The following is a 113,503-nucleotide window of genomic DNA, read 5'->3' as shown; positions in this document are numbered from 1 at the left end:
TATTTGTAATAATCCAAATGAGAGGGCAGGTGGTTACAATTGTCATAAACAGACAAGAAGTTTGCAATTATCCCTTCATATCCTATTCAATGAAAAACTGCACTACAAACCAAACCCATAAAATGCATAAAGATTATAGTTTTCTATTTCCAACTGATTACATGGAATGAGCATTGCATGGAGTATATGCCGAAATTTGGTGTATCTGCCGTTTCACTGTCATCCAAGTAATTATTTCTTGAGCCATATGGATGATACGTCTGCTGTACCACCTCATGCATATTTGAACCATTGACAGAATTCAGCTAGTTGAGTGTATACACCAAGAATTCGGTGCACATACCAAATCATTCCTCAAACTCTAATAATAAAATGAGTGATTACCTCATGGCCAAGAGAGGTGCCTAAGGATCCTGTGAAGTTGAGTCTACTAAAACCATGCGTATATTTCTTGCCATAACTTTGCAAGGAGCTAGCTCCAAGTAGGTCGCTCTTGCGGGTCCTACGGATGGGGATTGTTCCATGGGGACACCTTCCACTTCTGTGCCAAAGCTGTGGAAACTTGACTGAAGAAACATCTCGTCTCACCCCATTTGGATATGAACTGAGTTCCATCTGCCAGAAGAAAAATACTTGTTACGAAATGGCAAATATATATCTATTGTGATTTTACAATGGCCAAATACTATCTCATATAGTTCCTTTAGCAGCAAGAAATTCAAAAGTAGGGTCAGGATTAGTTTAATCGCAAGTAGAAGATATGTTTTAAGGCCTGACAATCTTCTAAGATGCTCCTCTTTGAACACTTATACAATAATATAGTCGAGATATCCATAACGATCGAGAATGAATTAAACACTAAGATTTCACCTACTTTCTATTTTTTTGGCAACATTTTGCTTACTGTGTTTGGGAGATCACTATACATTTTAATGAGATACTAAATTGATAAAAAGGTTGCATATAAGTCACAATGTGTAGCATGACCATCGAACCTTGTGTCCGATCGATTGCACAACTTCAAACTCTAAAATCTGATTTTCACATATGAACTTGATTAAGCCAACTATTTAGTTTTGGGTATTATAAGTTTTTTTGTTTTTTTATTTTTTTGTCATTACAGAAATTTAATAGTACAGATTCTTAAGTTGAATTCATTTTTCTATTGGTAATAAGGCATATAGGTGATATTACCATCCATGTTTTCAATCCAAATAAATGTTTCTTATCTGCCATGAAATAAATAATGAAAATGCAACGATTGTGTTTATCTATATTTTTCTCTTCATATTATAAATGTGCAAGTTTCATCATTCAATCTTTTCTATAGAATATGAAGTGTATATTATTTAACATGGGGGAATGATACGGTTACGATCCCAAGAGCCTTGATTCATTCCATACATCACAGGGCTTTTTGGTGTATTGGTTAGGTTTTTAACAATTTGTATTAGAGCTAACACCATATCTTATGTTTTGAGTTACTATAATGAAATTAGCTGCCCGGGTGTGAAAAGGGCTACCTAGTACAGCTAGAGTGCACCCACCAAGTGGTAAGAGCAGCTCCCATAACCAAAGCGAAGTCACTACACCTTAGAAAAGGCTACTTGAAAAAGAGGCCATAGTGAGTGCTGCCACAGGGTAGGCTGCTGCGGATGTCAGCTATGGATTATGGTAAATTATTATGATGCCAATGATTTAAAGAGCCTAGCTTAACCCGTTTCATCTGTCCTGTGGCTTTCGGCATATTGGTTAGGTTCTTAACAGATCACACCATTGGAACGTATCCATACATTTGAGTTGTGTGGGGTCCATTGTGATGTGTGAATACCATCCAACCCAAAATCTAGATCAATCCATAACTCAGGAAGGCTACACCAAAGGGAACAATGAGGCGGCACAATAGGGAGGGTGATGGCCACCATAGGAACTTCAAGATGGAGTGTGGGCTCCACATTGCGATATGTATGTCATCTAACTCAGTCATAAGGTGGGCCACTTGGAAGTGTGATTGTACATTGCTTCCCTTGGTGTCTTGATCCAACTGAGTTTTTGGATCAATATGGTTCTTGGGATGTACGGTGAGCATGAAGAGGAACACCAACTTCACGCATGGGTGGGCCACAAGCAGCTGGCATGTATACTCGAATATATGTGATTATTCACCATTAAATATTCTTACAAATTGCCAACGTATTACCGAATATATGCATAGCTGATGCCTTCATTTGCCATTTCTCAACAAACATTCTTGTGATGATGATTCCCTTGTGGATTTGCATAACTCCCATTTCCATTGTGGGAGTATCTCAATAATCAAAATGTAAAATGGGATGTAAGCAAATCAACACCTGGGTAGGTGTAGATTAACCATTCCCACAGAGTGTAACTCAGTCCAAGTTATGAAAAGAAGAGTAAAAATGAGAACCTGTATAGTGTGATTAGCAAGAGAAGGATAATCAAAAGCTGGCTGTTTGTAGATATCCACACAATCAATAACGTCCCCATCTCCACTCTACAACCACCACCAAAATCCTTTCAATATCAAATGCTAGTAAAACACCACCACCAATACAGGCATTAGTACAACTAACTTTTGTAATATAGCATATTTTCATGGCATACTAGTGGGACCTACTATTTTGATCACATCCGTTAAAGGACCCAGCTGACTGCATTCCATCAGTCATGTGGCTTTTGGCATATTAGTTAAATTTTAAATATCTGGTATAAGAAGTGAGCTTTGCCATTGAGTAGTAGTCCTGGCCAGGCAATGTGTAAATCAGGTCCACCCATATGTTGGGCCCCATCCACGTTGATGCCAATATATGAGTGAACCAGATCGCTAGCGTGGAGACATGGCTACGCAATTTCTTTTTGGCTCTGCTGTATCATCGAGCGTAGGACTATCAATTGTTTATGCTCGATTAGGTGTGGGGCCCCCAAAACCTGTAATCTGACCGTTCAGGATTAGGAACGGGCGGTGGTGATTTTCAGTTCCCGTAAGCGGTTAGCTTATACGGAATCCATTGGTATAAAGAATCCATACTATGCTATACTACTAAAAAAAAAAAACCTAGTTTTTTAGAACTTTTACATGCCCAAAATACTCAACCCATGAAAAATTAATTATATAAGAAAAACCGAATTACATTAAATCATGGGTGGACCCAAGAAGATTTCTACGGTCACTTTTCGGTACGGAAATATAATTAGTAATTACTAGCGTCCGTAAGATCATGACTTTTGAGGCTGCATCCCTAGGCAGGATTTGAATCCTACTCTGTGGACACATGCTAAAGCAGCCGTTCATCAGGTGGGCCACCATCTAAGCGGCCTTGGTACAAAAATCTCGCATGGTCCACTCATCATGTTGGGCCACGCGTCTACGAAAAACGAGGACGGCCAGAATGTTAAGTGTGGAACAATACAAGTGGGCCCCACATGAATCTAATGCTGGCACGTGTATGGTTGCGTGTGGGAATGCCACTAGATGATGACGACGACAACCTTGATGGTCTTGACTGGAGGCTTGTTGACACGTTCTAGATATCTGTCCAATTTCATGTCTGCGATGGACGAAAACGTTCCCTCCGCAAAACCATGATTCCTTGCATGAATAATCATTAAAAAGAGAAGAAAGCAACGTAGCCCCACTTCAATCCCATTGTAAGCAATCTCTCTAGCCATTGAAAATTCCAGTCTCCTGCAATCATACCAACATATATAATAAAACTGTGGTCAGCCAAACACGTTAAAAAAGAAAGAGAAAATACATCACCACATGTACATAAAATCGGGCCTGAAATCCAACCAAAACAGCTGTCAGGAAAATGATAGACGTTCTCTCCCAGCTCCTCCTTTGTATAAAATCCAAGCCGTCCATATATTTTTCCAGAATATTATAGAGCATGAGCTCAGAAATGAGGGAGATCCAAATATTGAGTAGACCACACTATAGGAAAACAGTCGCGATTGAATGCGCATCATTATTTATTTTTTTAGTGCTCACTGTAATGTTTGTTTGTCATCCAGCCTGTTGATTAGGTCACGCACAACTGGATTAAGAGAAAAATACAAATATCAGCTTAATCCAAAACTTTTATTGCCCTAGCAAATTTTTAATGGTGACTGATCAATCACTACCCTTTCCTTTGGTGTGATACATATGAGAGTTGGATCTGCTTTATTTTTAGCCATATGATATAAAATAATTTTTTAAAAATGGATGGATGGATGGCGTGGATAGGACACACATAACGTTAGGGCCACAGAGCACTGTCAGTAGCGACCTGTTGCTGTCAGTACGCAATCCGCGTCCGAAATAAAATATGCCTGTTAAATAGTAATCCCACGTGGCAGCTTTTCGACTGACGCAGGGGCTCTGATGGGCCACCCTGATGTAGGGATTTTATCCACGTTGTTCATCTTTTTTTCTGTTATTTTCATGTCATTTTAGGTCATCGTCTTAAAAATTAGGCAGATATAAGGCGGATGTGGACCACAAAGTGGGGATTAAATTCTCGCTGTTGAAAAACTTATCAGGGACAGAAGTTTTCATCAAGCTGATATTTGTGTTTTCTCTTTATCCAGGTCTGTATGACCTTATGAACACAAATAAACATCACGGTCCTCCATTGCTTCCTTTGGTGTGGTCCACTGGATCCTTGGATCTGCCTCATTTGTTTGGCTCATAATCTAAAACGATATGAAAAAAATGGATGGACGGTGTTGATAAAATTCATGTCAGCCCTCGGAGCACCAGCATGTCGATCCCGGACTTTTCAACACGTCTCATGTCATGAAACTGACACGTGTTTGGTTTATTTTTTTCTTTGAAAAATGAAAAATAATAAGAGAAACGGGAAGGATGACAGATGGGTAAAGTGGGCCTGCGGGTCGCATGGGACGGATATTAAAACTAAGGGCTCATTTGGTGTGCAATATAAATAAAATAAAACAAATGAACAGTTAGATCGTGGTTCATGTGTAGTGATGTGAGCCCTTTAAATTACTTAGATGGGATGTATTGATAAAAGCCTCACAGTTAATGGGAATTGACGTGAATGATGAGGAATATTGCGTAGAAGTGGAAGTGGATGGTATTGTATTTTGTTTCAAAATATATATAAAGAAAAATGAAGAATTTTAAATATTTTGATTTTCTTTTAAATTACAAATTATCGGTGATTTTGTGTTGCGGGTTTACTTCCAAGTCAAATTTCTCTAAGAAAATTTTTTCGTATATGAAATATATTTTTTGCCTTAGGGCTTGAGTTCATTTAAGAGGCATGTGAATTCGGGCTTATGGAGATATGCTAATAGTTCTAATTAATGTCATTGACCTCACATGTGCCGCGTGCCAAGCCCAAAGACATGTGCATGATGAGTCGAGCCAGGCCGGGTTGTGGCTGTAGATGCGTGTGTATGAGTATTCGTTGGACTTTATTTTGTACGACATTTTATTCACACTTGCATCTAAATCCAACATATCAAACCCTTTTGAAAAGGTGCTTGATGTATCACTTTGAAGTCTATATAAAAACTTATATTCTATAAATTAAAAAAAAAAACACATAAAAAGTATTTATACTCTCTTATGAAAACTCTCTGTTCTTCTTTTGTTTTATGAGTTTTTGGTGGCTGAATTCGTCGTTAAGTTAAATAAGTATTTTATGATTAAACTATAAGTGGTTTGAACCCGCATACCGTGAGTGCATTGCTAGGACCGGGTCATAGTTATTGTATCATGGAGGTTGGTTGCTTTGAATACCTTTTACACTCCGGATAATGTCAAAGATGAGGAAATTCAATTTCAGGCCGAGTGACTTATGTCACACCTTGATTCAACTATACAAGTCTTTTACCTTGATACTTTTATTTTCTTTTCAATTTTCAGTTTTTAATAGTCTATTTGATTTAAGCAAATAGACAATGGAAGTCAATTTCCATGAATGAAAGATACTGTCCATCCATTTTTCCATATCATTTCAGGGTATAAGTCCAAAGTTAAGGTAAATTAAAGGCTTAAGTAGACCAGATAGTATGTATCAAACACCCACCGTTGAAAATTTCTTGGGACCATCTTTGGTCTAACGTGACCTTATGAGCAAGGGACTGGACTCAACAGTGACCTCCCCATAACATTAACTGAGAACCCATGAAACGGAGTCTCTCTCTTGGTTGCAGTGTTAAGAGAGACTGAACAAGCAAACTTCTTTTTCATGGCCGTATACACATTTTGTATAGATTATTCAGACCCATCTTCTCCTTTTATCTAAGAAATTGTGGATTCACCCGTTAGTTTAAGTTTGGAATGTCCACCAAACAGTGACGGTAGTTCACATCCTCTGTTTTGAATGAGAATGGGATAACAGCATGTCGTATACGATATCATGGAATTTCATTTTGGTGTGCGGACAGGCGGTTTGTTTAGTGCATCCTACCGTACCATACATACATTTTGTGGGATGTGTGAAACAGCTCTGCCTCCACAAAATGTTAATTGCCAGGACAAATTCCATACGTTATTCCAAACATGCCCATTCCTTGAACCTTGAATCATCTGTAGTAGCATGGCCATGATTATCATGGTGTTGTTGTAGTTTTGAGTTCGGTATAGTTGTAGGGATCTTGAATAAGAGACAAGTTCTGTGGGCCCACCATGATGTATGTGTTATATCCGCACTGTCCATCCATTTTATGAGATCATTTTAGGGCATGACCTAAAAAATAAGGTAAATCTGAAGCTAAAGTGGACCACACCACATAAAGAAGTGGGGATTGAACTTTTACTATTGAAAACTTCTTTGGGGCTAAAGCTTGGATCCATCTGATATTTATTTATTTTCCATTCATTCAGGTCTTCCGGATCTCATGAACAGGTTGGATGACAAATAAACATCATGGTGTGCCCTAGGAAGGTTTCAACGGTGGGAATCATTATTCCCTTTTCTTTATGTGGTGTGGTCCGCAAGAGTTTTAAGAGATATCCAAATCTCAGCTGGACCACACCACAAGAAACCATGATGATTAAATGCTCACGATTCAAAACTTCCTAAGGCCCACTATAAGTAGATTTGTAATACTTATTTTCCATCCAACCCGTTGATAAGATCAAGAAAAACTTGATGAAGGGAAAAAACAAAGATTAGCTTGACCCAAAACTTTTATGGCCTACAAAAAGCATTTAATTGTCATTCACCTCTTTTTCCAATGGTGTGGTCTACCATAGACTTAGATCTTCTTAATTTTCAGGATAAAAAACAGATGGACAGTTTGGATATGAAACAAATTCATCAAGGTGGGCTCCACAAGCTAAGCGTAACACCCACTAAGCTGTTAGCCAGGAAACAGCTAATCACCTCTCCTATCTAACTAACTGTCTTTAACCCCAAGTAAGAAGATTTATCATCAATTAGTATTTCCGAAGATAGGAATCTATAAGTTCTAATTGACCTTGTCATACATAACTGATCTTTATTTATGATTTTTTACCAATCATCAATATGTTTTTCTTTCTTGCTTAAGGGCAAGTTGGAGATTGACCAGGGCCTCCAAAATATAAATAATAACCATAATCACTCTTCTTGTTTGGAACTACCTTTATATCATAGCAGGTTGGGTACTCTGCATATGGGGTAAGGGAATCTGGGTCTCTGAGGCTGTAGGATGCATCCACAACCTGAATGTTTTTTATAAAGCTTGATTTTGACCACTCCTCATTTGGGAAATGGCCACTGCCCATCTGGGTCTTGGTGTGCTGGCCCTCTTCTCTTGAATTCATAATCTCACCACCCCATTCAATCAAATTGGAACTGTCTGCTAGACCTTTGAATAAGGTGCCAGGCCAATATCCCAACACCTTGTTGTTTATTTGTAGCCACCAATTCCCAGTGATCTTGTCCTGCAACATTTTAAAAAAATAAAATAAGAAATCATATATTTTGTTCTTAAAATAGGTTACATGATGGTCGGCCTGTATTAATGGTGTTTTCTCTTGGGCCAGCATTTTGTAGAGGTGGTGGGGACTGCCTCTCAGTGATCAATGTTATCCACCTGGTGGGAGTGAAATAGATGAATGATGGATGGAAACTTATATCCATTAGGTTGTTGGAATATCTGGTTGGAATCAAATAGAGTATGAAGTAGAAAATCAGAAAGAAAAATAAAGAAAATAAGATAGAAAACTTATAGAATTGAATCAAGGCATGATACGAGTTATTCAGTTTGAAATCAAAGTTACTTCCTTGTACAGTGTCCCAAGTGCAGGTTTTCTGATTAATCGGCCTATAGAATACAATGATTATGACCCAGCCCCTGCGGTGCATTCACTGTATGCAGGCTCGAACCACTTGCAATTTAATCCGAAAGCGCTGAGTTGACTCAATGATAAACTCAATAAAAAACTCTTAAAACAATAAGAATAAAAAAATTTCAAAGGAAAGAAGAAATAAATCTATTGATTTTTAAAAGGATCTCAAACTCATAGGCAAAAAAGTTATCTTATAAATATTAAAAGATGTTGGTACAAATATATTGTGAGACTAAACCCACAACAGAAAGGCAACATAAATTTTAAATTTTGAAGAGAAACCAAAATATTAATTTTATTTTTTTTTGAAACAAAATACAACACAGTAATCCCAACATCTGATCTGAAATGAAAGTCACATGAAACTGTCGGCTGTATTTCATGTTTAACCATCCATTTGCAGGACAATGCAGATGGCTGGGGCTGCTTGATAGGGACCCTTCTACAGCATTGCTTCTCTTTGCTAGGGTCCACCAGATGAGCAGACTAGATCACTAGAAAGTGGATCCCATGGATACAAATGCTGGCTGGACAAAAACATGATGGTGTTTTCGGCCTAGCATTGTAAATTTACTATGAGAAAAGGACAGCTGATGAATTCATCAAATAATTGCTGTGTACAAAACTACAAGATCCTCAAGTGATAAAAAATTGTATTAAAATAATTAGAATTTTTATATGTATGAGCAGTGATTTATATAGGTAATCAAATGCCATTCTTTGTCTCTATCAACTCCTTCCTTTTCAAGTAATCCTTGTATAAATTGCTATGATCTCTACTAAAAATCTTCACATTCTACACAATTCTATAGGTGATTTATATATGCAATCAATTGCTTTTCTATAAGACGATTACAAGGTAACACCATAAAAAAAATAAAATGTGATCATGATTTTCAAACCACAATAAATGCAGTGGAAATGAAACTTACAACTCTGCACAGTCAATTGCAATTCTAATAGTGAAAAACAATGATTTTGTGAAATGTATAATCATATATAATTTCTCTTCCAAAGAAATGCTGAAAAAAATGTAATCATGATTTTCGAAACATAAAAAATGCAGTGGAAAATGAATATGAGGATTCCTCGCTCTTTTGTTTTTTCTTAAAATCTTTTTTCCACAATCCACTTAGCGTAAAATCGTGATTTAATGCAAAACCAGTTCTTGCTCGTGGATTCCTCAAATCCATGATTTTCCATTTCCCAAACATTCCATGATACTTTTCTATATCCATGTTTTAGTTTTCCTCCAAACTAAAATAATTACTATTTTGTCTTACCTTGTATATGTGAATGGATAGGGAGAATTGCTTCCCACCATAGATGGAAATGGGTATTACAACGGTGCCAAGAGCTATCTCATTACTTGTTTGCACAAAACCAGCACACCTGAGATTGTAGCAGCCTGTACTTTGGTAGTTATCTGCCTGAATCCATGTTCTCATCACACATGGAAAAATTAGTAAAATAGTCAACAAACCAGTCCCATGGTCTACTTAGGGCATTATCATGTTTAATGCTTCTTTGAAATTCCTTAAATCAGTTATATAATCTTTATCAATGATAGTGTAAGTTGAGATTACCGTCCAATAAATGAATAATCGTGTGCGATAGTCACCAAATGTGACCGGACTGACCTGCAGAGTCACCAAAGTTAAAATGAGCAAATGATGGCATCTTAATTTAAAATGCAATCCTAACTATCTAATTGATGAATTTTTTCCTGTTGAATATGGACCGGCTGAAATCGTTTAAACCGTGCATTTGTAGGCATCCGATGAGTAGATGGATTTTGAGTTGGGGGCCATCTAAACCTAGTCCAGTTGGCCCACGTCGCAACATTCGACATGGGAAATTTGTTAGATCCGAATTCTACAATGCAAAATCTCATGAGACAATGCCAAAAACGTGTACATAGTAATGCTTTGTTCTCATTGAAAAGGGCGTGTTGATGAAGGAAGGTGTGGACGTACCATCCATCCAGCTTCGACTGTATTGAAATCACCATTTGCATTGGAAGTAACCCAAATTTGAGCTAAGCTGAATTCATAAGGGTTCATGACTTTAGGGTTCCACACGTTTATAGAAGCCTTTGCTCCGTAGTACTTCCCCTTATTCACATAAGCCATGGCATGCTGTGATCCGTACATGCACACATTCATACATACAAGCAATCATCATTCATCAGCTTGTGATTAGTCTACATATCTAGGGTGACCTCCAACAAAGTAATAAGGTCTAAAACATTGGGTGTGTTTGTTTTTCAGCAATACCTCTCAAGAAATAAAAACGATATTCACATAATCTCACAAGACATTGTTTGTGCAATAAATAAATAAATATTCCATTCTAATTGCCCAAAAAAGTTGATAAGGGCTTGTTAGGAAGGTGGGATTAGGTGGTTTGAAATTGCATTTGGTCTGATGTAAGTTCCATCAGTGTTTGGAATTTTACGGGACGGATTGGATTAATTTAAGTATTTGACCTTTCAATCCCAACAAGAGATACAATGGGATTTCTAATAAAATTTGAAATCCAAAACATTTGTGGGCCCCAGGTTGATGCATGTGTTTTATCTTGATGCCCATTCATATGCAATATAGGTGGCTAGCATAAGTTGTGAAATCTAATTTGTTGATTACAATTCCAATGTCCACCAAACAATGTTTTCATGTAAAACGGTGTTTTTCTCAAAGGACAATTCAATCCCGAATGTGGGATTGAATAGCCAAAATAACATAAGTATTCCAAACATTAATTATTGTATAATAATGGTGTTAATTCCATCTAATACAATTCAAAACCACCAAATCCCGCATTCCAAACAAGCCCTAAATGGATTTCCAACTGCCGAAAGATGATAAAGTGACCTTTTGGACTATCAACTTTTTCACATTTTATAGGGATAATTGGAAGCACCTCCCCTTGATAAATTTGTTGCACATTCCCCCTCACGGTATATACTAGCACTTGTTACTGACAGATGTCTTAAATCTGTAAATTGCCGGTTTGATGACATCAAATTGGCTTCGATGTCATCGAAGCCAGCTCGATGACATCGAAGTAAACTCGATGAAATCAAATTTTTTCGCGTTTTCCAACCCCACTCGCTGGACAGTTTTGGTCCTTCTTCGATAAGGTTTATGGAGATTCGTTTGCGGAAACGCAGATTATGCGAATTTTGTTTCCGATTTTGTTTAAGTTTCTTTCTAAACCCATAAATAGGCATATATACAGGACTAGGAGCTATTATAAGGGGTTCTAAGTATTTCTAAAAGGGTTCTAAGGTTTCAAGGGGTGGAGACAAGGAGAGGTTTGAATATTACTCAAGCCGGGTAAGTCCGCTATCTTTGTAATCTGTGCTTTCATGGTAGAATTTTCTGTCGCTTTGTGCTGTGGTTTTTTCTCATAAGGGTTTTCCACGTTAAATCTATGTTCTTTTGTATTTGTTTGGTACTTTGGATTGCTATCCTAGATCTAGATCTATGTAATTCCGCAGCACAAATCCCAACGACACTATTGTCTTTAAGAAATTGACCATTTTAAACTTATCATCTAATCCACATTTGGTGTGGTCAGGCTAACATTAAAATCGAAAACCCCATAAATCAAGTTGATCCAAACTATCAGGTGGCATGCTTCAAATGTTTTCAATTGGTGTGTGGCTCACCCAATGATTGGATTAGTGTGATTTTTGGTGTATCCAATATCTATGGTGGAGGATACCATTTATACAGTGGCTGGGCCCACATGAGAAAAATGAACTTCTAAGACAAGGAATTTTTTGTCACTAAGTGCAGATTCATCTAACATTTGCAAGCATAGGAGAGGTATTTGCAATAATTTAAATTAGAGGAGAGGTGTTTACAATTGTCAAAAACTAGAAAAGACGATTGCAGTTATCCCTTCATATCCTATCAATGGAAAACTGCACTACAAACCAAACCATTAAAATGCATAAAGATTATAGTTTTCTATTTCCAACTGATTACATGGAATGAGCATTGCATGGAGTATATGCCGAAATTTGGTGTATGTGCCGGGTTCACTGTCATCCAACTAATTATTTCTTGAGCCATATGGAGGATACGTCTGCTGCACCACCTCAGGCATATTTGAGCCATTGACAGAATTCAGCTAGTTGAATGTATACACCAAGAATATTCGGTGCACATACCAAATCATTCCTCAAACTCTAATAATAAAATGAGTGATTACCTCATGGCCAAGAGAGGTGCCCAAGGATCCTGTGAAGTTGAGTCTACTAAAACCATGCGTATATTTCTTGCCATAACTTTGCAAGGAGCTAGCTCCAAGTAGGTCGCTCTTGCGGGTCCTACAGATGGGGATTGTTCCATGGGGACACCTTCCACTTCTATGCCAAAGCTGTGGAAACTTGACCGAAGAAACATCTCGTCTCACCCCATCTGGATATGAACTGGGTTCCATCTGCCAGAAGAAAAATACTTGTTACGAAATGGCAAATATATATCTATTGTGATTTTACAATGGCCAAATACTATCTCATATATTTCCTTTAGCAGCAAGAAATTCAAAAGTAGGGTCAGGATTAGTTTAATCGCAAGTAGAAGATATGTTTTAAGGCCTGGCAATCTTCTAAGATGCTCCTCTTTGAACACTTATACAATAATATAGTCGAGATATCCATAACGATCGAGAATGAATTAAACACAAAGATTTCACCTACTTTCTATTTTTTTGGCAACATTTTGCTTACTATGTTTGGGAGATCACTATACATTTTAATGAGATACTAAATTGATAAAAAGGTTGCATATAAGTCACAATGTGTAGCATGACCATCGAACCTTGTGTTTATGATCCATGACTCAGGTGGGCCACACCAAAGGGAACAATGTGGCACATTGGGGAGGGTGATGACTAATATCATAGGAACTTCGACATGAAATGTGAGCTCCAATTTTTTTTTTTTTTTTTTTTTTTTTGTTTTATTATTATTATTATTATTTTAGAAGACGAAGTTGATGGATATAAAATTTTTTTTTTCAAAGTATGATTCTATTCCAGATTTGGGGCAAATGTACAAGCAAATACACATTCAGGCAGACCCCTTGCAGCAAAAGGAGGAAGGGCCAGCCTATCATAACTATCACCTCACAACTTAAAAACAAAGGAAACTAGTTTACTCTCACCGCACCTAGGCCCGTCGTATCAAGAACCAGCTCCCCTCGATAGAGAAGGAGAAGATAAAAGACAACGGAGAAAATTTTGTTCAGCTGAGTGGCGCTGCCCCACCAAGCCAGACCGTCAGCCACTTTGTTAACCTCTCTCGGGATGTGTTTCATGGAGATGTTGACTCTGGCCCGAATATTGTCAAATCGATTCTTCCACTAGAAAATGTTCCACATTGCTATTTGTATGTCATCTAACCCAGTCATAAGGTGGGCCACCAGGATAAAGGGACACTTTGAAACACAGGCCATTCCAAAAACGTGGTTGTGATTGTACATTGCTCACTTTGATGTGTCCCAACTGAGTTTTTGGATCAGTACCGTTCTTGGAATGTATGGTGAGCATGAGCTGCACCAGATGCACACACGCGTGGACCCCACACAGGTGGCATGTAAGGTAACAATAATATGGTCCAAGCATATGATTATTCACCATTAAATATTCTTACAAATTGCTGACGTACGTGTCTCACCGTATACATATACACATAGCCAATGCTTTAATTTGCATATTCTCAACAAGCATTCTTGTGAGGATGATTCCATTGTGGATTTGCACAACGCCCATTTCCATTGTGGGAATTTTAAAAAAATAAAAAAGACTTCTGTACTATTTCCAGCTAGCTCCTTGCAAAATTATTAAAAGAAGAGGAAAAAACTGAGAACCTGGATAGTGTGATTAGCAAGAGAAGGATGATCAAAAGCTGGCTGTTTGTAGATATCCACGCAATCGATAACGTCGCCATCTCCACTCTACAACCACCACCAAAATTCTTTCAATGTCAAATGCTAATAAAACACCACCACCAATACCGGAGTTAGTAAAATTAAGGTAGTTTTGTGATATAGCATATTTTCACGGCATACTAGTGGGACCCAGCCAGGAGCATCATGGCAGTTTGATGAACTAGACAGGCATATTCCATCAGTCTTGTGGCTTTGGGCTTATTTGATTAAGTTCTTAATATTTGGTACAGGGCGCCTAAATAAAAATGAGTTAGAGTGGAGTTGTATGCTTGAAAAAAAAAAGCCTAAACAATCAAGATAGAGTCATTGTTGTGGAAAGTGATACTTGAAAATGTGGTTAAGAGTGACTTTTGACATATAGTAGTTGTTGGATGAAAAAATAGTAAGTCTTTAGGTCGACTTATAGAATGGACCAAATCTACCAAACAACATGGGCCCTTTGAGATCTGATCCCTAAGGGGTGTCTATGTCCAAGAACAGGTCGACTTTTCAGGAGGCCGATGCGAATGTAAGGACATTCAAAGAGGATGCTATTATAAGTCCACTTAAATGACCAATTGCCGACCTAACCTATGGGTCGGTCATACCCCGCCTATAGGTCAGCCATAGCTTGGCTATAGGTCGACTGTAGCTCGATCATATCTCAAAACAACCTCTACAGAACAAGCTGCTGGCTCGATAAAAAGCTACACGAACAACCCCGAACCAATGGTCTGAAGATCTCTCCCAAGATCTTCAAAGGATCAGATCGGATCCCGATAATTTCGGGATCTGATAAAGATCCTATATGGATATCTAAACAGGATTTGTCTCCAGCGTATCGGGAAGGAGCCAGGGTCCCATTTGTCTCTTGTTTTCATCTGTGCAAGAATCAAAGGGTCAACCAGGGAGGGTTTGCTGGAAAACTGCATCAACATTAGTCTTGGCCTAGCAACGTGTAAATCAGGTCCACCCATACATCGGCCCCTATAGGTGGACCAGATTGATACATCACCATTCCACACGTAGTGTGGAGAGATGGCTATATGTATGTCAATTTCTTCTGAATCCACTGTTTCATCTTCCATGTTATAATCCTATCTGACACAAGCATCCGATCGAGTGTAGGACTATCAATTGTTTATGCTCGATTAGGAGTAGGGCCCTCAAAACCTGTCATCTGGCCGTTCAGGATTAGAAATAGGCGGTGGTGATTTTCAGTTACCATAAGCGGTTTGGTCATACTGAATCCATTGCTATAAAGAATCTATACCATCCCACAATACCAACATCCAATGGGTAATCTCTGTATGCATCTGCACCATTACATGAGAAAAACACAAATATAAGACCGATCCAAATCATGGGTGGACCCAAAAAGGTTTCAATGGTCATTTTTCCAGTGGTAATATAATTATAATTACTAATATCAGTAAGATCGCTTCTGAGGCTGCAGCATCCCTAGGCAGGATTACAAACCTACTCTCGTGGACACCTATGCTAAGCCAACCGTTCATCAGGTGGGCCACCTTCCAAGCGCCCTCGTTTTGTTTTTTTAAAAAAAAAATAAAAAAAAATTTAAAAATCCTTGCCTGGTCCACTCATAATGTTGGTCCACGCGTCTATGAAAAACAAGGACTGTGGACCCGATCATGAGTGGAACATACAAGTGGACCCCACCTGAATATAATGCTGACACGTGTGGTAATGACACGAGATGATGAAGATGATAACCTTGATGGTCTTGATCACTGGAGGCTTGTTGAAAAGTTCTAAATATCTATCCAATTCCACATCTGCGGAGGACGAAAACGTTCCGTCGGCAAAACCATGACTCCATGCATGAAAAATCATCAACAAGAGAAGCAAGCTACGTCGGCCACCTTCAATCCCATTGCAAGCAATCTCTGTGGCCATTGAAAATTCCGGTCGTCTCCTACAATCCTACCAACATAGAAATAAATACTGTGGTCAGCCAAACACGCACAAAAAGAAATGGAAAAACGCATCACCATATACCAAAAATCAGGTCTGAAATCCAACCAAAACAGCTGTTAGGAAAATGAGCGTAGGACACATACCCCGTACAAAATCCGGGCCTTCCAATAGGTGGACCCCACCTAGCGTTACGTTGAATCACAACGGTTTTAGACACCTGCTTTTTAGGATTCCATGTAATTAAGGCATAATATTTAGTATTTACCATATTCATTGGATACTAATTAAGTAACATGTAAGCAGTAAGGAAATAACGCATGCCTGTTAAATACCAATCCCACGTGGCACCTTTTAGACATGTCTCATGGCTGTGGGGCCCACCTTGATGTATGTATTATGTATCCACACTGTCCATTTGTTTTTCCATTTCATTTCAGTACATTATTCCAAAAATGAAGCAGATCGTCCATACCATTGGAAACAGCGATGATTGAAAGCACCTTAATGTTTAGTAGTGTTTATTTGTCATCCAATGGATGAAGGGAAAAAATAAGTATTGGCTTGATCTAAAACTTTTGTGGCCCATTAATAGTCAATCACCACTGTACTATTGTATGGTTCATCTGGTAACTGGATCTACTTCATTTTTGGTATAATACCCTAAAATGCTCTTGGAAAATGGATGGACTGTTGTAAGTGTCACATGAATTTTCTTGAGAAATGATAAAGAAGAGGAAAAGTGGAGGATGAGAGATTTGATGGATATAAAAGCTTTTTGAGAATTCATTTGATAATTAATGAGAAAGAAAATGCATAATATAAATAAAATCAAATAAATAAATGATTTGATATATGAGCGTAGAGATTTGAGAGTAGGAAAAAAGAACTACGACGCCCCTCATAAGAAATGACGATCATGGATCAATTTAAACCATTTGAATGGCTTCGATGGGATGTATTGGCTAAGGACAACGGTTAGGATGGAATGGATGTGATAGATGGGAATACTCATGAACAAATTATCCAGAAAGCTATGTCATTCCATATATCTTGATAGTGGCCTTCTTACCACGTTGTAAGATAATTTCCGACAAAAATGCCTTTGTCCTTGGTTCAGAAGTTATACAAGCCTGGAGTAAATAAGAAGTTATATTCTTTTTCAAAATCTGAGAAAGTGACTGATCGGCTACTCCCCCTACCACCAGCCAATCGTTGGTGCTCGGCGGTCCGTGGGCCCCACCACCATGTATGTGTTTCATCCATGCCATCCATACATTTTTGGAGATCATTTTATGGTATGAGTCCAAAAGGAGGTATACCCCAATCTCAAGTGGACATTATTACAGGAAACAGTGCTAAATGACCGTCGTAGACCATTAAAAACTTTTTAGGGGCCATAAAAATTTTGGATCAAGTTGATCTTTATTTTTTCCATTCATTTGTGTCTGTACGACCTAATCAATAGATTGGATGTCAAATAAACAGTACAGTGGGCCTTAGGAGGATTTTAATGGTGGATATCCAATCATTATTGTTTTCCTGTGTTGTGGTCCATTATGTTCCATGCAAACAACCACTACCTAAATAACATGACAACTACGACCCATGCAAACAACGATCCATATGGGCCCACATTGATGTATGTGTATAATCTATGCTGCCCATCTTTTTTGTTGTGTCATTTTAGGGATAGGGCCCAAATATCAGCTTGATACGATGCTCGTTTGGACAACAAAATAGAAAATAATAGTGACTATAGAAACTTTTTAGGCTCAATGTGATGCTTGTTAGAAGTGGATACTGCCTAAGTTAGGACTTTTTGAGCCCATAGTGAGCTAACCGACAAGGTGGATGGATTGGATCAGCCCATTGTAGGCCTTAAGCTATGGTACCAATGGTTTGGTAGAAAAGAAAGTGAACATGTTACAAACCACGAATCGTGCAACATGGCAACCATAACATGGCAAATACGACTCATGCAAACCACGACCTAAGTGGGCCCACATTGATATATGTGAATAATCTATGCTGTCCATCCTTTTTGTTGTGTTATTTTAGAGGAAGTGTCAAATATCAACCATGACCCTTTGTAGATGAAAACCACAATTTATTGTGCATGTGAATCATGACCTTTTGAATGGATCATGATTGTCAAGTTATATTGGTCATGGTTGTCATGAATCGTAGTTGTCAAGTTATATAGGTCGTGGTTGTCATGGGTCATAGTTGTCAAGTTATATATATGGGTCGTGGTTGTCATGAATCGTGGTTGTTAAGTTATATGAGTAGTGGTTATCGTGTGATTTAGGTCGTAGTTGCCATTGAGGTTGTAATTATCATGTATTGTAGTTATCATATTATACTGAGTCATGGTTGTTATGTTATTTCGGTCGTGGTTGTCACCATATGTGGCCTACTTTATCTTTAGATTTGTCTTAATTTAGTCTCAAGCCCTATGGCGGCGTACGGTTTGAATATAACACATCCCTCCTGATTCAGACCCATGCAGGCGTCATTGCAGCAGCTACATGATGCGGTAGCGGATTGGCTGGTGTACCACGAAACGGATTGGGTACTCACCCTTCCACCAGCGAATAGCTGGTGGTCGGTGCTCCGTGGGCCCCAATATATTGTATGTGTTTCATCCATTTCGTCCATCTATTTTCCAGATCATCTTATGGTATAAAACCAAAAATGAGGCATATCCGTGTCTCAAGTGAACCACATTACAGGAAAGAGTGTTGAATGAGCGTCGACCATTAAAAACCTTTTAGGGGCCATAAAAGTTTTGGATCAAGATGATCTTTGTTTTTATCCCTTCATTTGACCTATATGACCTAATCAACAGATTGGATGTCAAATAAAAAAGTACAGTATGCCTTGGGAGGAGTTTAATGGTGGATATCCAATCACTATTGTTTTCCTGTTTTGTAGCCAACCTGAGATTTATATCCATCAAGTTTTTGAACTTAGAACCTAAAATGATCTGTAAAAATGGATGAACGGAATGGATGAAATACATATATCATGGTGGGCCCACGTAGCACCGACCACCAGCCACGGGGCAGGTGGCGGGGAGTAGGCAATCGGACGCGGGTTTCCTGCGAAAACCTTTCGCGGGAAGTTCCTGCGCAAGGATGCTGCGTGGGACCCACCGAGATGTTTGTGTAAAATCCACCCCGTCCATTCGTTTTGAGAGATCATTTTATTATGTCAGAGCAAAAAATAGATTTATTTAGCACTCATATGGGCCACACGAGAGGAAATATTGGGTATTAAGTGAGAACCGTTGAATCATTATTTTGGCCGTAAAAGTTCTATGTCAAGCTATATTTTTGGTGTTTTCACTTCATCACATTCGGAATGACATTATAAACGGTTTGGATAGCGTATAAACATTAAGATGGAGTCCAGGAAGGTTTCAACGGTGGGAATTTCTTTCCCCAATTTTCCCTCTGGTGTGACCCAATTGAGTTTTGTATCCACCTAATTTTTGGTCCCACATCTTAAAATGAGCTCTCAAAACCGATGGACGGAATGAAATACATATATCATGGTGGGCCCACGTAGCACCGACCACCAGCCACGGGGCAGGTGGCGGGGAGTAGGCAATCCGTTTCCTTGTAGCACACGCCAGCTACCCAGCTGCTGTCGGTACGTGTCGTGCGAAGAGACGCTCCCCGATCTCCGAGTTGTACGAACAGTTACATGGCCCCACAGTTGTGTATTTATCATATCTGCGCTGTTTGTATATTTTTAGAGAACAGCCTAGAGCATTATCTATAGAATGAATCATATCCAAACATCATAGGGACCACACCACAAATAGCTGCCCAGATAATGATTTCAAATAGTAGAACCCATAATAATGTTTATTTTCCATCCAATCTGTTCATAAGGTCAAAAAGACCTGAATAGTGATGGAGAAAAAAAATTTCATATTAATTCAAAACTTCTGTTATCCTGAAAGGGTTTCAATGGTAGACGTTCAATTCTCCGCTGCTTTTGGCAGTGTGGTCCACTTGATAGTTTATATGTCTTATTTTTCATCTCAAGCCTCAAGAAGAACTCGCCAGCCAAATAGATGGACGGTTTGGATATAATACATACCTTATGAACAGATTCACAGAATTTACTAACGTCAATACAGCAGCGGTATAGCTGGTGTGAGGTGTGAAAGCAATCCGCGGACGCGGATTTCATGCGAAAGCCCTCTAGAGGAAGGCCCTGCTAAAAGATTCCGTGGGGGCACTGCTATATTTGTGAGAAAGCTACTCCGTTCATCTATTTTTAGATCTCATTTTAAGACATGTGATAAAAAATAACGTGTATCCGAAACTTAAATGGGCCACACAATATGAAATATGAAACATTGGGAAAAGGAATGCCTACAGTTGAACTTCCCAGGCTCCACATTACTGTTTATATTCAATCCAAGCTGTTTATAAGGTCATTTTCACTGAGATGGAGTGAAAACACAGTGAACTTAAACCGATACAAAACTTTTGTGGCCATATAAATGTTTCAATGGTGGTCATGAAATTCCCACTATTTTCTTTCGTGTGGCCCATTTTTGTTTTGGATACATTTTAGTTTTGGTCGCATGTCCTAAAAAGAGCTCCATAAACGGATGGAGGGAGTGGCTTTCCCACAAACATTACAGTGGGCCCCACAAAGAATCCTTGCGCAGGAACTTGCTGCTTTCGCAGGAAATCTGCTTCCATCCGCGTCCGGCCAATCCGCATCGTAGGAGACAGGGTCTCTGGATGGACTCGGATTCGTTATTGATACCGTCCACCACAGAAAAGCTCCGTCTGCTCCACCACGTGTATCCACGCTGCCATCCATTTTGCGAAGAATCAAATCTCAGGTGGACCACACCACTCCAAACAAACAGTGCTGATTGAACACCCATCATTAAAAGCTTCCTAGGCCAGCTGAAATGTTTACATGCCATCCAACCCGTTGATCATGTCACAAAGACATGATGTAAGGAAAAAAACATATATCAGCATGATCTAAAACTTTTGGGCCCTTAACAAGTTTTTAATGATTGGCGTTCAATCGCCACTGTTTTCTGTTGTATTATCCACTTAAGATTTCGATCCGACTCATCTTTATCGTCATTCCTTAAAATGAGCTCGCAAAATGGATAGACAGCATGGATAGAAAAAGAATATCACGTGGACCACAGAAAATTTACAGCACCGAACATACCTGGGTTATGGTTGTAATGCGGTAAGGGTCATAATTATCATGGGTCGTGGTTTTAATGTTATATGGGTCGTAATTCTCATGTTATATGGCTCATGGTTTTCATATAACATGGGGAACCACGACTCATATAACATGATAACTACGACCCATGACAAGCTCCAGATCAGGCTGATATTTGGAACCTATATCTAAAATGATATAAGAAAAAAGATGGACGACATGGATTATTCACATGCATCAATGTAGTCCTCACTAGTTGGTCCTTACCAAGGCCTATAAAATGAAGAGTACAACCCCGTATAGCATGAGAACCACGACTAACGACAATCATGACCATTTTCTCATGAAAATCAATACCTGGGTCGTGGTTGTAATATGGTAAGGGTCACGATTGTCCTAACTTGGGCAATGTTCACTTCTAAAAAACATCACAGTGAGCCTAAAAAGTTTCAACGGTGGATTTCATTGTCACCATTATTTTCTATTATGTGACCCATATGAGCTCTAGATTAGGTTGATATTTAGGCCCTAGCCCTAAAATGACACTGCAAAAAGGATGGGCAGCATAGATTATACACATACATCAATGTGGGCCCCATGAGTTTGGTCCTTGCCCATGCACAAAAAAAAAATTCCGTACACATTACTTCCATGGCATTAAATACCACCCACGTTACTTCTTATTCTCTAGAAAACCGTACAACTAATGACACAAGGAAAGGAGCATTTTAGTTCGAGTAATTTTCAGAAGTTCGTCCAAAGGTCACTATTAGGTTATATGGAATGACCTAGCTTTCTAGGTAATCTTCCCCCGCTGTGATTTGGAGAGAGAACCGGAGATCTTACACCACCGAGCATGGAATGAACATGGATTGGACAGACGGGCTTTGGGGGCTATAAGGATGTGTGAGTTTTTACCTACACCGTCCATCCATTTTACTATATTATTTTAGGGCGTAACAAAAGATGAGGCAAAGCACCCCAGGTGGACCACACAGTGGGGATTAAACACCAACCGTTGAAAACTTCTCGGGACCATCCTTTCATCCAGGTACTCAGGACTACTAGCCACCACTCGGGTACCGAGAGCATTGTCCGCCCCATGATGTATTTGTTTATCCACTCCGTCCATACCTTTTACTAGCTCAATTTAGGGCAAGAAGCCAAAAATGAGGCAGATCTACATCTCAGGTGGACCACACCACAGGAACAGTGATGATTGAACATCCACCGTTAACAACTTCCTAGGGCCCATATTATTTTCCATCCAACCTGTTGATTAGGTCCCACAGACCTGGATGAAGGGAAAACACAAATATTAGCTTGATCCAAAACTTTTGTGGCCCTAAGAAGTTTTTAATGGTGAATGTTCAATCACCACTGTTTCTTGTGGTGTGGTCCGCCTGAGACCTGGATCTACCTCATTTTTGGGCTCATTTCCTAAACCGAGCTTGGAAAATGGATAGGCGACATGGATAAAACGCATACATTCCAGGGATTGTGAGGCCTAGGAAGGTTTCAAACAGTGGATGTCGTTATCACCGCTGCTTCACGTGGTGTGATCCACTTATCCCTGGATCTACCTCATTTTCTAGCTTAGATCCTGAAATCGCACGGCAAAATGGATGGACGGCGTGGATAAGACCCATATACATAACGGTGGCCCCTCATCATGGTGTTACACGCACAAAAATTCTCCTCAGTTCTAAGGGATTGTCTGGATGACTACATCTAGGCTCGAAAGAGAAATGACCATACATTTAGCTTCTATAACATACGCTGTATCTTGGAAATAAAAACAAATGAAAGGTAATTAATTTCAACCTTAAAAAATGCTCCTTACTTAACAATAAAAATGACACGATATGGGTAAAATTGTTAGAATATCCTGGTCATATCTCTCTATTCTCATGTCAAGATGAAGTGGAAATTTAGTCCATCATACACATAGCACCATAGATGATTTATTTTTCAAAAATCACACCAATTAAGCAATCCTATCCATCTGATGTATGGCAATTGATATCGTGATAGTGCATTTAATGGTCAAATATGCAATGAAAAAAGTTATAGAGAAAGTAATAAATAGAATTGTCTCATGAATTTTATTTTTAACTTGTAATCCATCTATCCTAGTTCAAGCATATGGATAGAGTACATAAATACATCACCGTGCCACCTTTACTATCAGGGTGGCTCTGCCATAGTTCAGATCTTGTGGCTCCACCTTTCCACCATTTGCTTTTAACCAAAATAAAAAATCACTTTCAAAAATATGTCTGCATGTGCCAGAGAGAGAGAGAGTCTTTAATACTTTGGGATATATAGTGACACCTGAAAATTTGTGTTAGTGGAAGATACTTAATCGTGGACGTAATTATACTTAATCTCAACGTGTTTGGACTTCTGGTAGTGTTTAGGGTCCTTCACCAAGTCAATAGCAGAAGTATTGTCTATCTTCAGCGATATAGGCTAACGAACGCTCGGTACAATACCCAAACTTAGTAAAAATCTGCGAACCCATACACACTCCTGAACTACTTCACAACATGAAATATATTCGACCTCCATAGATGAAAGAGCTGTAGATGTCTTTTTCTTACTCGACTATAAGATAGCTCCTCTTCTAAGTAAGAATATATACCCTGAAGTAAACTTTCCCTCGTCGGCGTCATTACCCCAAGCAGCATCAAAATATCCTTTGAGCTCGAGGCTTGTGCCTTCATAACATGACATTAGGTCTTTTGTCCCTTTAAGATAGTAGAATATACGTTTGACGGCTTGCCAATGAGACTATCCCGAGTTACTTTGATAACGGCTAACTATGTCAACTACATAACTAATATTTGGTCTGGTACAAAGCATAAGATACATTAAGATCCCTACTGCGCTTGCATAAGGTACTGAGGACATAGCCAATTTATCGGCTTCAGTCTGGGGACATGATTTTCTATCTAACTTGGTAGCTTTATCTTCATAAGGGTTTCAACAGCTTTTGAATTTTCCATCCTGAACCGTTTTAAGATCTTTTGTATATGGGTGGCTTAGGACAAGCCTAAAAATTTCTTAAGGCGATCATTGACATTTTTTACCCTAAAAATAAAGTTGGTTTCACCAAAGTCTTTCATCTCAAAGTTCAAAATTAATCAATCTTTAGTCAATATCAACAATTGCATGTCATTACCAGCTAACAGGATATCGTTTACATATGGATATAGTATTAGAAAAGATCTTCTAGACCGTTTCATGTATAAATAATGATCTTCTTCAATCATCGTGAATCCAAAAGTAGTGATGGCTAAATAGAACCTCATGTACCACTTTCTTGAAAATTGTTTCAGCCCATAGATAGATATTAACAACTTACAGACTTTTTTTGGATGTTCTTTGTCCACATAACACATAGGTTATTGCATGTATATCTCTTCATCTAAGTCACCATTTAAGAATGCGGTTTTTACATCCATCTAATATAACTAAGTTTAAATTTGCGACAATGGACAAAATCATGAGGATTGAGGAGAACTTTGCAACATGTGAAAAAGTCTCCTCGTAATCAATGTTTTCTTTTTTGTGTAAAACCTTTAGCAACTGATTGTGCTTTATACTTGTCCATTGTACCATCTTCCTTTCTTTTGATATTTAATACCCACTTATTACCTATCACTTTGCGATTGGAAGGTAGATCAACAAGTTTTTAGACTTTATTCTTCTTCATGGAAACGATCTCTTCGTCCATAGCAGTCACCCAATCGGCCGAGTTAGAAGATAATAATGCATCCTGATACGAATTAGGTTTATCATCATCAACCGCAACGCAAGAGAATATCTGTCCCTCAATATCGAAGTATCTTCAGGGAATCAATCCTCTTTCACTTCAACCTAACTCAAGAGTCTGCTGAGATGTTCTCTCACTGTCCTGACGAACTATGGGAGCATCATCATTTTGAGAAGCATAACTCCAACTCTCCTGAGATACATCGGATATTTCAAAGAGTTTTATTGGAATCTTTTTTTTCATTTGGCTGGGGTATCTATCTTCGACGAAGGTCACGTACCGAGATTTTATCTCAATCCAACGTTTATGGTCCTCATAAACTAGAACGTGTCCCTCTGAATGCATGGGGTACCTTATGAACATGCATTCAATAGTTTTATTATCAAGTTTACCTCTATGCGGAGTATGTAGCAAAACATATCCCAAAGATCTCCAAGGGTGTAGGTTGGCTAGAGAATGAATCCTCTTAGACCACATCTCATATAGGGTATTAGGAATGGATTTGGATGAGACTCTATTAAGTACGTAAACGGCTATTAACAGTGCGTCTCCCCAGAATGCGGTAAACAGATTGGCTTGTGCCATCATCGATCTAACTATATCCAATAGTGTCTCTACAACATCATTTTGTTGTGGAGTGTAAGCCATTGTGTACTTTCAAATAATGCCAACATTTTCACAATATGATTTGAACATTTCAGATGTATACTCGCCACCTCTATCAGATTGAAGGATATTAATCTTTTTCTCAAGCTGATTTTCCACCTCAGCTTTATATTTAAGAAAACAATCAAAAGCCTCAGATTTGTATCAGATGAGATACACATATCCATAACGCGAGCAATCGCCAATGAAAGTGACAAAGTATTGATATCCATTTCCGGCATGTACATTGAAGGGTCCATAGATATCTGAATGGATTATCTCTAATGGGCCCTTGGACCTAGCCACTTTAAGAAATGGTTTCTTCGAAATCTTTCCGAACACACAATGTTCACAAAATGGCAAATCAACTTTAGATAAGGAGTCTAATAGACCAGAACAAATTAGTTTTGTCATACGATCCTTTCCGATGTGACCTAACCTCGTATGCCATTTTTGAGATTCAGATACTACAATTTCATTCAACATAGCAGATAAAGCAAGAGGTGTTTTATCACTATTTATGTCCAAAATAAATAAATCTGAAATTAAATTTCTCCATGCAAAGATGAGGTTATTTAGCCTCAAAGAAACTCATGTCCCGTAAAAGTGAATATCAAAATCATCAAATAATAACCTAGAAACATAAATTAAATTTCGACGCATGCTCGGTGCATAAAGAGTACCACGGAGGATTATTATTCGCCCTATGCGCGTAAGGAGATGGGAAACGTCAATCTATAGTACGTCTTCAAGAACATTATTTTCCATATACACCTTATAACTTTTCTTGACTACAGGTCGAAATTCCTCGAGTCTTCGACGACTCCTTGTTACGTACTTTGTTGCGCTTGAATCCAAAATCCACTCGTTAAATATAGTATCAACGGAAAGGATTTCAGAACAAATGCCTACATACAAAGTATCTAGTGACCTAGGAATTACTGTCTTTTTATGGGCACACTGCCGAACGTAATAGCCGAAATTTCCACAGGCAAAGCAGATTATATTAATCTTTTTCTTCTTCTTCTTTCTATTCCCCTTCTTGAGATGTGGAGGAGGTTTTGCGGACTTTTGTTCTTGGTTATTCTTTTCACCTTCTTTCGTACTTTAAACTGTTTCTTCTTAGCTTTCTGCTTATAGGTCTCTGTTGCAAAGGTCTTGACTGAACCTGGCTGAATTGCATTCATTTCAACCTCTCGTACCAAATGATCACAAAAGTCTCAGAACGTAATGATAGAATCAATATGGTTAAGAATTCTTTTGATTGGGGCCCAAGATTCAAGCAAGGAATGGTACATTGCTATTATCTTTTGATTTTCAATCAATTTACACCCAACATTCCTAAGGGCACTTATCATCTACTCCATCTTACGGATATGATCTTTGATGGGGCAGTCGACTAGCATCCTATATTCCTGTAATTCTAATTTCATTGCTCGAACTTTTGCATCTGACTTCTGAGCATAGGCATTTGTCAGTGCTTTTCAGATTCCTTTAACAGTGTCATGCACTTCATACGTTGATATGGGTTCTTTGTACATAGTGCTAATTAGGACATTATGAGGAGAATAATTCTGCCCATCGGATACATGATATTTCGCAACAAGCGGGTCCTAGCCGCTTCCTCCTATTCCAAGAAGACGTAGGTCTGCCACCACCTTTGTTTTCTGTTCTCTTCTTTTATCCAATTGCTTATTTTCTTGGATTCAACAATGAAATTCCACTTTTGCTTGCAATCGGATGGAATTTAATGGCATTTATGTAATTTTATTTTCTTCTTTTTTCCTGGTTTGGGTTTTCAGGAATAAAGTCCTGATATAAGGATGTTGCGGAGGTCAATGGTAGGGGCACCGGTAATGCAGTTGTTCTTATTCGACGTTGAATGTAAAATCTGATTCGTTGGGTTTTTAGTTGTTGGTAATTCGAATGTTGTTTCCATTTTTAGGAGCCATTTGGATGAAGTTAGTTGTAAATGATTCACAGGGAAATCATGTATAGGTTGTATTTGGATGCTGATTTGTGCCTTACAGCTTTTACCCCATTTGACATCCCAACTAAAAGCTTAGATTTTATTTATTACAGCTTTTACTCCCTTTTGAATACCCAATTACAGGCTATCAAAACAACAACCATTTACTTGTAAATCATTTACATGCTGTAAGCCAAACAGGTCAGGCTGTAAAATGATTTACAACTTAAACCATGTACAGCCGACCCCTAACGTGAATATGTCATGGGGAATTGCATTCGTTCAAGTGTTGTGTATTTGCTTGATTTTTTTTTAAAATGCAAATATTGGTCAATGTAATTTAAAAAATACATATATTTTTATTTTATTTTTTTATATTTTGAATATATATATATATATATATATATATATATTCAAAATGTTCCCCCAATTTGTATTAAAACCCCTAGGCACTCTTACATTATTTTTTGCACACTAATTGCAAGTTAAATGGGTTTTAAAAAAAAAAAAATCAAATTTCCCTAAATTCACCCATTTTGTCCTAAATAAAATTTGGTTGTCAAAATTCATGATTGAGCATGCAAAATCATGGATTATTAACTTCATTCCATATATTGTAAGCAATTTAAACAAAAGAAAACAATTTCGATTAACAAAACCTAACCAATTAGGTTTCTGGTACCACAGCTCTTGGTCTTCGATCTCAATTTTTGCACCCCAATTTCCTTCTCTTGAAACGAATGAAAAGTGTTGGTTGAAATCCTTAAGAACGTAGTAATGGTATTGGTAAAATCATCTTTTGTTGTGGTGGTGGTGGTAAAATCGGGTCATGTGTGATAAATGTGTAGTGTTGGTGGTTTGTTATGACTCTTTCGTTTAATTGATCGGTGACTCTTTTGTTGTGGTGTTGGTGGTTCATTATGTGCGATAAATGCGCGCTGACCAGCTTCTTTTTCCTAAATTGGTTATCCAAACAAGTTATTTGTGAACAATTTAATTGACTATAGGTCACATAAATGAAGCAATTATCCAAACCCATGAGTGGAGGATTTGTTGAGTGATCTTTATGTCTCTCAAAACTTGAAAGTATGGGAGAGCTCTTTTTTCTTATTCTTCTTCTTCTTCTTCTTTTGTTTCTTTGTTCATTCGTTTCACCTTTTTTTTTTTTTTTGAAGGGTTGAGATTTGTGTTACTGAAGGGTCAGGTGTTGTCCTTTCCCTAACTAAGATACTTTTATCACTGCCACATTAGAGAGGAATAGCAAATTCAATTTCTAAAGGAATAGAATAGAGAAATAGTGCCCATGTGTAGTTGTAGAAGAAGCTGCATGGGCCAAAGGATGTGTGTTGGGTTTAGATGTAAGAAATCCAATGGATTGGAATGTAGTGCTTTTGTGGAAGTGATTTTGGATTATGTTTTTTGGTGGAGATGAGCAGTATGGACTTTTATTCTTGAGGCAGAAAGAATGCTAGGGTATGACCTGTTCAGTGTGGTGGTAAGAGATGTGGGTCTTATGAGTTGGGAGATTGCTGTTTTGGTTATAGGTCTTTGAGAACCTCCAGGTTTGGATTTATGATGATAATGTAGATCATGTTGATCTGAAATTCAGAGTGGAACTATGCTTCTTGACTAATATTCTAGATGTCATCCAGAACGTGGACCTATGGGACCCACTTTGGACTACAGGATCCAATAAAAACATCAAGGATCTTCTAACCTAGAAGAATTTATGTTCCTCCACACCTAAGATAGGTCCAATGAGATCAACGTTCTTATGCATTAAGACCTTAATTCTTTGGGTGGTTAACGGCCCAAGTCCTGTCAAAGCCCAGGCCAATAAAGTTAAAACATAGACAGCCTAACATTTCAGTTCAAACCAGGAGTGGAGAAGCAAGGCCCAAAAGCTTGACGAACCAGGCAGACGCTTTGGCTCAAAGTATCTTTTTAAATTAATCATAGAGGCGCGTGAATTTATCCAGATTCGTTGTATTGAAGTCAATTGCAAAATATGAGGATGAGCAGATAATGGTATAGGATGATCCAAAATCGAGACCAGGTTAGCTACATTACGTGTATAATCACTATATGAAAATAAATTAATGTGGTTTACAACACCCCACCACATGAAAAGCAATCAAAACCGGATGATGAAGAGATTACAGTGACCCGACTACGTTAGTCATTTCATTCCACCTTTGCAAAAGAGTCAAATGAGTCAAATGGTAGAATTCAGCTGTGGAACATGCACCAACTTCAGATGGCTAGGAAGAGCTTTGCTAAGCCCACACACGTGTGCAAGCGAGCCAATGTCCGTGGAATATCCAAGCCACCGATCAGGTGGACCTGACCGTGCAGATGTTGTTGCTGTAGAATTAGGTCTCTTTCATGGAAAAAGGCCTTGCTCACCGGACGGCTTCACCTCGTAAATCATTCAAAACCTCTCTTTTAAACCCTTCCCATATCCTTTAATTTTTGCCACTTAGCTACTCTAGCTGCATTCACCAGAGTTTCTTAAAACCAAATATTATGTTTGGATGGTCCTACACAAGTCGCCCATCCCTCCTATTGAGGTTAGCTACCAAGCAACCGTACTAATGTTTGACACGTGCAAGATCAGAACCATCCATCAGTCGGGACCCACCAGGAATCACAGAGGTTTAATGTTCCTAAGCACCGCCGAAGCAGATGACTTGATGTTCAACGAATGGTTAGATGTTCAACGAATGGTTAGGAAAATGATCCAACCAAGTCTGCTAGGTATCTTCAGATGGGGAGTGGATTGGGTGCGGCCTGGGCCTCACCCAAGATGGTGTGAGCCTTACCATGCAGCCCACTTTGCTGTATGCATTTTATATCCACACTGTCCATCCATTTTTCCAGATCATTTTAGGGCTTGAGTTCAAAAATGAAGTAGATCCGACTCTCAGGTGGACCATACCATAAGAAACAGTGGTGATTGACCATTAATGGACTACATAAGTTTTGGATCAAACTGATATTTGTTTGTTTTTTTCCTTTAATCCAAGTTCATGTGACTTTATCAACAGTTTGGATGGCATATAAACATTGCCGAAACATTACTGGCAGCCCTAGGAAGTTTTTAACAGTAGTGCCTTCAATTACCCACTGTTTTCCACCTGAGATTTGGATATTCGTTTATAGCTCGTGCCCTAAAATGATCTGGCAAAACATATGGACTGCATTGATATAGAATACACATATCAAGGTGGGCACCACCATAAGGGCCGCAACATCTTGGGCCAGGCTGCTGCCCCACCCAATCCACTTCCCTTCAGATGGGTCCGATTTGTTGACTACAGCCCACCCAATATACAGCTCCCCCTAGAATAGATCCCTACAAATTGCTTGGAAACATAGGTGATTTTGGATAATTTGTACTAACCCTCCAACAGCCAGTTTGTCAGCTCAGCAAACGCCTTACTCTGCTAAACACGGTTGTACAAATATCCCATCAAATGTTGTGATTAGGTGGAACGAAGTGCTACTTTGGCGACACAAACCCCAAATCCAATATCCAATATCCAAACGGAGCCTTATAAAATAATAATAAATAAATAAATAAAAACCTTGCCAGATTCAAAATGTATTACATCTTTACCGTACCTTGGCATCTCCACAAGGAAGAAATTGTTATGTACCATTGCAAGGAAAATCAGTGGTCAAAATGTTAGTTGCCCGCATTAGCCCTTAACATATTCGGAAAATTATAGCTGATAGAAAATATGGCATTAATTTCTCTGTGGTTCTGAAATATAATCTGCTGACATTCTTTACTATAATTGGCTTCTGACCCAAGTATATAGGGTGCATAGCCTTCATCTATTCAGAAAATTATAATTGATAGAAAATATGGAATCTATTTCTCTAGTTATGAAATATCTCTGCCAACATTCTACTGTAATTGGCTTCTGAGGAGAGCAACATGTCTGAATAAATTAGCCTCTTACAAATCACTTGGTAACCCTGTAACCCTGCAAAACAGCCAAAAACTTTAGTGTGAAATTCCTTGCCACAGCACATCATGGAAACCAAGATGGGATCTTGGATTGGGGATATAAGTCCACAACCGACCACACTGAACTGTTAAATCATTTGGAAAGAAACTTCTAATATAGTGAGGTGCCAATCATTTAGGGTGCATTTTCTTGGGATGCACTATCAAAATGAGTTACTGTTACCAGTCCAGTGAAGTGTACCTAAAAAGGGAAAGACCCAAATTGTAATTCCCTTCGGATTTTCATTTCCATTGAGACTGGCTCCAAAAATGGTTTTCCTTCTTTCCTTTCCTTTCCTTTCCCCCCTATGGGAAGTCCAGGAAAAGGAAATCAATCAATTCCCCACTCTCTCTTCTTTTCTTTATTTAGTTTTTCAAACTAAGGAAACAGTCACATCAAGGGAATTTGTATTCTTTTGCTCGGGTTTTTCTAAACATATAGTTACTCAAGTTGGACTAGGAAAAATATGTAACAACAATTTAGAAGCTACATCCTCATTATGCACACGAGGAAAAATCATCGACTTTTCTCCAATGTTTTAAATGCAGACTCCATCCCGGTCCCTAACCTGTTTTTGTCATCGGTATGGTCCAGAGCCATCTAGCCATGAAATCAATTGGTTTGACCCATGTTTATATATAGTATAAAGAAATATAGTGTGTGGTCTGACCAATGTTTATAGTTAGTATAAAGAAATATAGTGAATAGTGATGTATGCTGCAAAAAATCCATGTTAGTGCTGATAGCATGACTGCTTCTCAAGTAGGAGCTTAGAGGTTCGACACTTGTCCTGACTATTAATTAAAAGCTTATCCATTTAAAAATTGTCAACGAGTCCATCCATTCAGTCTAACTGAACAGAATCAACCAAGCTAGATGGTTGGACCGCTTGACCCAGAAAGCCTGAACAGTTGCCACAAATGGTGAGTGATCTGACCTATTTTTATGTCCATTTTGGTTCAAGCAAATCCGACTGTCCGGTCCGGTTGGCTTTACAACATTGCTTTTGTCATTCTCTCAAATAAACTGAACATCAATAGTTCAACAGATTGTGCATCCACACACAAGCTTCTGAAATTCCTTATTTCCTTTTCTTTTCTTTTTTTCGTTTTTTTGAAGGATGTAAATTCCTTATTCCATATGCACTGCTTATCAATTGCTTTCTTTTCTCTAACAGGAAACAGACATAATTGAAGAAATTTGTACACATACCTTCACGGTTCTCAATAGATTGCCAGCTTCAGTATTGTTTTTGAAGTGTTCTCGTACTGGCTGCAAGTACAAAAGGAAGAATTGAGATCTACTTTCAAGAAAAGCAAGAAACAGCAACAGAATTTCCACCCAAATAGCTATGGTTGTCAAAAGCCCTTCAATGCTGATGCAAAGGAGATTACTTACAAACAAAGCAACACCAAATCAATTAAAACAAGATATGGTTATCTTCAAAAACAGCATTTTACTTGTATCCATCAGAAGAAGAAACAAAATATGTTTTAATTTCTTAGAGGACCAAAGTCATACCCACTACTGTACAAGGTCTCAACATTGGTGATCTGAACCATTCACCTAGTGGATCCAGTTGTGGATGGTGAACATTCAGTTTTTTTTTATTGATCAAACATTCCTGCCCATCTGGTTCAAGTAATATCACAGGTAGAATTTGAATGGTAAGTGTGGTTTTAACAATTCATTTGCGAGCCATGGTGGACCCACCAGATCGTCTAATCAATTTGATTTCCACACTGTGGGATGAACACTTCTAGTGGTGCAGTGCAGGGCCTGCATGCCCGGTGTATGCTGAAGTATCATCGACATGTTTTTTAGTGATACACTAGCTAGCACTCAGCATTTTTCCACTCTGGAGAATTATAGTAAAAGCCCCACTTTTGTGCACTGTTCATGGTAGGTGTGAAGCTCTATGCACAATGAATGTGGGCATTGCTGAAATCTGAAATCCCACCGTGGATGTGGGTAGAGTTTCCTGCCACTACAAACCAATGGGTTGGAGGCATTAGTACACAATCTCCTGCATACCAATGGGAATACACAAGTATTTCCTACCATGAGCTTACTGAAAAGCAGGTTGGCATTCAGAGAAAAAAAATATATAAATTTTTTTAATTCTTCGGAAAAAAAAAAGAAGCAAGTTGACATTCAGAGAGACATGTAACTGAGATTACCTCCAAAATCTTATTTAATGCCTTTGAAAGTGCAGGCTTGACATCTGCTGGATGTAAATCTTCACTTTCATAATCACCTATTAGTTCCTCAATGCTGGTGAATGTCCTGAAAAGAGATGAAATTTTTACAGGTCAGTCATTAAAGATCCAATATAAGTAGTTCGGGCATCACTCAATAATATAGCATTTCGAATCATACAGAATCCAACCATAGTTGTGATGTAGAGCGGGTCGCGGACAGTTTCATAGCCAAGATGGATCAGAAAAGGCCCGGTCGACGACAGAAGTGATCCGGACAGTTAGACCTTAGATCGGGCGTATCTCACAATCCGGAATGAGTTATCGGGCGTAAAATATATGATTTTGGGGTAGAACGAGCTACTTTAGCCAACCAACCCCGCTACGCCGGGTTGCGCAAGCCGGATTTGCGAAATACCCCTGGATCGACGGTCGTTTCCCTGTTTTAATTTTGTTTTTACTATAAATAGTAAGTTTTAGTTTGATTATAACTCTTCATCCGTCGGGCTTCAGGAGTTGCGTCCAACATGAAAAGAGCTTAGAATAATTAGGAGAACGGTTTGGTGAAGCCAAATAGGACACTTACTATTTTTGGCCGAAAACCTTGATCGCTAGTAGACATCACAACCGTCTATAAATAGTAAGTTTATTATTTATAGTAAGTCACGAATTCTAGGACTTTTAGTTGTAGCTTGCTTCTGATTTCTTTCCCATTGCTTGGTACCCCTATTTAAAGGGTTGTGAACTCGTTTTTATTCATTCATTTATCAATTCCGAATTTACTAGAATGTATTTCTATTTTATGTTTTCTTTCCTTGTGGATTCGAGAAGTCTCTGTGAGGAGTCCAGAGAAGTTCCGTGGATTTGGAATAGTTATCCTCTTGAGAAAGACGTTGCTCGACCTCATGTCCTACCCTGCGTCAATTGGTATCAAAGCAAGGATTCCCCTCGGGCCGATGGCAAACAATGAAAGTATGAATCAAATTCCTTTAGATAGTGATCTAGGGATTCATTATCTTTCGGAAAGAATGGAAGCTCTCCACCGGGAGAGTTAGTTGACCATGCAAGGGCTGCAGGTAACATTCGACCGTCTTGTGGATGCGCTACTTCCGCCCCGAGCCCTAGGAGGTGCTCCACCACCCATGGTGGCTGTACGACACAATCCCAATTTTCGTAGAGCACTACCAGTGGCAAACCGTAGGGCTACACCAGATGATTCAAGTTCTAGCGACGAGGACTTTAATGAGGGTTTTGCCCGAAGACCAATCTATAAAGGTGATCATCTAGATCATGCTGAAAGAGACTATCGAGGTAAAGCTGAACTTCCTAGTTTTAATGGTTTATTACGTATAGAAGATTTTCTCGATTGGCTAGCCGAAGTAGAGAAATATTTTGATTATATAGACGTGCCAGATCATAAAAGAGTAAAATTAGTAGCGTTTAAATTAAAATCTGGTGCTTCTGCATGATAGGAACAATTACAACTCTCACAAGCCCGACAGAACAAGGCACCCATCTCATCATGGCCACGGATGAGACGTCTTCTTCGATCACGATTTCTCCACAATGATTATGAGCAAATATTATTCCAACAATACCAAAATTGCCGACAAGGAAATCGAACCGTCACAGATTACACTGAAGAATTCCAGTAGTTGACTACACGAAACGATCTGTCAGAATCTGAGTCACAGAAGGTGGCACGATTTATAGGTGGGTTGCGACCGACAATTCAGGACTGAGTTCAGATGTACCTTGTCGGACCGTGGATGAAGCAGTTCAATTGGCGAGTAGGGCAGAAACACCACTTGCAAGAGCTCATGCTCATCCCTATCCTTCAACTCGACCCCCCATGACGAGTCCCACGCAGGATCCAGTGCTGGCATGAGGAAAAGATCCAGTAGGAGAACGTCATCAACCTCCTACGACCGCAAACCGTGATACGGGGAGCGGCTCATCCAGACCTCAACATGCAGCACCCACAACAGCGGGCCCGAGTAGGATTCCAAATCCTTATGCTCGGCCAAGGTCGAATAATTGTTACCGCTGTGGCCAACCAGGCCACTTATCAAACACTTGTCCTTAACATCCCGCAGCACACTTGACTATAAATGAAGGGGGCACTGAAGATGAGGCCACAGAAAAAGATCATGGCTTTAATGAACATGAACAAACCACTGAAGAAATAGCAGGTGGCGATGAAGTGACGGGCGAGGATCGTGGCGAATTTCTAGTTGTGAGGCAATTACTGTATACCCCACAAAAGGAATTACATTCACAGCGACACAATATATTTCGTACTCGGTGCACTGTCAACGGAAAGGTCTGTGATGTGATCATCGACAGTGGTAGTAGCGAGAACATCATCTCAAGAGTGATGGTGGACAAGTTGCAACTACCAACTACGAAACATCCTTCCCGTACTCAATTAGCTGGATAAAAAAGGTGAATGAGACCAAGGTAACTGAACAATGCACTATCTCGTTTTCAATTGGCAAAAATTATAAGGATCAGATACTTTGTGACGTAGTTGACATGGAAGCTTACCATGTGCTACTCGGTCGACCCTAGTAGTCGGACCGTGATGCGACCCATCGGGGACGAGACAATGTCTACATCTTCGTCAAGGATAGTCGAAAAATAATCCTTACCCCTATAGCACCAGAGAACCACCCTGAAGTCTCTAAAGTGGAGGGGAGTTCCCTCTTGACCATTCAGGACTTCATGGAGGAATCCAAGGAAACCGGCAAGGTATACGCCGTAGTGGTGAAGGGCGAGGAAGAGGAACCCTCAAACATCCTTCCAAGTTTAAAACTGTTGCTAAACGAATTCAAAGAAGTCTGACCTGAAGATTTACCTGATGGATTGCCCCCCATGAGGGACATCTAACATCACATAAACCTCGTCCCTCGGACTAGCCTGCCCAACCGCCCTCATTATCGGATGAGTCCGAAAAGTGTGAGATACTTCAGGGGCAAGTGGAGGAATTGATCCATAAGGGTCTCTTGAGAGAAAGCATGAGCCCATGTGTCGTACCAACAATATTAACACCAAAAAAAGAAGGAAGTTGGCACATGTGTGTCAACAGCTGGGCAATCAACAAAATTACCATCAAATATCAGTTCTCAATACCACAGTTGAACAACATGCTCGATATGCTAGAAGGGGCCAAGGTGTTCTCTAAACTAGATCTAAAGAGCGGGTACCATCAGATTCGTATCTGACCCGATGATGAGTGGAAAACGGCATCAAGACCAAGGAAGGGTTGTATGAGTGGTTAGTCATGCCCTTCGGCCTATCGAACGCACCAAGTACTTTTATACGTTTGATGAATCAAGTTCTAAAACCATTCACTGGCCGATTTATGGTAGTATATTTTGATGACATATTGATATATAGCCAGGATGAGGCGAAGCATAGGAAACATCTCAGGCAGGTGCTGCATATCCTACAAATTAACAAGTCATACCTCAACTTGAAGAAGTGCAGTTTTTTAACTGACAGCCTGTTGTTTTTAGGATTTGTTGTAACGTCCACAAGCATCCGTGTGGACGATGAAAAGATGCGAGCCATTAGGGAATGGCCGATCCCAACAAACACTCATGAGGTGAGGAGTTTTCATGGGTTAGTGACTTTCTATCGTCAATTTGTGCGAGAGTTTAGCACCATAGTCGCGCCTATAACAGATTGCATGAAAAAAGACCGTTCCAGTGGACCGATAAAGCTAACAAGAGCTTTCAAGAGATCAAGCATCGTTTGTCTACAACACCGGTCTTGGTACTTCCTAATTTCGACAAATTATTTGAAGTTGAGTGTGACGCTTCATACGTCGGAATTAGAGGAGTATTATCACAAGAAGGCAGGCCGATAACCTTCTACAACGAGAAGCTCAGCGAAGCCTGAAAGAAGTGGTTGACTTATGAGCTTGAGTTGTACGCAGTTGTCCAGGCGCTACGACATTGGCGGCATTATCTGATTCAAAGAGAGTGGGTTGCGTTTTTACAGGAATTCACATTTGTCCTGAAGCACAAGTCAGGGCAGCAGAACAAGGTGGCTGATGCACTTAGCCATCGTCCATCACTACTTATTACGATGAGCAACGAGGTGGTCGGCTTCAACTATCTCAAGGAGCTGTATGCCGAGGATGAGGACTTCAAAGATTCTTGGATGAAGTGGCAAGAAGGTCACCCTAGTGATCTTCATATACAGGACAATTTTCTCTTCTAAGGGAATCGATTGTGCATCCCCCAAAGTTCTTTGAAGGAGCAGATTATTCAAGAGCTACATGGAGGTGGCCTCGGTGGACACCTTGGGCAAGACAAGACGCGAGCTCTTGTGGAAGAACGGTATTACTGGCCGCAATTAGTATGTGATGTGCGAAAAGACGTACAACATTGTCATGTTTGTCAGACCTGTAAGGGGCAATCTCAGAATACGAGCCTCTATACCCCGTTACTTGTGCCTGACGATCCTTAGAAGAATTTATCAATGGACTTCGTGCTTGGTCTCCCACGAACACAACGCAGCATAGATTCGGTGTTCGTAGTGGTAGATCGTTTCTCCAAGATGGCGCACTTTATCCCATGCAAGAAGACCCTCGATGTAACACACATGTCGAATCATTCTTCAGGGAGGTCGTACAGCTATACGGGGTCCCCAAGACCATTACTTCTGATCGTGACACGAAGTTCATTAGCCACTTTTGGCGGACTTTGTAGACTCGATTCGATACACGACTTCAATTCAGAAGTGCTTACCACCCACAGACTGATGGGTAGACCGAAGTTGTGAATCGCACGTTAGGAAACCTCCTTCACTGTATTTCAAGAGAAAAACCTAAGTAGTGGATTTGGCCTTGTCTTAAGCAAAGTTTGCATTCAACAACATGGTGAACCGCTCGACAGGGAATTCACCGTTCCAGATTATCTACGAACGAGTGTCTCGCCACACACTTGACTTGGTCCCTCTGCCCAAGCACCCAAGCACCCAAGCACGAGCATTGCAGCAAAACATATGGCAGACAAGATCATGGGCATCCATGCGAAAGTGCAGACCAAGCTACATGCCTCGAACGAGAAGTACAAGGAACAAGCGGACAAGCACCGGCAACAAAAAGTGTTCGAGGTGGACGACCGCGTTATGGTCCATCTGCGCAAAGAGAGATTTCCGACCGGGACGTATAACAAGTTGAAAAATAAGAAGATTGGACTCGTCCCAATCATTTGAAAGATTAATAACAACGCTTATGTTGTTGATCTTCCAGATGGCATGGTGATCTCACGGACTTTCAACGTTGCGGACCTGTCGAGTATTATAGACCAAAGCAAGATGACAACTCGAGGACGAGTTCTTTTGAAGTGGAAGGGACTGATGTAGAGCGGGTCACGGATGGTTTCATGGCCAAGATGAATCAGAAAAGGCCCAGTTGACGACAGAAGTGATCCGGACCGTCGGACCTTAGATCAGGCATATCTCACAATCCAAAATGAGTTATCGGGCATAAAATATATGATTTTGGAGTAGAACGAGCTACTTTAGCCAACCAACCCCGCTACACCAGGTTGCGCAAGCCGGATTTGCGAAATACCCCTAGATCGATGGTCGTTTCCCTATTTTAATTTCGTTTTTCCTATAAATAGTAAGTTTTAATTTAATTATAACTCTTCATCCGTCGGGCTTTGGGAGTTGCGTCCAACGTGAAAAGAGCTTAGAATAACTAGGAGAACGGTTTAGTGAAGCCAAATAGGACACTTACTATTTTTGGCCGAAAACCTTGCGCACTAGTAGACATCACGACCTTTACTATTTATAGTAAGTCGCGAATTCTAGGAGTTTTAGTTGTAATTTGCTTCTGATTTCTTTCCCATTGCTTGGTACCCCTATTTAAAGGGTTGTGAACTCGTTTTCATTCATTCATTAATCAATTTCGAATTTATTAGAATTTATTTCTATTTTATGCTTTCTTTCCTCATGGATTCGAGAAGTCTCTGTGAGGAGTCCAAAGAAGTTCCATGGATTCAGAATAGTTATCCTCTTGAGGAAGACGATGCTCGACCTCACGTCCTTCCCTGCGTCAAGGGGTCTGGCAGTCATGCCATCTATGAGCCATTTGAAATTCAATACATGAGCATGATCATCTAGACATGCCCAATGCCCACCATCAACACATGCAACATTTGCTAGTATGAGTGAAATTTCAAACAGAAGGAGATATCTAATGAAAAAGGAAATGTAACATGTTTTTTTCTTTTTTCTTTTTGAAACAAGGAAACATATTTTACAAGCTCAAAGGAAATACAACTCAAGAGAAAGTATGTCAGCACAAAATAATATTGCTACAAGGACGTAACTTCAAAGAAATGGTAGTCTTGCTAAAGAAGGGGTAGCTACATATTGCTTTCTCCCCTTGCCAACCTCTCCTTCTCACCCTCTAGCAATAACCCCATTACTTGTAAAAATGTGTGTGACGAATGGTGATAACTCAGCAAAAAAAAAAAATGTGTGTGACGAATGTATCTCTCAAAAAAATAAAAAAATGTGTGGCGAATGATGATTACTCAGGAAAACAGCAATTAAATTTTTGACACATGCAGGTAGAAATGTTTTGATTCTGTTTCCAGTCTGCAAATGAGAACACAATTGCAAACATCTTCACCTTCAAACAAATAAATGGAGATTTCAAAAACAATTAAGACATGAGAATACACACTTATGAGATGAAACAAAACTCACTTGTTACCCTAAAAAATGAAGAGAAAGAAACTCACTTGTTCCCACCATTCTTTTCATCACGTTCTACCTCAAACTTTCCAAACCACGGCAAAACGATGTACTGGATGTATTCCAAACATGGATTTCCTTCCACAATCTTTGGAGGGCAGTATGCTTTCTTTATCTTCACATTCACTTCAGCCTATAACATAAGGTACAGTGTTAAAATAACAACCATTCAACAAAAAGGAAACGAAGGTTAACAGAAAGGAAAAAGATGTCATGAACATGCAATGGAGCATCCAAAACCAGGGAACAACATCATAGTCAAAACAAATGTTCTCAGCTTTCATAAACTCAGTTCATAGTCATGTTTATGTTAAAAGGGCATTTGTACGAGTAAGGCTATATACAGTGCCATCATGCAGGAACAATTCTGGCTAAACGCCAATTAGGACCATGTGGCCACACAGTTACATATGGTAGTTGGGAATATCAAATGAGAACTCGATTCTATCTAGTGCCCAGTATGGCTCTAGAGCACAAGTGAGCTCAATGCAAGGAAGAGACGAATTCAAAACAACTGCCATTTTGGACAATGGCCTAAGCTGAATGCAAATGCAGCAAGTTTTTGATGCAGTCTTAATCCAATTGACATTCACATATTTCTTTCCATTTTCGAGCACCTACCTCATCATCCTCCATGAAGATAGAAGACGATGGGTCACTTTTTGACATCTTCTCCTGCCCTTGCTGTAGGCCAGGCAGCATGTCTGCAGTTCATCAGCACTTTAGGCCAACCATATAATCACAATCAAGAATAAAGAAACACAGCAGAGGAATAAATAGTATACGATGTGACAAGATGATAGGCTTCTTCTTCCTTTTGATGTCGTCACAGTACTCTCTTGCCAGTACATTCACTTTACGCTGATCCATGCCCAACTGGCAAATGTCAGCCTGTAAAAAGAATACAAGTAGCCATCACTGATGTCATCTTGTATGAAACGGCAATAATGAGTATTGCGAACTCTTGTCAGCAAAACAACTCTGCACTTTCTTGATTGATTAGAGAAAACCAAACAATAAACAAAACGAATAGAAAATAACACCCTGATACGAACTAATGAAAAAGCAGCAAGTATTTGTTACTAATATTTTATAAAGGCAGACATTTGGGAAGACAATACCTTCAGAAAAAATATGTCAGCACATTGCATGCATGGGTAGAGAATCTGTGCCGCCGTCAATTCATCATGCTCACTCCGGCCCATGATCTGACAACACCTACAAAACCAAGAAACTGTCAAATTCAGGTACTGGATTAGGTTACAGTCGATAGATGCTACTATCACCCTCATGTTCTAGATTAGAAAATGCACACCGAGACGCACACATGCAGAAACATTCAGGATCCAATGCACATGAATGCAAGAACACACATAGAAAGGTTATTCCCACACCTTATTATCCTTGGAAGCTTGTTCCTTCGAGCAATATCCATTACAAGAGGCCAATACACACTGGCATTCTTGTTAATTTCTTCCGAAGACCACAAAAACTCAACTCCATCAAGGTTCATTCCCACAGCTTTCCAAATCTCGATCAGATAACGACCGACAGTTTGGATTTTTTTCAAATCACCACCCATTTTATTGTTCAGCTGTGCAAACCAATCTGCAACCCAGAACTTCATTTTGCATCCTGCAGATGTCAGTTTGTTCACATTTATCGCCTTCATAACACCCTGCACAACAATCAAAAGCTTCCATTTATAACTATAATCTTTGGTACAGATCGGGAAGGCCTCAACCTTCCATCTATGCTTCATATGAATCTAATGGAGGCTTAACGTTGATCAACCACATAATATAATTCAAAATGCAACCTGTTTGTGATTCAACTTATTGCAATTAACAAATTGGATGACTCAGCAATCAGGAAGGAATGGTCTAGCCAATGAATAAGGGAGCGAAAGTAATGATGATAAACAATTCTTAGTGTCAAGCATCTGAGATTGATGCTGGCGAGGTACAACTCCCCAAGGACGATCCTTTGGAACTTCATTTGACTGACATCAAACCATCATTAAGAAAATCAATATGATATGCTAAAATGACTAGAATTGCATTGAAACAACCTGCAAGAAGAGAAAGGGAACGTGGCAACCTTAGGGCCAACTCATGGTTGAAAGCAAAGCTTACTTAGATGTTGCTTACTAAGTACGCATTGGTGTACCCTGAATGTGCACTGTTTCATGCCAGAACAGAGGCAACCAAATAATGTGGAAACAGAACCAGCAACTGTATGCAGCCCCCAACTCCCCTCAATCCGAATCAATAGATTCCACCACAAAAGTGATGGACGAATCAAGCATTAGAAGCTAACATGGATTGAATAGAGAATGCAACTCTTCTTCTCCTGCAAGGAAGGATGCTTTCAAGATGCTGTCAACTACTTTGACATGTCTAGACTCCAAAATCTTCATATTCAAGTCCCTAGCGAAGAACTCAGCTGTGTACAATTCACTCTAGATGAAGAAGGGATCAAGATGGTGTACATTATTCTAAGCACATACATGCACACAACTAGGCATACACAAATGTAGGCACCCAAACTGTGGGCACTGTTGCATATGGAACATACTTGAATCAAACTGACTGGACATCTTAACCATCTGATGTCGAACACAGAATTCTCTCTAATTATCCATTTGATGGCCGCCAAATGTCTAAGATTGTTCGATTATGTAATTGTTAGTTTATGCTCCATCCACATCGGGGCCATCAATTTTTGCATAATGTATAGTGGATATGAGTCACCACTGTAAAATAAATGTTGGAAAACAAACATTCAGCCCAGCCCAAAAAAAAATGTAGTCTAAAGTAATAATGTGCACATCTATCCATTCCGTTAGTTATATCCTAGAGCAAACTCGTGAATCCTCCTTTGGCAAGAGTTACCAAGGCTGCATTTGGATGCACCAGTGAACTGAATTGCAAACGCCACTTCAGTCAAGAGGCAACAACGAAATTATCGACGCTTCGTAGTATTTGTAACTATGATGCAGCCTCGAACTGCAGTTACATTGATATGATTTTTGCCAGTTGTCTGTTACAGGTAGTGATGAGTCAGCATGTTTATTTTATTTTTTTTGTGACAAGTGAGTCAGCATGTTAGACACCATTTAAGATGCCGGAATGTAGCTCGACGTGGCCATGAGTTGTAGTGGGTGGAGATAAGATTGAAAAAGCTATTTTAAGGTAATCTAGCATTGGAATAATGGGAAATGATATAGTAGCTGCAGTCAAACCATTAGAACATCAATCAGTATATGCCATGTCACATGCAAAACGCACTTTTTAGGGGGGAAAATGAGAAGAAGTTTTTGAAACGTGGGGCCTGTTTGGATTGGCAGAAAACATGGATATCACAACAGAGGAATGGAAAAGAATCCAAGTTAACATGTTTATTTTAGCATGCTTTATTTCCTTGGAAATGTTAAAAAGTCAATAGTAAAAAACATAGTGTTGTCTCTTGTAACCATGGAAATCTAGATTTAATAATTTTTTGATGAAATGGTTTTACTCATTTTCAGAGGAAACAAATTGAAATGGAAGTTGATTCCCACACCAACTTTTGTTTCCACTTCATCAGAATAACAACAATTGCGACTCAAATCGATAATGCATCCAAACGCACCACTAGATGAGAAAATAAGAAAGGGGCGGGAAATCAACTAATAGAAGGGAATTGACCTGGGCAATGTGCATTCTACCAGAGGGTTCGAATCCGTCATAGCAGATCGGGTTCTTCTTCGTCGCAAGAAGATTCAGCAACTCATCTTCTTGGATGCACTCTTCTCCAACACTCCTTACGATCTTGAATTTCTCTTCTAGTGTCAACCTACAGTGCATGTTAGAAACATACCAAACATAGATGAAAAGCAAATCACAGAGAAAGAGATCTGAAGAAATAATGATTTGGAACTTCTTCTTACGTGGCCACAGATCTCAAATCACTTGAAGCAGCGGCTTCGCCTTCATCTTCAGAATCCAACGATAAGGATTGGATCTCAGCAGAGTCTTCAACAGTGGTGATTTGATCCGCTGATTCCTCGGACATCTCTGTCTGTGACAGGCTGATTGCTCTGGTTTGCAGAGGGCTATCGAAGGGAGCAGCGAGAGGAAAGTGAAATGGTGATATTTCTAATCTTTCAAAAAAAAAAAAAAATTTGTGATATTTCTAATGTTTTGGAAAACGGAAGCCCAACCAGAGTGATGGGAACCTTCCTGTGCCTCTTGATCATGGCCGGATACTAGCACGCTCACAGTCACATCCCGCACATGCCAAACATTCTTGCTTGAGATGCAGTTGTGTAGTGAGGAGCTCACCACGCTATGGTGTGGTGTGGAATCTCTGTTGGGTCCACTAGGATGTATGTATTTTATCCATGCCGTCCATCCCTTTTTTTCAGCTCATTTCAGGACATGAGCCAAAAATTGGAGCATATCCAAAGCTCAAGTGGACCACCCCTCTAACCGGCCAGGTTAGAGGCGGCTAAGCTCTGTCCGAGCCCGGCCTATATTGTGAAATGTAAGTCCGGCCCGGCCGTGATAGGCAAAAATAGTCCAGCCCGATCCTGACCCGGCATGTTTATAAAGTGTAGCGGCCAAGCATGGATGGGCTATGGACAAAAAGTTCCAATGATCTCTGGGAAGTCGCACTTGAGCTGGGATGCCTTGATGAGGAGGCTGGGCTTGGATTCAGGGGGCTTCGGATTGTCAGGATCGGAGGAGGGGTAGGCGATAGGGTCCACCGAAGTGGGGTTGGAGGATTTAAGGTCCTTGAGATGGAGGAGCTTCTGGATTTCCATGGCGCGACGTTTCTTGACGGGGATGTATTAAACGTAGCACTCGTCGTCTTCCCCTTCGATGCCGCTGTTTGAGGGTTTGGATAGATTTAGGGTTTCCATAGCTCGTATTAGGGTTTTAGTGTTTGGAAGATCAGAGTTTGGAGTTTCTGGTATGAGAGAGAGAGAGAGAGAGAGAGAGAGAGAGGCGAACCTGTTGTGACGACGCTACTTCAATGACCAAAGGCCCCCGTTGAGCAGAGGGAGAGGGACGGAATGGAATGGAACGGAATGCGTGGGTTGGACCGTTGAGCAGAGAGAAGGATGGAATGCTTTGGTGGGAGGCGAGAGAGAGGGAGAGGGAGGGAGGAAAAGAGTATTATATATATAAAGAAAAAAATGAGAACTTTTTCAAAATGATTTTCAACAATGGACCCCGTTTAGTTTGGGTTGGCCTCGCAAGCAAGGAGTCGGCGGCTCGGGTGGGCTCATGTGCTTCACCCCATGTTAGGCTCAGGGCGAGAAAACAGTCTTGTCACTATTGGAAATAACTTATTAAGACAATGCTCATTTTCCAAAAAATTTCCTTTTTGTGATCAACTTAATTCTTAAATGGGTTTGAATTCTAGGCCATAGGATTAAATTTTGGTTTGAATTTTAATGATGGGAATGATTTTATATAATTATTACAACAGACCTAATAAATATCAAGAGTTGACATCTCCATCCTTGCTGCTTCCTTTGGTATAGCCCACCTAAAATCATAGGTTAGCCTTTTTTCTTCTTTTTTTTTATGATAGGCTAACATGGATAACATATCTAATAATCCGAATGGATTTTCCATGTACGTTCAAAAACCTATGGTGGGCAATCATCTCTAATGAAAGGTAGACAATAATAATAACTTAAATTAATGGGGTACTTTATTGAAAATCTTTTTTGAAAAATATATTTAAGATATAAATACTATATTAATGAGATAATAATTTATAAAATTCCTATAAAAATAATTAAAAACCTTAAAGGGTTTAGCCATGTTTCCGACATGAAATCTACCTGATTTTGAAACAGGCTTGATTTCTAAGCATGAGACTAGCCCATAAGCGTAATACTCCAGCAGAAGGCCAATGGGCTAACTGGACCTACCTAGGCCAATAGGCCAACTAGACCCACTTAAAATTAATAGGCACAGGTCCTGTTTTAGTTTTTTTATTTTTTAAATTCGGTCAGGATATGACTACACATTATACCTGTTCAAAAAATCAAGTTTTAACGGATGGATGTTGGGTACTCAATTAATAACACATACCAGGTAGGCTTTATGTGAACATCCCATGAAGTTGAGCTATGTGGCCCCACATTGATGTGTTGGACATCCATATCATGCATTTGGTGGGTCCCTCCGAAGTTATGGGATGTCTTAAAAATTAGTCATATTCGAAACTTAGGTAGGCCACACAATCTGGAACCATGTAAAATCATGCCTGATTTTAATTTGAGTGTAATTATCATATATATATATATATATATATATATATATATAGTCATGCTCCCCTGCGCACCTACGCACGTGCGCACCTTTACACACGTGCCATGGGTGTCTAATCTGAACAGTCCATGTGATGCGGAATCCCATAAAACCTCACGTGAAAAATTTTCACCCTGATACAATATCCTAGTGGGCCATAGAAAAGAGAAATGCAAATCAAGGGAGGAAACTGTTTTCATTTTTCATGGCCCATGAAAGTTTTAGATCAAAATAAAAGTTGGGCCTGGGGGGTTTCAGGAGGTTCTGCTTCACATGAATGGTTCAGATTTTATATCCACATTACGTAAGATGGGTTCTCAAAAAAGTTCGTATGTAGTACTTACGAACCGGTTCGCAGGTGAGCGTTTCCGTCCATGTGTGTGTGTGTGTTTGTGTGTGTGTGTATATCTATTTGAGCATGGGTATATCAAGTGTCTTACTCTTTCAGACCATCGCATAGCTCTGAAGTCATTACAAAAGATGAAATGGCGTCAAAGGCATCAAAAAAAGTAAAAATAATCAAGGAAGAATATGATACTTATGTAAGTATAACGCTTGATACTACAAGCACTTAGAAATTTGAAGAAGACATTTAATGTCAATATTATGTTTTATTAATTTCAATAGGGAAAATTATAAGATTATGAGATGATTTTAAGTGAGATTCGAAAACCATTGTGTGATTTGGATATGAAGCAGCTGACGTGGATGGACCAATTTCATGTGGGTGTGATCTACACTGCCCATTGGGTGTGGCATTTTGTGCTTGGATCATTACCAAAAAAATCAGGTAAAATCACAACCCGTGGGTTCCCCACAATGTAGAATGGTTGAGGTTGGGATGTCTACCATTAGTTTTGGATAGAGTCCCCGAATCAAGGGATAGAATCGATCAACCAGGCTAAGTTAGAAAATTTTACATGGTAATAGTGGAATTTACACTCTACTTGGTTTTGATTTGAGTTGGTAACTATCACATATACTCTCTTTTTTGTGTCAGTGTATCAAGTGTCTTAGCCTTTCAGATTATCAAATGGCTCCTAAATTCGGGACACAAGATGAAGTAGCAGTTGCCCAAGGCATGGAAAAAAAGAAAAGAAAGTAAGATTAAAAAAAGATAAAGAGGAATATGATACTTAGGCTAAACATGACGCTTGATACGAAAGGCACTCAGAATTTTGAATAAGGCAATTAATGTAAATATTATGTTTTATTAATTTCATAAGAGAAAATTGCAAGATTATGAGATGATTTGGGTAGGAGGGAGCTGACGTGGATGGGCCAACTTCATGTGGGTGAGATCTACATTATGCATTGGGTGTTGCACATTGTGTTTGGACCATTACCCAAAAATCAAGCGGACTCACACGTGGAACAATTGAGTTTGGGATGTCCACCGTTGGTTTTGGGTGGGGCTGTGAATCAAAGGATAGAATTGATCAACCAGTCTAAGTTTGAAAACTTTACTTACAAAGAGTGGAATTTAAAGTCTACCTGCATTGATTTGAGTTGGTAACTATCACATGTACATTTTTTAAGTAACTGCATATCAAGTGTTTTACTCTTTCAGATTATCACATAGCTCCCAGAGTCATCACAGATGATGAAGTGGCCCATGTCCAAGGCATCCAAAAAGGACAAAAGAAGAAAAAAGATGAAGAGGAATAAGATACTGGGGCTAAGTATGATGCTTGATACCATATGCACTTAGAAATTTGAATAAGACGGTTAATGCTAATATTATGTTTTATTAATTTCATGAGAGAAAATTATAAGAATTATGAAATGATTTTAAGAGGGATTCAAAAATAAAATAAAATTAAATGGTGTGATTTAAGGAGGAGGGAGTTGACGTGTATGGACCAATTTCATGTGGGTGAGATCCACACTGTCATAGAGTGCACCACAATGCTTGGACCATTACCCAAAAATCAGGCCGATTCATAACCCATGAGGTCTACACCAGGTGAACAGTTGAGATTGGAATGTCCACCATTAGTTTTGTGTAGGGCCTGCAAATCAAATATTAGAATTGATCAACCGGTCCAAGTTTGAAATTCTCCTTAGCAATAGTGGAATTTACAGTGTACCTAGTTTTGATTTGAGTTAGTAATAATCAAATGAACATTTTTTTAAGTTTTCTGCATATCAAGTGTCTTACTCTTTCACATTATCACATGGCTCCTAAAGTCGTGACAGAAGATGAAATGGGCCATGTCCAAGGCATAATAAAAATAAAAAATAATGAGGAAAGAAAGAGGAAAGAAATGAATAAAGATAAAGAGGAGTTACATGATACCCTGGCTAAGTAAAAGTCATGACAGAAGATGAAATGGGCCATGTCCAAGGCAAGCAAAAATAAAAGAAATAAAAAATAAAAAATGAAAAGAATAAAGATGAAGAGGAGTAATATGATACTCTGTCTGAGTACAACACTTGACATGACAGGCACTTAGAAATTGTTCTTTGAACAATCATAATTTCTGATTCCTGAATATTTCACTATGGGAGCAGAACCGCTTGATATGAGTGTAATTTTTGGTCCATGGCACATCTAAGTTAGGAACCATAATATGGACAGTTACATAATTTACTTGTCTGTGAAGTCTGTATGCATGTATATCATTCATCATCACCCTCTGTTAACTTTGCTGATCTGGACAGAATGACTTAGACCACACCGTCCATCAGGTGTGCCATCCAATGTTTGGACTGAGGCCTAAAAATCAGGCCAATTTAATATTCATGGAGCCTACACCATGAGAAACAGTTGAAAGTCCCACCATTAAAATTATGCAAATTCTGCAAATACTGTGGTGTATATATCCCATCCCAACGATTGATCCGACGCCCCGCACTAGGATTAACGGATTCCACAAAAATTATGACATTCGAAGTCTCATGTGGGCCACACCCTGCCAATTTAGAGATTTTAGGTTAGACTTCAAACCATTCCTAATGGTGTGGACCCATTTAAATCTTGAAATGGAATAAATTTTAGGATCAATACAGAAATGTGGCGGAGCACCAGATGGACGGAGTGGATCTGATGAACGTTTGTATCATGTGGCACGCTCACTTATCTGGGTTTGCAATCAACGGGCCGTCAACGGGCCGGGCTAGACCAGATAAAATTAAAATTTGAATAGCCTGCCCGAATAATTCGAAATCTGGGCTAGGCAGAACAGAAGCCAAACTAAGCCCGGCCCGTTTACCACCCTAATATTTGCACTTCTTAAACTTAGAAGCCGATTGTGTACTGAGTAACTCAGTACGCCGTGAACTATGTGGGGTCCACTGTGATTTTTTTATTTTATCCATTCAGTCCATCCATTTTACAGATAATTTTAGGCCTTAATCCGAAAAATGAAGCACATCCAAAGCTCAGGTGGACCACACCACAGGAAACAAGGTGAATCAAACATCTACCGTTGAAAATTTCTTAGGGGGCCACAGAAAATTTGGATCACGATGATATTTGTGTTTTAACTTCATCAATTCCTGTGTGGTCTTATGAACAGGTTAGATGACAATAAACATCACTACGGACCCTAGTAAATTTTCAACGGTGGAAATCATTATTACCACTGTTTCTTGTAGTGTGATCCACTTTAGCTTTCGATATGCTTCAAGTTTGGTCTCAACCACTACAATGAGCTGGAAAAATGGATGGACGGCATGGATAGACCATATAATTCAAGGTAGGCCCAACAGAGAATACTTAGTACGCAATCCAATTTCCTAAAAAAACTCTCGCAGTGTGGTGGACGATACACAGGCACTTTAAAATTTCATGGGTGGTCTAAAATTCAGTCAAATCAGCCTATTCAAATTATGGCTTCCAGCTTAGATGTATCATTAACCACAAAATTATGTGATTTTGTTTTTGTTGTTGTTATTGTTCAATTTGCTTTGGTAGACATTCGGTGGTTTAAAACTGAAAAATATTCAATGATCCTATTTTCAGAAACGATGGTCCTTGAATCAAAGGTTAGAATTGCTCAACCAATATAAATTTGTGCATGTGACTAAGGGCCCTTCTTAAATAAGTTAGTTTGGTTATTAAACTTAAATAAGTGGATTTTTAGAAAGAAAAAAAAAAAAGTGACTTACTTTTGTAAAAGATTTTTTTATTACTTTTCAACTTTCAAAAATAACTTATTTCTTCATTTTCATCAGTGACACGGTAACTTAGGGCATCTTTGATTTATAGTATCAAATGTAATTATCTTATAAATGGGTTATAATTATTTACCTAGATAATTACCGCATCTTTCCCGGAGTAGATGTGATGGCTTAATTTTTTAACACTTGAATTAAGAATTTTACAAAAAATAAAAAATAAAAAATGGAGCTCACTATGATGCATGTGGTTTATCCACACCACCTACTCGTTATGCCAATTAAATTTAGGACGTAAGCTCAAAAATGAGATAAATTTGAAGCTCAAGTGGACTACACTATAGGAAATAGTGGAATCGAAGGCATATCATTAAAAACTTCTTGGGCCCAAGAAGTTTTGGATCAAGATGATCTTTTCCATGTCAGTGTGACCATATGAATGAGTTGGATGGTGAATAAACCTCAATACGGGCTCAATGAAAAAAAAAAAAAACAACTTTTAATAGTGGGTGAATTAAGGCCATTGTTTCCTTTTGTGTGGGCCATTTGAGTATTGGATCTACCCCATTTTCCGCTCATTATTTAAAATGTTCCGATAAAAATGATGGATGGCGGGGATATATCATATACATTATAGTGGGGTCTACAATTTTATGTCAACACTTTTAGACAATTTTCGAGGTGGAATTACTCGCTCATTTTCAAGTGAAAAAATAATAATTACTTATTTAATAGGGGTTTACATGTATCATGGAAAATCAAACAAGCCCTTTGAAGTTTATTTAAAGGAATATGATCTTTGTAGCCACAAACCCTTCTGGGTTCGTGGGATTGGAAAATCATCCAACAAATAGGTAGTTGATCTAGTAAGCCCCACATTATGATGGCCCATATTGAGGTGGCCCCACGTGATGAATGATCCACATCAAAGATTCACCCCTAATGATGAATAGCCTACATCCACAGTGGACCCTGCAACTCACATTCAAGGTGGGGCCCACATGATGGGAAACCTACATCAAAGGTGGGCTCGACATGATGGGCAATTAATAATGGTGGGCCCACATGGTGGATGATCCACATCAAAGGCAAGCGCAATAGGAAAGGCAATGGATATTGAAATGGACTCCACAAGATGGACAATAACATTGATGGTGAGCCGACACGATGAATGACTAACATCAAAGGCAGGCCCTACCTAATGAATTATGCTCATTAAAATTCAGCCCCTAATTATAAATGGCCCACAACCAATGTAGGCCCCAATGAAGAATGGCCCATATCAAAGGTGGGGCCCACACAATGAATGATCCACATCAAAAGTTGTTCCCATATGATGGACGATGGATGTGAGCGGGACCAAATAGACTTTTGAAAAATTACTTAATATTGGAAATCAAATATGCTCACACAATGAATGATCCACATCAAAAGTTGGTCCCATATGAGCGGGACCTAACAAACTTTTGAAAAATTACTTAATATTGAAAATTAAATATGCTTTTCTACTTTTTAATGATAGGTAGATTGTTTACCAAACATACTAATCTACTAATTAAGTAGAAACCAAAATAAACTACTTATGGCATAAGTAGCTTATTTAAAGTAACTTACTACGCAAGTTTCACCATTTAGTCAATTTAATCTGAATTAATACATGCCATGTAAACCTTTTCAGAGGAAGGGTTTGAAAGAATGCGGGGCTTGCATCAACCGTCGGATGGGATGCATGCTGGAGATCGAGACCACTCATCAGATAGTGCACACATGAACATGCTCTGAACCAAAAAGTAATATTGGTTCACTGATCGGACAGATCACACTTGTCCGAGAAAAATGAGCGGTTGGGCAAAAGCCAAACCATGGAAACAACTGCTGCTGTCCACGGGAATGGACCATAAATGTCAGTCATTGGACAACTCTCACACTACAGTTCTTTATTACTTGAAGAACTAATCAAGTACACGAAAACTTTAAAAAGTAGGTGCAATCAATGCCGTACCATCTTTCCCATGATGGACGTGGATAGCCCACACGATCCCAGCGGTTTTGAAAGTAAAGTTAGTGGCATGAATCCAATTCACACCAAATACTGCCGCTTGTTTCACCCACTATATTAGTAAAGTAAGTAATTATTAAAGGATAACATTAATTTGATTGCAACAATTTACATTGTTTAAAGTAGTAAAGTTAGTGACATTGTTTATTTCATTGTATAAAAATATAAAGACAACAATTTCATAATATAAAGATAATAATTTTATAATGTAAAATTGTAATGACCCAACTTCCTTTTCATGACCCTTGAATCATGTGTCATAATATTTATTTAAACAAACATTGTGAAATAATACTGATAGCTTATTTACGTTTTTCTTGTTATTTATTTATTTATTTATTAATTATTATTATTATTATTTTTTAACCCAGGCACTCACACCCCACACACACTCATACACTCACACCACAGTGAGATTTCACTACAATGGGTACTCTAACCCATGAACTCGTGTGAAAACTCTTTGGGAGTCTACCACCGAGCTTATTTATGTTACGTTACCATAAAAATTGGTGAAACAAACAGGCTTTAAAAACCTATATTTTCAAATCACAGCAAATCATATGATTTTATTTCACATAGATTCTAATCACTACCTATTCACAAGTCACGCTACCTTCTCACACTCTTTCTCTACCAATGCATTTCAAATACAAGCTGCCTAACTCATTCACATAGATCTATCCTAATGAATTCCAATTACAAGCTCTCAAACACAATTAATAATTGCAATTCACATAGATGTCATGGTAATTACAAATGCATATCAAATACAAACTCCCAGACGGGGCCTTAAAACATTGTGAGAAGTCTTGTTTTTCCTACCAACATGTCATTTGTGTAGTACATCTGAGTTGTGCAAAAGATGGACACCCTACCATGAACATCATGTCTTGAAAATCAGGCTAATCTAGTCATTAAGCCAACCACACCTATATGTTGATTCATGTAATAATTCTGAACCTTAAAGTGTTTCAAAATAAACAGCACAATGCAATTTCGCAAGTGAAGTATTTCAAAAATAAAACAGAGAAATGCAGTTTTTCAAATGGAATTTTTAGCCCCACATAGAAGAGAGATACTTCCAGACCCATGTAAATAAAGGTTCCTAGGGCCTTGCGTCCTTCAATGATACTGCACATGTCATAAGAAACATCTGACAAGAGCTTTGGCTACTGTTAGCAATCAAATACTCATCCATCACGAGTTCACAACTCCAGAATTTCAATCACACAGGGAATGGATCTCTAACGTGTAATGAGGGATTCCAAAGCACAGAACATGGATTTTTGGCATGGCTTTTAAATCTCAATACGAAAACAATTCAACTCATTAGATTTTCAGTATGTGTAGGGGACTCAAGACAACCAATCATATCCTATCGGACTTCAGAAGTAGACACTTTCTACTCTCAAGAACAGGCAGTCATGGTAAACACGCCAAAATAAATGAAAAGTCACGGGGAAGAAAAGAAGAAAAATCAGAGAAATGGGTCGCATCAAGAGCCCCTTATTTGAACTGAAAGCTACAAAAATGTGTATACAGGCACACCCCCAATGAGTTAGATCAACATGGAATGTGGATTCTCGATGTAGCCTTTGAATGCTTTTAGATATTCTGCACCGATAGCACCTAAAATACAATAACACGCCATGAAGGAAGGTGTCAAATTGATGCACAAGGATCTAAAAATGGTATACTTCACCCTGGAAAAAAAAAAAAAACTAGTTATGATACTCTTATGTGGTACATACCATCAATTACACGGTGATCACAGCTTAATGTGGCCGACATGAAGGAACCAAAGTTGAATTGATTGGGGCTCACACCAGGGATCACCCTCCTTTCAGCTGCTTCAACCAACCAGAAAAGATAGATCAACAAGAGACGTTGCAGATTGCATGTTAAGAGTTGGAGAAAGCCAATAGATTAGGTGACAGAATAACACAAATCTGGCATGCGTCTCTATTTCCATGGCACACGGGTAATAACACTGATGGCCCATCTGAAGGCTCCATCATGTATGGGCCAAAGCTAAACAACAGGGCCTGTCCACAGTGGAGCACAGCAGATGAGCAGTCTGGATTTTGTACATATGTGCCACTTTGTATTCAATCATGTGTGATATTGGCAATACTCAACGTAGAAATATCTAATATGCAACATTATTGTATAACATCGCATCATGAACCTCACCAGATCCAATGGCCAGAATGGCAGCATGAGGAGGAATGATGATGCCACATAACTGCTTGATTCCAAAGGGACCTCCCAAATTCACAACGGTAAATGTGCCTCCCTGCAAAATGAATTTAGTTTAATACCTAACAAATATGCCGGTTATTTGCGGTTGGACCACCAAAAAAAAAAAGACCTCATAATCTTCAGGTTTTAGGCTGTTGTCTTCGGCTTTCTGGGTCCAATGATCAACCTCTTCAGCAATTTTTGATAGCCCCTTCTTGTCTGCATCCTGCAAATGCATCCGATTTCATGTGTCAAGTACTAAGAGACATGGAATTGGTTACCAAAAAAGGAAAAAGTGTGCATGGAATCTGAGACAAATCATTTTAATTACCCTGATGACGGGGGCAAATGGTCCATTGTCTGTTTGTATAGCAACGTTGATATTCACATTGTTGTACCTGAATTAGTGGGACCAGATGTTGTAATAAACATCATAAGATAAAAAGATAACATATATTATGATTGAGGGCACATACACACAATGCATGTGGGCCCTTCTTTTTGTTGGTCTGAAACATTCATATGACAGGCACCATGGTGGATGGGAGATACCCCAAAAATCTTCCATTTGATGATACTTTGGATTGGGCCTGTTAAATGTGGACCACTTCTTGTAAGAATCCATTTCATTGGATGGCTAGGATCATCTCATATGAAAGATATTAGGGTGAGACCCATCTCATGGTGGATCCACCAAATTGATGACTTCGTCTAATAAAAAAGTGGGCCCCACCTGTACCCTTGCTGTGTCAAAATTTTTTATTTTTTATTTTTTAAGCCATTTCTTTTAGCAAACATCTCTATTTTAACACTCACTGTCGGATGTAATCGTTCATCCAAGAACTGTTACACTGAGGAACTTTGCGAAGAGCCAAAGCAGCAGCCTGTGATTATAGTACCACTAAAGTTAATCTATCTTGAACATTCACAGAAAAAATGCTTCTGAATTCTATAGTCTACACATATAACAACTGAATTTTTAAGTTGTCTGAAAATGCCAATCCATTAAGATATAGGAGGTAACAAAGTAAATCGGCAGACTCAAATTACAGTCGTAACAATAGACAAAACTAGTTTCTAAGGAATGCCACTCGCAAGTCCCATCTAAAATGTCAAACATATGACCCCCACATGTGCCAACAAGGAACACATGCACAAGATCAAGGCTGTTCATCAAGTCAGCCCCGTGGTGAATGTCCTAACCCAGAGATCAGGCCAATCAAATCTTCATTTGGCTCACACGTGCATGAAAATGGATGGTTAAAAGAGGATAACCAATTGTGAAGATCCCTGCTTGCCCGCCTGATGAGTGGACCAGTCTGAATTTTTTTCACCATGGGTCCACCTGATGAGGGACGTTGCATGCATGTGCCACAAGGGTGCTATGTTTGGTATTTGCAGAAACTCTCTTCTCACCAACTTTTTTTTTACGTGCCTTTGAGAATCTAACAAAAGAAAATTATTATATAGTATAGGTGATGAAGTAAGATGGTGGACCTTTATTACAAGGTCATCGATAGAAATCTGCCTCCTGCCAGAGTCTTCTTGTAGGGAATTTAGTTCGCTCCGCAAACTATAGAGCAAAATACAAAATGAAGAATAAATGTCAATACAAGAACAGCATCATTCGCATCATAGTAAGAGAAGATGTTGACAATTTATCAATTAAAAACAGTAAATGGAGATAATACCTCACAAGTTTGTCGACACAGGTGTCTACTGTCAAATAATAGTGAGGTATAGTTTGTTTCGATAGCAGCAACAGTGATGCTGAGACCTGTCAAGATGAATGGCTATTATCAGATATTATAAACTGGCATTTCAGCATGATAGAGCTGGTAAAAACCATAGAGAAGTTTTGGAAATAATTACTTTTCTTATCTGAGAAACTGGAACATCAGAATAATCTAATGTTTGGGTTGTTGTGCCCTTGGAGACTGGTGTGGAGACAGCCTTCGCGCTTGAAGCTGCATTAATTAGACAAGCAGAATAAACAAATAAGATGATTTACCACCAACAAAATCAAGGTAAAAGAGCACATGAAAGAGATTATTTAATTAATTCATTATGCAACTGTTTTAGGGTGCATTTGATTGCACGAAATATCATGAAATATCATCATTCGTCATCATCAAAGCCTTACCCCAGCTAAATGGGGTTAGCAACATGAAGCCTATTACACTTGTTAGTATTCATGATAGAAGCTATGGCAAAAGTTCCATGTTGGCTACCAACCTGACATGACCCTCCTTTACCCAGGCTTAGGAACAGCAATAAGAGCACAAAACTCCCACAGGCGCTATATAATAGTAATGATATTTCATGATTAATCAATCTAATTTGGTGCAAATTTTCATGATTTTTGGCACAACCAAAGCCATTGAACTTTTCCAACTATTTGGGAAACCAAAGCTAACACATGCAAAGAAGCATCCACCTCACCAGAAGAGAAATGTTAGATTCTAAAATGCTTGTGAAAGAAGCACACAGGAAACAAGAAAAAAAGAAGAAGAAGAAGAAGAAGAAGATACCCAAGTAATCTTCAACATCAGCCTTGACAATGCGCCCTTCAGGACCAGTACCTTTGATGCTTGAAAGTGGTACCTTACAGCCAGACAAAAAAGAAAACTTCAGTAAAACAGCACGCATGTACATTAAGAAACAGGTGCGCAAGAAATATTTGGGTAGTAGAGAAACATGACTTGTGGGAACAGATTCTGGCAAATTTAACACATTGAATTACAGGAGTTCCCGCTGCAGCAACTGTCTTACATTGTGGTCTTCTGCCAATTTTCTTGCAAGAGGGCTCATGAAAATGCGATCTTCTGCTTGAGGACTTTCATCCACTTTTGAAGCCTTTGATGAAGGAGAACCAACAGGCTGAGATTCCTCTTTCTTGGGAGGGGTAGAATCGGATGCCCCTTCAACTCCAGCAGCTCCCGATGTCGAGGCTTTGTAATCCTTGAATTTTGAAATATCATCCTCTTCTTCCACAGTTACAGCAATCACCTGAAAAAACGGAACTATGTAAAGATTCCCAGTATTTTAGGAATAGAAGTTGATCTCAAAGCATGCTTTTTAAGAAGAGGTTGGCCCAGACCACTCTTTAGGAGTGATTTGTAAGTGCATTCAAAAGGTGGATGAATCAAGTTGGCAATCGGGTCAAATCTGTGATCGAATCCTGAATTCCAATACTTGATAAATTTTAAAATATAATATTTCTGAGTTTGTTGAGTTGAGTCTTGCTGAGTTCTATTGAATTTTGGTGAGTTGAGCCTGCCAAGTCTTACCAATTGAGTTTTTGTGAACTCCTAGACTCCTAGAGAAATATTATCGAGTGGATTCGACTCAGCCAAGTAGGGTCAAGTTCTTTTCGAGTGGAATCAACCCAGCTGAGTTGGGTCGAATTCTTTTGAGCTTTTGAATTACGCCATGAATATTTCTCGTGAAGAGAAATATATGATTCAGGTCAAATGGAGGCCTTTAGGTGTGTCATAATAATATTCTCAAGCTGAGAATTGACAAAGAAGAGAACTAAGAATACTATAACTGTGGAAGCTCATAAAAATGAAATGAAAAGTATGGTTGCCGACATATTTTATATAGTAAACTGAATACCTCACCAACTTTTATGTCTTTTGCACCATCACCATGCAGTATCTTAGCAAGATAACCTTCTTCCATGCATTCCATCTCCACGGTTGCTTTATCCTAATGAGAAACATGAAGATGTCTTTCAAAATTGCATAATGAGTCAACCAGATTTTTGCCCAAACACTAGATTTTGAGAATGACTCTTGCAGCAAGTGTCCTACAGTTTCAACTTCACATAGTACTTCGCCAGGAGAAACTTTATCTCCCTCTTTCTTCAACCATCGTGCTATGTTACCCTGAAAAGAAGATAATTTTTTTGAAAGACAAACACATAATAAAAATAAGCATCATTTAATATATATATATATATATATATATAAAAGAGGATACAGCCTCAATGTCTGCATGCGGATGGGAAATGAACATACCTCCGTCATTGTAGGAGAGAGGGACGGCATTCCAATCTCTTGGTGTGGAGGAAGACCTGATCCATATGTTACACAATTCTCAGTAACAACTTAAGTGCATCCTCTCTGTATCATTATTAATTAATACAAATAAATATTGCACACAAAAAAGTGGCCTAGTTTAGAATTGGCCCAGCTGAGTCTTAAAGATTGGTTGAGTTCAGTGTAAATGCTTTGGGTGAATCCACATTGACTGAGCTGAGCTTTCAAAATAGTGGTAGAATTGACAGTAAAACCCCCCTGGTGATATTTCTCAGTTTAATAAGAGAAAGGAAAGCCGTTTTTTTTTTTTCAACTGAAATTTGATTTCAACCCAAAAAAAGAAAAAAGAAAAAGGAAAAAAACTCTAGAGGTCCAAGTATTTTATCCACGAATTGAACAAAAAAAACCGATGAAGAAAATAAAAGTGGAAGACAAGAATAAGATGTAAAGGATTCAAATAGCTCTCTGCGATATGAGTGTCCACAAACATTGAGCACTCCCATGTCATGAAATTCCTGACAGTCACTCTCAGCACTCCTAGCAGTGCTGGCATTTTCTGCATTTTAGCCAATGAGTTGCAGTCTTATTTCCAGGAATTCAGTGGATGAGGATATTCAGTCTGTTGGAAGTCTTAGAAATAGGATGTTGTTTCAATATTCATGATAGAAGCTGGTTATCGTTATATTTCCACCTTTAGTAGCCACTATATTTGTTTCCATTAACTGCTCAAGAGCCGGAACTGTCCTATTTTACCTACTCTTTTAGGTGGTAACACTAGTGCTGTTAAGATTGCAACAAATTCAGACTATTCCGCTTCTAAAAGACAACTAGGTGAAGTGGCACATACAACACACGTATAAAGGGAATGAAAGAGAGAAAACGTAGCAGAAATCGGAAAAGGGGGAGAAAAAATGGGAGAAATTGTAGTTTAGGTGAGGGCTACACAGAGGGAGAAGGGTGCTCATGGTTTTAATGTTGGCCAACCCAGCTCCACATTTTCCTGTGTTGTGGTCTACTTGAGCTATAGATCTGACACATTTTTTGTCTAATATCCTAACATGAAGCCTCACATAAATGTACGGAGTGGATTTGAGGCAGTCATCACAGTGGGCCCCATAGAGCCTTTGCTGCACGGCTCCCTATCTGTTGGAGCAGGCTACATGCAGAGGAGAAGAGCTGCCCACTCGCATTAAACAGTACATGTTTCTTGAAAGTAAAATTGAAGCTGTTGCAGGCTTTTTGTAGGTGAAATTTGAACCAAACAACCAGGAACGACCACATTTTTTAGTTACCAAAATAACCCTACCTCATTTCGAAATGTCTTCCCATGTCTTTCGAATATCCAAAGGTCTCCCAGCCCCTAGGGAAGCTAATTGTGAAGGAAAATTGTTCAAAATCTGCTCGCAGTATATATAGTATAGATACAAACTGATAGTGAGGATTACCATTTTGTAGAAAACAAAGTATTGCTTTTATCTTTTTACTGTAAACAAGCAGCTAAATTTGCTTACCGAGTCTGCAGCTTAAGCAATCCACCTCAGTTTAAGGGGCTGTTACTTGTACAAATGCTTTAGGATAGTTTTTTTTTTTTTTTTTTTTGTTGGTAAACCTTTTGGATTATTTACTTGGCAAGTTTTCAGGTGATTGACCTTTTTTCATCAGGTGCACCAGGACTACAATGTGTAGGAATTAGTATCTTCTTTTCTTTTTTTTTTACCATGCCTTCAGATGAGAATCGTTTGTTGACTCGAGTCTACATTCCTAAGCAGGGCTTTCATTTACAATACCTTCACTCTTGGAAGTTTTCATTTTAAGCTCAACCCCAACTATGTATACAATGACAGAAAAATATAAATGACAAAATACACTTACATGCATTAGATGAAGTTCATAAGCAAAAAATAGCAAACGAAAATAGTTAAACTAGCAAAGTATTAGATGAAGTACAAAGGAAGCACCAAGCCAACGTTACCATTTGATGCGTGACAATTAACCACTTGCTCTAAAAGCTCGAACTGTTAGAGCATGGCGAATTAATCAATTTACTTCATAGCCCAGGCCCTACATCTCATGGGTTAGGACCACGGCCGAACCCCCCCTCGTGGGCCCAAAATCACATGGGTACTGCCTCACACGAGCCACCCGCCTCACACGGGCCGCCCACCCTGAGTATGTCCCCGCATCCCACAGGCTACCCCACTCGAGCCCAGTGTGAAATGCCCCTGCATTAATCACCCCCCGGTGAGGAGTCTCGAACACGAGACCTCCCTCGTGGGCCCCAAATCACATGGGTACCGCCCACCCCAAGTGTGCCCCTGCATCCCACGGGCAACCCCACTCGAGCCCGGTGTGAAATTGCCCCTGCATTAATCACCCCTGATAATGAGTCTCGAACATAAGACCTCCCGCTCTGATACCGATTTGATGCAGGACAATTAACCACTTGCTCTAAAAGCTCGAACTGTTAGAGTATGGCGAATTAATCTCTTTATCTCATAACCCGGGCCCTACATCTCATGAGTTAGGACCTTGGCCAAACCCCCTTCATGAGCCCCAAATCACATGGGCACCGCCTCACACTGGCTACTCACCCCGAGTGTGTCCCCGCATCCCACGGGCTACCCCACTCGAGTCCAGTGTGAAATGTCTCTACATTAATCACCCCCCGGTGAGGAGTCTCGAACACGAGACCTCCCTCGTGACCCCCAAATCACATGGGTACCGCCCACCCCGAGTGTGCGCCTGCATCCCACAGGCAACCCCACTCGAGCCCAGTGTGAAAATGCCCCTACATTAACTATTCAAAGAATTTCTCAAAAACAATGAAAAGAGGTGAACAAAATCGATCAAAATCAACAATTAGTAGTTTCATCTTAATGTCATATCTAAGATCTTGGAGCTGCGAAATAGAAAACAATGCAACGCTACTAGGCAAGGTTACTTGGATCATGGTTTACTTCAGTATGTTGTTGGGGAATAGGTACGTGGTACGTTAATTCCTCAAATGTGTTGTAAGCTAGGATCATGTGCATGACTCCGATACATACACCAAGTATGCAATATGTTTTTTTTATATGAACTCGTATTGCAATTTATATATGAAATGATGGAAGTTATTATTATAAACCCCACACGCTTAGTGTTATATTATAACTACATAAATAAAAGTATAAATCTCTACATTGTAAATATAAAATTGCATTAACTTAATCAATAGTAAGAACATAGACCCATAATTTGGGGTTGCTTAAAATAGCAACGTGGATTAGTGTTTTAAATAGCTTACACTTTGTAGCATAGCTTAGCCCTAACGCTACATAGCTCATGAAAATAGTTTAAGTCACATGTAGCCCATGCTACATGATAATGTGCATATGTTACACGCTACATAGACTACGCTAAACACTACATAACCACATTACAAGTTATTTTTCAATACAACATAAATAAATGTTTTCAATTATTGGTTACATTTTTCTGATTTTAAATAAAAAGTAGTTAATCTTTTCAATGTTTTTATTGAAATAATATAAGTAACAGTATCAAATCAGTTTTTTGGCTCTTTCTTTACCTTTATAGTTTATACTTAATCACTGCCCTTTCCTATTACTTAGGTTGTGTTTGTTTGCACAAAATATCATGAAATTTCTTTACCTTTTGAAGCGTTTGATGCAAGAGAACCAACAGGCTGAGATTCCTCTTTCTTGGGAGGTGTAGAATCGGATGCCACTTCAACTCCAGCAGCTCCCGATGTTGAAGCTTGGTAATCCTTGAATTTCGCAACATCATCCTCTTCTTCCACAGTTACAGCAATCACCTAAAAAAAGGAACTATGTAGAGATTTCCAATATTTTAAGAATAGAAGTTGAACTCAAAGTAAGCTTTTAAGAAGCAGGAGGCCCAGACCACTCTTTTGGAGTGATTTGTAAGTCCATTCAAAAGGCAGATGAATCAAGTTGGGGACTCCGGTCAAGTTTGTGATTGAGTCCTGAATTCCAAGACTTGATAAATTTTAAAATATAATATTTCTGAGTTTGTTCAGTCAATTCTTGCTGAGCTCTTTTGAGTTTTGGCAAGTCGAGCCTGCCGAGTCTTTACCAATCAAGTTTTTGTGAAGTCCTGGACTCCTAGAGAAATACTATTGAGTGGAGTCAACTCAGCCGAATAGGGCCAAGTTCTTTTCAAGTGGAATCGACTCAGCCAAGTAGGGTCAAGTGCTTTTAAGTTTTTGAATGACTCCATGAATATTTCTCATGAAGAAAAATATATTATTCAGGTCAAATGGAAGCCTTTCGCTGTGTTCTACAACTTGCAATAATATTCTCAAGCTGAGAATTAACAAAGAAGAGAACAACTAAGAATACTATAACTGCGGAAGCTCATAAAAATGAAAATTATAGTTTCCAATAATAGAAAAGATAAACTGAATACCTCGCCAACTTTTATGTCTTTTGCACCATCACCACGTAGTATCTTAGCAAGATAACCTTCTTCCATGCATTCCATCTCCACAGTTGCTTTATCCTAATGAGAAACATGAAGATGTCTTTCAAACCTGCATAATGAGTCAACCGCAATTTCACCCAAACACTAGATTTTGAGAATGACGCTCGCAGAAAGTTCCCTACAGTTTCAATTTCACATAGTACTTCACCAGGAGAAATTTTATCTCCCTCTTTCTTCAGCCACCGTGCTATGTTACCCTGAAAACATGATAATTTTTTGGAAGACAAACACAAAATAAAAATAAGCATCATCTAATAGAATAATAATATCTGAGAGGATACAGCCTCAATGTCTGCATGCGGATGGGAACTGAACATACCTCCGTCATTGTAGGAGAGAGGGACGGCATTCCAATCTCTTGGTGTGGAGGAAGACCTGATCCATATATTGCACACAATTCTCAGTAACAACTTAACTGCATCCTCTCTGTATCATTATTAATTAATACACAGAAATATTGGGCAAAAAAATAAAAAATGTCGCCTAGTTTAGAATTGGCCCACCTGAGTTTTAAAGATTGGTAGAGTTCAGCATTAAAGGTTTGGGTGAATTCATATTGACCGAGTTCAGCTTTCAAAAAAGTGGTAGAATTGACAGTAAAAACCCCCCTTGGTGATATTTTTCAGTTTAATAAGAAAAAGGAAAGCCAATTTATTTCAACTGAAATTTGATTCCAAGCCACACACGCGCGCGTGCAAAAAAAAAAAAAAAAGAACTAGAGTTCTAAGTTTTTAACCATGAATTGAACAATAAAAACCAATGAAGAAGATCGAGGTGGAAAGCAAGGATAAGACCTAAAGGATTCAAATAGCTCTTCTGCCATATGAGTGTCCACAAACATTGAGCACTCTCTTTTCATGCAATTCCTGACAGTCACTCTCAGCACACCTAGCAGTGCTGGCATTTTCTATATTGTAGCCAATGAGTCGCAGTCTTATTTCCAGGAATTCAGTGGAAAAGTAATATTCAGTCTGTTGGAAGTCTTAGAAATAGGATTTGTTTCAACATCCATGATAGAAGCTGGTTATCATTATATTTCCACCTTTAGTAGCTACTTTATTTGTTTCCATTAACTGCTCAAGAGTGAGAACCATGCCCTAGTTTACCTGCTCTTTTAGGAGGTAAAACTCGTGCTGTTAAGCTTGAAACAAATTCAGGCTATTCTGCTTCTAAAGGACTAACTAGGTGAGGTGGCAACACACGTATAAAGAGAATGGAAGAGAGAAAAAGGAGCAGAAATCAGAAAAGGGGGAGAAAAAACAGGAGAAAGTGTAGCTTGGGTGAGGGATACACTCATTGAGTGAGAGAAAGGTACTCATGGTCTTAACAGTGGCTGACCCGGCTAGACATTTTCCTTTGCTGTGGTCCACTTGAGCTATTGATCTGCCTCATTTTTTGTCTAACATCCTAACATGAGGCCAAACGTAGATGTACAGAGTGGATTTGACACAGTCATCACAGTGGACCCTGTAGAGCCTTTGTTGCACTGCTCCCTATCTGTTGGAGCGGGCTGCACCCAGAGAAGAGAAGAGCTGCCCCACTCGCATTAAATAAGTCCCGAATTGAAGCTGTTCTAGGCTTTTTGTGGGTGAAATCTGAACCATTCAACCAGGAACAGCCACATTTTTTAGTTAACAAAATAACCTTCTCATTTCAAAATGTCTTCCCATGTCCTTCGAATATCCAAAGGTCTCTAAAAGGAAAAATGTCCAAAAGTCACTTATGTTATATCTAGTATAGATACAAACTGACACTGAGGATTACCATTTCATAGGAAACAAATTATAGTTTCTATCTTTTTAATGTAAACAAGCAGCTAAATTTGCTTACCAAGTCTGTTGCTAGTGCTCGACACAGGTTCCCAATAGGCACATGAGTACTGGTTAACCAATTCACCTCAGTTTAAGGGGCTGTAACTTGTACAAAAGCATAAGGATAGTTCTAATCCTTTTTTCTTTTTCTTTTTTTTGACCTTTCAGATTATTTACTAGGCAAGTTTTCAGGTGATTGACCTCTTTTTCTCTTTTTTTTCAGTTGCACCAGGACTACAATGCGAAGGTATTAGTATCTTTTTTTCTTTTCTTTTTAAAATTTTACTGTGCCTTTGGATGAGAATCGTTTGTTGACTCGAGTCTGCATTCCTAAGCAGGGTTTTCATTTACAATACCTTCACTCTTGGAAGTTTTCAACTTAAGCTCAACCCCAACTATGTATACAGTGACAGAAAAAGAAGTATACAGTGACAGAAAAAGAAGTATACAGTGACAGAAAAAGATAAATGACAAAAGACACATGCATTAGATGAAGTTCATAAGAAAATAATAGTAAATGAAAATAGCTAAACTAGCAAAGTATTAGATGAAGTACAAAGGAAGCACCAGGCCAAAATGATTCTAATCTTTTTTCTTTTTTCTTTTTTTGATCTTTCAAATTATTTACTTGGAAATATCAAAATATCCTTGATGCAGGACAATTAACCACTTGCTCTAAAAGCTCGAACTGATAGAGCATGACAAATTAATCCATTTATCTCATAACCCAGGCTCCACATCCCTAGGTTAGGTCCTCAGCCGAACCCTCCTCGTGGGCCCCAAATCCATGGGTTCCGCCCCCTCATGGGCCCCAAATCACATGGGTTCCGCATCACATGAGCCACCTACCTCACACGGGCCCCAAATCACAAGGGTTTTGCAGGCTACCCACCCCAAGTGTACCCAGTACCCCTGCATCCCACAGGTCACCCCACTCGAGCCAGGTGTAAAAATGCTCCTGCATTAATCGCCCCCAGTGAGAAGTCTTGAACAGGGGAGCTCCCGCTCTAATACCAATTTAATGCGGGACAATTAACCACTTGCTCTAAAATCTTGAACTGATAGAGCATAGCAAATTAATCCTTTTATCTTATAGCCCAAGCCCCACATTCATGGGTTAGATCCTCGGTTGAACCCTCCCCGTGGGCCCCAAGTCCATAGGTTCCGCCCCCTTGTGGGCCCCAAATCACATGGGTTCCGCCTCACACGAGCCACCCCCGCCTCACACGGGCCCCAAATCACATGGGTTCTATGGGCCGCCCACCCTAAGTGTGCCCCTGCATCCCACAGGTCACCTCACTCGAGCCCGGTGTGAAAATACCCATGCATTAATCCCCAATGTTATCCATATCTCCAAGTCAACAAATCGATAACACTGGTAGCGATACCAATAACACTGGTAGTATAAAAAATTCCATGTATCGATGATGCATCGCTAAGTATCGCCAATATATCGATATTGCCAATGTATCACCAATATTTTCGATTGTGTAAATTCTAAATGTCGCTTGTATCGCCAATGTATCAATGATATTTTAATAATATCATCAATGTATCAATATCGCCAAAAATAAGTTTTATTTAAAAAAATAAAAAATCCATTTCAAAAATTTTTGTGGGCGCATAGTTGTATGCAATGTTCAAATTGTCGACGATGATGTCAATAATATCGTGAAATTATTGTTATCACATTGGGCAATATTGAAACCATAATATTTCAGTTTCCTTTCCAGTTATCGACGATTTCGCGGTGAAATATCGTGTGTAGTTGATACTCTGAAATATCGATGGATGATTGGATGGAAGGTTGGATGGTTGGATGGATGTCTAGATGGATAGATGGGATGGTTGGATGGATAGATGGGAGGGATGGGATGGTTGGACTAATTTCTTACAACAACACATGATTTTAGGGCCCCCATTAAATCTCCCAAATATGCAAATATGTATATTTTAGCATCTTCTAAAGTATCACTGAAAAATTTCACCATTTTCCCCATGCTTCTCCAATGTTTCCCTCCAGTTATCAGTAATATTATCCGCGATATCAATATTGTTTCCAAATCCCTGGCCAACAAAACTTGTAGTGATACTGATACTTCGAACACTACATTACACTACATGCTATTCGCTATTTAAAACACTGATTTGGATTGCAAAAAAAAAAAAAACCATAATCCGGATCGCTAGATCTGGAATGGAAAATGTGGGGGGTTTTCATGTTTTGGGTGCCTCGGAACATATTTCTCAGTGCCATGTAAACCGTGCAGCATTCCTCCGAACGTGTTTCATGTTACAAACAGAGCTAAACATCAATTTCTAAGATATTCATTTGCGAATCTAAATACTTGTGCAATCAAGAACATATCAGCTCCAACATGCCTTCATTGATTGAAAATAACCAACAAAACAAGATGTAAAAGTTTAAACATAGGCTGTGAAAAAATTGAATTAACATGGTAACTGCAGATGCAAAAGAACATATGAAAGAGCCAAAGTATACCTGAATCAGAAGAAAAACCTCTTCTGGCAGATGCCTGTAAACTGATAAAGAAAATGATCATAAAATGTTTAGTTATAGTCACTAACTATAAAAGGATAGTGATTAAATGTTAAATGGCATAGATAGGAGGGTAACAAACAACAGACCATGAAGATGTCCTGTTTAACCCCAAGCCAGCCATTGGGATGCCCATTTTTGTTACTGTTCTTGAAAAATCGCCCTTGAACTCTCCTAGTGAGATCTGGAAAGTTGATGCATGGTAATAAGAATCACGCAACCCCAGTTAATAAACAGAGGTCTCAATTGCAACCAGTCAGACTATAAATTATGGTCCACCTAGCATATAACTTCCAACCTTTCGTGCTTGTGTGACATCCAACTTGTCCAATAGGTTGGCGCTGAGACAATCATTTTGTGCAAACATCGGCCATGTCCACTTACAGAGTGGACCACTCTTGTATGTTGCTATTTATCAATGGCTAGACATTGTTTTGTATGATGTGACCCACCTGATGAGTAGATAGGGCTGATTTTTGCACTAGGTAGTCCTCATGAAAGGGCCAACCTATTGGAAGGGTTGGATGTCACATGCACTTAATAAGTTGGAAGTTATCCACTGGGCGGACTCTACATTGTGGTCCAACCAGTTGGACTTGACACCTCTAATAAACAAATATCACCCTTGAAACGAAGCAATTCAAATAGGTTAGTTGAACATAAGAAGAAGTAAAGGCAACAGGAGCACAATGCCCATCACCTTAAAGAGGCCAAAATCTTTTGCTCGGGAAGTGTAGCCAAAGTTCTTGACTGTACTAGGAGTGCAACCGACGGGAGATTTACATCCTCTGTCTCTCTTTCCAGGCACAGGACCAAGTTGTTGAGTGCTTGAAAGACCTGGGAAATAACCAGAGCTGCTTAATGCACTAGAAACGGTATAAAATGTTCAAAACACTTCAAAATGGTAGAGCATATTGACAAGTTCTCATAATGCAGTTTGGAAACTCAGTACAATGAATCTCATCATAACTAGACAAACAAATGCTAGAGCTAGTGTTTTAAATATCGACGATATCAACCGATATATCCCACGATATATCTTGTATCCCACCTGTGCGATACAAAACGCACATGTAATGCCGATATATCCCACCTATTCGATCCTATGAGCATTTTGATTTTCGATCCATGTTTTTATTGTAAATCACGTTAAACCAGTGTCAAATGGTTACAAATCTATGATCCTTCATGTTTTCCATGAAAAATCATGGATTTGGAACTTCGATTTCAAGATTTAGGGGAAATGGTTTAAGTTGTAGAGAATTGAGCAATTTTGAAATTTCTCAATTTCTCGCAAATCAGTTGCAATCTTTGTATCCAAAGTCCAAACACAAAATTAAACATGTATGTAACCTGATCTAGTGATTCTTCTTTTGCTTTTGAATGTATTGCTTGTGTTTCCATACGTCTTCTTATGTTTATAGATTATATGATAGACTTTGAATATACTTGCATCAGTTCAATTGGAAAGCGCATATATTAGGACCCCATACAAAGGAAACCCCTATTATGTGCACTTGTTTTTGGTAATGTGAGTATTGATGTCTTCTTCAATAATCCCTAAAGTTTCATTGAAAAAATCGACCAATTTCCCAATGTTCCCATGTTTCCCAACATCAGCGATACATTAAGCAATACAACCGATATATCCCATGCGATAACTGATATGTATCCGTATCCAAAGGGTGAGACACATTATGTGATAACGATATTTAAAACATTGGCTGGAGCTTTGCTAAGTCCACATGCTTGTGCACTAAAGCTCATGTACATGCCACATATGTGCCAGCATGGCACGATAGGTTCGAGATCCAATCTATCCATCAAAACGGCACTACTATATTGATGCCCAAGCCCAAGAATCAGGTTTATCCACTGGTCAGGTGGGCCACTGTTAAAAAACAAATGTATGACTCTAAAAAACTTGGCTGAAGTTTTCTAACCCATCCACCTGTTTCCAGTATTGGGGCCTACATACTGAGTGGACCAGATTTACTACACAGCCATGTATGATTAGCAAAGCTCCAAACACAAACTCTACATCTCAGTTTTGTTCCTCTCTCTGTCTCAAAAAGAGAGAGAGAGAGAGAGAGAGAGAGAGAGAGAGAGAGAGAGAGAGAGAACACCAACTCTACAATGGCAATAATAGTTAGAAGGCTAACTTCCATTTGTTCTTAAACATTGATAAGAGCTATAAAATAAATAAATAAGTAGGGTTCTTATCAGGATATCATCCCAACTTTACTATTTCTTTTGCCATTTATTTGTTTTTAGCAGGAAGCTCTCTTTGTAAAAAGGAAGTCCTACAACTTTATACAGTTCCTTCGTGTTCTAACTTCTAAGTCTTACATTGTAGAGAAGTTCTACAATGTTTTTGCAATTGTAACTTTTTACTTTCATAGTAGCCCGTACCAGTCACATTAATTCACTATATCCATTTTCTCTACCTCAATATTTGTTTTCAGTTCACTGATATATGTACAAGCTCAAAAATTTTGTAAACTTGCTAGTTACATAGATTTATGCATTGCTATTATGTTGTGTATTAATCCCATGCTAGTTGCTCACAGATTAATATCATGAAATTTCATGATTAATCAGTCTATTTTGGAGAAAATTTTCATGAAATTTTGTGCAACCAAACACATCATAATATGTGGGTGTGTGTCACAAAGATTCGTATTTTGGGACTATCACGAAGATACACCCACCGCGCATGATGAAAGAATTGAGAAGCCAATAGGGCCACATCCAAGCGTGCCAGCGCGCGCATATGTTTTTCAGCTGGGTCGCTTCGCTTTGGAAGCTCCACTCGCTGCTTTTTGGCCATATCTTGTAGGTCTGTAATGCTCCCTTATTTGATGGGGCGCATCTCATCAGCTACAAATACCATGATCGCATGCATAACCCTAAAAGACCATAACTTAGCCTATGTACCCGAAATAGATGCACTGTGCCCCAGCATGTTGTCTCCCCTACCTCTCTTCTAGTTGTGCCATTACCAATCGCTGGTAACCCGCAGGCCGGCCGCCCTTGTGGTCCGCCCTTAGTCCAGGACTTCTTTACTATTAATATGGTCCGCCCTTACTCAATTCCTCATTGAATTTGGAATTGAGGGCGGGAGTTCCTATCATATCTGACTTGTCTATTACTACTTGCTTCCCAGGAACTAGATTCCCTCCTTGACTTGCTCATTTAACTGAAGTTACATGTAAGAGGATTTGTCTCATTTGTTATGAGAGGCTTAGCTGGACCACTTCGAACTATAAAAATCTCAAACTGTGCATTTCGACTTGTAAGTTCTCGGTGATTATCAACGGGCAGCCGAGGGGTTGTTGTTTTGAGAGCTATAGAGGCCTGAGGCGGGGAGATCCTCTATCTCCCTATACGTTCATTATAGCGGGGGAGGGGGAGATGTCTTGAGAAGAAGTGTTTTGAGGGGAAAGGGATTTGCCCCGCTCATTGAGTGAGCCCTATATCCCATCTCCAGTTTGTAGACGTTTATTTTTGTTGTCGATCGGTCGTGGTTTCCCCAAACTATCCTTAAGTGAGACACAACCTTTTTCATAGTAGATTTGATATATATACACACACACACACACAATGTTTTAAGTGTCGACGATATTGGCCGATATATCTTGTAACCCACCTGTGCGATATGAAACACAAGAGTAGTGGGATATATCCCACATGTTCAATCTAGTGAGCATTTTCGATCCTTTTTTCTGTAAATCATGTTAAATCAGTGTCAAATTGTTACAAATATATGATATTTCACGTTTTACATAAAAAAATTCATGGATTTGGAATTTCGATTTTGAGATTTGGAAGGCATGGGCTGAGTTGCAGAAAATTGAAAAAAAATGAAAAATTTTCAATTTCTCGCAAATTGGTTGCAATATTTGTGTCCAAACATAAAATCAAACACGTATGTAACTTGATTAATTAATTCTTCTTTTGTTTTTGAATGTATTGCTTGTGTTTCCACACGTCTTCTTACATTTATAAATTATATGAATATACTTATATCAATTCAGTTAAACAACGCATAGATTAAGACCCCATACAAATAAAACCTATTATGTGCACTTGTTTTTTCTAATGTTTTGATTTACAAGTGTGTATTGATGTCTTTTTTAACAATCACTGAAGTTTCATTGAAAAATTCGACCAATTTTCCAATGTTTCCAACAACAGTGATACATTATGCGATACAACCAATGTATTCCATGTGATAACTGATGCGTATCCATATCCCAAGGGCATGATACATAATGCGATACTGAGATTTCGAACATTGTGTGTGTGTGTGTGTGTGTGTGTGTGTAGGTCTCATCTCCGAATCTTTAAACATGGTACAAGAGCAAGTTACATCATGTTAGATTTCATTCAATGTGTATCATTGATGGTTTTATTTCGTGTATGCTTTGTATAACCATGTCATACATAAATTTGCTATGATAACAGAACTCCAACTACAGGAAAGTTAACAAAGAATCACGTAGATGTCAAGAAATCTAGCAAACTACTGACCATCTCCTTTATCACCACAGGCACCAACGTCTTTCGAAAAGCAACGGGCTAAAATGGCAGGCTTGTGCCGCAGAATGTTCTGAGCATTCCGTAACTGAAGGTGCAAAATTCAAAAGAAATTAGACCATAAATGTCAACAAGTGAATTGCTGCCGAAGCAAAATTAGAATGAAATAAATATGTAGTTTGGTGAAATCAATGGCATGGAAAGAAATAATTAATGTTGGCAAGAAACCTGTAAAATGAAAGAAACATACAATGCCTTCTATTGGCGATCCAAATTACGCTATATGAGGGGTCCATGTTGGATGGGAGATGTTGTAAAAACCTCCAAATGATCCTTACTGTCCAATCAAGCTCCCTTTAAATGCGGACGGCCGGGCAGTAATTGTCCATTTTAATGGCTAGGATTTCTTGAGAAGGAAATATTAGAGCATCGCAAAGAGGGCACTCAGATCAACAACTTGGATTACCCAAAGATAGGCTCACACATACCATCACTCGGTTGTACAAAAAAGAATTTTGTAGCATCGTATACTCCTCGCAAAAAAAAAAACCGAAGCACTAGAGATGAGTTACATCAAAGGCAACTGAGATCCCACGAAATGATTAGGCCTATTGACCATGAGCTAAGATGCTCTCGACCTCTCAAAGGACATGATAGAAAGAAAGAAACCTATGGCTATAAATGGCAGAAGATCTCTAAAGACTCTTCAATTGCATACGCAAACCTCCAAGGAGGATTTCTCCCCTAGCATTGAGGTAACCCCCCTCAGCTATTAGAAGACTCGAGAAGTGAGAAACAAAATCCCAATACTATGAAGAAGCGCATCCATTTGAATCCGTAATACCCAAAGAAGCCAAAAACAACCACAACACGACCTCACTTGTGCTGCTAACCTCTTATTATTCCTCCAACCTCACAAGCCCATACTCTCCAAATTTGATGTGCAAACTTTGATGACTCTAATGAATGATATTTGGTAAAGTTGGGAGAGAATCATTTGCAACCCTGTTTGGATAGGTGGAGTCCACATGAAAAGACAATTATTTCCTTTGATTTGACACTTTCCACTGTTTGGATTGCAAAGATAACAATGGATAACGGATTCCACAAAATGATTCCCGTCAGCTGTAGAAATTCCAACCATTAGAACTGAAACCTAGCCATTGGACTTAGAATATGCTATTTCCACTTGAGTCCTTAATCTTGCTCCGGTGGTGGACTCGAAGGAGTTTCAACACCTAGTCAAGGGTTCGAGTACCCATAGGTGGTGAAATCCCACTATGGCGTGAGTGTGTGGAGGTGTGTGCGCATGTTAAAAAAATAAAAAATAAATAAATAAAGAATATGCTATTTCCACCTGAGAAACAAACATCATCATCATCATCCAAGCCCCATCCCAACTAATTGGAACCAGCTATGCGAATCATGTTCCGCCATTCAGGATTCATGATAAAAGTTGCAGCAAAAGTTTCATGCTGGCTGCTAACCTGGTGCAACCCTCATCTTTCATCCACTTGTGAAGCAAGCACGAGTCCTAAAAATGGAATCTGTTGTTGAACGGTGTCCGATGGAAATAATCATTACTTTATCCATCTCTGCACCTTAAATTCCTCCTACCCAAACAAGCCTAAACCCTAAAATCTGGCTTACCCAAATCAACAAATGGCTCAAAAAAAAAGCTATAATAGTAGCACACATGGTAAAAGAACTTTCAGAAAGTTATTGGCATCAAAACCTTTTCATGTGCTCCAAACTCAAGAGTTCATTGGGGCTCTGGACGGAACAACTAGGTATTTTGTACTTTTTAGAGATGAAAAAGGTGTTAGGGTAAGTCTTGTACGGTGGACCCACACACATGCATGTGTGCATAACTTTTGGTTTTAACAAACTTAGGCTTTATGCTGCAAAGCCTAATCATAAAAGGAGACTTCACATTAAGGAAAAGCTAACATTTGCAAGGAATAAGAGTCCATGTAGGACTTGGTTTTTACAATGGAGGAGGAAAACTAAGCTTATAAATAAGAGAGACTCTTTTTAACCAAACTTAAAACGTGTGGGGTGGCTACGCATCAATTGCACACACTAAGGGAGAATTGGGGAGAATGTGAGCCAAGGGCGTCAGCATGTGTAAGTATGAGGGAGCCACAATCGGAGCTGTTCATCATCAAGTCTTACAATTGAGAGAAGTATTGTGCATTACCAGTTTAGCATGGCTCAAGGTATGTGGTTAATCCCATTTCTAGTTCGTGGTTTTCTAGTTGATAGCATTGCGTATGTATGCATTTCATGATTCTAGTTTATGGAATCATAACCATTAATTCGATTCCAGGAATGTTAACAAAAAGTGGGAGTCAAGAGTAGCTGTTTTCAAACTGTATGGGTAGAAAATTCAAACAAAATCAAGGCTAGAATGCTTTTGGAAACACTAAATAACTCGCCGAGGCAGATCTTGGTGGAAAGCAATTCTACCAAAGCCACAACATGAGCTTCCAGAAAAGCCTGCTTCTGTGGAGATTAGCATTTACATTGACATGATGTAAGATACTTCCCTAGTAGTCAGCAGTTTTTTTTTTCTCTCTCATTTCACATGATGGTGATTTTGCACCCTGGAATTTGGGGCATCTAGAACTATAATCCAAAATCTTCAGTTCCAGAAAAAGTACCCTTTTTATTTTTCTTTTTGGGAATTCTTGGGCCGAGGGTCATTTGCAAATTCCAGGCTGATCAATTCCATACCAACAGTCATATTTTAAACTGCTAGCCAATTCCAGGCCCATTTCCCGGAATCAAATTCTGGGTTGCCAACCACGACTGACGGAATCCAATTCTCAGGGAATCCAATTCCTGAAATCGATTTCTTAAGTAATTCCCAAATTTCCAGGTTGCCAAACGATCCCTGGAAAAGCGATCCTTTTATATAAAAATAAAAATAAAAATAAAAATAAAAATCCTTTGTTCCCAAATATCATGAAATTTCATGACTAATCACTGTAAGTTGGTGCAAATTTTATTAATATTTCACGAAATCTGGTGCAACCAAACACACTCTTAAACTAATAACAGATTATAAAACATAAACACACAAGATGAGGGGAAAAAAACGCTATTTACGGAATTAAATACCTTGCTGGAGGAGTAGCTGATCATATACGAAGTATAAATCATTTTCTGATCTGTTCGATAATCCCTTCACTCCTCAGCAATTCTCCACCCCTAACACTGTCCTGTTTCATGCAAGTCCAACTGCCTGTTCTAACTCTTTTTTTTTCCTTCTTTCGGGAGTTCTAAATCATTCTAACCAATTCATGCATAATATTCTTTTTTAATGATTTTTTTACCGATGAATCGGAAATTTCTCCTATTTATAGGATGGGGAGTTGATACTCCGGCTGCGTGCAATCCTTGATACGCAGGCAATCAGATATTGCTTAAGAAGCACAACTTAGGGCCCGTTTGGGCGGTGGGATGGGATTCATCAGGTTCTGTGCCAATTGCACTCCATGTTTGGGAAGAATGGAAAAGCTTGGAAATACATTAGATGGAATTGCATTGGTCCGTGCCAATTTTACTCAATGTTAGCAAGTTGTGTAGGTCCCACCATGATGTGTGGGTTATATCCACACCCTCCACTCATTTATCGAGATTATTTTAGAGCATGGGCCAAAAAATCAGGTAAATCTAAAGCTCAAGTTGACCCCGCCATATATAGCAACGGGGATTGAATACTTACCGTTGAAAACTTCTTTGGGGCCACATAAGTTTTGGATCTACCTCATTTTTAGGCTCATGCTATAAAATGAGGTTACAAAACAAATGAACGGTTTAGATATAACACATGTATGTTATTCTCAGTAATTTCAAATGATGGTGGGTATATTCATTCAATGTACCACGGTATTATCAACAAAACATGGCATTAATCTTATCCCATGGCAACAAGTCAATCCCTGTCATGGTAATAATTATGTTTTTTGAAGCCCATCCCACTTCATCCCTTCTAATCCCACCGCCCAAACAGGTAGGGGCTTTTTTATCTCCGCAATCTCCCGTAGTCAACAGCAAATAAGTAATAATTATTTACATTTGTATTTTCTGAAAATGCACTGCATTTGAAATAAATCTCGGATTATGTGATGTTGGGCTGCACATGGCAATGATGGGGATTTTCTCCTCATTGCTGGGTTCGATGAAATCGAACCAGTTTCGATATCGTCGATAATTGCATAATTTTTCAGCGTTGGTCGCTAAACAGTTTTTGTCCTGTTCCGATATCATCGAGAGATCTTCAAATGATATCGAGGCTGTCATCGAGAGTGGCTCAATGACATCGATAATTGTTGAAATTTTCACCTATGGTCGCTAGACAGTTTTGGTCATGTTTCGATATCATCGAAGGACTGTCAATGATATCGAAGTTGTTATCGAGAGTCCGTCGATATCATCGAAGAGTTCCACATATGTGATTGCGGAAACGCAGATTTTGCGAAAAATTGTTTCCTATTTTGATTACACATTTTTCTATTCTTATATAAATGGGTGTATGCGGGATTGAGATGCATTTCAGGGTATTCTAGGATTTCCTAAAGCTTTGCAAGGGTTTGCTAAAGGGCTTAGGGTTACCAAAGGTGTGTGAGAGAGAGAGAGGAAGCTTGTGGAAGGGAGGCTATGCTCGTAGAGGTGATCTACCATATCCCAGCGCTTCCACGTCCTCATAATCGGTGAGATCTCTCCGTCTTCTTTGTTTCTCTTATTGTTTATCCACTCCTGCGTGAGTGAAGAAGGTTTGATCTAAGTGGTGTATGCTTGTGATCTGTTGTAACGTTTTGCTTTATAGTGAATTGTTGATCTGGACGAGGTCCCGTGGTTTTTACCTCTTTGAAGGTTTTCCACGTAAAAATTCCTGATGTGGTGTGGTTTATGTTTTGATTTAGTTCATTGCATTATTATTCCATAATTCTGGTTTGTTTCGGGAGGCTAGATCATAAGGTTTTGTGCAAGGCCCCCAACAAAGTGGTATCAGAGCTAAGTTCATTGAATGGGTAGGATCGATTTGGAATTATGGAAGGTGGCTCATCAAGGATGATCAACCTCAATGGTTCTAACTGGACCATATGGAAGCCTAAGATGGATGACTTGCTTTATTGCAAGGACCTATATTCCCCAATTTTAAGCATATCAACAAAATTTAAGAATATGTCTGATGATGATTGAAAGAAGATGGACCGGAAAGCGGTGGGGTTTATTAGACAATGGTTGGATGATTCCATATGCCACCATGTATTTACGGAGACCTCAGCCGCTAACCTATGGCTGAAATTAAAAGGGCTGTATGAGAGGAAGACAGCCGGTAATAAAAATTTTCTGATAAGGTGACTTGTGAATCTCAAGTTCAATGATGATGGTTCTGTGGCCGAGCACATGAATGAGGTCAGCAATATAGTGAACCAGCTCTCCACTATGAAGATGGTTCTAGATGATGAATTGCAGGCTTTGCTATTGCTTAGTTCATTGCCTGACAGTTGGGAGACATTGGTGGACATTGGTGGTGTCTCTAAGTAACTCTGCGCCAGACGGAAAGATATTCATAGAACAGGTAACCAGTTGTCTCTTCAATAAGGAGACAAGGAGGAAGTCTCAGGGGTCTACTCAGCAAGAGGCCCTTGTGACACAGGAACGGGGGAGAGGAAAGAACAGGAAGGGTGGGAAGGCCCGAGATAAATCAAGAGGCAAGTCAAATAACAGAAAGGACGTTGATTACTGGAATTGTGGCAAGAAGAGCCACTACAAGCATGAATGTCGTGGTAAGAAGAACGACAAGAAAGGAAAAGGAAAGGACAAAGAAGATGAATCAGATTCCATTGCGGTCGCTTCAAATGGCGACGTTGTAATTATTCTTTCAGTAGATCACGATATATGTCTCACGGCTACGAGTCAGGACACCGACTAGGTGATTGACTCGGGAGCTTCTTTTCATGCGACTCCACGCAAGGACTTCTTCACAAGCTACAAGTCAGGTGACTATGGGACAATGAAGATGGAAAATTCTGGCGTATCGAAGATCGTAGGGGTCGGTGATATTTGTATGAAGATTGATGTGGGCTGTACATTGGTTCTCAGGGATGTGAGGTATATCCCAGACCTTCGCCTCAACTTGATGTCGACGGGAAGGTTGGATGATGATGGCTATGAAAGTCGGTTTACTGCTAGGCGCTGGAAGCTCATTAGGGGTTCGTTGATCACAGCCAAAGGAAAGAAGTGTTGCACCCTTTTACAAGGCAAGTGTCAGTGTGTGTAAGAGTGGGTTAAACGCAACGGAAGATTTAGCTATTGACATGTGGCACAGACGTCTAGGCAACACGAGTGAAAAAGGGCTTCGGCTACGAGTAAAGAAACGACTCCTTCCAGACGTGACAGGTACGCTTCTCAAAACCTATCTTGATTATTTATCAGGGAAACAACATATAGTTTCATTCATTAAAATTGTTTCTCATGTTACTAAAGTGCATGCATTAGATTTGGTTTATTCTGATGTTTGTAGTCCTATGAGGATAAAAACCTTAGGTGGGGCATTATATTTTATCACTTTTATAGATGATACATTTAGGAGGGTTTGGTTTTATGCTTTGAAATCCAAGGACGATGTCTTTGGTGTGTTTAAATTGTTTCATGTTATAGTCAAGAGAGAGACAAGTAAATCATTGAAGTGTATCTGCACTGACAATGGTGGTAAATACATTGGTGACTTTCATGAGTACTGCAAGTCCCTGGGTATACGGCATGAACAGACGGTTCCCAAGACCCCCCAGCATAATGGTGTAGCTGAGCGAATGAATTGCACCATTGTAAAAAGAATCAGATGCATGTTATCCCATGCGAAATTACCCAAGATGTTCTGGGGAGAAGCAATGCCGTGGAGAAGCAATGCACACGGCAGTGTATTTGATAAACAGGTCTCCATCAGCCCCATTGAATGGAGAAGTACCTGAGAAGGTATGGACTGGACAAGATCCATCGTACAGTCATCTCAGGGTGTTTGGATGCAGGGCAGCCGTTCACGTACCAAAGGACGAGAGGTCTAAGCTCGATATGAAGATCAGATAGTGTGTGTTCTTAGGGTACGGTGATGAAAAGTTCGGTTACAAATTGTGGGATCCGACCGAGAAGAAACTCGTCAAGAGCAAAGATGCATTTTTCTTTGAAGATCAGTGTATAGAAGACATTGGTAAGCCAGAAAAGAACTAGCCTAGTTTAGGTGAGTTAGAGGACATGGATCCAGTTATTCCTCCCGTGGAGCCTGATGACGGGGAAGTACAGTAAGGTACAGAGGATGAGAGAGTTCCTACAGAAGATGGACCGAGGGAGCAGCCCCCACTTGATCCACCTGCTGAGCCACAAGTGAGGAGGTCATCTAGGGACAGATGGTCATCCAAGAGGTACTCGCCCCATGAGTACATTATGCTCACTGATGGGGGAGAGCCAGAAGATTATTCTGAAGCCCTAGCCGATGAGCATAAGGGGAAGTGGTAGAAAGCTATGCAAGAGGGGATGAAATCCTTGCATAAGAACCACACCTATGATATGGTGAAATTGCCTAAGGGCAAGAAAGCTTTGAGCAACAAGTGCGTGTTCAGAAAGAAGATTGAGCAGAAGAATTCATAGACGAGGTTCAAGGCCAGACTTATGGTGAAAGGATTTGGTCAGAGGAAAGCTATAGACTTTGATGAGATATTCTCACCAGTGGTGAAGATGACATCCATACGGATGTTACTTGGGTTAGTGGCTAGCATGGATCTGGAGATAGAGCAGTTAGATGTTAAAACTACCTTTCTCCATGGTGACCTGGAAGAAGAGATCTACATGCACCAACCAGAGGGCTTCGAAGTCAAGGGCAAAGAGCGTATGGTGTGTAGGTTGAGGAAGAACTTGTAGGGGCTGAAACAAGCTCCATGGCAATGGTACAAGAAGTTCAACTCGTTCATGTTACAGCATGTGTATGACAGAACGGAGTCGGACCACTGTATGTTCATGTGCAAGTTCTCAGATGGTGATTTCTTAGTTCTGTTATTATATGTTGATGACATGCTCATCTTGGGAAAAGACATCAAGAAGATCGACAGACTGAAACAGGAGTTGGGTAAGTCGTTTGTGATGAAAGACTTGGGCCCGACTAAACAGATCTTAGGAATGGAGATAATCAGTGACAGAAGCAGCAGGAAGCTTTTGGCTGTCACAAGAATGGTATATTGAGAAAGTCCTAGAGCGGTTCAATATGAATGCAGCGAAGCCGGTCAGTACTCCATTGGATGGTCACTTCAGATTGAGCGACATGTAGTATCCCAAGACGAAGGCAGAGGTGGAAGAGATGTAGAAGATACTCTATGCGTCAGCAGTAGGAAGTTTGATATATGTTATGGTGTGTACATGCCCAAACATAGCATATGCGGTTGGTGTTGTCAGCCGGTATCTTGCTAATCCTGGCAAAGAGTATTGGACAGCGGTGAAGTGGATACTGCGGTATCTAAGAGGCTCATCCAGGTTGAGCCTATGTTATGGTGACGAAAAACCTGTGTTAGAGGGCTACACAGATGAAGATATGACAGGTGACATAGACTCTAGGAAGTCTACATTGGGGTTCATGTTCACGTTTGTAGGGGGAGCAATTTCTTAGCAGAGCAAACTATAGAAGATTGTAGCATTGTCGATGATAGAGGCCGAGTACATTGCAGTCACAAAAGCATGTAAAGAGATGCTTTAGATGAAGAGGTTCCTACAGGAACTTAGCCTGAAGCAGGAGCAGCACGTGGTCTATTGCGATAGCCAAAGTGTTATACACTTGAGCAAGAATCCAAGTCAGCACTCTAAATTGAAGCACATAGAGATTCGATATCACTGGATCAGGGATACTTTGGAACATAACGTGTTACAGCTTGAGAAGGTCCACATGGACGATAATGGGTCAGACATGATGACCAAGGCTTTGCTCAATGGCAAGTTTGAGGTTTGTAGAAACGGAGTTGGCTTTAAGAAGGTGGATTCCTCCTGAGTCGAAAAGGGAGAGATTTGATGGGGATTTTCTCCTCATTGCTGGGTTCGATGAAATCGAACCAGTTTCGATATCATCGATAATTGCAGGATTTTTCAGCGTTGGTTGCTGAACAGTTTTTGTCCTGTTCCGATATCATCGAGAGACCTTCAGATGATATCGAGGCTGTCATCGAGAGTGGCTCGATGATATCAATAATTGTTGAAATTTTCACCCATGGTCGCTGGACAGTTTTGGTCATGTTTCGATATCATCGAAGGACTGTCGATGATATCGAAGTTGTTATCGAGAGCCCACCGATATTATCGAAGAGTTCCACAGATGCGATTGCGAAAACGCAGATTTTACGAAAATTGTTTCTTATTTTGATTACATCTCTTTCTATTCTTATATAAAGGGGTGTATGCGGTATTGTGGTGCATTCTAGGGTATTCTAGGGTTTTCTAAAGCTTTGCAAGGGTTTGCTAAAGGGCTTAAGGTTATCAAAGGTGTGAGAGAGAGAGAGAGAAAGAGAAAGAAGAAGCTTGTGGAAGGGAGGTTATACTCGTAGAGGTGATCTACCATATCTCAGCGCTTCCACATCCTCGTAATCAGTGAGATCTCTCCGTCTTCTTTGTTTCTCTTATTGTTTATTCACTCCTGCGTGAGTGAAGAATGTTTAATCCAAGCGGTGTGTGCTTGTGATCGGTTGTAACATTCTGCTTTATAGTGGATTGTTGATCTGGACGAGGTCCCGTGGTTTTTACCTCTTTGAGGGTTTTTCACGTAAAAATCTCTGGTGTGGTATGGTTTATGTTTTGATTTAGTTCATTGCATTCTTATTCCATAATTCTGATTTGTTTTGGGAGGTTAGATCCTAAGGTTTTGTGCAAGGCCCTCAACAGACAGAACTTTGTTGGCCCCACCATGATGTATATATTTATCAAGCAGTCCATTCATTTTGTCAAATCATCTTAGGACACAACCTAAAAATATGTCAATTCCAAAGCTCAAATGGCCCACAATAAAAATAATGACATTTAGCATTGAACCCAATGTTTTCTATTGTGTTGCCCACCTTATCATTAATCTGCCTTATTTTTTGGATGCGGATTGCTCCTAACCCTACTTGCCTGTAGCCCCTGGGGCAGTTCTGTTGGCAAGACCACCGTGATGTGTATATATATTTATTCATGACATGTATCCCTTTTCTCATATCATTTTAAAGCATGAAGACAACTATGTGGCGGATCCAACATGGACCACAGTACAGATGACTCGGATGTAATGCAACTGGCATTTAATGTGATGTGCATTTAATGCAACCAAGCTTATTATTTGGTGTGGTCCACTTGAGGGTTGGATTCATGCTTTAAAATGATCTTGAGGAAAGGAATGGACGGCTTGGATGAACAGATACACCACAGTGGGCCTGCCTATAGAACTGCCCGATCAGGGGTAAGACGCAATCCGTGGTAAGGAAGTTAAGAAAAGCTATCATTATAATTTTACTGATTATTTATATTTACTTACCATTATTTATTCTTAAAATAAAATAAGCGGGCATTTTGAAATTACATATGAAGCACAACTTAATATGCAGACGTTCTAAAATTATATATGAAACACAGCTTAAATGAAATTAGTCGGACTAAAATGTGAAACTCAATGTGGCTGAATCACAGCCTCAAAATTAGATTGTTCCGGAAATCCTAATGGTTGAATTGTAGGCACTTGTTTGTAGAATTACGACCATGGGATATTTTTATTTTCAGCCGCTAAATAAATGTCTACCATTGGATAAACAACTGATAATACAAGTTTAAATTTTGGATAATAATACATCTAAATAAGTGCCCACAAATTGGACGGTTTAATCTTACTTGTATTTCACGTATTTAATTTTTAAGGGACTGTTTGGATGCTGTAAAATCTTAAATTGTACCGGATTATGGGTAATCAGACTCTAGGGGCTGTTCGCATACTTCTATTTGCAACCATGGGGTATTTTCATTTTGAGTAGGCCGTTAGATAAACAGCCGATAATATAAGTTTAAATTTTGGATCATGATACATCTAAATAAGTGCCCACAAATTGGTCGGTTTATTCTTACTTGTATTTCACGTATTTAATTTTTGAGTGACTGTTTAGATGCCTTAAAACCTTAAATTGTACCGGATTGTAGGTAATCAGACTCTAGGCGCTGTTCGCATACCTCTATTTGCAACCATGGGGTATTTTCATTTTGAGCCATTAAATAAATGTCCACCATCGAATAAACAGCTGATAATATAAGTATGAATTTTGGATCATGATACATCTAAATAAGTGCCATCAAATTGGACAGGTTTATTCTTACTTGTATTTCAGATTGTTGTTCGTATACCTCTATTTGCAGTCATGGGGTATTTTCATTTTGAGTTGTTAAATAAATGTCCACCATTGGATAAACGGCTGATAATATAAGATTAAATTTTGGATCATGATACATCTAAATAAGTGCCCACATATTGGACGATTTAATCTTACTCGTATTTCACATATTTAATTTTTAAGGGACTATTTGGATGCTGTAAAATCTTAAATTGTACTAGATTGTAGGTAACTCTAGGGGCTGTTTGCATATCTCTATTTGCAATTCGAGGTAAATTCTTTATAACTAAAAATATATTATACATGTTAGAACAACAATGGTTGATACACATTCGTGATGTGTGGAGCTTACCATAATGTGCACGATACATCTAATATGTCCATTATATATGCTTCCATTGATGCTCTCTTATGGCATATATATATATATATATATATATATATATATATATATATATTTTATGTTTAAATGTGTGATCATTTATCACAGAAGAAACGTGGGACCCGCATCTCTGATTTAGAAACCCAGTTGGGCCAAGCACAAGAAGAACTCAAGAAACTGAAGGAGCAGCTGGCTTCTTCAGAAGCTGCAAAGAAAGAAGTTCAAGAAGAGCATGATACTCTCCCATATGTTTTATGTGCTTCACTGATTTTATTATACGGCTGATTTTTGGGATATCCCATAATTTAGAGGGCACCCATTAAATGAAGGTGTTGATGGTTGACACGCATCATGGTGGGACCCACATAGCTCGACCTCACGGGAGATAATCGTGAGGTCAAGCGCATAGTACCTTTTCCCATATATATATATATATATTGTTAAGGGGACTATACAAGAAGAAATGATAGGACATCCACCTTTAAAAACTTTTAGATTGCATTAGGGCCCACTATGATAGGTGCAAGACATCCAATCCATTGACCACATGCATGTTTTGATGCTCTTTTAGAGCTTCAAAAAATCAAGTCATTTATATGTAATGTGCTGATTTTGGCGGGATTTACCATCTTGAGCTTTGTAATGTGCATTGTTTGAAGTATCTATGATATTATCAAAATAACTCTGATGTTATCAATATCTCTAACTCGGCTATACCAATAATAGCAATACTAACAAGACTGGTATGATGATGTATCACTAACATACTAATGTTGATAATGTATTGCCAATATTTTCGATTGTATAAGTTTCAGAGTGTTGCTTGTATTGCTGATGTTTCGATATCGCCAATATTTTTTACTATATAAATTTCAAGTGCCGTTTTGTATAACTAATCTATTGATGATATTTCAATAACATAGTTAATGTATTAATAGCATCAAAATATATATTTATTATTAAAAAAATCATTTTATTTTTATTTTATGAGTTCATGGTCCTATACAATGTTTAATTTGTTGACGATAATAACACAATATTGTTGTTATCACAACATATATATTATCGAGACCACAATTTTTCGTTTCTATTTCAATTGTCAACGAATTCTTGACAAAATATCGTGTGTTGTCGATATTCTAAAATATCGATAAATGTTAGAATGAAATGTTTGATGGTTGAATGGATAGATGGGATAGTTAAACTAATTTCTTACTATAAGACATGCTTTTAGGATCACATTAAATAAAAACTTATCATATTGCATTCTTTTTATAATTTGTAATTATATATATATATATATATAGGTGTCTTTTAAAGTTTCATTAAAAATTTCACCATTTTCAACATATTTCTCTAAGTTTCTCCACGTTTCCAATTATTCATGATATTATTGACAAAATTAATATTGTTTTCACATCATAATTAGCAAAATTTGCAGCAATACCAATACTTCAAACATTGATGGTATGAATACCTACTTTATATATTATAAATACTTTACAAGTTAGCGACATATATAAATAATTTACCTGTAAATAACTGTTCACCACCCCAAGTATAGGGTTGCGATGTAGCAATAATCTCGGTAAAACCAATGTCAAATCCACAGGGGCTGAACCTTGTACGTAATATGAAAGTACCCATAACTAGAACTAGAAAAAGATATAATATAAACCAAGGAGAATTAAGGGAATAAGTATGATTAAAGTAATTAAAACTAAAAAAATTAAAGGTAAGAACTAGGGTGCCAAGGATCCACTTGTAGCTATTGGGAAGTTACCTTACATAATTTAAGGACACAACTGAAATTGGAGTCATATCTTATCTAGTTGGTAAGAAGAGATTTGTCAGATCTCTGAATGTCTCATGGATCTAATCATCAATAGTTAAGAATGATGAAGATTTGGAAGTGATTCCGTCACCAAACCATGCCTACGAGACAAGGCAAATAACAACAATTTACCAAACCCACAACCAATCATAAGAGAATTGAGAAGATTAGGAGGATTCCATCACCCAACCATACCCATGAGACGATGGTGAACAACGAGATTATCTAATTTCACACTTTCAATACGTGAAAAGATAATATCTCAAGTTATCGCAGATCTATTGTAATTTGAGTCACAACAAACCATTAAAGCTAAAAAATATTCCTCAACAATCAAACTAGAATCTATAAGGTCCAACCAGACATGAATCAAAACAAAGCCAACATCCTAATCACGCAATAAGCTTTACCTCTTAGCTAAGAAGTTTAGCCTATCATGAAATCTCTTAAAAAACATAAATAAACAAGAACAAAGAAAGAGAAAAACTCTTGAAAACTGCTTCACTCCATGCTCTCTCTAATGATGCCTCCACGGCTGCCTGATGGATGCCCCACGTCCAGCTGATAGCTACAGATGATCCCCCTGCACGTCCTCTCTCTCTCTCTCTCTCTCTCTCTCTCTCTCTCTCTTATATGCACAGGAGACTAGTTCGGCCGAGTCGGTGGGAGTGAGGTGTTTATGTAGCAACAGAGTCTGCCCAGCGAAAGCGCAAGCTGACCTGCATTTAGCTAGGTTTTTGGACCAGAAGAGCGCCGAAAAACCCAGTTTTTCTCGTGTGTAGGGTAAAGAGCCCCTTGTGAAGATTTTGGATGGTCCAGACCGGCCATCCGATCGTAACCTTGATCACAGAATGGCCCACAGCATCTGGTTTTCACGGAAGCAGGGCCTGCGAAAAACAGAGCATGCTGCGATGGTCAGTGGGCCCCACAGTGATGTTTTCGGTGAAATTCACCCCGTCCATTGAATTCCTGGCGAAAAACCAGTCTGGAATGGGCGATTTTGGTCGAGTTTGGTGTGGCCTACTGAATCAAATCGCCCCACCATTCATCCTGCGTTTGACAGTGATCTGCGTGTGTCTATGTGCATGGATGTATAAGGTCAGCATGGATAGGGTCTTGGCCACACCCTGAGAGAATGGATGGTCCAGATCGTCCATCTGGACTGATCTAGATGGCCCACTGAGATCACGTGCTGCACAGTGTGCGGACGCTTGCAGAAATCCAATTTTAAGAAGGAGAGCTCGGGTCTTGGTGCTTTGACTGAATTTGTGATCCAGTGTTGCGCGCGTGTACGTGTGCTATACACACACGCAACCCAGGTCGGGTCCCATTGTGATGATTATGGTAAATCTTCTCCGTCCATCCCTTTCCTAATTTAATTTAAGGGGTTGAGACCAAAATTTAAGCATATGCAGTGATCAGGTGGGCCCCAAATCTCTGATATGTGGGCTAATCTATTTATTAGGCCACTTCCAAAGGGATCCAAGGGATGAATTTTGACATGCACGGTTAATTTAGAATACTTAAGCCAGATATAAAGTTTCGAGCCTAACGGATGGTAGGAACCTTGTGATCTTGCATTCAGGACGACTTTCAAGCCACTTGAACTTCAATCACTTGATTTTGTCGGATCTCTCGCATGTAAATTCTTCGATCTCGATCCCATAGGGTCCGTCCCTTACCTTGGTGATTTTTAATTGTTAAATTCATGCCTTTAGTACCATTTTTAGTCCAAGCTTCCTAAATTCACACCACAAACACGATTAAAATAGGCCGTTAAACAATATCATGTTCGTAAATTCATGTAAAAAATGGGGTCTAATATGTAATATTTGACCCTTAACAATAACCACTTAAAGGCCAAATAAAATAGTATGTAAATGGTTTACACATGAAATTCTTCTTAGCTATAAAGTGTTTATGGCTTATAACTTTAAAAGAATCCAAACAATTCCTGAATAATTTATTAGTACCCGTGTATCATCATATTAAAGTTTTTTACCGTAGGATACATATAGCCATGTTCTTGCAATAGTCTATATACGGGGCACATGGTTTGTTGTGTGGGGGCATGTCAACCACCATTGTTTGGTGGATGATCCCGCTAACTAGCTAGTCTAAACTTTCATGGACCTCACCATGATGTATGTGTTTTATCCACACAGTCCATCCATTTTGTCAGCTCATTTTTGGGCGAGCCCCAAACCTCAGGTGAAGTAGACCAGAGGAAACAATGAAAAGAATAAATGCTTACCATAGAAAAATTGCTGGGAGCAACAAATGTTTCAGATTATGCTGATATTTGTCTTTTCCCTTCATTCAGGTTTGTGTAACCTTATCAGGCTGGATATCAAATAAATATTTACAATGGCCTTAGGACATTCAATCAACACTGCTTCCTATAATGTGGTCCATCTAAGATTTCAATGTCTCATTTTAGGGCTCATGCCCAAAATAAACTGGCAAAATGCATGGACAGCGTGGATAAAACCATACATTACTGAGGGCCCGACAGAGATATGATACCAGCTAGCTGGCTGGTGTGGGGTCACCCATGTCCTCCGCTTACACTCACTGCAAGGTTGGTAGAATAAGTTAATTCTATAATGTGGTGTTTGGAGCAAACATCCAATCTGTCCATTAGTTGCGCTTATTCAATTTTACTGGCATACACAAAAAAACAGAACGATCCAAAAGACAAGTGAGCTACATCACAGAGAACAACTGGGAAGAGGATGTCATCATTAAAACCTCCCAAATTATTTAAGGCGTGAAGTAGGGGTGCACACGGGTCGATTCGATTCTGGGGTGAAACCGGAACCGAACCGTTCCCAACGGTTCTAGGATATTCGGAACCGGAACTGAACCATTAGCACCCTAGAACCGAACCGGAATCGGACTGTTAAAACCAGTTCAATTCCAGATCGGTTCCACGGTTCTGGGCTTTTTATAATGCAGCCCAATTGCATGTTTTATTTTATAATCTTGCCCATGTCCATTCGTGTCGTGATTCATTTGATGAATGGTTTAGATATTGTATAAGGTATGCTAAAATACATTTATGGAAACAATCAAATGGTGCATTATAAACCATAAATCATGAGTCGAATATGGAAATAATCAAAGGGTTCCTGGTTTGGTTCCAAGTCCAGTTCCATGGTTCGGTTCTGCGGTTTGGATCCACGTTCGGTTTGGTTCTACATACCCCCAAACTGAGAACCGAACCAATGTAATCAATTCTTTGATTTTTGGAACCGGAATCGGAACCGGCGCACTCTAGAGCCGGACCGTTTGTTCGGTTCCGGTCCGGTTCCACGGTTCTACCGGTTCGATGTGCACCCCTAGTGTGAAGTGTTTATTCATGCCATTCTAGGACTCAAGTATGCCAGTCCATTTGATTTTAAACGTTTCAGGTATGATTTTATGTTGTGGCCCACCTCAGTTTGGGTGGGCCACATTTTTCGGCTCCAAGGAAAAGGAGAGCATAAGGGGCCCATGCGACGGACGGATTGGCTATCATGGTGGGCCCATGCAAAACGTTGTAGAGGAACTGACCTCTTTCTTACAATTGACGATAGGGTAGACCTGATTTCTATGTCGTGCATGTTCACGTGGGGCCCGACCTGATGAATGGCCGATTGTCGTACGCATGGGCCCACGGACACGAATTAGCTACTGACACGTTGAGTAGCGAGACTCGCTACTGAAGTGACGTCATCAAGTTCTGTAGGCCTCACAATGATGTATGTGTTGTATCCACACTGTCCATGCATTTTTAGAGATTATTTTAGGACATGAGCCAAAGATAGAAAGCTGGAGTGGACCCCACCGCATAAACAGTGGGGAGAGTGATGTCCACCGTTGAAGCCTTCCTAAGGTCCACCTAGATGTTTATTTGAGATCCAACCTGTGCATGAGTTAACAAAGACATTAAAGAAAGGAAAACACTAATATTAGCTTGATCGAAAACTTTTGTGGCCCACCCTTAGAAGTTTTTAATGGTGTGCGTCACTCTCTCCACTGTTTTATGTAGTGGGGTCCACTAGTGCTTTAGATCTGATTCATTCTTTGGTTCTGTGAACGCCTCCCTCCCCCCACCCACACGCGTGCACAAGCATGGCGGTGCCCTCACTTTATTGGCTTCGTATTGATTTTTGTTATTATAGGCAATGTGTGCTATTGATGCAGGTGTAAAAATGCATTTGATTTGGAGTTGCCACTAGCCAAATGAAACATAAAATCTACGGCCGGCTATGAACCGTAGAACGATTTCCCAACTCAAGTGACTCCCACGGTTGGTTTGCGGCCGTAGATTCCAAGTAAGGGCCTCGGTGACGGACAAGGAACGGTTTAAGCACTCTTTTCCGCCCGCATAATGTGCGGTCTCTGCTTCACAAGATTTGTAATTTTTGGAGATTTAATGGAATTTTGGCATTTTATACTTGGCCATACTTTGCATAACCTAAGTGGGCCGGGCGGGCAGAGATAAGAAAAAAAGTTATTTAGCCTTACATCACAGAGCTAAGTGGCCCTGAGTAGGCAAATAAAGTGAAAGTAGTGAATAAAATAAAATGCTAACTAGCCTTACTTCACAGGATTTTAGATCATGGGCAGACAAATAAAGTGAAAAATGAAAGATAAAGAATAATGAAGAATAAAATGTAGAAGTAATTAATGCAATTGAATTGTGTGGAGTGGAATGCAAATTAAATAGAAATGGATAAATTCTTAGCTTTTTTGACTCCTTTGATGGCCATTTTTATCTCCTGTGTTGGGCAACATGTCCGCACGTTGGGAATCTTTAAGCTACTGTAGGTAACACCTCCAGGCAAACTCCAATCCTCAGACTTTCTCTATATTTTTTTTATCTCTCTTTCTACTCTCTATTTTCTCTCTTTCACTCTATGTTTCTCTCTGTCTGCTTAAGTTCTTTGCCTTAGCTTTTCTACCCTTGCTTTCTGTTTAAATTATCCGCCTTTGTATCTGTGTGACTCGGGTGCATTATATAGGCATTAGCTCTGCTGCCAATGCCCCCCATACATCGAGTTGTGTTGTGGGCACCCATGTAACAACCCTAGATTTTGGTGTATTAGAAAAAAATTAAAATAAATATTTAAAGATTTTATTTTTATATAAAAAATAAAAACAAGTTAATAGTTGAGTTGGTAAAAACATTCTTAGTTGAGAGAGAGGTTTAGGGATCGATTTATGGAGTAGTAATAATAATTTTTTCATCAAATGTTATAAAAAATTTAAATTCAAGATAAAAGAGGATGTGCTCATCCTATCGTATTAAGAAGTTTCTTTAAAAAAAGGGATACAGAGAGGTTTCTGCTTAATAGAAGAAAAAAAACAAGAAGCTCTGGAGAATAATCTTTTTAATTTTTTATTATATTGTTAATTTCTTCTTGATCTATACAATGGATGGTGTGAATTATTCACATTATCATTGTATAGGTGTGTAGAGTCAATTTTAATAAAGTGAACGGATCATATGATCCCTGAGGCCAAAATATACAAGGGCCATAATTTTTAGAACAATATGACCATCAGATAGGCCACATTAGTCAGATCTAAAAGTGTTTAATAAATGAATCTTAGATTTTTGCACAAGTGTTGGTATCACTTGGCGTAAAAGGTCAAGATGGGCTATCGGTGTATGTGTGATTAGATCCACACCATCCATCTAATTTGTAGAGGCAAAACATGGTAACACTTCAAGAATCTGGATGATCTAATCATCCGGTGGGCCACCCCGGTTAATTATTTGACATTCAATTTTAGGATCTTAAAAAGAAAATCTAAATCTTGATAATTAAATTTAAATAAATATATATTTTTAATTATTTGATCATTTAAGGTTTCGTCACTTAGGATGTATATCAAGGTGGGCCCCAAAATGTAAAATAAATAGATGAATAATAATGTTGTCAATATAACTGATAGGATCTCTGAATTTAAAACAACCTAATTACCTTGTGGATTCTACATTACCAGACTCAGGTGAGTTACCCAACTTGTCTCATAATTCATTAAAATTAAAACAAATCGTTTGTGATTGTTTGATTGATTGATATACTGATTTGAGTATTTTGTTATGATAATTGTTCGCTAAATTGATATGCGAATATTTTGATTCTGACAGTTATACCAAATATGAAAACGATACATTCATACACTATACATCATTTATTACATTTACATAATGTATGGTCGATCCTAGGGGCCCTCTCTGGAAGAAATGTTGATCTTGGTAGAGCGTTACTAGATGCGGGTTATGCCCAAGCCTACCGAAAGGTAGAAGCCTACCCAACGGGTGAATGTGGGTTGACGACCTTCAACCCAAGCAGATGGACGATCTTCTTATCTGATGCATTCATACATCATTTGCATCCGTATCATTGTACATCAATTTTTATGTTATTTTGATTGTTATGATTATAAACTATGCTGGGTTATTTCACTAAGCCCGGCCAGCTTACATTTTTATTGATGGAAAAACCGTACAGAGGAGCTATTAGCAGATGATGTGACGCAAGAATTGGAAGGATGCACCGTACCTGAACATGATCCATGTGAAATATGGCCATACTTATTTGAAGATGAAGCGGCGGTATTAGGCCATTTCTGATTTCTTGCTAGCATAGTTTGATTAACGTAAAATGCATATCGATATTGATTTTGAGATTTTAAGAAATTATTTAGATTTATTTCATTGAAACAATGTTACTATATAATAAACATAATTATAGTACGATGATATAATAAATGAATGATTTTTAAGGTTTATTTTATTTTAAGGGTTATCAAGATTTATATATATCTGGTTGATTGGTGCTAAGTGTTATGAATGTGTGATTGGGATTGTGGTGGAACTTACACTGAATATAATTATCATCTCTGATTAAACTGATTAAGGAATTAAATTAGTACACTTTGTATACGAGTTATGAACTGAAACTCGGGTCTGAGGTGCATACTCTGTACCCAGATTTCGGGGCGTGACAGGCTCCCACCCTGAATTGTGAGCATGGAGGTAGTTTTTATATATTAAAGTATTATTTTCTTCCCTCCTAACAACATGCATGTATTGATTTTTATTTATTTATATATATTTATTTTATATATAATGTAATTATTACTTATATATTATATATATATATATATATATATATATATATATATATATATATATATATATATATATATATATGGGAAAAGGTACTATGCGCTCGACCTCACGAGTCCGTCCCATGAGGTCGAGCTGTGTGGGCCCCACCGTGATGCGTTTCGAACATCTACCCCATCAGTCAGATGCACCATTCCATCGTGGGCCTAGGTCTCAAAAATCAAGTCAATCCGTGACTTGTGTGGGCCACACCACATACAGAAGTGGGGAGGGGCCGTGCACCATTAAAACATTCATAATCATTTTTTGGGCTCACCGAGATGTGGTTTGTAAATCCAGCCCATCCATTATGTGTGTCCCACTTGTATGAGGGTTCAGATCAAGTTTCAGCAACATCCAAAACTCAGGTGGGCCCCACCAAGTGTTTTTATATGTTTTAACGGTGTCTTCACATGATTTTAGATGGTATGATCCACCTGAGTTCCGTATACGGCTGATTTTTAGGATATCCCATAATTTAGAGGGGACCCATCAAATGCACGGTGTTGATGGTGGGCCCACACAGCTAGACCTCGTGGGACGGACTCATGAGGTCGAGGCGCATAGTATCTTTTCCCTATATATATATATATATATATATATATATATATATATATATATATATATATATATATATATATATATATAACGATTCAGATCTTAGATACCGTGTAGCTGATGGAGAAGCTGCCATTCTGGCAAGTGAATCTATGCATTTATATCTTGTTCGTTGTTCATCCGTTTTCAGTAATCTTAGTCTTGTTTGAAAGATGATCAGATAAGCCTTCTAACAAGACTAGAATTACTTTGATCGGACCTCGTTTGGTGTGCCAAAAATACGTTCGTCAAATATATGAAATTGGTTATTTGTAATTTGATCAATAATATGTTTTTTGATAATATTAAGATCATGGGAAATGTCGTCTGATAAGCTTTTCATTGCAACTAAACTCATCTCAATTAGATCCCGTTTGACTAGTTTAAAGCGTAACCAAAGTTTTTCTGATTTTAGTTCATCGGCAATGCATGGTTTTGATAAACGGGCTGGATCTTCCTCATCATGACTTGGATTGGAGGAAACTTAAGTTTGTTAGAAAGATCATTTAAACACTTTTCCAATGAATCATAAATCATCCTAATTAGTCAAAATTTGCTTCCAATAATACCATGATCATTTTATATATTAGGATGACTGTACTTTTTTTATTTATTTTGAAGATATGACCTCTTATGCCTCAACACAACGTTATTCGAAAAAATTAAATGATACAAAGAGTGATTCATGGGTAAAGAGTATTCGTTTTATCTATTTTTGCATATCGGTTGCGTCATAAAGAGAGTTTTAGGAGTTTTGGAGTCTGGATGCTCGGCCGTGATTGAATCGCTATTAGATTTGGTCCTAATCGATTGGGTCCATCGGTTGTTTTCAACACATGCCATGTATGCTCTCAATTTAATCCGTTTAGTTTTTCAATAATTTCCAAGCCAGTAAGATATAATTGATTGAAGTTAAGTTGAAGCTCATAGTAAAATGTCCTTGTTTTAAGTGGGGTGTCCACGTGTTCATGCCCTGAAATGATCTCTCCCAATAAATGTGCGGTGCGGATACAAAACATAGATCATGCTGGGACCCACATAATTAGATGACGCGAATCTCGTCTTCAATCCGCCGTCGCGTGACCGCAGAGCTTCTGACGCTGACTCACGTGTCTCTCCACCTGCCTCTTTCTGTTTTGGTAGGATGGACGTGGCAGTGGGCGTTCTGACGTGGGAATATTATGATACTTGGGCAGCGTATGGAGCTTCATACGCAGCCGCCCAGAAATTACACATGTTGCATGCATTAGCACAAACGAAACCGAGTATATTGCGTATCCCACTGCCTCTAAGTCAAATTTCCAGAATCAGATTATTTGAAAGATCCTAATCTCTGATTGGTGGACACCTGTTTTTTGAAATAGGACCACTAGATAGTTTTCATTGCTAACCGTAGACTAAATGGCGATTCGTTTGATAGTCAGATAATCAAATAAAGGTATGTTTTGGTTCATGATGCATCTAAACTAGCATCCATAATTCGAACAGTTTAATTTGACATAATCACGTGCGACATATGGAATTTTAAGTAATTTAAATTTGCCTGCGTATCATCTATCACACTCCGCCAGAGTATCGAGGTTTTTCTATTCCGAAAGTTACAACTTTAATTCCAACACACCTATTGCCCCAGCGGTAGTTGGCAAATTACACGCACCTGAGGAGAGAACGAATTTACGCAGCATTTTCTGGAAGCAAGAGATTGCGGGGCACGGCTTCGGTGGATCCCTGACTGTGGGGCCCACCTTGATGTATTTTCCTTACATCCACGCCGTCCAACGTTTTTAAAGTTCAATTTAGGGCATGATCAAAAAATAAAGCATATCAAAATCTAAGGTGGATCATAACATAGGAAACAGTGTTGATTGACCGTTAAAAGCTTATTGTAGGTCACAAAAGTTTTAGATCAAGATGATTTTTGTGTGGTCCCTTCATCAATGTCTTTACGACCTTATCAACAAGGTTGGATGTTAAATAAACATTCCGATGGCCTGCAAGAAGTTTTTAATGGTGAGTAATCACCACTGTTTCCTGTGTTGTGATCCACATAACATTTAGATCTCTTCATGTTCTTTATTATGCCCTAAAATAATCTTTAAAAACGGATGGACGGCGTGGATGTAAGTTAAATTCATAAAGGCAGGCCCCACAGTCATGAATCGACCGACCTCGGATCCACTGAAGCCGCATCCAGAGATTTCGTCCGCCCAGTTGACACTGCGGGTCCATGCCCAAAAATCTTCCACCGTTCATTCAACAATGATGGCGGAAATCTTCACGCGCTTTCAAAACGGATCTTTGAAAGTTGAAATTTCAAAGGGGAAAGATGGCACACGCCCGAATGCGTGCTAATTCCCATGGTTCGTATGTAGAATCCAAACCGTGCATCCATTGTGACTCCTCATGTTCACCGTACACTCCAATAATCATCCTGATCCAAAACTCAGCCGGGACACACCACAATGATCCATGCACAATCATGCCTAAACCCTAGAAATTATATATCTGCTGTGTAACTTTGTGCGGCCCATCGAATGACAGGGTTGGATGGGATATAGAAAACACCGTGGACACAACATTCCATCCAGATGTTGCTATTGTGGGCATTACCCTCCTGGTGTTCCCCGTTGATCACATTGCTGTGGTCCACTTGAGTTAAGGATAAAATAGAATTTGGTCTCTATACCTTAATTCTTAGTATTAAAGTACGACGAAGATTTAAAAGTGCTACTACGAGAGAATATTAGCTGTTATCCTTATTGTGTGGGGCCCACCTTGATGAATGTGTTATGTTCACTCACCCATCCCTTTCTTTAATTTATTTTTGTACGTTATTACAAAACTTAAGCAAGTTCAAATCTCATGTGGACCACACCAACAAAAAAAAGCGGTGAATGACCATTATAAACTTTTTGTAGGCCACGTTGTGGATCAAGCCGATCTCTATGGTTTCCTTCCTATAGGATGGTAAATAATATTACCGATCAGGACCTGTGTAGTATTTAACTGTGGGCATTCAATAACCAATGTTTCCTCTAATGTGATCCACTTGAGATTTGGATGCGATTAATTTTTAGGACCACGTACTAAAATGGATGGACGGCATTGATATAACACATCATCAAGGTGGACCCCACCGTAAGGGTAACATTACCAGGTAATACCTAATCAACAAACTACGTATGTTTTGAGACGCACTTAGGGCGTGTTTGATTTCCACTGGCTTGGGTAAATACCCAGGAAATCAGTAATTATTACCATTTTATACGTTTGTAGGGAAACTTTTGCATTGGAACCAGTTCAAATAGTTATTTAAAATTTTTAAACCTCAAGGTAATGTGTATGCAATATTAATTCCGTCCATATGTTTTAACACAATATTTTGAGTCATGAGACAAAAAATGAGGATGATCAAACACTCAGGTGGCCCACACCATAAGAAACAATGGCCTCACAAAGTTTTTAATGATAAGTATTCGATTCCTGTTTTCGTATGGTGTGGTCCATTGAGTTTTGGATATACTTCATTTTTTTGTTCATACTATAAATTCAAAAGGCATAATGGATGAACGGTGTGGATAAGCTAAATGCATCACAGTGGAACCCACATATATTTTGTAAGATTTCCATGTCAAAAAAGTAAGTCGTCAAATCAGATGCCTTGTATATAGACGTGGAAATAACTATTACTCTTTTCCGTATTTACCATTGCACTGAAAATCAAACAGGCCCTTAGGTTTTAATTGACATTCCAAAATGAGATAACACAATAGACATACGGATAGATGTTACCCGCTTACTACAGTGGGCCACACAACCTTTGTTGGTTGAGCTTTTTATGTGAGCTATATGCCAGATGCAAAACAGGAAAATTCTAATGTCCCATGGAAACTCAACCACTGCATCACTAGCAAAACTAATTTTATGCGAAAAAATGTCTTTGGCTCTCTAAGAAAACAAACCATCTTAGAAGAAGCTTATGTTTTACTTGTATGTCTTCCATGCTTGTATGCATTAATGTTAGAGAATGCCCCATAAAAACTATACAAACACCATCAATGACATACACCTTTTATTTCATCATCATATACTCGCACGCACACTGTCCATCTCACCCATCATGGACATTTAAAGTTTCGGCCAGGCCCACCAAAGAAGAACGGAGGATCGGAGTGGCCTTCGACGTAATTGAAGGCGTCGTAGCAATTATACTGGTCCTGGTACGTATAAACCCATTCGGGATACTTCCAAACTAGGGAATTGCTGCGAATCCGGATCTCTTTCATGAAACATGGACCATGAAACCAGTCCTGAGAGAAACTACCGCTGCCCATCCATGTGCCCGTGTGTGGGGTCCCAAGCTTCTTGCTGTATACTTCTCCTCCCCATAGTACTATGGTGGCTGCGTTTTTCATTGTACTAAAGATGAGAGATGGCCAGTATCCTACAACAGTCTCATCTCCCAATTGCAACCACCAGCTATCGGTATCTGGGTCCTACATTACATGGAAAATCAGGCAATCAAACGGTCAGATTATGTGAAGAGAGTCAATGAGAAAAAGATCATTCAAAATCTCTAAATTCAAATGGTATGGCCCACCTGAGTTTTGAAGTGTGATTTTTTACTAATTCTTTCACCATCATGGCCTACATCAGATGAATGGATTGGATGGCTTATAAACACTGCAGTGGGTCTTATTGAAAATAAACAGCGGGAATGCCCATCCCAACCGTTTCCTACACAGTGTGGCCTCCCTGAGTTTTGGGTCATCACGATTTTTTAAGGTCAGAGTAAAAATGAAGCATCTTAGACAATGGACGGAGTGGATCTCATGAAAGTTACACCTACTTGGCTGTTGATTAGCTAATTTCATGGACGGTCAAAGTTAACTGGCATGCGCCAATTTCATGGCACACGTGTATGATCGGAACCATTGTTGGTAAGCCATCTGATCAGCAGCTTGCAAGTAATCGGTGACCACAAACTTGAACAAAAAAGATCAATGGCCCATATTCAACTTGCAATGGTTAAGATTGTCCGATCGGTGCAATTATTAAGAAACTGATCATTCATGGATGGCCCACCAATTAGATCAGACATATTTAGAAAAAATGCATGCAGATGATGAAAAACACCTTTTGTAACTTACCCAAGTAACGGAGTAGGTGACCGCGTACTGGGGCCCACCATGTTGGGAAAGAGGTTCAATAGCGCTACCAAGGGCTACATCATGGCTAGTTTGTACAAATCCAGGGCACAGGAGATCAAAGCAACCGGTGGTTTTTGAAGCATCGTTCTAATACACCTCATACACAAAAACACACAAAATAATAATAATAAATAAAATAAAATGCAAAAAGAAATTTAATTTAATTTAGATTACAAGATGTAACACAGAAGTGTAGATCCTCACCGTCCAATATGTAGTCAATCGAGTTCTTTGGTCACCGTACAGGCTCGGATTATTCTGAAAAAGTGTTAAAAATAAAGAAAATTAAACATATTAAATCCAGACCGTCCAAATGTCTGACCCAAGTGTGGATGGAGATAAGTGAAAAATCGCACTATTTTTCATTTTACCATCCTAATTGGATGGTTAACTTTATTTTATAGGTTTGCATTTATAGACATTCACCATCCGTAATGGGACCCACAATTTGGATAGTCTGGATCATGGTTTAAAAATCTGATTTTCCTGAAATGATACTGTTGGTTATTAAAGAGAGATGATGGGACTAACCCCCCATCCAGCTTCAATGGCATCGAAATCATAGTAAGGCCCATTTCTGAGAAAGATCATAACATTGCTGTATTCAGTATCGTTTTCAACGAATGTACTCCACACGTTTACAACTGCTTGAGCTCCTGAATAGCTATAACCTTGAGTAAGTAATACTGCTACCTGTTTCACACGCACGCACACACGTACATTAGTTACATTATTTTTACCATAATTACACCAGAAATTTAAAAGTAAAAAAGAAAAAGAAAAGAAGAAAAGGACAGACTCAATTGCGTTGGAACTACGATCGATCAGTGGGCATCTGCACGGGTATGTTGATGTAGACCTTTGATTCATTTTGGAACAATACAATTTTAAAGTTCACATGCTGCCCTTAACGTGTGGGGCCCACCGTGATGAATGTGTTTCATATCATAAAAATTAAGCAGATCCAAATATCTGGTGGACCACACCACTGAAAGAAGTGGTGAATGAACAATGAAAGCTTTTTGCAAAAGTATTATTAAGCTAATTTTTGTATTTTCCCTTCATCTAAGTTGTATTTGACATGATCAATGGGTTGGATAGCAAATAAACATTACAGATCTGCTTAATTTTTAATGTATGCAGCCTCTTTCTGTAATGGTCAAACCTAACTTATGGACCTCTTCTTGTTTACTGAGGCCCTACCTGATGAATGGGCTACAAATCACAGAGTATTAATGCCAATTCCCATATCATGTCTTTGAAAAAAATAAAAATAAAATAAAATAAGACTTACAGCATGATCTTCGGATGGATTTTCGGTTGAATCAAGTGCATCAGATTTTGTGGTATTTGGTTTATAAATAAAATGCGATATCCTCCTCCCATATTTTTCAAGAGAAGGGGTTCTGAGTAGTACTTGCTTTTGGGCACGGCGAATGGGGACCGTTCCCTTGGGACAGCTTCCACTCTTTCGCCACACTTGTGAAATCTCAACCGTTGAAGAAGGCTTTTCTTTATTAGTCACCCGTTGTAGTCCACGACCGGGTGTCATCTGTATCGCCATATTAGTTGCTTTTAGTAAGGTAACATCTATGTGTCCACATCAAAAAAAGAAGAAGAAAAATGTATACTATCTCCTGCTGAAACTGTTAATTAGGTGGGCCCCACAACAGGGGGTCTATTTGATGGGTGGTCGGCATCTTATTCACATACGGTTAAGGTTGGCAATGGGCATGGTAGCACACCAGACCCGGCTTTGGGCTGTGCTTGGACCTACTAGCTTAGCTCATGAGCCGGGCTTGGGCATCACATTCATGGCCTGGTCAAACTGCAGGTTGGGCTTAGGCTCAGGCCATTTTAGCCCCATCAGGACTGCTCCACACGACTTTATATATACGTGTTATTTCTTACAAACATGCCGTTTCAAACCTCAATTAGGCAGTCCATCCATCTTGCATAAAGATAGCCCATTTCATTCCTGTAAAATGTTTGTTTCCTCGTTCATGTGTGGCCCACTTGATTAACAGATAGATTAGAAACATTAAAAGGAAAACAGTTCAATTTTTGGGGAGGTCTGGGTCATAACCGGTATGGAGGCCAACCAATTTTTGGTGACCCAAACAATTTATATGATGGAAAAATCTCTTAGATTGAGTATTTCAATACCCATGATTATGTAAAGGTCATGATGACCGTCCTGATCAATGGTTGAATTAATTCAATTCACTAACTTTTATTTGATCTTTACCCACCTTAAAAACTCAAACCCGTCTTATAAATGGTTTGGAGCATTGTAAATGACTCTGGATTCAAAGGCTAAAGTCTCAACATATCTAGGTGCATTGCATTTTTTGTAAACTATGAGAGAGAGAGAGAGAGAGAGAGAGAGAGAGTACATGGATAGTGTGATTTTTTAGTAAAGGATGATCAAAGGCAGGTTGCTTGTAGATGTCCACACAGTCAATGATATCTCCATCTTTACTCTGTTGTCACACACACAAGAAAACAATCAACAATCTGAAACAAACATGACAAAATGTGGGAGATACACAAAAAATAAATTAAAAAATTAACAACAATCAAGTACATTTACTAAGGATAAGAAGACAACCATCAAGTACATTTACTAAGGGTAAGATGGGCCATGTGCACCAAAAATCCTCCTTATTGTAAGATCTTACTTATTGAATACTTGGGTCTTCTCTCATTTGAATTTAAACTCTTGCCTTATTTTATTTCTTACAATCTATATTTGCTGGCTGCCTATGGAAGGGCTAGCATATTTCCACTTGGAAAATTTTTGGTGGATGGGCCCATCAAAGTTAGATCCCACAATATCAATGGATACTGAACAATGGGCACTTTTACAAATTGAAAATCCTTGCATGACACAAACTGATTATTACACCCCTTTTTAATTCCCTTCCTATATAAACTACTCTTCATATGAGTTAGCTTTTCTCTACAATTCCCCTGTTTGTATTCCGCAAGTTCTTCTATGTTTGTGTTTGGGAATGAGTCACGGGGACATATACTCATGTAGATAGTGATGATTTACCACATGTGCACATGATAAACATATAACTCAAAATCAAAGCATTCAAATCTTTGGTCCATTTGGCAGATTGGTGGTCAACTGATGAACGGTTAAAAAAATGTCAACATTCTAAATTCAAAGAAACTGTGTCCATTAACCAGGTGTTGTGATGATCCAATCAATTGGGTTCTTTGTTTATGCCCTCACACATATATATGATATGAGCCAAGTCTCATATAATTCCACTGAGGGTAGAGAGATTTTGTGGCCCACTGAACAAATGGTCCTGTGCAACTGCACGCATACAACATGGAATTACACACACAATATTGTAACAGCATAATGATAATGACAATGGTAAGAGCAACCATGTATGCATGACAATGTAATCATGAACATTTAAAATCCTATCTTATATATGCAAATGGGTTTAAGTGCCTACTAATTAGAATTGATTTGACATAATAACAAGGATGAGAGAAAAACCCGAATGCTCTTTACTGCAGGCTTATTAAGAAGCTTCAACTTCCTCTCCACCTCCAAATCTTTCTCCATTGATGCTGTATTTCTTTTACCATAAACACCATCTCTCAAAATAATGAAAAACAGTGCAAGCAAAACCATTCTTCCTTTTAAGCCCAATCCATTATCATTAACACCTTTCACCATTGTATTATGTGTAAAACACATTCACCTTTAGTCCTGCCAAAGGCCCTAAAAAGAACTTCTAAAATGACAACAGCCCATGAAAAAATCAACCACCTTTAATAATGAAAATACCATGCAAAAATATTAGGAAAAAAAAAAAAAAAAAAACCATCCACACCAATGATAGTAAAAAATCAAGAAAATGATTATTGAAGAAAACCCCTGAAAAATAAGCTTAAAAAATGAAATGGCCTCAAGTCCAACTGGTTGTACCATCACATTCAGTCCACCTAGCAAATAACTTCCAACCTTTCACATTCGTGCCACATCCAATCCGGACCTTGTGCAAAAATTAGCCACATCCGTTCGTCGAATAGACAACACTTGTATTTTGTTATTTATCAATGAGTAGACATTATTTTCTATAATGTGGCCCCACCAAATGAATAAATGGGGCTGATTTTGACATAAGGCTATCCTCATGGTGGGGCCAACCTATTGGAAGGGTTGGATGTCACACGAACATGAAAGGTTGGAAGCTATTCGCTGGGTAGACTGTTAATTGCAGTCCTGCTAGTTGTACTTAAACCTTAACAGATATATAACATATTGCGATTGCTTACCAAGAGAAAATAAGAGAGGCTCTTCGTGAAGTTGATATGTTTAGCTATTTATAAGAATGAGATGAGAAACGTACAGCATTCAAAAGCAAAACGTTTTTTTTTTTCAAAAAAAGGCGTGCGGGTCGTCTGTGTTGAAGGCACATGGAAATTAAGTGCCCTCGCTTACTGTAGGGCCCACTTTGATGATATGTTGTATATCCATGCCGTCCATCTGTTTCTACAACCCATTTAAGAACGATCTCCCATAAATTATATGGAAAAAAAATTCTCAGGTGGACCACACTACACGAAACAGTGGGATTAAGTGCGTGACCATTAAAAATTCCAAATGGCCCATCATAAGGTTTTGGTAATGTTTATTTGCAATCCAACCTGTTAATAATGTCAAAAATATCTTGACGAAGAGAAAATGCAAAAATCAGATTGATATAAAACTTTTGTAGCCCACATATAAGTTTTTAATGGTCATTCATTAATATTTGTAGTGGTATGGTCCACTAAGATTTAGATTTCTTAAGCTTTTGTGTTACCTCCTACAATTAAACGGAAAAATAGATGGACCGCGTGGATAAAAAAATACATCAAGGTGGGACCCATACGGTTAAAACTAAACCACTTTCGTAGAGGTACTTCTGTAGCCCACCATAATTTATGTTTTAGATCCACACAGCCCATTTGAGATACATCAAAAGCTTGAATGAACCACACCACGTAAAGCAATCGGGATTGAACAACTATTGTTGAAACCTTATTAGGGTTCACCCTAATGTTTTCTTTGTCAGGTTACACAAACTTGGAAGAAGGAAAAACACAAACATTAATTTGATTAGAGCTTCCCATGCCTCCAAAAAGTTTCCAATGGAAGACATCCAATTACCACTATTTACTATAATGTGGCCCACTTGAGAATGGTATTGACCTCATTTTTTGCCAAGTACCCTACAATGATATGAAAAAAAAAGTGTGGACCCAACACATACATCATGATGGGACCTACAGAAGTTCCACCTGTTAACATTTTTTGTTTCCTTCTCTCCTCCTAAGTACTACATTGCAAGCAATTGAATTTTTTGAGGAGTGAAATTTACATGGCCCAATCCTGATGTCTTAGGTTTACATTTTCCATTTATTTTTCAGATCATTCTAAGATATAAGCCCATAAATAAGACATATCAATAGCTCAAGTGAACCATACCACACAAAACAATAGAAATTGAACATCTATCATTCAAAGCTTCTCATGGCCACCAAAGGTTTCAATCAAGCTAATATTTGTGTTTTCCCTTAATCTAGGTATGTGTGACCTCATGAACAAGTCAGATGACAAATAAACATTTAAGGTTGACCCTAGAAAGGTTTCAATACTAATTCATTCAACTCAACTGCTTTCAATGGCACGGTCTAATCAAGCTTTGAATATGCCTCATTTTTGAGCTGGGCTTGTAATCTATGATATGAAAAAATTGATGAACGGTGTGGATCTAATACATAAAACATGATGAGGTTAGAGAAGTTGCATTGAAGATTTTTTGCATGGTAAGACCATAATTTGTTACAAAAAATGTTGATTTTATATAAAATATATATTTTAAGATAAATATAATATAATATATAAAATGGTTGAAAAATATCTTTTGGGGGTTTTTAAGAATAGTCCCACGTGAGAAAGGAAAGAGAAGAAAAAGTGGTTTAAATGAAAATAGTGGAGTATTATAATATTTACTTACCTAGTCCAAGGACCAGGTACCGCGCGCGCTCGGGATCGGGCTCGGGCTCAGTCAAGGGCTCGGTGCGAGAGCGTGGGCATGTAAGGCAGTATGACTGTAGAGGCACTAGTGGCGCACTCCTTCGCGAACCGGAGTGAGACATATGCGACAAGTGGCTAAGGCAAATGGCTGGGTGAAAGAGAGACTAGAGGACTGAATGAGAGTCCTCTAGAATATATAGAGGGCTGAAAAAGAGCTGTTGCAGAAAATCTGTAACAGCTGTGCCATAAGTGTAGGGTCCAGCTGAAACTGCTGCATGACTAGCCCAACAGTTAGAAAACGGCTAGCTGTTGTCTCACAACAGTTAGCATGCAGTAGATTAATGACCCATGCACAATAGTCAGAAAACGGCCATAAAACGGGCTTGTATAGGTTTCCAAACCATCTCACAACGCAATCCAGTACTATCATACGAATTGAGACAACTCACTACTCCTCTCTCTATACTTCAGTAATTCCAGTAAGATAGCAACGGTTAAACCTTTTCAAGAAGAACAGACCAACGATTTGGTTTAGAACGGTTCAACTGAACCAGTGGCTGAAGACTTGACCAGTGCAGTAGTCTAAATCTAATTTTTTTCTTTTTCTTTTTTCTGAAAATTTTCTTTTATTGTATTTTTGTCAGACTGAATGTAATAGAGTTCCAATAGGTAGGCCTTTGTGTTTGCTGAACGCAGACCCACACCAAGCTCGTTATATCCTTGAAGCGATTTGCCTGTAACTTATCAGCATACTCAATTTACTTGAGTAGGAGCAAATAACGCTTTAAGGACAGCGTTTCAGACGTGCTTCAACTTATCCATATTTCAGATTTATTTGTAATTTTCGGTTTCTATATTATACAGAAATTATATTAATCTGTATAACTTCCAACATAATCTTTTACTTGAAAATTAATGGGCAAGATCATCGTTAATAAAAGACACGAGAAGAAATTGTACTACGTCCGGGGAGTTATTTTATACTCTAGCAGCGTACACGATTGATACACAGGCACTCATAAATTATACTCGTCTCTCGGCTTAACTAAATGGTGGGACCCACTGTCTTTTAAGTCACAGTTCCAAAATCAGATTTTAACCGTCCAATAAACGTTCACCAATCCGTTGATAATCAAGATAGACTACGGCCCAGGAATTCCTCGTGCGTTCAACACAGACGATCTGCCAAAAAAGAAAAAAGCAAAAAGAACAAAGAAAAAAGAAGACTTTCAAAATGTTTCCTAGTTTGTTAGATGAAATCGTTCATGTGCTTTATTTGCAAGGGACTCCAGTGCACTGCGTGTCCCGTACACCTAGTTGCATTTGGGCATATGGAGCAGTGGATGTCAAAGATCGTGACCATCCATTTGATCCATCACAATCTTTTTGGGCTATTGATAAAAATCCTTGCACAAAACGGGTGATTCTGACCATCCATTGATTTTTTGTATTTCTATACTTTTAAGCCATAGATTGGATTGTAAATATGTCCAACTTAAGTGATTCTTAGCAATCCGAGGTCGGGCCCACTAAATAGTGATTGAGATTGATGATTAGAGCTATTTCTTTATACATGGTCCCGTCCTTTGGGGCTGAGATCTGATGGTAACCATCATCCAGTCCGTGTGATTTTTTTTAAGGTGGCCGATAAAAAGATTTTGAACCAGAGATTATATGAGCTGGCCGGTGTACATTCATCCACAGAACACGTGGCATACAAATCCAGCGACAAAATTGTGGGTCTCATTGTGGATGGAACATACCAAGAAAATCAGTGGTCAGATTTTCTTAGTATCAATTACTGCCCGTTGAGCAGTTACCATCTGTGTGGATTTCGAGATATGCACCATCCACAATGGGCTCCATGATTTTGACGGTCTAGATTGGATAGTATAATGGCACGTGTGCCATGCATGTGTTGCAAGAAATCACTAGTCTGTGGCGAACGCACACAGGGCTCTCATTATTGCATTGAAGATTTTTTGCATGGAAAGATCATAATCTTCTGCACGAAGATTAATAGGCAAGATCATCATTACTAAAAACAGGAAATTTTAATAAAAGACGCTAAGAATCCCTGACTGTTTCGGCAGGGGAGTTATTTTATACTCTGGCAGCGTACGGCGATTGATACGCAGGCACTCATAAATTGTACTCGTCTCTCGCCTTAACTCAAGTGAAATGACTAAATTGTGGGACCCACCGTCTCTAAATCACAGTCCCAAAATCAGATTTTTTAACCGTCCAATAAACGTTCACCAATTCGTTGATAATCAAAATAGGCGTAATTTTCGGTTTATGATACATGCAAACTGAGGACCATAATTTGGACGGTCCAATTTGATTTAAATATATATATATCAGCCTATAATTTTTAAGTGCATGCGTATCATCTATCATACTCTGACAGAGTATCAAACCCTACGTTACAACTTCACACATGTGGCGCGCCGAGGATTTGAATATGGGGAGTTATTTGATACTCGTATGATGCTTGATACAAAGGTGCTGAGAAATTGTACTGAGTCAAAAACGTTAATACAAATTAATTCGAGTAAACTGTGAAACTCATTATTTCTAAGTCACATTCCCAATAGAAGATTGGCTGAACAATCCTAACCTCTGATTAGAGGGCACTTATTTATTTATTGAAATTGGACCATTGGATTGTTTTCATTCCCAACTGTCCAATAAATGTACATTGATCTGATAGTCGGATGACCAAGTTTATTTAAATTTTGGTTTGTGATATATCAAAGTAGGATTATGATTCTGACAATTTAATTTGAATTACTTGTATTCTACTTAGGCAATTAGTAGTTAATTTCTAAGTCCATGTCCATCATAAATCATAGTTTTACGGAGTTTCAAAGCATATGTCAGACTTCACACGTACTGAACGCGGCCAATTTGATTATGTTGAATTATTTGATACTTAGGAGTATGATGTTTGATACACATGCGCTAAGAAATTATATTATTGCAAAAATGTTATTTCAAATTAAATCAAGTGAATTGTAGAACTCACTGCTTCTAAGCCACAGTTCTAAAATTAGATTGGTTGGAGACTCCTGATCTCTTGATCAGTGATTACTAGCTCGGTGAGCTTGCTCAACTCGCCTTGAAAAAGTTCGATTCGGCTCAGTTTGAAACTGAGTTTGAGCTAAGCCGAGTTGATTTTTGAGGTAGAAAAAATTTCAAACTGGGTTTGAGCTTGCACTCGACTAGAATCGAACCCCAACTCGAATTGAACTCAGATCAAACTAGTTCGATAACTCAAATACTTTAATATTGATGTTGCTCACCAAGTGTTTGATGAAATGACTCAACGAAGTATCGGCTAGTGGCAAAGAACATATGTATATGAAACAAATATCAATTTTTTTTAATTTTGATGTTGCGAAGTAAGGTGTTTAATGAAATACTTGTAAACACTTGCTGTTGTTTTACATTCAGTGAGAAATTGAAAGTGCACTACATATGTTTGTGAAAATGTCACAAAGGTTTGATTTTGGCTCAAACTTGCCGGAACTACTGACCGAATTGAGCTGAGCTGGCCAATCAGGCTCGAGGACTGAGCCGAGCTCAGTCTAAGTTAGGGTCAGCTAGTGGCCGAGCCGAGCTTAGGCCATCTCGACTCGGTTCAACTCGGTGTACACCCCTAATCAAAGATGGTACCATAATTTTGATAGTTTAATTGAATTACCTGTACTCTATGTAGGCAATTTCTGCTTAATTTCTAAGTGCCTGTGCACCGTCCATACCACGTTGCCAGAGTATTAAAGTTTTTTTTTCTTTTCTTTTTCTTTTTGCCTTTTTGCAGGGCAGGTCATCCTCAGGGTGGGGCCCATCTAACTCATGTCATTGGCTGCCACGCGGATGCCTGTAGAGAGGAGCTGTTGACCACTTGTTATATGGTAGGTCATCTTCAAGGTGGGGCCCATCTAACTCATGTCATTGACTCGAAAACGGATTGATTGATTAGTAACAAACTGCTTTTATGGTACCGAGCAAACTCCGTTGGGCCTACCGTGAATGTATGTAGCTTATCCCCGCCGTCCATCCATTTTGATGGCTAATTTTAGGGGTTGAACACAAAATTGAAGCATATCCAAAGATCAAGTCGACCACACCACAGGAAACAGTGGGAATAATGATTTCCACCGTTTAAACATTCCTAGGGCCCACAGTGATACTTATTTGTCATCAACCTATTCATAAGATAACAAAGACATGGATGGATGAAGGGAAAACACAAATATCAGCTTGATCCAAAACTTCTGTGGCCCCTGAGAATTTTTCAACCGTAGACGTTCAATTCAAACTGTTACCTGCGGTGTGGTCCACTTAAGTGTTGGATATGCTTCATTTTTTGCCTCAAGCTCTAAAATTATCTGGGAAAATGGATGGACGGAGTAGATAAAATACATAAATCCCAGTGGGCTCCACAGAGTTTACTCAGTACGCAATTCGCTTCCCATTGACTACACAACTTTTATGGACCGTTTGTTACCTGTAACTTTTTTCCATTAGTTGGAGCTGTTTACCGCTGGGCCATGACGTGTGCGGGCCATAACAAAAATTACTGTGATCTCGGAATCCTAGCCGTCTGATCGGTACAGAAAATTTCCGCATGAATGGTGGAGATGCCGGAGACGCATCCATCTCATAGGAGATTCAGGGAGCCACTGGACAATCTTGACCATATGATTTTTCATGTTGAATTTTAGACCATTGATCATTCTCTTTCAACTAAATTATCACCTATAAACAGATGGTCAATGATCTGATCCATGTCGTTGGTGGACACCAACATGAAGATAGCCCCACATGGAAATCAGACCAATATTCCACTCATTAAGCAGGCCACTTCAGTGAAATCAATGGGATGGTCAATGGTTGACTCGTTCAAGTGTGGCTCACCTAGTGGGTAGATCAGCCTGATTTTTTATACAAGTGATCTTCGTGGAGGAGTCCATCATTTACATGGATAGGATGTCCTACAAAAGTGCCCCTTTGGTGGGTGACGGGGCTGATGTGATCAGTTATCTTTTGGCAACCGTCCATTCGGTGCCAACCAATTGGACGGTTAAGATAGTCCGACCAATGCTGGGACCATAAATCGTTAATTCTAATAGCAGAAAGGATAAATTAAAACTCATATGGCTACATGGTGAGTGCTAGAATTGTGGGCCGCGAATCAAGAGTGATGAAGCTTTTCATTAGTGTAAGGGGGAGCGTAACATTTGACTGGAGCCATCACTAGCCAACTGATTTGATTTGATATATATATATATATATATATATATATATATATATATATAGTGTATAGAGAAGAAATAATTCTCTTATTCATCAATGATAAATGTACAGCCGGTATATAATGGAAGGAAGAGAAGTTCTTTTCACTATATTCGGTAACAAGATACTAATTACCACAAAATCAGGGAACTAGCTAAATACAAATATAGGAAACTATAAAATAGGAAACAAACTAATAGAGATATCAGGAATTTTTCAAAATCTCTTTATTCCTAAATTAACATGGTCAACTAATAATAAAATCAGAATTGCTGCAGTGGTATCCCTAAAAATCAGGGATTGGGTATTTCCACGCTCCCCCTCAAGCTAGGCGTAAATGTTAATCAAGCCAAGCTTGGTACTCAAATCTTCAAAATTCTTCCTTGGTAGAGCTTTAGTGAGGATATCTGCTATTTGCTAACTTGTCGGCGTATTTAGCAGACTAACTGTCCCATTTTCTATCTTCTCCTTTATGAAGTGGCGATCTATCTCCACATGTTTTGTCCTATCATGATGCACCAGATTCTTTGCAATGTTAATAGCTAACTGTTTGTCACAAAATATCTTCATTGGTTTAGAAGCGATGACTCCTAGTTCCTTCATTAGTCTTTCCAGCCATATTCCCTCACAAATTCCGAGTGCCATAGCTCTGAACTCCACTTCTGCACTGCTCTAAGAAACTACTGGTTGTTTCTTACTTTGCCATGTTACTAGGTTTCCCCACACATACGTACAATAACCAGATGTTGACCTTTGGTCAGTTTTTGATCCAGCCCAGTCAGCATCAGCGAACACTTCAATATCTTTCCTTGTGTTTTTCCTAAAGTACAAGCCTTTACTAGGTATCATTTTAAGGTACCTCGGTATCCGGTTGATAGCTTCCATATGTTCTTTAGTTGGATCATTCATGAATTGACTGACTACACTAACTGAGAACCCAATATTAGGTCTGGTGTGCGAGAGATAAAGCAGCTTCCCAACAAGTCTTTGATGTCTGCCTTTGTCCACTGGAACACTGTCCTTGTTAGCTCCACACTTAGTACTTGAGTCCATGGGTGTTTCATCCGGTTTGCACCCAAGCATTCCCGTCTCTTTAAGAAGATCTAGTACATACTTCCGTTGTGACATTGAAATTCCCTTTCTTGACCAGGCTACTTCCATTCCAAGGAAGTATTTTAGGCTCCCAAGATCCTTGGTTTTGAATTCTTTGGCAAGTAAGGTTTTGAGCTTAATCAGTTCATCTTCATAATCACCTATTAAGATGATGTCATCTACATACACAATGAGAATCGCCAATTTTCCTTTAGTTGAGTGTTTGATAAACAAAGTGTGATCTGCTTGACACTGAGAATACCTATACTTCTTCACTGTTTTGTTGAACCTGTCAAACCATGCTCTCGGGGATTGCTTCAGTCCATTAAGGGATTTCTTGAGCTTACATACCTTATTCATAGTTGCCTGTGTTTCAAAGCCAGGAATGTCCATGTAGACTTCTTCTGTGAGGTCTCCATTAAGAAAGGCGTTCTTAACATCAAGTTGGTGAAGAGGCTAATCAAGATTGGCAGCCAATGATAGTAGTACCTAAATAGTGTTTAATTTGGCTACTAGAGCAAATGTCTCTTGGTAGTCGATGCCATAGGATTGAGTGAACCCTTTTGCAACCAGTCGTGCTTTAAATCTATCCACGCTTTAATCAACCTTGTATTTGACGGTGAATATCCATTTACATCCTACTGGATGTTTCCCACTCGGTAGGTCTGAAATCTCCCAAGTTCCATTTTTCTTTAGTGTCTGCATTTCTTCCCATACTGTAGTCTTCCATTCCGAAATTGAAATGGCTTCTTGAATGGAGTTAGGAACCTGCACTTTGTTCAGATTTGCCACAAATGTTTGGAAGCTAGGTGACAACCCTTTATAAGAGACAAAGTTGTAGATTGGATGACTGGGACATGACCTCCTACCTTTCCTTAAAGCAATGGAACAATCAAGGTCATTAGCAGTAGACTCATTAGTGATGAATTTAGAGCTAGTGTCACCTGGTGAAGTTTCATGTGTTCTTGCATTCGGGTCAGATTCTTGACTTTGCTCGGGAGGTGCTTGTTGCTCTAAATCTTTTTTTTTTTTTTATAAAGATAACTTATATTAAAAAAAAAAAAAAAAACGATACAAACAAAAGAAGTGAGCTACTGAGACGGCAGACCCTTAAGACAGAAAAAAAGAGAGATCTACATTGGTCCCTTCCTTATAGGACACCCATTCAGTAATAAAGCATTTGACAAAGGAGGAAACTAAGTGGGAAGGCTTCGCTACGTTCTGAAAGCATCTGTTGTTCCATTCCAACCAAATAGCCCACCAAATCACCAAAATTCCTAACCGCCATATCCTGGATTTGAAGTTGCCTAATCTGACCCCATGCCAAGCTTTAAGGAGCATATCCACATCCTTAGGAAAAAACCAATTGATTTTAAAATAGGAGAGAAAAGCAAACTAGATAGAATAGGCAAAGGAATAGTGGATCAACAAGTGGTTCACCGATTCTTCAACAGACATGCAGCATAAGCAGATGTT

The 113,503-nt window shown here is 39.0% G+C and overlaps 4 protein-coding genes across 6 annotated transcripts; all 4 read right to left on the bottom strand.

Moving 5' to 3' along the window:
* Window positions 1-7,525: 7,525 nt before the first annotated feature.
* On the bottom strand, window positions 7,526-10,467 carry LOC131249517 (protein neprosin-like). Its single transcript, XM_058250326.1, has 4 exons — window positions 10,291-10,467; window positions 9,901-9,954; window positions 9,598-9,744; window positions 7,526-7,906 (listed from the first exon to the last, which is right to left on the bottom strand). The coding sequence occupies exons 1-4, from the start codon at window positions 10,465-10,467 to the stop codon at window positions 7,526-7,528; spliced, it is 759 nt and encodes a 252-aa protein (XP_058106309.1).
* Window positions 10,468-31,535: 21,068 nt separating this feature from the next.
* Window positions 31,536-45,951, bottom strand: LOC131217646 (tyrosine--tRNA ligase 1, cytoplasmic-like). Of its 2 annotated transcripts, XM_058212587.1 has the most exons (11): window positions 45,795-45,951; window positions 44,729-44,893; window positions 44,487-44,634; window positions 42,192-42,475; window positions 41,919-42,015; window positions 41,583-41,688; window positions 41,419-41,501; window positions 40,785-40,930; window positions 34,000-34,105; window positions 33,032-33,091; window positions 31,536-31,795 (listed from the first exon to the last, which is right to left on the bottom strand). In XM_058212587.1, exons 2-11 carry the CDS (start codon window positions 44,851-44,853, stop codon window positions 31,775-31,777), a joined length of 1,176 nt encoding a protein of 391 aa, XP_058068570.1. In that variant the 5' UTR covers window positions 44,854-44,893; window positions 45,795-45,951; the 3' UTR covers window positions 31,536-31,774. The 2 variants fall into 2 exon arrangements, with proteins under 2 accessions (XP_058068570.1, XP_058068577.1); XM_058212594.1 differs by lacking the exon at window positions 45,795-45,951 and having other exon boundaries at window positions 44,729-44,911.
* Window positions 45,952-54,573: 8,622 nt separating this feature from the next.
* Window positions 54,574-76,363, bottom strand: LOC131217630 (dihydrolipoyllysine-residue acetyltransferase component 3 of pyruvate dehydrogenase complex, mitochondrial-like). Of its 2 annotated transcripts, none has more exons than XM_058212574.1 (23): window positions 76,116-76,363; window positions 72,987-73,080; window positions 69,154-69,290; window positions 68,543-68,637; window positions 68,397-68,437; window positions 64,402-64,457; window positions 64,205-64,279; window positions 64,008-64,100; window positions 63,231-63,393; window positions 59,556-59,611; window positions 59,349-59,423; window positions 59,152-59,244; window positions 58,306-58,542; window positions 58,065-58,137; window positions 57,406-57,500; window positions 57,225-57,310; window positions 57,031-57,106; window positions 56,350-56,417; window positions 55,865-55,931; window positions 55,664-55,759; window positions 55,486-55,588; window positions 55,044-55,142; window positions 54,574-54,921 (listed from the first exon to the last, which is right to left on the bottom strand). In XM_058212574.1, the coding sequence occupies exons 1-23, from the start codon at window positions 76,155-76,157 to the stop codon at window positions 54,851-54,853; spliced, it is 2,091 nt and encodes a 696-aa protein (XP_058068557.1). In that variant the 5' UTR covers window positions 76,158-76,363; the 3' UTR covers window positions 54,574-54,850. The 2 variants fall into 2 exon arrangements, with proteins under 2 accessions (XP_058068557.1, XP_058068560.1); XM_058212577.1 differs by having other exon boundaries at window positions 55,044-55,139; window positions 76,116-76,345.
* A 21,958-nt stretch (window positions 76,364-98,321) lies between these two features.
* LOC131249508 (protein neprosin-like) lies at window positions 98,322-103,567 on the bottom strand. Its single transcript, XM_058250319.1, has 7 exons — window positions 103,103-103,567; window positions 101,976-102,062; window positions 100,874-101,131; window positions 100,111-100,272; window positions 99,784-99,837; window positions 99,520-99,666; window positions 98,322-98,865 (listed from the first exon to the last, which is right to left on the bottom strand). Exons 1-7 carry the CDS (start codon window positions 103,304-103,306, stop codon window positions 98,488-98,490), a joined length of 1,290 nt encoding a protein of 429 aa, XP_058106302.1. The 5' UTR covers window positions 103,307-103,567; the 3' UTR covers window positions 98,322-98,487.
* Window positions 103,568-113,503: the final 9,936 nt, after the last annotated feature.

Source organism: Magnolia sinica, chromosome 1 (assembly GCF_029962835.1).
Source record: "Magnolia sinica isolate HGM2019 chromosome 1, MsV1, whole genome shotgun sequence".
Taxonomy (NCBI): Eukaryota; Viridiplantae; Streptophyta; class Magnoliopsida; order Magnoliales; family Magnoliaceae; genus Magnolia; species Magnolia sinica.
This window is presented reverse-complemented; position numbering and strand designations above follow the sequence as displayed.

Coding starts and splice junctions, on each gene's coding strand:
- LOC131249517 (XM_058250326.1), bottom strand. CDS start 10,467: ATGTACGGATCACAGCATGCCATGGCTTATGTGAATAAGGGGAAGTAC. Junction 9,745..9,900: donor GATTATTCATTTATTGGACG/GTAATCTCAACT, acceptor ACATGGATTCAG/GCAGATAACTACCAAAGTAC. Junction 7,907..9,597: donor TATCCATTCACATATACAAG/GTAAGACAAAAT, acceptor AAAATGTTGCAG/GACAAGATCACTGGGAATTG.
- LOC131217646 (XM_058212587.1), bottom strand. CDS start 44,853: ATGTCCGAGGAATCAGCGGATCAAATCACCACTGTTGAAGACTCTGCT. Junction 40,931..41,418: donor TCTTCATGGAGGATGATGAG/GTAGGTGCTCGA, acceptor CTTATGTTATAG/GCTGAAGTGAATGTGAAGAT. Junction 33,092..33,999: donor CATTAAATAAGATTTTGGAG/GTAATCTCAGTT, acceptor TTGTACTTGCAG/CCAGTACGAGAACACTTCAA.
- LOC131217630 (XM_058212574.1), bottom strand. CDS start 76,157: ATGATTTATACTTCGTATATGATCAGCTACTCCTCCAGCAAG. Junction 68,638..69,153: donor AAGATTTTGGCCTCTTTAAG/GTGATGGGCATT, acceptor TCAACTTTCCAG/ATCTCACTAGGAGAGTTCAA. Junction 58,138..58,305: donor AATTGGCAGAAGACCACAAT/GTAAGACAGTTG, acceptor TCTGGCTGTAAG/GTACCACTTTCAAGCATCAA.
- LOC131249508 (XM_058250319.1), bottom strand. CDS start 103,306: ATGTGTTTTACACATAATACAATGGTGAAAGGTGTTAATGATAATGGA. Junction 101,132..101,975: donor TAAAAAATCACACTATCCAT/GTACTCTCTCTC, acceptor ATGGCGATACAG/ATGACACCCGGTCGTGGACT. Junction 99,838..100,110: donor CCATTGAAGCTGGATGGGGG/GTTAGTCCCATC, acceptor ACACTTTTTCAG/AATAATCCGAGCCTGTACGG.